At 34.4% G+C, this 139,765-nt stretch overlaps 6 protein-coding genes across 7 annotated transcripts; all 6 read right to left on the bottom strand.

The window, feature by feature from the left end:
- Positions 1–18,104: 18,104 nt before the first annotated feature.
- CBP (sarcoplasmic calcium-binding protein) lies at positions 18,105–82,706 on the bottom strand. 2 transcript variants are annotated; one of them, XM_089645170.1, is made up of 7 exons: positions 82,381–82,706; positions 69,475–69,573; positions 33,004–33,252; positions 28,969–29,130; positions 24,324–24,464; positions 23,210–23,329; positions 18,105–19,883 (listed from the first exon to the last, which is right to left on the bottom strand). In XM_089645170.1, exons 1-7 carry the CDS (start codon positions 82,498–82,500, stop codon positions 19,773–19,775), a joined length of 1,002 nt encoding a protein of 333 aa, XP_089501296.1. In that variant the 5' UTR covers positions 82,501–82,706; the 3' UTR covers positions 18,105–19,772. The 2 variants fall into 2 exon arrangements, with proteins under 2 accessions (XP_089501296.1, XP_089501297.1); XM_089645171.1 differs by lacking the exon at positions 69,475–69,573 and having other exon boundaries at positions 82,381–82,705.
- A 3,874-nt stretch (positions 82,707–86,580) lies between these two features.
- Positions 86,581–90,311, bottom strand: LOC149413179 (epithelial serine protease-like). Its single transcript, XM_089645182.1, has 7 exons — positions 90,257–90,311; positions 89,553–89,607; positions 88,824–88,977; positions 88,415–88,572; positions 87,555–87,647; positions 87,154–87,296; positions 86,581–86,852 (listed from the first exon to the last, which is right to left on the bottom strand). Exons 1-7 carry the CDS (start codon positions 90,308–90,310, stop codon positions 86,679–86,681), a joined length of 831 nt encoding a protein of 276 aa, XP_089501308.1. The 5' UTR covers position 90,311; the 3' UTR covers positions 86,581–86,678.
- Positions 90,312–95,506: 5,195 nt separating this feature from the next.
- Positions 95,507–99,018, bottom strand: LOC149413178 (epithelial serine protease-like). The gene is made up of 7 exons (XM_089645120.1): positions 98,961–99,018; positions 98,201–98,255; positions 97,845–97,998; positions 97,430–97,587; positions 96,507–96,599; positions 96,022–96,164; positions 95,507–95,711 (listed from the first exon to the last, which is right to left on the bottom strand). The coding sequence occupies exons 1-7, from the start codon at positions 99,012–99,014 to the stop codon at positions 95,538–95,540; spliced, it is 831 nt and encodes a 276-aa protein (XP_089501246.1). The 5' UTR covers positions 99,015–99,018; the 3' UTR covers positions 95,507–95,537.
- A 5,306-nt stretch (positions 99,019–104,324) lies between these two features.
- On the bottom strand, positions 104,325–108,463 carry LOC149413177 (epithelial serine protease-like). Its single transcript, XM_089645626.1, has 7 exons — positions 108,408–108,463; positions 107,727–107,781; positions 106,943–107,096; positions 106,278–106,435; positions 105,419–105,511; positions 104,933–105,075; positions 104,325–104,622 (listed from the first exon to the last, which is right to left on the bottom strand). Exons 1-7 carry the CDS (start codon positions 108,459–108,461, stop codon positions 104,449–104,451), a joined length of 831 nt encoding a protein of 276 aa, XP_089501752.1. The 5' UTR covers positions 108,462–108,463; the 3' UTR covers positions 104,325–104,448.
- A 4,185-nt stretch (positions 108,464–112,648) lies between these two features.
- LOC149413176 (epithelial serine protease-like) lies at positions 112,649–116,717 on the bottom strand. The gene is made up of 7 exons (XM_089645427.1): positions 116,664–116,717; positions 115,971–116,025; positions 115,211–115,364; positions 113,924–114,081; positions 113,625–113,717; positions 113,134–113,279; positions 112,649–112,822 (listed from the first exon to the last, which is right to left on the bottom strand). The coding sequence occupies exons 1-7, from the start codon at positions 116,715–116,717 to the stop codon at positions 112,649–112,651; spliced, it is 834 nt and encodes a 277-aa protein (XP_089501553.1).
- Positions 116,718–125,044: 8,327 nt separating this feature from the next.
- LOC149413175 (epithelial serine protease-like) lies at positions 125,045–131,148 on the bottom strand. Its single transcript, XM_089645426.1, has 7 exons — positions 131,095–131,148; positions 128,717–128,768; positions 128,271–128,424; positions 127,626–127,783; positions 127,062–127,154; positions 126,016–126,161; positions 125,045–125,218 (listed from the first exon to the last, which is right to left on the bottom strand). The coding sequence occupies exons 1-7, from the start codon at positions 131,146–131,148 to the stop codon at positions 125,045–125,047; spliced, it is 831 nt and encodes a 276-aa protein (XP_089501552.1).
- Between the last annotated feature and the right edge of the window lie 8,617 nt (positions 131,149–139,765).

The following is a 139,765-nucleotide window of genomic DNA, read 5'->3' as shown; positions in this document are numbered from 1 at the left end:
AATAATGGAGGAAGATTTCCCTCCTGGACCCCCTACAAAGCCCCCAGATCCCTCTCCAGACCCCCCAGACGGGGAAAATGTAGAAATTTCTGACAGTGATTCTGTCATCTTGACTTCTACCAAAAAAAGGAAATTTACTCCTTCTTCCCCAATAAAACTTGACTCGCCTTCGACTTCACTGTCCCCACCAGCACTTTCTCAACTTCCTCCAACAAACTTTTATTCTCCTCATTCCCGTGGCCCATTCATAGCATACGCCCAAAAAACTGAGCAAGGAAAAACCATCCACCCTCTTGAATTTGGCAAATTCCTATCAAATAGCAAGAATCTTTCAATCAAACCTGGAGGTGTAAAAGCCGAGGGTCGCTTCCGAATCTCCGTTGAATTCCTCTCAGGGTCAGCTGCCAACAGTTTCATCAAAAATATCTTCATTTCATCTAATTCAAAGTTCAAGGCATATATCCCTACTTTCAATGTCACTCGCATGGGCCTGGTCAGAGGTATCTCGACCGATCTGTCCATCCAAGAAATTCTGTCTTCACTTTCAACCCCCCAACACATTGGCAATCCCATAAAAGCCAGGAGGCTAAATTACAAGGACTCCTCTGAGGGTATAATTACCTGGAAGCCCTCCCAATCTGTTGTTATCACCTTTGAAGGTCAATCTCTTCCCTCCCATATATATTTATTCTTCAACTCATTACCAGTTGAAATGTATACATATCCCACCACTCAATGTTTCAATTGCTGTCGTTTTGGTCATACCAAAGCTGCATGCAGATCTCAACCCAGATGTTTTAAATGTGGAGAAAACCACGCAGCTGACCAATGTCCTTCTTCCTCCTCACCTAAATGTTTTAACTGCTCAGGCTCACATACAGCTATCAACACATCTTGCCCAGAACAATCTCGCCAAAAAAATATTAAAATTTCTATGGCCTCTGAGAACTTGTCTTTTCTGCAGGCTTCTAAATTATTCCCGCCTGTCAAAAAATCATTTGCTGAGGCTTTATCCAGCAACTCCTCATCCAACCCTCTTCCCTCCACTACAACAACTTCTTCTCGTTCAACTAAATTCACATACAAAAACGCTATCTCTAAACCGGCTCCTGGATACGATCAGCAACAACACAACTCACTGCTCTTAAATCCCAATGGTTCACCTCTTTCAAATGCCACAAATGGGTGTGCAAATAATTATAATCCGTCCTCAATGAACTCTCTTAAACTTTCTGAAAAACTCTCCCAAGACAATTCTTCATTTATCCAAACTCTTATTATTCTTCTAATTGACCTTATTTCTTCTCAAACTAATCTACCGTCCAACGCTGCTACTATTATTTCCACATTAAAATCATTTATTCAAAATGGCTCTTCAGGATGTCAGAATACTTCAGTGGAATAGCCGAAGTGCTATTTCTAACAAATCTGATCTCCTTAACCTATTAAATTCCAACTTTATTTCTTTGGCTGCTATCTCGGAGACTTGGTTTACTCCATCCACCCACTTTAATGTGGGAGGGTATTCCTGTCTCCGCGACGATCGCCCGGAAGGTTCGGGCGGCGGTGCTGCCCTTTTTATTAAAAAATCCATATCATTTTCCCCAATAAATAATATCAAACCCCCCAATGCTGACTTCCAAATGGTTGCAGCTAAAATAAAGGACACATCCTTTATTTCAGTCTATCTTCCCCCAACAGCCCACTTCAATAAACAAACTTGGTTGCAAATTGTAAGTCAACTAAGCCCTCCTTTCTTTATATTAGGCGATTTTAATGCCCATTCCCCCGTCTGGGGTTCTGCTTTCTCCGACCGAGATGGTCGAAGTGTGATGGATTTCCTAGATCAATCCAACCTTTTCCTTTTGAATGACGGATCTCCTACTAGGATCTCACGCCCCAGCACAAACCCCAGTGCAGTGGATCTCTCGATATGTTCTACTAGTCTGGCTTCTCTCTCCTCGTGGGTGGTGTCCCCCGACCCTTGCTCCAGTGATCATTTCCCGATCATCATTACTTATCAAACTTCTTTCCAATCGGACAAGTCTCATATTTCGACAAAGATTAAAACGAAACACACCAAATGGGATGAATTTAACTCTCATATGGACAAGTTCCTACTAAATTCACCCGCCACCGATATATTTTCCGTCAAAGATGATTATAATAACTTCAAATCAATGCTCATAACTGCAATAAATAAATCAAATCCTCCCCCTAAAACTAAATCTCTCAAAAAACTCCCTCCAACTCCCTGGTGGGATGAGGAATGTTCCAAAGTAGTAAGAATTCGGAAAGCTAAATCTCTTTCCTATCGTTACAATATGACTATGGAGAACTATCTTATATACAAAAACGCTGAATCCAATGCCAAAAGGGTATTGAGGTCAAAAAAAAGATCCGGGTGGTACAACTTTTGCAGTTCAGTATCTCCGAACACTCCAATTTCGGAAGTTTGGTCTATGATCCGAAGATTTCGATCCTCCTTCAGTTCACCATCTCCTCGAGCGTCTCATTCTAAATGGATAGATGAATTCTTGGACAAAATTGCCCCCCCTTCTGTTCCTAACTTAGATGAAATAACGCCCATCTATAATACTCCCATGTCTAATCATTGGCTAGACTCTCCATTCACCTTAATTGAGCTAAAAAATGGTGTATCAACAGTCAAGGACTCATCTCCAGGCAGAGATGGTATACCTTACAGCATAATCAAAAATAGTAATGATAATGTTCTAAACCACTTCTTAAGCATCTTAAATAAAATCTTCCAGACTGGTATAATGCCTGATGACTGGAGTTCTCAAATAATCATCCCTATTTTAAAAACAAACAAATCTCCAAATTTTGGATCCAACTACAGGCCAATCGCTCTTTCATCCACCCTCAGTAAACTTTATGAAAAATTAATTAAAAACCGATTAGAATTTTTTGTCGAGAGTAAACAGCTTCTCTCTCCATCTCAATTTGGATTTAGGAAAAAAAAATCCACTCAGGATAACCTTGCCATCATCAGCACTGATATTAATTTATCAATTTCTAAACAGGAAGTTTGTCTTGCCGTCTTTATAGATATAGAAGGCGCCTTTGACAATGTTTCCATCCCAATCCTGAAAAAAAAACTTCTAGGCCTTGGCCTTCCCCCCATGTTTGTCCAATCAATTATTAATCTATTTCTGGATAGAAAAATTTTCATTGAACTTCCAGATATTTCTCCTCAAAGTAGGTCTATTTGGAAGGGTTTACCACAAGGCGATGTATTGTCCCCCTTACTGTATAATATATACACATATGATATGCATGTCACTATTCCCCCACAAATAAAAATTATCGAGTTCGCAGATGACATAGCTTTCTTCTTATCATCCAAAATCATCCCTCTTGCCGTCAAATATCTTAACGAAGCCATGAATGCCCTTTGCACATGGCTCACGTTACATGGTCTTGAACTTTCAATCCAAAAGACTCAGTGTGTCACCTTCTCAAACCGCCATAAAAACCCCCCCGTTCAAATTTTATTTAAAAATTCTCCAATCTCCAACGCTTCTGAAGTAAAATTTTTGGGAGTAACATTTGATAGGAAACTTAAATGGTCTTCCCATATTAATAATTTAGTTACTAAATGCGAAAAAAATTTAAATATCATCAGATCATTATCTGGCGTTTGGTGGGGAGCTCACCCTACTTGCATTAAGTTGCTTTACAATGCACTTATTCGAAGCCATCTCGACTATGCCTGCCCACTTTTTAGTACTGCCTCAAAAAATGTACTTAATAAATTAGACAAAATTCAATCTAAATCTTTGCGAATAATAACTGGAGCGATGCAATCGTCACCCATCAATTCCCTTCAAGTAGAATGTTCTGATCCTCCTCTTTATCTAAGGCGTCAACTATTTGCTGACAAATTTGTTCTTAAATGTTTAAATTCTAAATGTCATCAGGTTATCCCCAGCGTCTCTTTGTTCATTGACTCAAACCATTCATCTACAATCAGAGCTTCAACTAAACCTATTCCTGACATCTGTAAAAATTTTAAGTCTCTCTCAGAGCTCCACATCATCCAAAATGATCTACTTCCCTTATACAAACTAAAATATAGTCACGTCACCCTATCCCCAACAATATTAGAAGGGATCGGAATCTTTAAAAGTCATTCCAATCTCCCGGCCCGAACTGTCAATAATATGTTCAATGACATTATTTTATCTAAATGGCCCAACTTTTCTCTTTTATTTACTGATGGATCCAAATCTCCCGACTCTCCTAACTGTGGTATAGGTATTAACGTTTACCACAATAATTCTAATGATAGAATATTTCATTCAATTTCAAATCAATTTTCAATATTTTCAGCTGAGTGCATTGCAATAATAGAATCTCTCAAATATATAATCAAAAATAATTTTGAACATTCCCTCGTTCTCTCTGACTCTCTCAGTTCCCTCCAAAAACTTAAATCCAGTCCTCTTCTTCATCCTGATGATCATTTTGTATGCCTTATTCGAGTGATGATAGCATCCATTCAAAGCTCTGGTAAATCTGTAACCCTGATTTGGATTCCTGGACATGTTGGTATCATGGGTAATGATATTGCGGATGCCTTGGCAAAACAAGGAGCGTCCAACCCTGTTGTTACCCTCGTAAACCACATTCCCTTATCTGACATTTTTTCCATCATCAAAGAAAGATCCCGCAATGTTTGGTCAGAGTATTGGCACATTGCTAGTCAATCCAAGGGAGCCTGCTATGCCTCAATACAAAGGACTATACCATCAAAACCGTGGTTTCAGCAATTCCCTCATTTTTCCAAAAAAGAAATTTCTTCACTCATTCGAATGAGGATCGGTCATTGTTCCGTTCCTTCCCATCTTTTTAAAATTCACGTCCTTGACTCCCCAGATTGTACATTCTGTGGTCTAGAAGTGGGAACTTTAGATCACATATTTTTTGGTTGTCCCTCTCTAAACAAATATCCTCTCTTCTATCAAGCCTTAACTAAAATTGCCTCCCCTCCATTCAACATTTCATCTCTTTTAAGTCTGAACTCGACTCCAATTTTCATTATAATTTTGAAATTTGCCTATTTAAATAAAATTAATATTTAAATTCACCTTTCAATACACCTTTCTCAATAATTTTAAATGATGGCCAAGAACACCCTTGAAGGGTGAAAGCCAGAAATAATGGAAAAAAAAAAAAATGGAAACGGTAAATCCGTCAGTAAAGGAATCCGGGGAATTAAAACAATTTCTCCGGTTCCACATCCAGTCAGTATTGTACACTTTATTATAAATGTTTTTAAAGATTTTACCTGCAAACGTGTATCATTGCACAATTTGGTTGGATTAAGGTTCCGTAATAAAATAATAGGACACCTTACTTTCAACACCAATTTATGTGGGGGGAGTGCAGAGGGCTACTAGGAATTGAGAAATTCCGTGAGGAAATGAAAAGCTCCTTCGATATCGAGCACAGTGTCTACAGAGTAGCATGCTTGCTTCGGTGCATCAATCTTCGAGAGAATCAAGTTATTTACCTTCTCTACTTATTTGTCAGTAGGTGACAGAATGCTCTCTCCTTGAACCAAGGTATAGTCTTATAACTTATGTCATTAATTTCGGGATAAACACTGTCAACCAATTCTTGAAGGTCATTAACGAAAATGCAAATGTTTTCACCGTCGAGATTAATTCTCCCGTTGTATTGTGGTAGCTGCCCATTCCCAATTTTGAGCAACAATTCTGCAAAAAGCCATTTTCATGTGTAGACAATGAGACTCATGTTGGTTTTAAGTTCCAATTTATTTACTCATATGAGCCTTGTTCATGAGGTATAGGAGTTTCTGTACTTTTAAATGGAATACTCTATTCACTTTATCATATCTGTCCTGTGGAGGTATAATTGATGTTGATATTTTCCTTGATTTCTGTCCAGTTCGGGTTACTGTTGCATTTATAAAAAGATCAGATTTACCATGATGTTTGGCATAAGTCATTGCGTCCTGCGATTGCTCGAGCAAAATATCGAGGCCCACCTGTAAACAATGAATGTTGTATAACCAATTTTTCAATGTCGCTGCTTTGTTCATTCAACTGTAAAGCACCTGAAGATGAATGTAATTTCCTGCTCTAAATTTATTTTGGTAGTTGGGGATGTAAGCTAATTGCTCTGATCCAATTTTTGCATGTTGATTGACCAAGTATTGGTTCGTTAACATCCCATATTTATGTAAGGGGTTAAAATTGTTATGTATTGTCATTATACGATAGCAAAAGTAGTTCATGCATGAAACCATTTTACGTAGAGGTGCTCCACCAATCGGGTGAACTTGAGAAACATTAATGGCGTATTCGTCTTCTCCCCGACACAGCATCAAAGGATACTGTAAGCTGTCATAAGATCTGTGGAACTCTTGAGATTTTTTGCAAATTGTCGTCACGGCTGCGCAATACAATATCTCTTTTTATCCAACTGTTGTCCAGCTATCAATACTGCTACTTCACTTACGAATGGGGCATTATAACGGCCGCTGTGTTCTTCAAAAGGTACTTTATTTGCATGGATTACGACATTGAAGTCGGGTGTGCCTGGTGGAACGCTGTCATAGCAGTTTTTAAAGACTATGGGAATGTAACATATTTTGTAGAGATCTTACCAAACCACTCTCAATTGGTTGTGTGACACTGTTACTCCGCATTGATGCTTGTGTTTCTGGATCTGAGATAAAATAAATTTGCAGAAATTTATGATCATAGGGCTGATATGGAATCAAGCTCCCTGCTAAATGATAAACTTGCCCCTGAATTTTAAATGTAGGCATAAAACCACGTTCAACAACCTGCGTACTTTTCAATGATATTATAATGTATATAGTCTATTATCTTTGTTACTCTTTTTTTTTTTTGTATTAAGCAATTCTCCCTAAAGAGAGTGCTTTGTGCCGATTGGGTTAAGATATATGGTTAAACTGATGTGAATTATCTATAAGGGGACTGGACATATCATATATTAAAGTCATTCAAATCTATAAACTTATAAAGAATAGAATATACGCGAGAGTTGTTGAGAGACAGCAAATATGGAATACTAAGGGGAGACTGGTGGGTGATTTTAATAAGCAATCGATACATGCCTTTGAAAGAAGAGTGGTTTTTACAATTGAAGAAGACATGGTCAAGAGTCTCATCCTCCACACCACACTGGCATAATGAACTTTCGAGCACCCGAATTTTAAACAAATGAGTTGCAATAGAGCAGTGACCAATTCTTATTCTCGAGATACAGGAAATAAATCTTTTGGACTTTTTTTTGCCGTGGAACCAGGGTTTACTTGGAATATGATTTTGTATTCCAGCATAGAAAGATCCAGTTTGAGTTTTCGTGACTGTCCAATTTTCTTCCCAGGAACGAGACATGTTAGATTTAAGAATAGAGAAGACGTCAGAGACAGGAATTTTAAAATCTAAAGGAATAGAACCAGATACAGTTCCAAGTTTAGCGAGAGAATCAGCTTTCTCGTTACCCTCAATTCCTAGATGGCCAGGTACCCAAACCAGTATTGTCTCAAACATAGATTCGTTTAAAGAATCGAGGATGTTTTTAATATTACAAATAACATAGTCTTCTGGACATCGAACGATATTAGAGGAAATTTTTAATACTGCACTTAGAGAGTCAGTACACACTAAGGCTCGACGAATATTGAGGAGTTGGATTTGAATTATAGCTTGTTCAATTGCGAAGCATTCTGCTGTAAATATGGAAATTTCTTTAGGCAATTTATAAGACAGATTAACATTGAATTCAGGAATATATACCGATGCGCCACAATCTTTGTGGTCGGATTTGGAACCATCTGTGTATATGAGGGAAAATCCAGGAAACTTTGAAAATATAATGTTTTTAAAATGTTCTTCAACATTTTATTGATTTATTGTGAATAACAGTATATTCCATTTACATTTCACAAATAACAGTTTATAAGAAGTCAGTACATACATTTATTTGCATGGGTAAATACATCAATACTATCTGATTAACCAGATTTGTTAAATAGTATGCTTATTGCCGTCTTAAATTCTCTTTGGTTCAAATTGAAAATGTCAATCACAGAAGAAATGTGATTTAACAAAGTAGTTATTCTTCCCAAAGGCATGATCATTGGTAGGTTGGTCCTGCCCCTTGGAAAAATAAATAATCTGTGCTGTCTAGCTCTGATGAAATTATCAGGGACATAAAAAGAAATTCGTTCCAGAATATCTGGATTGCAAATGTGCCCATTTAGCAGCTTGTGCGCCACTAACACCATTGCAATATTTCTCCTAACTAAAATCAGAGGGATACAATAAAGGGTAATATCCGAACTCTCGCATGTAGAGGTATCGCATAAACTTTTTTTGCACCTTTTCTACATCATTTGAGTAAAGGGCATCTTCGGGTCCCCATATTATCGATCCACTCTCAAGAATGCTGCGAACCAGAGTAAAATAAAGCATTTTTATGACTGCCGTATTCGTAAAAGATTTCGAATTACATATAACAAAACCCAGCATTCGCATTGCAGAGTTGCACACCGAATCGATATGAGTTCGAAAAGTCAGACGCGTGTCAAAAGTGATTTCTAAATCCTTCGTTATCGAAATATGTTTTAGAGAGGTACCAGACATTTTATAGTTAAAATATAAAAGTCAGACGCGTGTCAAAAGTGATTTCTAAATCCTTCGTTATCGAAATATGTTTTAGAGAGGTACCAGACATTTTATAGTTAAAATATAACGTACGCTTTGCCCTTGTAATGCACATAATTGAACACTTACTACTGTTAAAATGAAGTTTATTTTGATGACTCCACTCTACTATACCGTCGATATCGATTTGTAGACGAATGGAGTCTTTATTTGTCGTTATACAGGTGTATAGTTTAATGTCATCCGCAAATAATAAAAATTTTACAAATCTTATAAACATTCCTATGTCATTAATAAACAATAAAAATAATAGTGGTCCTAAATTAGACCCTTGAGGGACCCCAGAATTTGTGGCGTAGAGTTTCGATGTGAACTGCCCGTAAACAACGTATTGTTTTCTGTTAGACAAATAATTATGAAAGAACAAAAAAAAAAAAGTTTTGAAAGTTATGAAAGTTAGCTGATGATAAAATGTTCGTCCGGAAGTCAGAAATTATTACGTTTGGGATAAAATTAATAGCATTAAACGGGGTACTGTAAATAGGAAGGATTGGATCATCTTGTAGATTTTGAAGGTAAGAAGACAGAGATCTAAATGATAGAAAACTTTTTAATAAGAGAGGGAATCGATCCCTATCTATTACCCTCCTTCTGTTATTCAAAATACCGAACAAACGATCGAGACTCTGTTTCAATGAGTGACGCGATAAAGATAACGCTTTGAAGATATATCTATCCGCGAGGTATTGTCTTCACAAAAATAAGGGAGGACCTACACATTCTATCTGAAGAGCATTAATTGGAGAAGATTTCATTGCCCCAATAATCATTCTGAGCCCTTTTGATTGGATTCTTTCAAGTTTTTTATCCAGATATTTAGGAAGTGGGTCGAAAAGAAATGTGCCATAATCCAAGTGACTTCGAACGAGGGAATTATACATTAGTTTAAGAGTAGTAGGATGGGATCCCCACCATACTCTGGAAACAGCTCGCATCATATTAAGCCCCTTTTCACACTTAGCAGAAACGTTCTGAATATGCGGGAGCCAGGAAAGCTTATGGTCCAAAAGCAGGCCAAGAAATTTTATTTGCTTAACGATTTGAAGGGGGAAATTATCAAAAGAGACTGTAAAGTGAGGCAGTTTTCTTTTGCGAGTAAAAGCCACTACCTTGGTTTTAGAGGTAGCTAAATTCATTCCATTTGTCAACATCCAAACTTTAATATTATGTTAGGCCAAATTTAATTCCTTCGCAGCATGCGATAAATTTTTGTGAGATAAATATATGAGAAAATCGTCCGCAAAATAAAGTCGCTTAATAGACGAAGGGATTACAATGTCTAAATCACTCATATAAATATTAAATAATAATGGACTGATTACAGACCCCTGGGGTAGCCCTTTCCAAAGTTTGCGCTTCAATATGTTTGAGGAAGAGTGGATAATAATGGATCTGTCTGTTAGCAAGTTGATAATAAATTGAACTAATTTATGGGGATTTTTATTTTAATTAATTTTTCCTTCAAAACATCAATTAATACATCGTCGTAAGCTGAAGAAAGATCTAGAAATGTGGCCAATGTACAAGAGTTAAGGGATTGAGAAATACGGATATCTGTTGTTAACAAACTTTAATTATCCATAGTAGATTTCTTTTTCCGAAAGCGGCGGAAAGCCGTATTGATTAGGAGGGATAATACTGTGATTTTCAACAAACCATTCTTATCTGTTCTTTATCAAATGTTCCACTACTTTAATTAAACACGACGAAAGAGCAATAGGACGATAGGATGAGACTTCGGACGGATTTTTCCCTGGTTTTAAAACCGGGAGGATTTTTTGAACTTTCCAGACATCCGGAATAAATCCTGTTTCAAACATGTTATTAAAAGTGACCAGCTGCTGACCCTGTACAAGTCTCAAGTCCGCTCAACTATTGAATTTGGGAGTCACCTTTGGGCTGGTGCCCCAAAATACTTGATAAACCTGCTTGAGTCTGTGCAAAGGAGAGCGATCCGTCTGATTGACAATCCGTTGTTAACAGACCGATTGCCTTCTCTAATGCATAGACGCAATGTAGGCATGCTGTGTCTGTTCTACAGGTATTTCAATGGAGCCTGCTCCAAGGAGCTAGCAGCATTGATCCCTGATGCACCGGTGCACGTGCGCGAAAGTCGACGGACACAAACTGAACACTCGTTCACGGTTGACGTTGGCTTCATGAGAACGGGCCGTTTTTACGACTCATTTTTGTGTAAGTCGGCTCGTATGTGGAACGAGCTACCGGCATCTGTTTTTCCTCCCTCCTATAATCCGAGTCTCTTCAAGGCCCGCATTAACAAATCCCTTGTGGTGACATAGTTCCCCTGTCTGTGCACTGCACAGGCAGGGACACTCTTGTGAGGTGTCACATAAAAAAAAAAAAAAAAAATTAAGGATAAGAAATATTCAACCGACATGTCGGAGAATGCTTTAAAGAAGCTATATAATATTCCATCAGGACCCGGAAAAGAGTCAGAAAGAGATTTAATTACTCGTTTTAGTTCACTAACTAAGAAAGGAGAGTCTAGCCAGTTAGAGTGAGATGGATATGAAATAAAAGAGGGCATTTCTTCACATCTGGCAACTGAAGGAGGGGCAATCTTATCAGCAAAACCTATAATAATTTCCTCCGGAATATGTTTGGTACGCTCCGGAGCATATGACGAACCGAATTTTTTAAAATTAGTCCAAACAGATGACTGGGGAGTTTCAGGAGACAAGTTTTCACAAAATTTTCGCCATCCAGACCGCTTTTTATTTTTCAAAATACGTTTAGTTTCTGATTGGACGCGTTTCGCTGATAAGAAATTTTCAAAAGACATGCATTTGCGGTAAATGGAAACTGCTTCTTTTCTAGAGTTAACAGCACGAGTGCATTCTTCGTCCCACCACGGAGTCGAATGTTTAGTTTTGATCTTAACTTTACGCTTTGGAATGGATTTTTCTGCTGCTTTTAAAACTATACTAGGAAATAATTCACATTGTGTTCTGATGTTCCCAAGAGAAGATTTTACAGAGTGAACAAGAGAGTCTAATACAGAAGAAAAAAATCTCCAGTTCGCATCTTTCGTTTTAAATTTAAAATTATTGTTAATTGTAAAGGAATGCGAGGTGGTTAGATAGTGAAAGAGGATTATAATAGGGAAATGATCACTGGAAAGGGGGTCTTTGAGTTTGTTCCAAGAACATTTACGTATCACCGAAGATGAACAGAGAGATAAATCAACAACACTTTTCCTTTGTTGAGGGGGGGTGAATCTGGTTGGAGATCCGTCGCTTAAAATACATAAATTACTAGCAGTTAAAAACCCGCTCCGCGGGTTTTTTTCTGCTAGGCCCTTCGGGCGGCTCATACTTGGGCTTCGCCCATTTTAAGTGATATTAACAACAGTTACATTTAATAGATATATATTAGAACATTCACAGAGAGAGGGTGAGTATATATATTGTTAAAACACTGAACAGGAAGGAGTTAATTAATAATAACATTCTAAATTTACGCATAATAAGAATGACAGTTGTTTGAATAAATGAAATTTTACGTATTTGTGATGGATTATTTCAAATGAAACACTTTTATTGACTACATGTCTACAACTGATATTAACTGTTATCGTACCTAATATAATTAGCTCATAGGAGACTTGCAGTGCTTAAATATGTGTTACAACCGTCAATGTCTATAAGTTGAATCAATATCGTTTAGTTTGTCACAATTAAAGATAGTTTTAACAAAGTTGACTTAAATAATAGATTATTACATATTGATTAATTGTACCCGTGTTTATGAATAAAAGGAGGGTAACTGTGCGATGACATTAGCAGTCGGTTTAATTAAAAGGTGTTAATTTTACTCCAACTGGTGGTAATTCTTTACCTACAACTGTTACTGTATCTAATAAAGTTTAAAGCTAGATTATATATACACCTTCATCAGGAGAGTAAAAATCTATATATAAAGGTAGATTATTACAATATAGCGCCCCTGAGGTGATATCTCACAAAAGCGGCGCTATGCAAATTGTCCAATAAATAAATAAATATAATGTTTACATTTTATTGTGTATACACCGAAGTCAAAAATTAAATATAGATTGCAATTGGGAAAGAAGAAGTGGAAGGAGGGGGGAGGGGTAAGAGTAGGCTGAGTTTATAATAATTAGGAATTACAATATCGTTAGACGGGAAAGACCAGTTGAGTGGGAAAATATTTAAAAGAGAGTTTATAAAAAAATTCTTGTTAATTATATCTGCTTTTATATTAATATGTTTCCTCATTTCTAAAATTTCAAAATTATTTATAGTGAAGTATTTTAAGACCTGAAAAAAACAAATAGCATATAACCATAAAACAATATATTCATAAGACAAATAGCATTTAATAACGGTTATTCTAATAAATTGATAGTTGAAATACTAAATAAAAAAATTAAACACATTCTCTTCAAACGGTCTTTCTAAAGATAGAAATAAACAATGGCGTAGAATTCTGTTTGTGGATAACGCTACTTCTAAAATTATATATATAAACAATCCTGGTACCATTCAACTGGCGTTTTACACTAATAACAATAAAGAAATATATTCTTAATAATAATGGTAGCAAAATTCAAACAAAAAAATCAGTAGTTTTAAAACTCAATTGAGATGATTGTAATTTCTTTTACAAAGGTAGAACCAATAGAAACTTTGAAGTCAGAACTAAAAAATATCGCAGGGCTATAAATGGAAATAGTGAATCTGAGTTTGCAAATAATCTTTTAAATAATGATCACACTTTCGATAAAAATTCAGGTCTTAAAATACTTCACTCAGGATATAAAGCATCGCAAATAAATAATTTTGAAATTTTAGAAATAAGAAAACATGCCAATATAAAATCAGATATAATTAATAAGAAAAAAAAATATAAAAAATAATGATAAATGCCATTACAAAGTGATAAGCTTCCAGAAGAAATCTTCTTATAAAACGCTTGTTAATGGTAAGTAGTCAAGTATTGTTAGCTGCATATTTAAATATTCGCGCCAGGCATTTGGTTCGTTTTTAAAACGCCAGAGGTGCGCTCTGTCGGCCATCTTGAAGAAACGCGTGAATTTTTATAAACGTCAAACATAATCACGTAACTGTGGAGAATTTTCATTGTAATGTAATTAATCCAATGGATTATGAACTTTCTAAAACATATTTTCTTCGATATTATCCAAAAATTATATGAGCAGAAACGATGCTTATGAAGAAATCTCGTATTATTATGAGGCGATCCTATTTTAGTATGGAATGGTGTCTTAATATTCAAATTACCCGAAACAGACAATTTAAATTTGACCAATCAGAGGGCCTACACCGTCCAGACGCTGGGACAATAATACTATCAGATGGGAATCAATAAAATCTAAAAGATTACGGCCAGAACGATTCGTTAATTCACTACCCCAAGAGGTAGAATGAGCGTTAAAGTCGCCCAGTAACATATACGGGGGACGGATCTGAGACATAAATGATAACCATTCGTTTTCATCAAAAATAGTGGAGGGAGGGACATATATTGATAGTATTGTAATATCACATACAACTGCTGCTACTATCTGAAAATTGTTAGAGAGAGTATGAAACATGATTGGTTTGAAAGGGATAGAGTCATGGATGATTAAGGCAGCGCCACCTTTACCATCCAGTCTATCATGTCTAAGACAATTATATCCAGAAATCTTAAATAGATACGAGGGTTTAAACCACGTTTCAGAAATAGCGGCAACTGAAATTTCATGTTCATCGAGTAATTTTACAAGTTCAAATTTATTACAGATTAGACTTCTGATATTCCACTGAAGAATTCTGTTCAGTTTCGGAGACATTAGGAAGACAGGATAGTAATGATTTAATGCAATCGGCAGCGTTGGACGGTATATTATTGTTGTTTGAAAGAATAGAAATTAAGAGGGTAATTAAAGTCTGAATGAAAGCAGAATTTTCATTCACCACTTTCCCTAAATTAGGGGAAGATTGGGAACTATTTAAAGCACTCCCATTGAGTGTCTGAGATTTATAATTCCCATTTGGGTTAAACGACGGCCGTTTTTTGACGGCCGGCATAGTCCAGTGGTAACGCATTGGACTGCCATTCCGAAGGTCGCGGGTTCGAACCCGGCGTGCGCAAATAAATTTTATTTGATTAATTTGTGTTATTTCACAATTAATTAATTAAAATAATATATAGTATATTTGCGGCACGTTCCAGAGTGGAAGATACTACCAGTATCGCCCTGGTGTAAGACCACCATTCAGAATTGAAACGTTGCTCCAAATGGCTTTAGCCGTGTTTAGTGACTAGATCTGAATAGCCAGGTACTTCCCCACCTTCCTCTTTCCCTTCCCCACTTACCTTCAGCCTCACAACATCCCCCAATTGGGGATGCCATAGTCTCACTGGCTCCAGACGGGAGCAGTTGGAACTCTTGTGAGGTATTCACTATAAAAAAAAAAAAAAAAAAATATCATTATGTTGATTTTTATCAATAGAAGCAATAAATTTTGGTTTTGGTTTTAGTGGTATAAAAATTGTTTCCCTGTGAGAAGATGATGGAGGAGATTTAGAGTAAGATAGATTGCAAGGAATTGAGGTAGATTAACATAGAGGTAACCCTCTGCAAACGATTTTATTGCAGGTGGGAATAATTTTGATGCCTGGAAATAGGAAATGTTGTCTGAAGCCATTGATTGTTTAATATTCCTTTGTCTGGTCAATTCTGGACAGGCCACACCAACCGCTGTATGATTTCCCTTGGAGTTAATGCAACGTGGATCATTCGATGATTTTTTGCAAAGATCAAAGGGGTGGTCCTCTCCGCAATGAAAACAACGTGGAGGGGAACGACATATGGGTTTTGAGTGTCCGAAACGGCAGCAGTTAAAACACTGGATCGTCGGGAATTTGTATACTTCCACAGGGAGTGCGTTGTAATAAATAAATACCCGAGATGGCAAAGTTTGGCCTTCAAAAGTAATAACAACCGATTGTGAGGGTTTCCATGTAGTGGTTCCATTAGATGTATCTTTGTAATTTAATCTACGTGCTTTTAAAACCTTGGGGGTCACTTGAGAATCATTAAGTGCATCAACAATTTCAGATTCTGAGAGATCGGTTGGTATACCTCTCACTCGGCCCATTCTAGTAAGGTTGTAAGTTGGAATATAAGATTTAAATTTGTGGTGTGAAAGCGTATCAATTTTTTGGACAAATTCATTTGCAAAGTTTGCGGATTTAAATTCTAGGGATAACTTATAGCGGCCTTCTGGCTTAATAGATCCGTTAACTATGCCAAGGGTAACTGTTTTTTGAACTAAAAATGAATTTCCCGAAATCCAGAGGATGAATGATTTTTCCTTGTTCAGTACTTTGGACATTGACAATGAATGGAGCCGAGGAAGATGGGGAATAACTTAGTTCAGTATTTTTAGATTCTGATAATATGGTATCCTTACGACTTTCCTTAGGGTTTGAGGTTTCATCGGATTGAGAAAGGTTTAATTTTGGGTGGTACATTAAGACAGAGCGATGGTCTTCGTTTTCTGGAAGGGAGTATTATAGAAACATCCGATTCATACTCATCTCCAATATTAGATATGGACTCGGGGTCAGGAGGTCGATTTTCATCTTCTTCCATATTTATAAATTAATTAACAAAAAAAATAATAATACAGTCTATTTGATTGACTGTACACACTAATTTATCAAAACCTAAATATAACAAACAAATAATAGAAAACAAAAATGTAACAATAATTTCTTATCTGTACGAAGTCCGCGACAGCAGGTAGGCAATTCGTCAAACACAGAGCACAACTATCCACTACCGTAGTTCGATGACTCTTTGTTACTCTTAAAAGAGGACATTTGAAACGAGTTGTTCTATCGGCGTGTATTGCACATGAATCATTTAGATTTATGATTTAGATGATCACCCGTCAGAAGAAAGTGTAGTGGTTCGTGTGGAGGAAGAATTTCTTCTAATTTTACTTTTCCATGTAAACAACACATACCTTCCGATCAGAGATGTGCAAAATGGGTACCCAAAACCATTTGAAATGCAAAATCGAAATGGGTCAAAACTTTTCCATTTGAAAATGCAAAATGGTTTTTAGAAAAGCATTTCAAATGCAAAATGCAAAATACCTATTTTCAAAATGCATTGAAAATGCAAAATGGTTTCTCAGGTCAAACAATCAAAATAATTGTAGAATTTTTAAACAATTTTGTCATTTAATAATGGACATCAATGTAGAACAAACATATTACATGATGGTAAATCCAAAAACACCACGACTACAGATTATGAAACTACAAAAAATTTGCGGGAGACTAATGTTACCAACGTAAAAACATAGAAACTGCTATCTAACATTTAATATTACAGCGTCATGGCCCCATGTTCAGTATTTGAATCAGTATTTTTTGTAATGGTATCACTCAATTGCCAGGGCTCCTACCAGGGAGCAACTTGACAAATGTAAATTATCTCTCATAGCGATGTTGAGGACCGACTGATATTTAGGGCTTATGAAAAAAAGATGAGAGGAGATAGTAGGAAGAATGTTGCAAAAAAGCATTTAAAATGGAAAATGCATTGAGAAAAGCATTTAAAATGCAAAATGCAAAATGGTTTTTAGAAAAGCATTTAAAATGCAAAATGGAAAATACCCATTTTGCATTTTGCATTTCCATTTGAAATGGATTTATTTGAAATAAAGCACATCTCTGCTTCCGATTCATCCTTCCATTTCAGAGCAAAGCAATGTTCACAGAAAAGATACATTGTACCTATCGTAACTACAGGATCATTCTTGAATTCAATTGAAGAATCGTAAAGCATAGCAGCATTAACTTTATTTTAACACTAATTAGTAACCCGGACCGGCGGTTATTTCGTGTATTTACAAATGGAAAGAAACTCTACCAGATTTGTTTTTGCTTGAGAACGATTTTTACACCTTTCCTTTGAGAGATGCAAAAATAAAATAAATTTGTAAAAAATCATGCTTTTGCACAAGGCATTTTTGCACAAAAAAAAGAGCTCAGATTGACGTTTTTGTGACAGCTGGTGAAATAACTAACTAAACACAGTAAGTCTGAAGTATGTCCACTGAACCTAACTCTGTAGCATTTTATAGATAATTTTTTTTAATGTGTTTTTCTTCATAATTCCATCAACTACTCCATGTGCTAAGTTTTTTTTTTAATTTGAAGACCAGAGCCACATCCGGGAGCCAGTGGGACTTTGTCATCACCAATATTGTGGTATTTATGTAATGTGTAAAAAGGTAGAGAAGGAAGGAAACAATAAATAATTAATGAATTAAGAAAACTATGACATTGTCTTATTTATGTATTTTATTAAAAAGCTTTTCATAAACATTATACAGGATGTTTAACTTCAACAGCCATTACATCTATCACCAAAATAATTAATATTCAAATGTTTTTCATTTGCCCTGTGGGTCTAACAACTCAATGTAAAACTCAATATTATTATTACAATGGAATTAGGAAGATTTTTTTTTCATTTTTGTAATTTTATTTTTTATTTCATCTGGAATTTATTTGTGGAATAATGAAAAAAATATTATATAATGTTATGGAAAAATTTGAGAATTATATTATATTTACAACATAATATCGAATATTTTTTAAATAACGATCAAATATCACATGATTTTCATAAAAGCTCAAGTAAAATTCATGGACTTCTAACCCAATTTTTTCCATAAATTTCAACACAGGTTTATTGGCTCAAATCTTAAATGCTTATAATTAAATGCATTTTAATTCAATAGGTTTATTATTCACATTATTTATTAGCGATAAATAATGATGTTACGTAGCATGTTTCCGCCTTTGTTAAATATTACCTGCATGAATTGATTTTTTCAAGCATTTATTTGGACAAAAGCAAGCAAAGATGATTGTGAAATGTATTTTTATAAATGTCGATTCCAAATCATTTTGCATTGAATTCGCAACAAAACTTATTGAAATTTCAAATATTCTCTTATTTCTAAGTGGAGATGTAGGAAGAATTCAAATATAATGTAATCAAATTATTTATCCCTTCAAATTTACATTCATTTAAGAGGGATATGTCAATACCACGGTAGATTTAAGAGGGATATGTCAATACCGCTGTAGATTTAAGAGGGATATGTCAATACCGCTGTAGATTTAAGAGGGATATGTCAATACCGCGATAGATTTAAGAGGGATATGTCAATACCGCAGTAGATTTAAGAGGGATACGTCAATACCGCGATAGATTTAAGAGGGATACGTCAATACCGCTGTAGATTTAAAAGGGATACGTCAATACCGCGATAGATTTAAGAGGGATACGTCAATACCGAGGTACATTTTTAAACATAGCTCGCACTTTCCAAGCTGGTCAAATATTAAAATCATACTCCTTGTATTTGTAAATGTGTGAAAACATTTACATAAAGGATTTTGAAAAGAACATCAATTTTAAGACTTTATTTCTAATTTAAGTTTTCTGGTACAAAAATATGTTTCATAAAAATCAGTCTTTTGGACAGTATTTCAGTTTTTAGCTATTTTTCAAAATGGAATGATATTTTTTGATTTGTCGAATTTGAGTTTCGTTGAACAAAAAATGATTTAATGCATTTTTACTTTATGAACACAGTATTATCAGGAATTTGCTCTTATTGAAATATATGCCTTTTTGGAATGGAATGAAACAATGGTATTTTCAAGAACAACTTGTAAACATGAATGTAATTTTGTAAAATTGAAAAACTTGTTTATGTTCCCACAAATCCACACTCAAAACCCTTTCAGTGGAAAGTCTTTTTACTCAGTTACACTTAAAACTAATAACATTAAAAGGAGGAGAAAAAAAAAACAATTATTACAATAATAATCGTTAATCATAAATGGTAAAATTAATTGAGCGTCCCACTGCGTTTGAAAATCCCGCAGCGGTGAGTTACTCGTTATAAAAACTATTGGCATTTCAGTATGAAATAATCAGTGGTCGACAAGCGGTCCCCAGAACATCCTGGAAACTCGCTTTTCATCTTCGGTAAAGAAGAAATCGTTGCCCAGCTTCACAAACTCCTTTAGAGACAGGGATCCATCCTGAAACAAAGAAAAACAAACAATTTTTAAAACGCTATTTAATTGATTGTTACTAATTCTTTCTTGCTGCATTTATCATCATTATATCATACTGAATCTCAACATAAAATTGACCGTTGACACAGTTACAATACAAATGTTAAAAAAAAACATCATTGTGACCGACATCCAAATGGATATACCAGCCCAACGGGGAAAGGAGAACAAACCAAATTGCGCGGAGGTGGAGGTGGCATGAACGTCTCTCTTTCAGTGATTTATCAAAAAATGAATCTGACAGTATACAAGCAACTCGCATTGTAATATCACCATTTAGTCCTCGAAAAAGTAATATTTGCTTACGAATTACTAGTCCTTTTTACAATGGCACGCAAATTGCTGGCTGCGTAAAAACTTAACTACAAATCCCAAATCGTCTAAACAAAAGTTCCTGCTTGTTTCCGAAATTGAATATTTGGTTACACTATTTAGTTTAGACACTTTTACAAATGTGTTGTAATTTACCCACCTCACTCGTATTTAGTGTCGCTGTGAAAGTTCGGTTAAAAATTAACATTAAGATCCTGCGCAGAAAAGTCCTACAATGGACTACACTGCAAACCGTTTGCCTTATGTTAGCGAACTTTACTTTTCTGCGCATGGTCCAGTTATTTCTTTTATATGGTCCGGTCAACGTACGACTGATGCAGTATTTTATTCAAAACATTCTCAAACCCTTCTGGTGACAAAATATGCTTACATGGTTTGCATCCAGCTCGTCGAAATAATACCCACATTTCGTGTTAGAGAAAGTATGATTGTGATTTTTGGGGTACTATGCCATGTTGCGCTTCTTCCTCCTTTAGTCAGGTTAATCTGGTAGATTTGATTTGTGGATGAATCTGATGATGATAATGCAAGGCTATCTAAAATATTGGATAAAGGTGGATGCGCATTGCGCAACATGGCATAATACCAACAATAAAAAAAATCACAATTTGTAATAATTTTGGCCCTAACAATCAATGATAAAACCACTATAAGAGACATTCAATTCAGAACTATGATTTTCATTGTGGTGATAGGTCTAGGGTTAATTTAAAGTTAGATCTTTTGTATATGTATTATTGCTTTCTGGTTGGTGTAATAATTAATGCCAAATATAGACAGAGCACAGAGCGGCTCAATATAGCACAAAAAGGAGTATTAAAGACTATACTGAAAGTTCCGCTTAGAACTCCGACAGAAGAAATATTCAAAAACTTCAATGTTTACAATGTACAGAAACTATATTCAAAAAATATTTTATTTAAACTGAAAAAAAACATATCCGAATACTCCACTGCCCAACATAAATACACAACCAGGGCAAAAAGCGAAAATATCCTGATTACTCCCAGTTTGAACACATCCTTTGGACAGAGAAATAATAAATTCCATGCTATAAAATTGTTCAATGCTCTACCAAATGAAACCAAAAAAATAAACGAAATGAGTATATTTAAAACAAAAGTCAAAACATGGCTTAGAGATCAAAGTAATAATCAACTTACAAACATTATGAAGACAATGTAAAGACAATTCAAAAATAAATACAAAAATTTAAGAAAAACTACAGGCCGCCTCAGAACAGGAAACCCTAGTGAGGAGGACTGTGAAAAAAAATACAAAAAATATACTTATATTATACTTTAAACCTACATAATGTACAAATTTTGCTATTGATATTAATAAAAAAAAATACAAAAAATTAGGGTCCTGAGATGAGATATTGAAGTGATTTAAACCACCTAAAAATTGATACACACTGGATGTGTGATCATCTTTTATCCATAAAGAGCCAATAAATGTACAAATGTCCAATGAATGTCCAAATATCCAATAAATGTCCAAATGTCCAATAAATGTCCAATTGACCAATAAATGTCCATATGTCCAGTGAATGTCCAAATGTCCAATAAATGTCCAATTGACCAATAAATGTCCATATGTCCAGTGAATGTCCAAATGTCCAATAAATGTCCAATTGACCAATAAATGTCCATATGTCCAGTGAATGTCCAAATGTCCAATAAATGTCCAAATGTCCAATAAATTTCCAAATGTCCAATACCGCGGAAGAACCATTTGTAAAAATACTCAGGAGGGACAAAAAACTGTCTAGGGATTTTTTATTCTTTATTGTGAAAATCAGTGATTCCAGTAACATTTCACGACATAACTAACAATATACATGAGTATATTAATTATACCTTGAGGTGATTTCTCACGAAAACGGCGCTATATAAATTAGCCAAATATTAAAAATATTATTAAATATTATCAGTTGTGATGCAGCCTTGTGTTAAAAAAAATTCTTATTCTAATCTTGCATTCAACAAGGTTTGACTGAAAAATATCTATCTCAGAGGTGGTTTAATAGCGTTGTCATTTTCCCCAGAAGCATAATCATTGACATGCTCTTTCTTGTTGGGGATCGTTCATTCGCAGTATTGACTTTAACCGTACAAGCAGACTATTGGTCAATTTTTAAATTTGAACGCACCAATCAATGGGTATCAAAATTAAGTATTTTAAAATTATTCGCTCATATGCGGTATTGAATTTACACAGACAATAATACTATAGAGAACTAACAGATGAAACAACATTGGAAATATACAGAATAGAATATTTTTTCGAAAATATTAAAACTCATAGAAACCATTTTGAATAAAAAACAACAATCATTTATTATTTTAATTAGTCACTAAATAATATCAATCCCCACTTGCTGCCTTGGGTTTTTTTCTTTGTTCACATGGCTATAGAATTTCCAATGTAAACAATAAAACATCCTTCCTTTTTTAAAACACTAAACAGAGCGTTATTTAATTCTGCCTTGTTCAAATAACAGACTCTGAGGATAAACAACAAACAGGTGTTACTTTATTGTCAACTATAAGTAAATTAAATATTAAAATGATTACTTCAAAACAATAATATCTTTATTACTTTATAATATTAAATTTAATGCCTGTCCTATTATATCTTGTAAGATTGTGTGAGAAATGTAAAGATTCGCAAAGAATGCAAGGCTATTATGTAAGCATAGTAAGTAAGATTAAGAAAGAGACTCTTAGATGGTTTGAGCATGTAGAGCGAGTGAACAAAGAGAGGAGTGATATATGACGCAAATGTGAATGGTAGAGGAATACATGGTACGATCAATTGAACCAAATACTTATGTCGTGCCATGTCAAGAGTCAGAATAATAGCAGAGTATGTATGAATGTGAATGAGGCAAGGAATGTGCGCAAAGACCAAGTTGTTTGGCGGTCTGTTGTAAGGTAAAGAAAGGTACTCACGCAGTTCTTGTCGATGATGGCGAAGGACACAGCAGCTGTTTCCTCACTCAAACCAAGGCATTTGAAGAAAAGTTTGAATTCAACCACAGAAATAGATCCAGACTTATCCTTGTCTACAGCCTGCAAATTTAAAAAAATGCAAATCAGCTATGGTGGTTTATTACAATAAAACAGACGTACCGTTAATATAATTATGGGTTTTAGAATGAAATGCAACAGTATATGTATATGGTAGTTTTTTGACTGAGCGTAGCCAAGTCCTGATTCAACTCGATCACTTTACATTTCGTCTGTCTGTAAATTTATTTGTGTGTTCCGCGTCTCAAGATTGTAGCCGTGTTTGACAGTACAGGGTGAGCACACTCTGGCAGAATTTAGTGACCGATTATTTTCTAATTTGACATCAAAAATTATGACTTCAGACTCAATTTACTCAAAAAAGAAAGTTGAAATCAAAAAATATTATACTACAAAATTAACTCCAAATGTGATGTCACAACATACCCCAATTGGGGATGTCATAGTCTCACTGGCTCCACTGGGAGCAGTTGGGACTCTTGTGTGGTTACACATTAAAAAAGTATATATTAGTAGATTCAGTTTCCCGTGTGTGTCCTTGTTTGGAATGTGGGATTGTTTGAAAGGTTTACTCGGAAAATGGAATCAACTTTTCCAAAAACTTTCACAAAAATAATCTCATTCAACCAGGAAAATGACAATTCAGTCTCTTTTGCCTGGGCACAGATAAAAATTGTAGCATATTTTATCATTTGCTTGAGAGAAAGTACTATTATGTATTGGTACATATTTATATATTTTATACAATTTTTACAAATTTTTTAACATTCTAGATTGGGGTGTGAGTCGTTATAATTGTACCGTATATACATTTTATTTGCAGTTAACATATTAATTATCCGGTTAATAAGCGAGTGAGCGGACAAGTGTGTCGGGTTCCCATCTAGGTGTCGCGGGTTCAATTCTCTGCTAACCAAGCCCTCCATTAGTCCTATCATTAGTAGGAGGAATTCATAATATGTATATTGTCAGGTTATTCATAACGCAGGAATGTTTGTCTCTCTTCAAGAAAAAAAGCTATGTTTTTGTAAGTTACCTTGAACAAGTACGGCAGGAATTTGCCGACGCGGCTCTTCAGGCTCTTGTCGTTGAGCACGTGGCTCATGTCAGCCAGATACTGCTCCACGGTCACCAGGTTGTAGGGAGTGATCTCGCCCCACTGCTCTTCCCAGGTCACCTGCAAGTAAAAGAAGGATGTTGTAGATACTAGATCAACTATTAGTAAACAAGATGGATCGTGGATCAAATGTCAACTATGTTCAAGGACAAAGATTTCAAATTAGGAAGGTGGTTAGGATGATTTTGTTCTTGATTAAAATAAATATTTAAGACTAGCTGAAGATGTCCTTTTGCCGTGAGACGATTTTATTTTAAAATTTAAAAAAAAAAATTATCACATGTCGCCACCGATCGTACTGCTACACGTTGCGACGGATCACGTGATACGCGCTCTGTCTCGTCTGTTAAGTGTTGCTGGAATGAAACAAATGCCCGTGACCTCCCTAGGCTGTATCCAACTACCCAGTGATGACGAATGATGGAAAACTTTTATTTTGTTTTTAACTGTATTAAATAATATCACCAGAAAGTAACATATCCTTTTAACTGCAAATATGCTCAGAAATCGTTAGTCAAAATCCTTCAGATTCACGCTGATTCTTCTTGTATATACATATAAATCCTCAGCACGGGAGATCCCAGTGAGGATATATCATTATCTCTACAAAATAAGGAAGGTAATGAAGCATTATTTTTTTTTAAATAGATAAATATTATTAACTAACTAACCATCATTCTGTTTTCCCGCAGTGGGAGGCAGAATGGATAGAACGCCAAACAACTCGGTCTTGGCACACACTCCTTGCCTCATTCACATTCATACATCATCTCGTACATAGTTTTCTATAATTCGGACTCTTGACACGGCCCGATTGATTCACTTGACCATGCCACGTCTTCCTCGGTTGTCCCCTACCTCTTCTACCATTCACATTTGTGTCATATATTCTCCTTACACTCTTTTCTTCGTTCATTCGCTCTACATGCCCAAACCATCTAAGCGTCGCTTTCTTAACCTTGTATAGATATTGCATGAATAAATGGTTTATGTTCATTAACATTTAATTCGCTAAGAAACAGCCATGTTTTTGCTATTCATCGTGTTTAGTTGAAAAAATACATTTGACATTTGGTGATTTTATTTGATATTTATTTATTTATACGCTTCTATAAGAAAGTTTTAAATTACGATCGGCTAAGTATTCGGATATCAAAATGCGGTAGTGGGACTAATATTGCTTATAAATTATCCAAAAGAATCTTCAAGGATTGCTAAATCATTATTGTATGTGTTTCACCCTTTTTTCAGGCTAAACGCTCCTAAAGTTCAAAAACTCAATCATAAAAATTAAGTATCCATAACGCCGTTTCTGCTTCAAAACTCTGTTTTCTCCTTTCTTCATTTACACTCAAACATCGTCTCATACATACTCTCCTGTTATTCTGATCCTATAATAGCTAGATGGGTAAACTAAGTCTGTCGTCCCAAGGCTGGTAAACAATCAACATAAACCGAATGTTGCAAGACCCTGCGCAGAAAATTAAGTTCGCTATAGTAAGGTAACAGTCTGCAGCGCAGTTCTGTGTGGAAGTTTTCTGCACAGGGTCTTTGATTTATGTCAATTACTTAGCGCTTCGTGGCACTATGGGATAAAACACTTTCCAGGAATGGAATGAGAGCTTGAGAACAGGAGATAGCCCATTCACGATTTAAACAAAAACAAGATAATAAAGGAGATGTATAAGTAACACAACTTCTATCTAAATAGATAATTTATATATGTTCATTAATTTCGAGAAGACAATATCTTCCGAGATAAAAATACAACGCAATTTAGAGTATTATTGTTTTTTATTCAATTATCTTTCATTATTTCTTTGCGTCGTAATTGAAACTGCTGACCAAATGCAGATGCATGTGTTATTGTTTCCATTTTAAATGCATATCAAACAAAGATTGTGCTTATACATTTCTAAATAATAATAATTAAGGAATTGTCTGCAGATATTGGTAATAAATAACATGTTATGTTTACCATTTCTGAAGAATTATTACACAGTTCGAACACTAATATAGTTGTACACCTGTCTTAAACTTGTTCATTATATTACAAGCTGAAAATTCTGTATCAAAACACCTTATTTTGATAAAAAATGTATTATATTTAAAAAGTTAACGACAGTAAAATCAGTTTCTCGATATCTCCAAAAATGACGAAGTTATGAGCTTTCAAAGTGAATTCAGTAAAACAAATTGTGTTTAGTGATGTCACACGATACACGATTCAGTAAAATTCATAATTGGAATGGCAGTGCTGCAATGCCGCTGCGCTTGTACCGTGATTCCACACGCTTTTGGCCGGCCGCAAATGTCTACATTTTAACGGTTTATATCTTCGGCACTCTTCAGTATTTTCCAAAAATTCAAACAGGTTCTATTCTCAGCGTGCTCTAATTAATATGATAAATAAAAAACATGAAATTTCGTTGAAGTAGGAAGCTTATTCTCTCTTATAAACACATTATGTTTCCATAGAAAATGATGCAAACACAAATGTTTTCGAGCAAATAATTTAATTTTAAACAATAATTTTTTTATGTAATTAATATCTAATATTGCAAATACAACTCAAATTGAAGCCTGGAAGTCACCTTTATTACTACGCTTTGTTAGCACAAAATAACATGTAGATATTGTATTACATATAATATACTGTCAGTAATTTTTTAAAGTGCGACGTTTTGGTAAAATCAATATTTTTCTTCATGCATCTAAAGAATGGCACAGGTCCGTGAATTATATATGAATTATTATAATGATATCACGCTACAACTGTTTCATAAACAAATCGATAATAATTATTCAGCCATTCCATCTAAGCCAGAAAATATTGATTCAGTCAATATTTGTTCAGACTTTTGTATTCTGGATTCAAAACAAAGTCAGAAGCGGTTATCGTTCAAATAAGTATACATGTATTTGCAAAGTTGTCGTTTTTAACTTGGGACCTTCCACTGTCACAAAAGAGAATTGATATATCGAGGTTGTCGGGGTTTAGAGTGATAACAGATTTATAAATAAATTGACGAAGATTTTAATTGGGGTTTTCAATGCCAAGGTCTTTTGTAAAATAAGACAATGGGATGTATATTATGACATATCATTTTTAAAACATTCATTCTCTTTGCACGCCATGGGACGACGGGACTTTGTCTTCGAAAAGGTAGAACATTGGTTTATTTTATTGCGCTTAAGTCAATAAATAAAACCAGAATACCATGAAGAAAAAAACACGTTATTACATAATATCAAGGTAATTACATTATTTGATGGTTCGTAAATATAATTAAGCCAAAATAATAAAGACAGTCACATAAACAAAACTAACTGGGGTCATTGCTATCACAATGTTCATTGATAGCAATATTTGTGATTAAAAATAATAGCAAACGATTTCTTCAAAAAAATTGTGCGCAAAATAATAATCTGTCGCCTCAACCAATTAAAAATGTATCTGTACAAAATGAATGCATTTCGTATTGAATTAATGAAGTGAGACCCATTTTTTATTGTTTGTAGATAATAAAAGATTTATGGATGCGAAATTAATAACATAACAATGAGTTTTAATGTTAATTGAGAAAAATTATAATTTACTAGTGCACCCTGCAATGCTTCGCAATTACATAATGTCTTTCTCAGTCATTCACTACTATATACCACAGTGTTACTGCTAAAAAAACTACATCACATCGACTATAATTTGACTCCGTATCTCATTTCGATGCAGAGATATTGCATTAAGTATTCCTCGGGCGTCTGCGAATTTTTCTACAATTCAAATCACTATCTAAACACTCCTGGCACTAATAAGAACAAACTTTGAAATTTTCGGTTATACCGGTTGACTGAATTTCTGCAGGCTAAATTTTTATATATTAAATAATTAATTATTATGCAACAGATAAAGGTATTGCCAGAAACATTGTGCGCAACGTAAATGCAGGTTATCATCGGGGTATTGTATGTTTATGTTTTGTACACATTTAGGTTATCAAGTTATTCTGTTCATCTGATAGTAAAGACTAATAACTTTAACAAAACATAAAGCGCCTTTATCATTAATTTATAAATTATCCAGACATACAAAATATAATATATTTCAGTATTGATTGTTAATGAATTAAAAATAGAGAAAATATCGTAATGCATCTGTAACTTGTGATTGAATGCAGAATTGTCCTGGAAGAACCGGCAACGATCAAAAAGATCCACCCTAATCTTGGCGCCAGGGTATTGAAGGCAGCAAGACGCGTGAAAAGGGACAGAAACACCGCTTATTGGACTTATCGGTAATATATCGATATTGTTACATGCCGTAACAAATCACCTTTACAGCTAACCTTATCTTTATGTCTAGTGTTTATCTCTAACCATTAGCGTTATTTTGTCGTAAAGATGTTTCAATTCTATTTGTAACTTGCAAAAATATTACTCTGTCTGGCTTGAAAAATATTACTCAACAACATAAAAAATGAGTCGGAATCCTGACGGATTGCTCGAATGAAATTGTCGCAGATATAGAAAGACAGAGAAGAAAAATAGTTGACAATCAACTCACCCTGACAACATCCTTGAACTCCTGCGCCTGCTCCTCGTCCAGATGTCCCAGATCTTGGAACCTCTTAGCCAGCAGCTGGAAGTCATCAAAGCTGAAGACTCCGTCGTTGTTCACGTCCAGGATGCTGTGGAAGGTACGCATCTTGCGCCTCCAGAATTCCGACTGGAAACATAAATAACTGATTATAAAATCACTCTCTGTAATAGTATAGTTAAAATAGTAATTGCAGGTTTTTCTTATTAAATTCTTATTAAAAAACTAGCTGTATCCCACCATGCGTTGCTGTGGCTCAGTCTGTCTGTGCAGATAGAGAAACAATACAGCATGTGTTGCTTTTACGTCCAACAGATGGTACTGTTTTTCAAAAAGCATGTTTTTACCTGTTACAGATGACATCTATACAATATAGGTTTATAAAAACACGTGCGTATTCGAATGCAACAATGTGCCAAAATTTCAATCGGTGAATAACTTTTGGAGATATAAAGCAATACCTAATTTACAAAACCCTACCAAAATGTTTTAAATGCGGGTTGTTCCTTTCTGTCACTCCTCAGTCTATAAGGTTTGTGATTTAAAAGCATTTTATTTTAAAACAACTGAGATAATCATGCAAATCAAACACAGTTAGTTCCATAGACATATGAATATTAGTAGACCTGCCCTAAGTGATTAAAAGCGTATTATCCCCACTCCCCATACCGGTTCCATTGGAGCCGGCTGTGCTCGCGTATGGCCTCAAGTGAAATTTGAAAACGTGACGTCATCATTCTTGTGCGAACTATGGTCGAGGCATCATCGGTTCATTTTACGAAATAACACGGCAAAATGTTGACTTGTGCCATGAAAACTTGTAAAAATAAATGTGAAAAAGAGAATAAACCCAATTGTCGTATTACATTCCATAAGTAAGCATTATTTTACTTTATTTTAAGCATATTCACATCGTATAATATGGATCAGTTGTTACTATCACATCGAGAAACGTCTGGACGCGATACACAAAGCTGGTTGGTTGCTGGGAAGTAAATTATGAACATTTATGAAAGTGTCTTAACTAAATACTTAAACGAAATATTCGACTCTGAAAATAGAACCGAATTTTTTTGCCGAATTTGGACTTCGCAAATTTGTTCATAACGTGGCGAGTAATTTGCGCTCCCATGTAAAAATGTCTATTCATTCAAAAGCAGATTTTACTTTTAAGAAGTATATGGTGATATTATAATGCGAGATGCCTATTTACTGTCAGATTGATTTATTGACGAATCACAGTCAGCTTAACCCCCTTCGTTTTTCAACAGTTGATTTTACCCCTCGCCATTATCTTCTCGTCTATTAATTCCTATGTCTGTGGTTAGTTCACAAATACTGTGTGAGATCTGATATTGAATTTGAATAAGGTGTCACATATTTTTAACAAATAACAGTGTAATTTTTGTAGGAATAATTTTATTTTTTTAAATTGTTACAACATTATATTATAAAACACGATGTGACCTATTTTGTTCTACAATCATTTTAATTCAAACATTTTAAGTAAATGTCTGCCGAAATACAAGCATTTAACATTATTTACTGCTAGACAAGTCAAGGTGAGTTGGTATTTGGTAAATCTCACTCCTATGAAGCCAGTGTTTACAAAGTATATGATGGTAAATCATTTCAAACAATAAAAAGAAACATAGGTGATGTTCTTTGTGTATACATGCCCTTGTAATTGATGAGACCTTTTTAGTTAGTACGACACTTTTAGAAAGAGCTATTTAATTCATATGTATGTTGTTTGATTTTGAAATTTGCATAATCAAGGTGGACCACTAAAGAACGAGAAATACCAGATTGAGAGGTTTTTATGGGTTTGATTAGTTCAATTATTGTACTAGATGGATTCTGCCTCTAATTAGGAATATGATGGACTTGATTATGGTAGCTCTGATGTGAAAGTATCCAATCTCATCATTGCAACTTATTCATTTCGGAATAGGTGAGAGGTGATAATATTTAACTCAAAGTAGTTGAACAATGAAAAAGACATCAAAGCGGCCACATGTTCAAAATATTAGATGTCTGGTTAAGAAGCTAAATGATCAAACTGCGAAAACTCACAATTAAAAATCAAAGTGGTCACACAGTGAATCTATCAAACATCGAAGCGGCCACATGTTCAAAATATAAGATATCTATTGAAGCTAAATGATTATTACACTACGAAAATGCACAATCAAACATCAAAGTCGTCATACAGTGAATCTGTAAAACATCGAAGCAGTCACATGTTCAAAATATTAGATGTCTGGTTAAGAAGCTAAATGATCAAACTGCGAAAACTCACAATTAAACATCAAGGTGGTCACACAGTGAATCTATCAAACATCGAAGCGGCCACATGTTCAAAATATAAGGTATCTATTGAAGCTAAATGATTACACTACGAAAACGCACAATCAAACATCAAAGTCGTCATACAGTGAATCTGTAAAACATCGAAGCAGTCACATGTTCAAAATATTAGAAGTTTGGTTAAGAAGCTAAATGATCACACTGCGAAAACGCACAATTAAACATCAAGGTGGTCACCAGAGATGTGCTTTATTTCAAATAAATCCATTTCAAATGGAAATGCAAAATGCAAAATGGGTATTTTCCATTTTGCATTTTAAATGCTTTTCTAAAAACCATTTTGCATTTTAAATGCTTTTCTCGATGCATTTTCCATTTTAAATGCTTTTTTGCAACATTCTTCCTACTATCTCCACTCATCTTTTTTTCATAAGCCCCAAATGTCAGTCGGTCCTCAACCTCGCTATGAGAGATAATTTACATTTTTCAAGTTGCTCCCTGGTAGAAGCCCTGGCAATCGAGTGATACCATTACAAAAAATACTGATTCAAATACTGAACATGGGGCCATGAAGCTGTAATATTGTTGGCAACATTTGTCCCGCGCAAATTTTTTGTGGTTCATAATCTGTAGTCGTGGTGTTTTTTGATTTACCTTCATGTAATATGTTTGTTCTACATTGATTTCCATTATTAAATGACAAAACTGTTTAAAAATTCTATAATTATTTTAATTGTTTGACTTGAGAAACCATTTTGCATTTTCAATGCATTTTGAAAATAGGTATTTTGCATTTTGCATTTTAAATGCTTTTCTAAAAACCATTTTGCATTTTGCATTTTCAAATGGAAAAGTTTTGACCCATTTCCATTTTGCATTTCAAATGGTTTTGGGTACCCATTTTGCACATCTCTGGTGGTCACACAGTGAATCTATCAAACATCGAAGCGGTCACATGTTCAAAATCAGATATCTGGTGAAGTAGCTAAATTACCACACTGAAAAAACTCACAATCAAATATCAAAGTGGTCACACAGTGAATCTAGCAAAAATCGAAGAAGTCACATGTTCAAAATATGAGATGTCCAGTAAAGCTAAATGATCAAACTGCGAAAATCAAACATAAAAGTAGCCACTCAGTGAATTTATCAAATATCAAAGAGGCCACACAGTGAAACCATCCAAATAAAAGGTGAACAACCCATCAAAATGGAACACATCGTGAAATCAATATGAAACATCAAAGAGGTCAGAACAGAAAACCACCCAAATAAAAGGTGAAGAACCCATCGAAATGGACCGCATCGTGAAAATAATATGAAACATCAAAGTGACCATACACTGAATCTATCAAACATCACACGACACAACAGATCACACGACGAAACCACCCAAATAAAAGGTGAGCAATCTAAACGGTCACATCACAGTAAAATGAAACATCGTAGCGATCACACACTATGAAACCATCCAAATACAAAATCAGAAAACATCGAAATGGTCGCATCGTAAAAATAATATGAAATATGTGGTCACGTTGTAAAACCACTAATTTCAACGATAACCGGATAAAACAGAACATTATAAAATTTTGTCTGTTACTTTTCTTCAACTTTTTGTTTTATCACTGTTCCGTTTGGTTACATAAGTTATTTCAAGCAAAACAAGTAACAAATAGTTGTTTTTCTTACCCTTTCCTTCCCTTTGCACTCCGTATCAGAGTCAGAGTCCGAATCCGATTCAGATTCCTGCTCCTTCTTCCTGCGCTCGTCCTTCTCGGCCGTCCTGCTGTAATGGCGACGCAGCAGCGCGTAGTTAGCGGGCGCGCTCGTCGACAGTCCCTTCTCGCTGCCGCTGCTCGCGCTGTTGCGGCGTAGCCTAGTCATGTCGATGGGGCACGAGTCGCCCGTGCAGCGCCGGGTGTTGGTGGGGAAGCTTTGCTAAAAAAAAAAAAAAAAAATTGGTAAAAAAAAAAGAGATTTAAAAAGTCCAAAAAATCCATGACAGTGGCGTTTGGAGGATCCAAGGAGCAATGGTGACACTGAGAACAAAAAAAGCCACTCAAAAATACATGTCTGCTAAATTTTGATGTAATTAATTAACTAAACTTTTGACATTTTAATTTTGAAAATTCATATCGGTGGATATATCGATAGTATACCTAAGGTGTAGCTAAATCATTGGACAAGCGTTATTGTCAGTATAGTATAGATGGTGTTCGGAAACTCGCAGTATAAGCGGGAAACTAATAAAGCTAAATAAAATGTAGTCTATTTTGTGATATAACTTTTTTTGAGCTTTCGTTTTCGAGTAAATGGAGTCCGAAGTTTTTAATTTTATTGGTAAAATGTAAGAAAAAAAATTGTCCCCAAGGATTAATATCAGCTGTTTAATGTATTTTAAAGTACATTGAAGCATAGACTCGGCTCCAAAAGTTTATTTTTAACTATTCAGTTATGCTGAGATCGAAATTTTTTTCTTGTGTTTCAGTTTTATGTCTTCAGTTTCTCTCGTGTACTACGAGTTTCCGGACCCGTGTATATGCAGCAGATCTATTTGTGTCAAAATAATGTTTTAAAATTCTAACGGGGAGCACTGGCGTCATGAAACTCTGATTATTTTGGTTCTTCTAGGTCTAACGCACGTATTTTCAGCTCGCAACAGTATTTCTATGAAGCTTGTGAAAGTTTGAAAAGTCACATTGCTGTCAAGATGTCAAGATGCCAAGATGTCGCAATATTCAAGATTTCGAGTGAAAGTCGGGCGAAACCGGACAGTAAGTGTAGTTGCTCTTTATCACTCAGATCATAAAAGTAAAATTATTGTAAAGAGATATTTGAGATTTTCACGTTCAAAAGTATTATAATGGTTTATTTTTGGGGTATTATGCCGTGTTGCGGTAGGTGTAAGACCACCATCCAGATTAATTATAAATTTAATGTGAATAGTAGATGGAAGGTTCCACGGCATAATATCCCAAAAATAATTCGTGTCAGCTGTTGCGTCGTTCAAAGTGAAGAGACCAATAAGAAAGTATATTTCTAATAAATTATTCTAGAAGAAAATTTTGTTAAAAATAGCAAAGTGTATCAACAGATTAATTATTGACAATGTTTTATTGTTTGCCATACGTTCATGTATTGGTTGAACTTTATAGACATCGATAGAAGATATTTTTTAAACAATTTCATAAAATCTGGAATACTCTCGTTTGTACCAGTTATTGGCAGAAACGTTCTCGTTTATTATTGTTATAAGCAAATAAGATAAGAAATTTAATCTATGTTTTACTCAAATGGGGATGTGTTGTAAATTATCTTCATAAACAAGCAACAACGAAAATAAGTTACCATAACCATCACGCCATTTCCCCCGCAAGGGTGGACAGAGAGGATAGACGGCCCACACAACTCTATCTTGGCTAACATTCCTTGCTTCCATTCATACATTGTTTCATACGAAAATAACGCAAAAAAAGGGAAAATATTGAACGTAGTACGGTAACGTGAAGCTACGGTATATTGCGAAACTAGAAAATAAACGATAGGTAAAGCGAGAAAACTTTGAATATCGTTGCGAAAATTTATAAAAATACTAGCTGTACCCCGCTACGCATTGCTGTGGCTCAGTATGCCTGTGCAGATGGAGAAAAAATAGCTCGTGTTGCTTTTACATTCGACAGATGGTGCTGTTTTTTTTAAAACATTTTTTTACCCGTCACAGGTGACATCTATTTTATATAAGTACATAAAAACACAAGGGTATTTGTCAAAATTTCAAAGTAATGGGTAAAGAACTTTGGGAGATTTAAAATTTTGAACAAACGATCATTTTTTATTTATATAGATAGAAAGACTAGCTGTACCCCGCCACGCATTGCTGTGGAAAGGTCTGTCTGTACAGATAGAGAAGAAACAATAGCGAGTGTTGCTTTTACGTCCAACAGATGGCGCTGTTTTTAAAAAAAAAACATAATTTTACAAGTTACAGGTGACATCTACATAATCGGGTATATAAAAACGGTGACCGGATAAATTTATATAAAGTTATATAAAGTCATGGAAAGTGATGAAACAAAACTTCATTAACTGGGTTAAGTAGGTTAGGTTAAAAATATTTTTTCATCTTTTCTAATAACTTTGTATCACTTTTTAAAGGTATGTTGAATTGTCGATGTGTTGATTTATCATGGAACCATAAAAACACACGCACATTCGAATGCAAAGTTGGATCAAAATTTCAAAGCAATCTATGAAGAACATTCAAAGATTTAAGATTTAAAACAAACGAAAATTTACTTTTATATTTATACAGATAGATTTTTTACACAAACTTGATTTGTTGTTTGAATTCTTTTAAATTGTAATGGTGCACAGATATTTAATTTCGATCAATGCTCAACTATTCACTTCTTTCAAAATGAACTTGCAAAACACAATAATGTTGATTTATGTTTAAGTCTCCATATAGAGGCGGTAAGGCGATGCACTACGCAGTAATGCAAAATCATGTGTTTTTGGTTTGAAAATTTGGTCGCCTAGAAATGTTTCAGATGCTTTAATAAAATACTGAGAGTAGAATACATCTTGGCGTTTGAAATAATCGATTATTTTTTGAATAAGCCTTTTTATAAGCCCAGAAAAAAATAATGTATAAGGCCTATGAAAACTGCTTTAAAGTTCAAAATCTCCTACTAACGAACCCATTTTCGGTTATGATTTTATTGTATAATGTGGCAAATTAAGTTATTTATAAAATAAAATAAAAAGCACTTTTTGGCCATGTTTTTTTCTTGCATAAATCAAAACAGGCGGATGGTGTTAAGCGGGAATTTAAACTTTATCGCCATCTACGTAAGGGATGTTATTGATAGCGGCTCGATTTAAAATATTACACGACGAAGTGCATCGCCTTAAAAGGCGTACCTGACTTACTTTAACCAGTGATTCTTGGGATTATTTGGAATAAACAATACAAATTCACAGAGCTCGTGTGTGGCGAAATGAATAAGTAAGGAGAAAGAACTAAGAATCGGGGAAACATGGGAGTTATTGGTTATTCAGACATAGTCAATAAATCAAAATCAATTAACGTTTCAATTGCGAATGATAGTCTTTCACAGGGGCAATACTGATGGTATCTTATATCATTAAATTCACTTTACGCTAATGGTAAAAACAAAGTCATCATTAGTCACCCAAAATGACTAATGCCTAATCAAATAAAAGATCAAAAGTAAAATGATTGTTGATGCATATTTAATATTTATTCATTTTTTGAACGAATAACTGAATATATTAATTTAGTCACGAGTAAGATTGTAACTGGATAATTGTAATCGTAACATACAAGTACAATGAATGTACGCATTGGATACAATGTTGAAATAGTGGATTACATCAGTAATGGCCAATTGGTAACCTTTGGTTGGTGGACTAGAATTACCTTGAAATGATTATTCACAAAAACGGCCCAAACAATGCATCCAAAATGTATAATTTTATTTATTTATTTAACGCACAGAGGGCTTTTACATGATTGGTAGTATAATTTTAATTTGACAGATACTTTGAAACATAAAAAATAAGAATAAAATTACATTTGATAAAAGCTATGCAACAAGTCATACAAACACAAGAAACAAAAACAGAAAATTACAGCTATTTGTAGGTTTACATGATGTGTTTAGGAGTATTGTTGAAATAAATGTTTTAAATGATCCACAAAAACTTGCCAAGTTGGTATTGAATATGTCAACATCACCCAAGTAATGATTTCCCATGGTGTGAAGTCGTTGTATCGGAGAGTGGGCAATGTAGTTACGCTTATGTGTGCTGCTGTAGAATATTGTATTTTGTCGTTTTGTTACTGTGGGTGTATGTATGTTTATAAGTTGCAGGAGTTCACAACAGTCGAATTTAGAGTTAAATATTTTGAATAAGAACGTTAAATCGTTTATTTTACGTCTATCTTCTAATGTATGTATTTTTAGAGTATTTAATAAGAAATTGTATTTTATAATAATATTATTTAACTACTAACCTGAAATATCCACGAGCCAAAATAATGTGCATAATCAAAAATACTAATTTCGGTTGTCGGTGCGTCCTGCGTAACTCTGGTTCAATGAACTCAAATTTGCTTTGAATTTAAGTGACATTTTCAAAGTTGGATTACGTGTACCTAAGTTAAAATACATATTTTTAACAGAAAATTATTTGAGGAGTAATTTTCATAGTTATACGTCATAGTCACATTTAATTTTGAAAAAAATTGGACTATGCGGTGATTTTTCACGGGTCTGCGCTAGAAATAATTTAATAATCGAGGAATGCACCTAATCCATTAATAACTACTCTCAACATGACAAGTTCTTTTAATCAATATTTATATACAATATAAATTTGCCGTGAATAATAACAATATTCATTTAAAATAATATGTTAAATAATTAAAACTTTAAAATCTGGCTATATAAGTACATCAAAAATTATTTGCATTGTTAAAACCATTTTAAATTTTAATATAAAAAAAGCAAGCGGGCCATGTGGAAGCAGTCTATATTGGCCGCGTGGAAGCAGTCTGTTGGCCGCGTGGAAACAGTATATTGGCCGCGTGGAAGCAGCCTATCGGCCACGCGAAAAAAGTCCGCCGGCCACGCGTTGCCCACTTATGCGTATCGTTAAATAATACATTGAAAGTGAACGCACACACGCACATCAACGATACAATATATACATGTAAATCACTATCAGTAGCTATCCCGAATCAAAAATAAATGACCGTCACTTGTAACAGGGTCAATGAGATGCCGAGCTGTTCCCTCAGTGAATAATTTACTGACCCTGGATCGAAAAGGCGACAACTCTTTGTCATTCCATCATATATATTTTATATGGTCTTGCCGCTGAGAGATCAGTTGTTACCTCTCTTTCTGATGCACGCTTCGTTTATGAGAGGTTATAACGCAGCTATCAGCGGATTGCCTGTAACTAGGTATATTTAATTTACCTATTTGGTGTGAATATTTAGTTTTTTTAACTCATAATAAAATCACAGTTTCGTGGGTAAACTATTTTTTATCGAAGACTCGTTTTTCATTGTTTTTTTGTCGTGAAACTGTCAAGAAACAGTCGACTGGCCATGTAGACTGAATAACTGATGACAGAACACCGAAAATCATGACCAAGTTAGTACCCCGGTGAAAGCAACCAAGAGATACAGAGGAAGTGGTGAACTGACGGCGTGAAAGAGGTTGTATCAGGATGGGGAGATCTGAGTATGTCGGTAACTTGTCATCGTTCCTGAGCACGAATGCAGATCACCAACGAACCAACAACACAGTTCAGAACGACTAAAGCCCGGTTGTTTCGCAGAAATTCAAATGTAACATTGTCAACAAATGGCCAATCAACGCCATTTTATTTTTTTACATTTAAAGGATCCCCGTTTAACGCCGATCCTGGGTGCGTTTCAGCTTTCTATCACATTGTAATAAGCTGACATTTGCCCTGAAACGGATTTAGAATCGGACCTTTCAACTGCCATTTGATGACTGTCACACGCGAATTTCCGCGAAACAACTGGACCTAAGTGTAATTGATTATTTATTGTACTTTAGCGATTTGCAGACATGTCAGTCTGCTAGGGAACGACGACAAGTTATCGATAAATTAGTTATCAATCGACCGTGCCAGATACCCTGAGAACTGAAGAAGAATGACTAGAATCAGCGGAGAACATTATTTGCGGAGAAGGTCAAATCCCACGTACTACATTAACCACAATAAATTAAACCTGAAAAATAATTAATCCAATAAATAACTTAGAAGTGAAGACGATTCTCATTCAAATTATTACTAGAAATCTAGACGAATTGGTCCATCGAGTCGGATTTTTTCAGTTTTCTTCTTTAAAATATTAACAGTTAGTAGTAGTAAAGTATACTAACATTATTATTTTTTTGGGCATAAATCGTAACCAAAAATCAACAACTTCGTGGTTCTATTCTATTTGCTATAAAGCGTAATTTTCGATAAAAGTAAATATTTTTAGGACAGTTTTAAGATGTAAATTATAACCTGTGTCAACCATATGAAGATAGAAGATAACTATGAATTTACAACGTCCATATTATTATTATGGGCACAATACAAACATACAAAATCTCACGTAAAACAAAAATATATCGTGAAAAATCACGGCATATTACAATATTGTATAATTTGTGAAACTGAAAGTATTTATAAAATAAAATATTTGTCTCAAATTTTTCTTTCGAATGAACTTCAAAAATGTAAACAAAAGAAATACACATTTCAAAATTTTTTGATATCTTTTTATCGATTGTCTAGAGTCGTTCCCACAATCCATTCCAATTTTGAAAATCAAGCAAATTCCAGTTCTAGAGTTCATTGAACCCGAGTTACACGCAGACACAAAGACACACCGTCGAAGTTAGTATGTTTAATAATTATATAGATAGTATATCCAGGCCATCCAGGGTGGGGCAAAATAAATCACCCGATGTTGTTTTGCTGTAATTTTTTTTAATGATAAACTTTGGTACCGCTTGTGAAATTTGTTCAATTGTTTGTAAACCGATTCATGTCTAATCGATTTGTATTCTGCGTTTGTTTACTTTACAAATTTCAAAACCGAATTGACATTTGGCGCCATTTGCAAAAGTTATAGCGTTTTCCAATAGGGTGATTAGATTTGCCCCACCCTGCATATTTACGGTGTTCTCCATAATGGTGAATACTCTCAGTATCGCTTTGGTGAAAGACCATAACTCATGACCGAAACTTTGCTTGAAATGGTATTAGCCGAGTTCAGTGGCCAGATCTGAAAGCCAGATACTTTCCAACCTTTCTCTTTCCTGTATTCTTACCCCAATAGCGAGATAAATCACTCTGAATAGAGGTGGTATTTCAATAGGCACATACAGGGTTTTCCAAAAAGAGGTGTTATTTTGAATAGCCCGCTATTTCGGTAGATGTTACTTTTGAAGGTCATTTTTTGACATTTGACAAGTAGAAACTACGCCATTAATAAAAATGGAACGATACACGCTTCAACAACGCATTGAAATTATTAAAATTCACTTGAGTGAATCAAATGCAAATCATCTCGACTGATGAGGCCCATTTCCACCTCGGTGGCTTCGTCAACAAGCAAAATTGTCGCATCTGGGGCTCGGAAAACCCAAGAGTTATTGTTGAAAAGCCTCTCTATCCTCAACGTGTGACTGTTTGCTGCGGTTTATGGTCCGGCGGAGTCATTGGACCTAACTTTTTCGAAAATGAGGCTGGAGCAACAGTTACGGTGAATGGATTGCGCTATCGAGAGATGATTAATGATTTTTTATGACCGGAATTGGATGGTATTGATCTGGACAACGTTTACTTTCAACAAGACGGCGCTACGTGCCACACAAGCAACGAAACCATTGATCTTTTACGATTGAATATCAAAATAACACCTCTTATTGGAAGACCCTGTATATTATTAAATTAGATCAAAAACCGACAGTTTAATCAATTACGTCAATGGTTTATCAGCAATAAACAATATAACAAATAATAAATTGTTTACTTATACGTGGATGCATGGCGCGACCAAGTCTACGCAGTAAAAGCTATTTATGTAATCAATTTTCAATCGACAATAAAATTGGTTAGTTTTTAGATTCTCACGGCCAAAAGCATTTTTGTTGTTTGTTTTTGGGGTGTTATGCCGTGTTGCGCTAACTCCTTCTTTAGCCGACGTTTCGGACAGCGTTGCAGTGTCCATCATCAGGGCAGATCCGGTAGATCACATCATCACACATCTTCGGATCTACCGGATCTGCCCTGATGATGGACACTGCAACGCTGTCCGAAACGTCGGCTAAAGGAGTTAGCGCAACACGGCATAACACCCCAAAAACAAACAACAAAAAGACAATAAAATTAATTGTGATATAATAACAGATAACAGTGTATAATGTCAACAATAACAACCGTTTTATAAATAACACGAATCGGTGTTGTCTTTGGAGCTACAATGTATATTGGTCACCAGTAAGGCCTAGCGCGCACCACGATTGTATTTTTTGCGACACTATTTTAAAATCGTGCTATAAGAAATCGCAAAAATAATACTGCGCGCATCGCGATGAAAAATTGCGATGAATTGTTAATTCTTAACATGGATTTCGTACAAATTGCTTGTATTTTTTTGCTTCTTCGGAAGAGGAGGAATAAAAGAACACATAAATACTGGACTCATCCTTTTACAGCAGAAAGATATGAAAGGTTTCTTTTATCTGAAATACAATGATCTTCGACAGTATCCAAAAAAATCTTTGGCTATTATAGAATGACGATTCAGACATTTGACAAACTATTAAGAATTGTTGAACCTCAAATTGCATACAATAATACTAGATGGCGGAATGCAATCTCAGCTGAAAAAGGTTGTCAGGTAGCGATTTTAAATCGCAGTGCGCGCGTGTCCATATAACTCCAAATGCTATAATTTTATTTTGCGACAATCGCGTCGCGCGCTGTCGCGGAAAAATGTGACAAATCACAATTTTAAAATAGCAACTATTTATTTGTCGTATATGCGCGCACATACTTACTAACTCATACGTTGCATTTCTGCGACAAAATTATCGTGGTACAGAAAATCGTGGTGCGCGCAAGGCCTAAGATAGCATTAATCCATGATCTGCTGCGTTTGATAAAAACATTTTTCTAATCGGGGTATTTTGGTAATTTGGAGAACTTTTGTATGTACCTTTATAACACAATGGTTTTCCATGTTATGTATCACTGGCAATTATTGAAAATGTAGAGCGCGAAACTAAGGGAAATGTCTTTTAATAAGCTATGTTATGTTAGGACAGTTTGTGTTAACAAAAGGGTATGCAAATTATACACAGAAATAGTTCATGAAACCGTAATTTTAATGATATATGTTAGCTTCCACCCTATTCAAATGTATTTTTAATTTTGAGGCGCGTAAATAAAAACATACAGGGGTCCGGGGGTAAAGTGCACCAACTTCGGGAGGTGATTCTATGTGGTAGAAGTATAAAAATAAATAACTTTTTAATAAATTCCATGCAACACAAACAATTTTTACCCCTAGACATCAAAATTAGACTTGCCCTGACAAGAAATCTGGGTATCATATCGACGAGCTGGGAGTAAACGAAGTGACCATACTTTTGGCATCAGGAGAAACTAAACTACGACATCAGTCGTACGTTTGCCGCTGAAGATCGATCGCACATTGAAATAACCAGAGCCTGCGCAGAAAAGTAAAGTTCGCTAAAGTCAGGCAACGATTTGGCACTTTTCTGCGCAGGATCTGAATGTTCGTTTTTAATCGAACCGCCAAGCGATACGAGGCAAAAAAGAGTGAGGCGAGTAAATTATGACACATTTGTAAAAGTGTTTAACTAGTGTAGCAAAATATTAATTTTTGGAATTAATTTTTTTACACAGTCAGCAATTTGCGCGCCATTGTAAAAAGGACTAGTAATGAGCAGATTATACTTTCGCGGACTAAATAGTGATATTGCAATGAGAGTTGCCTGTATACTGTCAGATCCATCCAAGGGAGAGGGGTCACGCCCCTTTCCCGCTCCGCGCAACTTGATTAGTTCCCCTTTCCCTGATGTGCGCGTCTATCGAATTGCAAGTCTATGGTATAAATATTTCGCATCAAATACCTTCATATTTATATGGCGTGATGTAAATTCGTTCACAATATTATTGCTAGATGTGATGAAGTTGACCTCCTTTAGTTCAGTCCCGCGGTGCCTAATCGATGCAAGCATGACTGAATAATTATGTAAATAGATAAATGTGGTGAGGTTCCATATGGATCGGCAATTGGAAATGTGCGTGTTCCACGCGGAAAGAGTGCAGAATAAAAACATGTGTCGTGACATAAAAGAACATAACTTTGGAATGTTTTATTTTCTGGCACGTACAGCATGCGAGAGACGGGTAACACTAGTATACCTTTACCGTCGTGAAATTTCAACCCAGCCCACTCTAGTACCTCATCTAAATCAACCGGTTATACAATCGATCGACAATTCTAAATCCTAAATGTTTGTTTCATTTGTTCACAAGATTCCTAACTGCATTCATTCATGGTTCGGAGCCAGTTGGACTATCGCATCCCTAATTAATGTGAGGCTGAAGGAAGTGGGAAAGGGGTGGGGAAGAGGAATATTGGGAAGTACCTAGCTATTAGCTGAAGTCACGATAAGTCATTTTAAGCAAGGTTTCTATTCGGAATGGTTAGATTTCACCAGGGTGATGCTGAGAGTATCTTCCACTCTGGAACGTGCCACGTGTACTAGTTATAAGTTTATATAAATAATACATGCATATTATATTTATAGAAAGTAGAGAAAAATCGAGCAACGCTGGGTACACGTCAACTAGTTTTATATTAATTAAACATTAATTTATTAATGCCGTGTTGTGTATTGTACACACACAATAATTAATGATATTTACAGCGATTAGAATAATCGACAAAATCATTAAATCTGTTGAACGTCACTAATTTTTAATATAAATTGGATACTCTGCCATATTTTGTAGACTTCGGAGCGCAGAAAAGTCTCACAATGGTCTGCGCTGTAAACCGTTACCTTCATAGAGTCTTATTACATCAATGCATTTAAGCATAAAAATGAATCATCAACATAAAAAAGTTTTTTTTTCAACTTGAGGATTTAAAAAAAAAAATCGCAAGTTGCGCCACAATACGAAGAATGTCAAAAATATACAAATAAATAGTAGTATATCTGTGTGTAAGGATAGAATGGCCAACCTTATGATTCCAGAGATAGACTCATTTTTAATGTCAGTGCCATTCAATTTTTTCTTAAAAAAATGATAACTCCCTCAATTGTACACGCAATTGCTTCATACGAAATTATATAGCATAGTAATGATCAGCAGAATCTATTTCTAGCCAAAAAAAATACCCTTGAAAATTCAAGTTTCTATGTCAATGAAAGGCGATTTTCAGCCCACTGTGCGCCGCTCCGAGGAGTACGTGTGGAAGAGCCTATTATGGTCGAGAAACCTACGTGTTAATAAATTATGGAGAAACAAATATTTGTTGTCTTTTGTGACATTTGAGCACAGCGCCCTTGAGGTGATTTTGCACTAAAACGGCGCTTTACAAGTCATCCAATTATTATTGTTACGAAATGCGTTTAATTTCAGTATAAGTATTATTATTCAGTATAAGTATTCAGTATAGTATTTCACATACAACAATAACAATTCAATGACAGCTGTCGTGTTTTTATTTCACTCTTGAAATATATCAAAATAAAATAAAAAATTCTAGCTAAAATCTAAATATCTATATTTTAATAGCTTTAATAGTGAAGTGAAGTTATACTAATTAATATTTCGTGCCAAAATGACTACACGAGCAACTGCAAAAACACTAAATACTACGGACACCCAACTCCTCCAACTTCTTGACAAAAAGTTTGAAGAATTTAAGGTACAATTTCTGGAAATCATCAGAAACGAGTATAAAGAAGAAATCGAGGAATTAAAAAATAAAATATTAACTCTAGAAAAAAAAATTGATACGAAAAAAAACAACAACCTTGAAAAAACTCTGGAACAAAACGCCGTAATACAAAGTGAATTTAAAGAATTACAAAAACAATTGGATGCTAACGAACAACTCGCACGCATTAATAACATAGAGATCATTGGGATACCAGAAAAAAAACAAGAGAACCTGACGGAGATTATCAAAAGGATCTATTCAGAATTAAATATAGTAAGCGACGACATTGAATACGCCACCCGAGTCACCCCCAAGGAGAAGATTGAAGGAAGAGCGCGGAATATTATAGTAAAACTAAAGGGCAGGAAACAGAAAGACGAAATCATAGCAGCAATCCGGACAAGAAGGGGCCTAACAGCAGAGTATATTAACTTTAATGGAAAACAACGGATCTATATAAATGAACATTTAACTCATAAAAACAAAGTACTCTACAAAAAAGTCAGAGAGTTTACCAAAATTAATAAATTCAAATTCTGTTGGATCAAAAATTGTAAAATTTATGTAAGACTTAATGAAAACACAAATCACCATTGCATAAATAATTATAATAATCTAGAAAAACTAAAAACATACAATATTTCCATCAACTAACTTTCCAGCAACTTTATATTAACTGCACTATATACTTAATACAATGGAATCTTTAGAATTATACTATCAAAACTTAAGAGGTCTCAGAACCAAGACACATATTTTTCTTCAAAATGTATTATTAAACAACTATGACATTATATGTCTCAGTGAAACATGGCTTAACAATTCAATCTTTAATGAGGAACTTTTCGATCCACATAACCTCAATCAAAATCGCGGTGGTGGAGTTTTAATTGCAGTCAAAAGTAAATTAATTTCTGATCAAAAACTAGAATGGGATTCTGAAGCGGAAGACATATGGGTAACTATATCACTTCTTGGTAAAAAAATTCACATATGTACTTCGTACATCCCACCTGACAATAAACATCTTATAAATATCTCACATAAACATAGTTTATATTTCTAGTATTTATATATTTATAATCCTGTTATGGTATGATTTATATGCACAACATTGTCTTCTTATGGTTATGGTTATGATATGATTTATATGCACAATATTGTTTGTATTCTTATGGTTACCAATGTATCGATAATCTTTTATTTTATATAAATTTTAGTTTTTTTTTTCCCCTTTATTTTTGTTATTTTTGTTGTATTATTTTGTTCTATTATTTTATACAATTCTTTTATTTTATATAATTATAACTTCACATTTCTCATAAATTTAATTATTTCTTCTAATGCTGTCTTACGTAAAGTCACAAGGAGGAAATCCGTAATTGGTTTTATTTTGGCTATTTTACTTATGTACAATCTGTAAAAATATAAACTGTTGATTTCCCAAAAATGAATAAATAAATAAATAAAATAAAAATATAATATGCCCGTCTAATAATATGTAGGTAGGTACATTCTGCAAAACAAATTTGCCAAACATCTTAAATACCATTTACATACCCGCTTATAAATTCCGCAAAAATTCCAAACGTGTTAGGTCTAGTTGGAAGAACCCTCGTCACATTTGACACTAAATCAAACAACCCCATTTTGTAATTTTTATTTTCGCTACTTCAAAAACAGACCCGAGCGATTATCGGCATGTAGGATTTTGATCAATTTTTAAAACGAATTGATCAAAATCAGTCATCCAGCATGACGATTCAAAGTAGCACATACTCTTAGTATCGCCGTGTTGCAATACGGCCATTCAGAATCGAAATGGTTTTAGTCGTTTGGTGACCAGATCTTAATGGCCAGGTACTTCCCAACCTTTCTCCTGTCATCTCCTTTGCTTCTCCACTGCCTTCAGCTTCATAATATATCTACCCCAATTGGGGATGCGACAGTCCCACCACTGGCTCTAGACAGCTAGATAGTTACAATTTGGGAGGCGGGTTTAGGTACCGCCGCCCCGAAAATCATTTATTGAATAATCAAAACCTCTGCCACAGGTCACCCAAAGTGGTTCGCAAGGATGACTTAGCAGGGGTGCCCGTATTCGTGGGGTGAGGTTTATCTATGTCTTGGCGGCGGATGCATTTGCACCTACTGCGTGGCGGGCCAGATCGGGAGAGACTGGTTTAGGAATACCTTTTGACCTCTACAGCCGGACTCTCTCGACCAATCATTTTGCACCGCAGTGGGAGGGATGGATCCATACGTCCGTCACTCCTGGACACATTAACCCCAGATTCCTATCCACCCCTCATACCTTTTTCCTTCCCAGAATATCTCCTCTCCTTCCTGTCCCTTAAAAGACCCTCCACACAGAATTCCCAAAGATGACATTTCGAATTTCACATAAAAATATATAAAATTGAGGATATATTTCCGAAGGTGACCGGATAAATCATCACAATGATAATTCATCACATCTTTAAAATTTCACATCTTTCATCACCTGAAACTCCCATCGAATTTGGAGTTCCCCAGGGTTCTGTACTGGGTCCCATTCTCTTCATTCTATATACTAATCGTCTCGAACGACTCATTCACTCAGCTGGCTTTGAATCACAAGGCTACGCGGATGATCGTTTGATTTTCAAGTTTTGCTCCCCGGATGAAAAAGACGTCCTTAAAAACGAGGTGGTTAGTTTCATTGACACGGTTTCAAGTTGGATGTCTGTTAATAAACTCAAACTTAATCCGACAAAGACGGAATTTATTTGGATAGCTTCTCCTGGAAGACAAGCCCTCATCGACTCCAGTCCAATCCGTATTCAGAATACAAATATAATCCCTTCTACGGAAATAAAATTTCTAGGTTTCACTTTAGACAATTGTCTTTCTCTTGAATCGCAAATTTCAAAAACTGTAAGTGCTGGCTTTTTCCATCTGAGGCAGATAAAATCAATTAGGAGATGCCTTCCCTTTGATGGAGCAAAATCACTCATTAATTCGTTCGTTGTCTCACGTATGGACTATTGTAATAGTGCATATGCTGGCCTACCTAAAAAACAATTCAACAGAATCCAGTCCGTTTTCAATGCTGCGGCGAGAATGATTTTTGGTGAATCTAAGCATTGTCGTATAACCCCGCTTCTAAGGGATCGTCTTCATTGGCTTCGATGCCCTGAAAGAATAGAGTTCAAGATCTGCTTAATGACCTTCAAAGCATTGCAGGGAATGGCGCCAGCCTATATAGCGGAATTATGTGTCCGACAAAACCTAAGCGATAGACAGCTTACTCTGAGGTCAGCAGATCTAGATGTTACCAATCGTTTAATCGAACTTTCTCGGTCAAATCGAGCTGTTTACTATGATCGCTCTTTTCGTGTAGCTGGCCCACTCATTTGGAATAAACTTCCCCCAGCCCTTACCAATATACAAAATTTGGCTGAATTTAAACGGGTTTTAAAAACAAAATTATTCAAAAAATCATATTTAATAATTTAAAATCATTTATATTCTCATGAATCTAAGCTTCTTTTTTAATATACTATAAAAAGCCAGGTTTTGAAGTTTTCCGGTAATTGTTTGGTTTCGGTTTCCTCCTTATTGTACTTTTATGTTTAATGTCCACCTATTATATAATATTTTAATGTTTTCCTGTTTTATATAATATTTTAATTTTAAAGTTCTTATTTTTCGTGCACTGTCACTGTCTTTTATTGTTATCCTCTACTAAAATAGCACTGTTATTGTTAAATTTTATTCTCTGCTTTTGTGTAAACCGTTTATTCTTTATTTCATATTATGTAATTAATTTTTTTTTAAAGTAACACAATAGGAAATTTTATTTTAAGTTTATTATAGTTAAGCGCACTTGAAGTGAAACAACACAAAACTGCGCTATATAAATGTTATGTTATTATTATTATTATTATTAAAAAGTTATATTAAGTCATGGAAAGTGATGAAACAAGAAATTTATTAACTGGGTTAAGTAGGTTAGGTTAGGTTAAAAAAATCAATTCTAATGACTTTAAATCACTTTTTAAAAGTGTGTTGAATTGTCACTGTGTTGAGTTATCATGGAACTATTTCCGAAACACTTAAATTCTGATATATATAAGTACCTACTTATTACACGCACCACTGCAGTTCTGAAAACAGTGTAGTTCCATCTTTAACTTCCCGTAAATAAAATAATAACTCTTCCTCTTGAATATCAAATGAACGTAAACACAAGGGTCTAATTTCAAGGTTAACCGATCATGCATACAAAACTCCCATTCTTGGAGCACTCTGTTTATAAACAACCCTATTTTTAGCATAACCTTGGAGGAAGGGCAAAACACAAAACCGACCACAAACCTTAACATTAAATTCCACAGAGACAAAACTGCGCTTTGTTCACCGAATGTAAAATAAACACGATTGTTTGATTTCACCCTACAGGAATTGCGTTCTGAAAATGCATTTTAGTATTGCGTTCAAAACATTGGTACGCAAAAACACGTAATTAAAGGTAAAATAAAGGCAATCCTCAAAAAGGAACAGGGTATCTCAAGGTAGCATTTGTAAACAGATCCTTATTAAAGCGAGTTTTTTATACGTGGTTGCAACTTGTCTGAAACTTTGCATGTTTTAGTTTGATTAATACGGGAGCTTTGAAGGTCGAATCAAAAGGTGTATTATAAAAAGGAATAGGGTATCTCTAGGTAGTATTATTTGTAACTAAGATTTTTTTGTGCGTGGTTGCAACTTGCCTAAAACTTTGTACTTTTCTAGTCCGATTGATAAAGGAGTTTTTTGAAGGTCAATTCGTGACAACAGAAAGGTAGGGAAAGTGAGGTTATTTTTAGAAAGGGTTGGATCAAAACATACATTAGAAATCGATTCATTATTGGTGGTTGTATTTTTTTTCTCAGTGGTACAGAAGCTGCACAAAATAGGATATGTTCAGGAAGCGCCCCAGACGCATTGTTGCCAAACTCTCCAAGGTTAAAATTGTTATGCAATGTACGTAGCTGTTGGTTCGGTACCTATTTACTTGGTTCTACCCTTGTTTTAGCGAATTGCACTCTGTAATATGTTAGGGAAGTAGGGAAGCGATGTTGCCAGGTTTACTAGAACGATTTATGTCTAGGGGTGACATTGAATAGGTATCTACTTTCAGAGATGTAGGGGAAATTTTAACATTGAATTAATTTATTCCGGCTCTTTACACGAAGGGAACATTATCCACTCTGTCGTATTTTTTTTTCGTTTCCTAAAGCAATTACTGAATTAAATAATAATACTTGAAGTGAAATGACACTAAACTGCGCTATATAAATGCTATGTTATTATGAATACACTATATCGACACTATAGACAGTTACATAATTGCGTTACAAGGCAACAATAGATTAGAGAACATAAAACATTATAAGAATTAAGAAGTTTATGAAATAATATTGACATAGACGATTATTCAGTAGGTATTTGAAACATGACAAAGATAAAATATTGCATTCGTTTCAAGACAGAACTTATAAGACTCTTCGCTTTTTTGTTTACGAGTAAATTAAATTTATAGGGATATTCTAGTAAATATCAAAAGGACTCCAAATTGATTTTAATAATATTTCTTAAATTGTATTTTCAACTACAACATAATAATAATTATTATAGTATATTTCCAATAATGAACACGAACACTTCCACGAGATATTTTAATCAATTGCAAAAAAACAATAAATTTTCTAACCAGTTTTTTCTAGTCGTAGTACCTACGTTATAATAAATAATAATCAGTACTATACGGGGTGTCCGGGGGTAAAGTGCGCTTACTTCGGGGAATAATTCTACATGATTTTAGAATTGAAAAAAAACTTTTTTCGACATTCTAATGTTAAGGTGATGTCATTAAATATATTACACTACGTCGTGTAATATATTTAATTGAGCCGCTATCAATAACAACCCTTACGTAGATGGGACCATCCGCCTGTTTTGATTTATGCAAGAAAAAAACATGGCCAAAAAGTGCTTTTTATTTTATTTTGTGGATGTTCAGGCATACATATTTAATTTTTTTTCGATTATTTTATAAATAACTTAATTTGCCACATTATACAATAAAATCAAAACCGAAAATGGGTTCGTAAGTAGGAGATTTTGAACTTTAAAGCAGTTTTCATAGGCCTTTACACTATTTTTTTCTGGGCTTATAAAAAGACTTATATAAAAAATACTCGATTATTTCAAAGGCCAAGATGTATTCTACTCGCAGTATTCAATTAAAGCATCTGAAACATTTCTAGGCGACCAAATTTTCAAACCAAAAACACATGATTTTGCATTACTACGTATGGTATCGATTTAAAAGATATTTAACTGTACAAAAATATGAATATTGTGCATAGAAAATGTAGAAGAGAATACAAGAAATTCTGTAATAATAGGATTACATATTTCAATGTAATACATAGCTAATATTATATAATGGTAGCGCTGCATTACATAACGCTGATTCGATATTTTATGTTTGTTTGTTTCTAGCAGTTATCTAGTTAGCTACGGTAGATATGTATTGTGGCCTCATTTTGGTAACATCGAAATCACGTGTGGGTGTCAGTCACTCAGGGCGGTGAGTGGATTTTATGAATGTAGTTTTCAAAATCACACTGCAGGATTTTAGTTCACAAATGACGCGACTGTTAACTTTAGACTTTTAAACTCGAGCAAAGCACCACACACTGAGAACACCAAAAACTGTCGAACGTTTAGGGTTATCTCTGGCGTTACGATATATGCGAAGCTTCAGAAATTCAACAACGCTCTGACTTAAATCCGCGGATACACGTGCCATCTAAAAGCATGCTTTTGGTGAGTAGCTAGCATGGTTGTAGGAGGGTACACAAACGCTAGCGTGCTTGTGTGTACCCTCCTACAAGCATGCCAGCTACTCACATATATTTCGTGCGCGTGGCTGGCTGAGATGGAGGTCCTGGAAGAGTATTTTCATCGCCCCATCGAGACATTTTGATAGCGAAAATATCAACTTCACTTTGCAGCTAATGGAAGAGCGCGTTCAGACATGCTACGCGTCTCCTACTACTCCCCCTCTTTTTTTGTGCATTACAGATTGAGGCAATCCTATTACAATACACATGAAATAACAAAAATATACAAAATATAATAAAAATATAACAATAATGTACAAAGCTTTAAATGAAATATTTTACAATAACCGAAATTTTAGAGTTCCTGCCTAAAATGACTTTTGAAATCTTCAAGGCCAATGTTGAAAATGTCAAGAGACCTAGAGGTATCATTTAGCAGCACCATACCTCTTGTCATGCTATGCTAGGACATAACATCCGTTCTTTCGTGTGGAGTACAGAGCAAGTCGTGGAGTCGACCCTGACAGTAGTTGTTCGGTACAAACAATTTATAGCATTCCAAGAGGTATGGGCTGTCAATGTAATAGTTCATGATTTTAAAAGCTGTTAATTGAAGGGTCTTGACAATGAGTGCCACTGGCACACGAAAATCTAACGCCGTGCGATTAATGGCATACGAGGATACGAGCTACTAGCAGTGACAAGATATACATGCCACTGGCACGCTGAAGACCGCTACTGGCATGCTTTTAAGCGAGCTACTAGAATATTGTGTATCTGCGGCTATACACTATTTAAAAAGAAAACAAAAATATACACAAACTAACTCAGTTGAAAGTTATGTTACTAAGGCATAAAAGCATTTTTTTAATTTTTTTATTATAACTTTGTTTACACCGTGAAACGAATTCTATAAATAAATTGATGAAATAGATTTCAAAACAATAATTGTCGTAAAAGTGTACCGTTTTATAGGCAACCTTCATTCCGTATTATCAGGTAAAGATATTTATGTATACGTGCCGAGACACATGTGGAATGTTTAATATACCTATTCCACCAATGCGACGTGCAAGTTGGTGGGTAGATACACGTGGACAACCGTCACGGAGATAAATGCATTTAAAAAAGGAACGGTTTGTCGATGCCAGCCGAATGGAGACAGACCACGTTACAAGCGCGCTATATTCTCGTGGCTTGGTCTATTTCAGCATATCGCTCACCATACGTTCCCATTGGGATCGTAGGCGTAATCTTACAGCCCCATAATAAAGGCGAATATAGTAATATTATGTTATGCAGAAACCATCCAACCCACAAAACGCAAAAATTTACTTTTGATGAATAATGATATTTATCAAGAGTGATATTATCATTTGCCGAAGACAACCAACCCAAAATTTCAAAATTAAGAACATATGTGTGGGTTGATAACTTTCAGTATGTTCCGCCATAAAAATATTTTATATACATAAAATATTCGTTTGTGTGATGTGTTTGAACTAGAATAAAATTCATATTCCGCTGAAACAATCATAACCACAAAAAGGCTTCAAAAAATCATTTGCAGAAACCATAAAACTGACATAAAATATTGCTATTTTAATCAAATTATTCGTATTTCTGTAAAAACGGGACTGCAGGCCTTTAAGAATGAATTGACAAATTTCCTAACAAAGTATCAGCAAAACGTGAATGTGTTATGAGAACGGTGGAACACGTGTTCATACAAATATTGATATTGATATAATGATACTATCGCATTCCGTCGTGATATTTGTTAGGAAAAGAACTTGTGCTCTTGATATATTCGGAATGACTAATATTTTATCAGGAAATTGGCAAGCTATTTTTTTTGTGTAGGTGAAGTGTTGATCAAAATTGTTGAAAATTTTATACAGTACGAACCTAGATGAAGTTTTATAGTAATATATGTATTTTGAAAAGCAAAAACTTTTAATGTAGTTTCTAGTAAAGTTTTTTTTTAATTTGAAAAAGTAAAGTTTTATCTTATCTTATTAATCTAAAATAGACAAGTAGTCTGGTAAGGTATATTATTATAACAGGAATTTATCAACGCTAGGACAGTGTTATCAACGGTTTGTTTCTCATGATTTCATGAATAGTGCATGGACTCCAGCAAAACCAATACCATTTAAAATTGGTATCCTCGCATATTGCACAATGCTGATTGATGTGGAGTACTTTATCAAAAAATCAACTAGTAAATAATTCAGTAATTATTAGCCCGCCTAAAACATTTGACATTTTGAAAGCTCTCGGACAGCAGGGAGCAGAGAAGTACCACTCACGTAGATAGTAATTTAGTTTTGCACAGAAAAATTAAGAACATTCCTCTATTAAAATCACTAATAAACACGTGTAATATAATTAATATCTAGGCTTTTCCGACCTTTATACGGATTATGTTCAAAGCCGCGCTAAGCTCGACATTTCAACCAAGCCTAGCTTTAAATCAACCGATATACCGGGCCTAATAATCTCTTCTGATAAAGACATGATACAAGTTCTAAATATCTACTTAGCATTTGTCGGGATAAATTAAATAATTACTGTTCACTTCGTGCGTAAATTTTGGGGACATCATTTAGTAAAAAAATTCTAATGAGGATATTAATTAATTAACAGATCCGGCGCTTTGAAATTGTCTGTCGTGAAATTGTCTGTCGCACAACCAACCACCATGAAGGTCATTGACATCAATAATAGTTATAAATAGAAAGATTTTGACCGAGTTTTACACGATTTAATCGAAGAACCTTCGGTCTACGTTTCTTGCTTCAGAGATAAAGTTTGACCTACACAGATAAGTTGGCCCTTTTTTCCATCACGATTTTGATTTTAGAAGTAAAAAAGATAAAAAAAAACTTCGAAATTCTAATGTTTTAAGGTAGTTTAAAAAAAAAAGAATTGTTAATATTATTCTATGGGAAAATATTTTTGTGTGACAAAATAAATATTGGAATTTCGAAAAAAAGGTATTTATCTCTTTTACTTCTACCATCATGAACACCCTGTATTTGATAAATTTAAAGAAAAATAATTCGTACAAAACACCATTCAATTATACATTTGTAGTCAGAGGCGGTTCCTTGGTACGTGCATTTGTGCATTGCACTGCTTGTCTTCAATCTCCACATAACAAATTACAACGACATCTGTGCCCCAGTGATCGATGTAAGAAATTCGTAATTCCCGTCAGGTCATTATTTGAGCTATCTTCTAGTAAAAAAATCCCGCGCAAGAGCAAGCGGTCGTGCATACCCAGATATGCACAAAACCAACTTTTACCATACTACTAAAACAGCGTCGGGCAGTATCGAGACAGCCCGAAGTAGCCGAAACGGTGACATGAGCGAGACAGATTACACTCTTAACGTCAAATTACGTGTTAGAGCAGTGCAGATACATAACCCATCCGTGCATTATCGAAGTGCTTTGACGGCGAGTGAATTTTGCATCACTTTGATCATGCGTAATCCAATGCGTTTGGAATGGATTAGCTTAGAAATACTAATGTTCAATGTTAACGCAACAACATTAACACATTGGAACTCGTTCGCGGTGAAATCATACGGTTTCGCTATATTTTCAACGATGAATTGAGTGTCCTTTATTTTCGAGATAATTTTGTATTATTTAATCAGTTATTTTACAAATATAACTTAGAAGATAGAATGAATTGCAGTAGGTGTTCCCATTCATTAATTTGCTCCACCTAAATTACAGACTAGGTACATTTTAAAAGTGAAATGCACTGCTGGTAATTACAGTCACGGGCCGCTTCTGTTTGTAGTGACCGGTGACCGGATAACTCATCAAAATGACAATTCAACACACCTATAAAAAGTGCTATAAAGTTATGAAAAGTGATGAAAGAAAAACTAGGTTGAAATGTAAAAGTGCTATAAACTTATGAAAAGTGAATAAACAAAAACTAGGTTAAATAGGTTACATATGTAAGTTTTTAACCTAGTTTTTGTTTCATCACTTTTCATAACTTTATAGCACTTTTTATAGGTGTGTTGAATTGTCATTTTGAGGAGTTATCATGGAACCGTAGGGACCATACCTAGTAAGTATTGTAAGTATGAAAACCTAAAAACCGTGAGTCAAACCCATTCCTTTAAAAAAACAAATTACGAAATGGATCCTTACACATGGAATACATTACAACTACAATACCCATTCATTCTACACTCTATCAATTTAATCACCTTTCAGACAAAACATAATATATCCTTATTCCCTAACTTAGAGGTATAGTATGTACATAATTAATTAGTGGGATCTATTTACTAATAATTTCTCAAATTTTTCATCTTCTTATAATTCTCTAACTTCTCCATTCTCTTCTTGCAACCCAAACTAGCTATACATCATTTTTCTTACTTTTCTTTTTCATATTTTAGTAATGTACAGATTCTATGTCCGCAAACTAGCATGGAGGGAGAAATATCACAAAAACCACATGTACCCTCCAAATCATGTATCAATAAGAAAATAAAATGTAATATTATCTCGAGATGCAACATAGTATAAGAACAAATACATTTTGAGAATAACGGTATCTACCCACATAATGTAAATAGGAAAATCAAGTTGCTGCATTATGAAACAAGGTATCAAATATCTATTCCGCGTTGGGTTTGTTTACATTTTATCAGCGTGCAAGTTGCGGTCTCAACTTGCAACACCTCTTACCTACCTGCCTGTACAGATTGTACAGGCAGGTATATATACATGGGTGCACAAATCCCACATTCCGGTCTATAAATAGCCCATAAAACAATTTAAATATGAATAACATTGAAAGCAACCGCAAAACCACGCATCAGAAGTAAACACTGCACATAGTAAACAAAACGTGATTCACTGCTGTAAGAATCTATGGTAATTATTTATAGGAAGTGACCTATTGCACTTATTTATATTTATTATTAGCTGCACCCCGCCACGCGTGACTGTGGCTCAGTCGGTCTGTAACAATAGCGCGTGTTGCTTTTACGTCCAACAGATGATGCTGTTTTTTAAATAAAAAAAACATGTTCGTCTAGTCTGACGGCTTTCAAAAACCGCATATTTTTACCTGTCACAGATGACATCTATATAATAAAGGTTTATAAAAATACATGCGTATTAGAATGCAACGTTGTATCAAAATGTCAAATCAATCTGTTAAGAACTTTTAGACGGATCATGCCCGGTGTTGCTAGGGAATCAAGACAATGATTTTAGTAAGAAAAATTTGTACAGGTTTTTGAGGCAATTTTTAACAAAAAACGGAGCTATAGAAACGACTATATTATTATTTTTACTATTAAATGAAACAATGTTACTTAGTTTTTATCATCACATTTTTTACGCGTTTCGGAACAACCGTTCCTTCCTCACGGCAAAATATACGAGTATAATTAATAACTTAACATGAATAATAATACAAAATTATGGGTGAACATCAATAATGTATTAGGTCTTAAAGTGGGGGTGGAGGCGTGACTAGCGATTAGTGAAGAGTGGGGGGAGGAAATACTAGAACTGTAAGATAGTATTTTTTGTTTGAATTTCGTAATATTATCCATGTTAAGTATTATAGTATTTTGATTTGAGGAAGAAATCCATCTTCCGAAACCGATTGGCGACAGTAAAAAATATAGTGGTTTAAAAAAGTTACATTGTTTTATTTAAATATATGTAATGGATGGTCACAACGGATAGCTACATTCTTGTAGTATTAATTTTATTATTTGATAAAAAAAAAAACAATAAAATGACGTTATTTATTTGCAAATCCATGTGTAAAAGTTTATGCTGTAAATTTGATCCTAAATCGTCAGGAAGCGTTTCCGTGGCCTTTTGCCATGATTTTCATTGCCATGAAAAAAGTCCTAGGGTTTTCTTGTAAACTTCCTTGGCAACTAAGAAAACTACTTTAGGTAGGTTATTTAACCTTTGGAACACAGGACCATTTTTGAAGGAAATCAAAAATTAACTTTAAAGTGTTTCAAGTGCAAGCGATTCCGTTACAAAACTGTATGCACTTTTTCATGGCATACAGGTTTAAATCGTATATCAAAAAATTCCAGCTAGGGCGATATTCCAATGCCAGCAGCTCATGAACGATTTGTCGATTGGAAAAAATTCTACGAACAGTTTTCAAGAGGTTAAAGCTGTAACCAAAAAAGATGCTTTGATTGCCAATATGAACAGGACAGTATTTGACAGCCAATAAAAATACGTATTTGTTACCCAAATTAACAGAGCCAAGTTTTATTTTAAGACCTTTTATACAGTAGAAAATTGTGTGTTTCTTTCAAAACCCACTAAAAGTGTAATAAAATATCAACACTTTTTTTCTGGAATTTCTAGGTCAACACAACAACGCTGTAACATTATTTTGTCAGAAAAGTCATCATGAGCTAATAGAGATGAAAACTATCGTTTGACTGTAAAAACTATGAATTATTTTGTATGTTCAATTGTTTAATCTCGGAAAAAGTTAGTTACTCATAAAAACGCACGTAATCGGTCGCCAGCTTCGCATACAGTATTGCCCTTGGGGAATGGCCTACTAACGAAATAATAATAAACAACATCAAGCCATGTGCATTCAAAACAACAATCAACAAGTTAGTGAACAACCCACAGACGATAAGGAAACCTTCGGCCACAACCTCGCTTCGCAGTGTATGGATCAATTTACTGATTCTAAATACCATATAATAGTGATTGCAAATACGATTCGGTAGTCGAAATTCTGACTCGGTTATAATATCACACAAATCTAATGACGTTCGAATTCAAACTGTTCGCAGTCTTGGAAGTATTAGAAGTATTGGAACTATGGTATCCCCGACTGGGGTTATTTTGAGGCAAAAGGGAATGGTGAAGTGAAGAGTAAGGTTGGGAAGTACCTAGCGATTCAGAGCTGGTCGATTTTTTTTATATGAACACCGTCGTACAGTTCAAACTGCTTACAGCCAGTTGGACAAGGGTGGGTAGGGGAAGGGAAAGGAGATGGGGTAGAAGAAGGTCGGGAAGTAACTGGCTGTTCAGATATAGTCACCAAACAAAGCTAAAGCTATATTTCGAAAAGTTTTGATTCTTTGGTCTTTAACCAGGGTGACGCTAAAGACCACTAAGGTTCAAGCTACCGCATACCCGATTTCTACCGATATACAGGGTTTTCCAATAAGAGGTGTTATTTTAAATAGCCCGCTATTTCGGTAGATGTTACTTTTGAAGCTGTCATTTTTTGACATTTGACAAGTAGAAACTACGCCATTAATAAAAATGGAACGATACACGCTTCAACAACGCATTGAAATAATTAAAATTCACTTGAGTGAATATCAAATGCTAATCATCTTGAGTGATGAAGCCCAACAAGCAAATTTGTCGCATCTGGAGCTCGGAAAACCCAAGAGTTATTGTTGAAAAGCCTCTCTATCCTCAACGTGTGACTGTTTGGTGCGGTTTATGGTCCGGCGGAGTCATTGGACCTTACTTTTTCGAAAATGAGACTGGAGCAACAGTTACGGTGAATGGCTTGCGCTATCGAGAGATGATTAATGATTTTTTATGGCCGGAATTGGATGGTATTGATCTGGACAACGTTTACTTTGAACAAGACGGCGCTACGTGCCACACAAGCAACAAAACCATTGATCGTTTACGATTGAATATCAAAATAACACCTCTTATTTGAAAACCCTGTATATCAAAATAAAACACTGTACTTGAAAGCAACTGTTCTGTTTAGAAGACATTTTAACAGTTCACAGCAGCTAGAGCCAGTCCCTGGGGAGGAAGGTTCAAACTTCAGTCAAATTTAAAAAATATATACATATATCAATAAAAATAGATGCATTATAGTAAAAACACATTATTTTGTACAGATTTTTGAATTTTTTGAAGCAAAAACTAAGTAATACTTAAGCCTTACCTAACCTATTAAAAAAATCGTCACATTTCATGACTTTATATCGCTGTTTAAAGGTGTGTCGATTTATCACTTGTCCGTGACTATTACGGTTACCTGCCACAAAAGGCTAAGAAAAAGAAGAAAGATTAAATTGAACGAATGCTTAACTTTTCTGTGCTTGTGGATACGCTATACTTAGATAATTTCAGTTCAAATATTTATCATTTCTAAATGGTTATCTCGATTCAGTCCATCTCTATTCCCAATATTCGGTCCAAACAAAAAAATTACGTAATTTTCTTTGATAACTTCTAAGCTTCCCACTTACCAAAACATGCTCAAAAATTGAATGGAATTAAGGGCCTATCGAAAAGTCCATAAAAAAGCAATAAATACGTTTATCTTAATCCAACTTCTAACGAGACGTTCTTTTAATCCTTATTATAATTTATGGTTGTTAAAAACTATGTTATAAAACCAACTATTGTGATTAATTGTACAGACTATCTTTATCTACAAACTAGATATTATGAGTTTGAAAATAAAAATGGTAACTTCGTTTTGCTCTTCTGAAAAATTATCTACCTTTAACCAAAACATAAAAAAATTATCTATTAACCAAAACATTAAAAATTATCTACCTTTAAGCAAAACATTAAGAATTATCTACCCTTAACCAAAATATTAAAAATGATTAATCTTTAACCAAACCATAAAAATTTATCTACCTTTAACCATAACATAAAAAAATTAACTATTAGCCAAAACATTAAAAATTAACTACCGCTAACCAAAACATTAAAAATTATCTACGTTAAACCAAAACATTAAAAATTATCTACCTTTGACTAAAACATAAAAATTATCTACCTTTAACCAAAACATTAAAAATTATCTACCTTTAACCAAAAAATTATCTACCTTAAACCAAAACTTTAAAAATTATCTACCTTTAATTAAAACATAAAAATTATCTACCCTTAACCAAAATATTAAAAATGATCAATCTTTAACCAAAATATTAAAATTTATCTACTTTTAACCAAAACATTAAAAATCACTTCTGTTTATAAAGATAGAACCTAGGTTAAATACATCTATTAGAATTTTACTTTTGTTTTCGGAAATGAAAAAATTCAACAAATCTTGGGAGCTAAAATTAACCCACTTCCAGACATCCGATCGACCTGAAACTCGGCAAATAGACTCGTTGTCGATGACAATGCTTTCTATCGATAACGATGGCAATCACATGCACATGCGCGATCATGTACGCATTTCTCTGAAATCGGATGACATTACAGCAGTAAATATACGAAACAAATGTCGGTCCTACCTGATCCGCATTTGCCTCCAGTCAAATTATTTTTTGGTTTGTTTTTAAGACATTTTAAAATAGATGTATTACAGTAAAAAAACTTTGTTTTTACGGGTTGATTGAAAAAAATCTTCATTTACACGAAGCTCCATAGCTCATGATGGAAGTTCTGTAGAGCTAAAAATCGTTGTGTTGACCAAGAAATTCTGGTAGAAAATAGATTGTAACAATAATATTTTATAATGCTCCATTGTAATAATACTTTATGCATAGGGTTAAGAAGTTGAACAATTGCATTTTGTTCAAGGTAATCTTGTTATGAACTTTAATCGTATTCATATTCATAGCCCTCAAGGTTTTAGGTGTGTCTATGCAATGAGAGTACTTATACAGCTTCTTGTTATGAGATGAATCTGCTACAAGATGAACAAAACTGCAAATAAATTAAATATTTAAAAAAAATATGAGCATTTAATATTTAAGGCGGGTCTAATGGTTAGCGCGATAGCTTAGTGGGTTAGAGCAGTTTTCAGGATACGATGTTCAAATGTGAATACCTAGCAGCAATAATTTTGTTAATTTTATGAATTTGATTTTACAAATTTAATTTTTAACATTAAATTAAGACTTAACCAAAGGTTTAAATAAAATTTGACTAGTTACACTAGCCGAATGGTTTGGGCGTTTGCTTTGGCTTCTACCCAGAGGTCTCGGATTGAATACTATGCTAGGCTTTAGTCCTCCATCACATCATTGTTCTGCCAGCAACATATATTTCTCCCACAATGCATTAAAAGAAATAATAATGTTGGTAAGAGGAATATTAAAAAACTGTCAGTTTGTCGAATGTTTGTCTAACGTATTAGAAAAAGAAAATTAGTTAAAGTTGTAAATTTAACAAATCACTGTGGTTTAGCCGTCAATTTTACTTTGTTGTATGTAGCCAATTTCACGCGATAGCAGTACGTATTCACTTATAAGCAGCATAATATTGAGGTTTTGATCAACTCTAAAATATTTTCTGAAAATATTATAGTTAGGTGAGCAGCCACTTGTGGTCAGCAAGTATAACAACAGCAAATAACATCAAAGCCTAACCTAATCACGTATTGATCCTGATCCCGATCCTAATCTACTTGTAGCAATTAGAACAACAGCAAATAATTTCACGCCTAACCTAACCTATTGATCCTGATCTGCTTTTAGCAAGTAGAACAGCAAATAATTTCAACACCTAACCTAAACTAACCACGTATTGATCCTGATCTACTTGTAGCAAGTAGAACAGCAAATAACGTCAACGCCTAACCTAACCACGTATTGATCCTGATCTACTCGTAGAAAGAACAGCAGCAAATAATTTCAACGCCTAACCTAAACCTTACCACATCCTGATCTACTTGTAGCAAGTAGAACAGCAGCAAATAATTTCAACGCCTAACCTAACCTAACCACGATAAAACATATAGGACGGGTTGTTTCGGAGAATTTGAACAATTCATCAAATTTCAACGTTTATTTTCGGGTTCTGTGAAAGTCCTATTTAAGTTCTGTTATTGTATCATTATAGGCTAGTTGCTTGACAGAACTGAAATAAAAACAGAACTTGAAAAAATCTTTCACAGAACTTGAAAATTAACTTTGAAATTTGAATAATTGTTCAAATTCTCCGAAACAACCCGTCCATAGTGTCAATGATTTGATAGATGAATATTAACATTGCGAATCATTTAAATAAGTACTACTATATAAATAAATGAATCCAGTACCTACTCGAAACAATTTTATAACCCTTTTGCAACTCTGGCATTTAGTAAAATAATCTACTGTTCTAATCTCCGTTACAAGGGCATTACTTGCACGTTAAGACCGTAAAAATGTTACGTTATAAACAAGAAATATTATGTAGTGTTATTGTTATAAGTTAGTAAATAGGATAGACGGTTAGAAATAATATTTAAATGAATAATTAATAATACGGAAGGAAGATAATAATTACTATGTAGATATTATAAATAGGAGAACGTACATTTTAAAACGATAGTCCGTCATAATATTGAGATTCTTAGAATTGGTCATTGTGCAATCATTGTTATTAATTTTACTGGAACGTGTTTCGTTTGGAAAATAATCAACAACGTCTGGACCTCTGGAGATGTTAATACAGCCAGACAAATGCATTACGAGGTCAATGGTGCCGGTTTGTCACCGCGGAATATTGAGCTGAGGCCTTCTTCACCGCACGTACGATATTGTCGATTAATTGACACAAACACGTCATTGGTTTGTGCTGGAATCGATAATATACATAATAATGTGTTTTTGATATGGTCCGGAAGGACAGACGGGAAAAACGTCATACAAAAAGTTCAAGGGAAATTTTTATTTGAATCTCTGATTGTTTCAGTTTGTTGACAAAATATTTTGTGGGTGATTCGTCAAAGGACAAAGAATATAAATTATATTCCTAATTATACAATGTACAATAGCCAGACTTTAAAACAAGTTTTACGTTGGTATCTGGGATAGAAATTAGCAATGAAAGATTAAAAAAACTAATAAAAACACATGTGCTAATTTAATTATTTAGGAAAACCGTCATCATGGGTGCTACAACCCTCAGAGTTATGATTGCAGGAAGAGCCTCCAAACCAGGCTGCCTTCTGCTGTCCGGTTCCTTCTGGTCAGCATTACAGTGTTCGCCTCAATATCGTTCAACCACCTAAGTTTATCTCTCGATACTTTGTCCTGCAGGCTTGTTATCCCTTTTACTCCCGGCCATCACAATTGTGTGGATACGAACCAATATTCAAGTCATGTCTCTTTGAAGAATATGATCTATCTTCCTTTCTTGCTATACAAGTCACAAACTTACCCGAACAAAGATAATGTCTACTAGTTTGACTCTTCAATCAATGAGGTTGTATTCTATTTTTCTTTTGTGATAATGTATTATATTTAAAGACGAAATAACGACAGTAAAATTACTTTTTAAAATCGCTGTATTTTTTAATGTATGTTCTTGTTATTTTTAATTTTGTTTCTTGCATATATTATTTTTTAATGTAATTTTATTATTTTTATTTCTTTATTATGTTTCAAAACTGTCTCATTAAAATTGTACCACCTAAATGTAAAAGCTCTCTGGGCGTTAAATAAATAAATAAAATCTCCAAAAATGACGAAAATATGAGCTTTCTGAAAGGACATTGGTAAAATGTATGCATCCGTCACTCGTGACGTCACATGCAGTACAATTCATAATTCGAATGGCAGTGCGCATGTACTGTGATGTCACACGCTTTTTGGCCGGCTGCAAATATGAACGTTTAGATGGCTTATATCTTTGATGCTATTCGGTTTTTTCATTGTAAGCGACAATTTAAATTCATGGTTATAACTAAAATATCACTTTTTTCCCATTCTCTCAATGGTGGTCTTACACTAGGGCGATACTGAGAGTATTTTCCACTCTGGAACATGCCGCAAATGAACTATATAATATATTAAATGAAAAAATACACTTTGTAAAACACCACTTTTATTATGAATTAATATTAACAGCCAACCACGTTTCGCTTAGCTCAAGCTTCGTCAGGGCTTATTATATCAACTTAATTATATCAACTTATTATATCAACTTTTTTTTTTTTTTTTTTTTTTTTAAAAGAAAGAAAAACATTCCCGGGTCACGAATAACCCAACAATGTTTGAAAATCTCCTACTACCACCACAGAAAGCCGAAAATGTTGCTTGTGTTGTGATGGAGGACTTAGCCAGCCGAGGAATCGAACACGCGACGCTCGGGTGAGACCCAAGCGCTATGCCCACTCAACCACTGACCGGTCAACTTATATCATCAGTTGATATAATAAGCCCTGACGAAGCTTGAGCTAAGCGAAACCTGGTTGGCTGTTAAAATTAATTCATAATAAAAGTGGTGTTTTACAAAGTGTATTTTTTCATTTAATATATGATGTCACATCACAAAGTGTTTGCTTCCTTCGATAAAACTATATAATATTTTAAATGAGTAATTTGTGAAAGAACACACACTAATCAACTAATCATATTAAATTTAGTTGCGCACAGCGGGTTTTAAACCTGCGACCTCCAGCTTGCTAGTCGAGAGCCCTACCTCTCGACTACAGAGGCCTTCATTAAAACAATATTAAGACATCATCTGACAGCTTTCCGTTATGGCTGCACCGGTTTTGGAATGACGAGTACATGATCACGTATACATTATATGAGTGGTAAGTATATACGAGTATATTATGTAATGCATACCGTGCAGATGTCTGATTAAGTAACTACCTAGGAGATAATCATACCGCGTGGTTGTACGCACGTGCGTGGAATAGGTACCTACAAACGTGGAGTATCTATTAACCTACGTGCGTGGAGTAACATGCGTGCCCGGAGAATTTATGCAGCGGAGTTGGTGCAATGAATCAGGAAGAATGAGGGAGAAACAATGCGTAACAATATTAACGTTGCATCTACGTTGTAGAGAGAAGGTATAAATCATAGACTTCCAAATTGATAGAATTGCCCGTACATGAAATCTGGGTATTTATCCACGAGCTGGAGGCAAAACACTTTTTTGGCACCAGGCGGGTTAGAGAATGCTTTGAATAAACTAACACATCATTCGTAAGTTGACTGCCGAAGAGCGCACATCGAAATAACCAGACCCTACACAGTATATAATATTTAAAAAGAACCCACTGCTTTTATACGAGTACCGTACAGAACGAGTCCCGACAGACTATGTATGTTGCTAAGCTGAAGGTAGTGGAGGGGAAGGAGATGGGGAAAAGAAAAGTGGGCTTTTAAAATCTGGTCACCAAACACGGTTAAAGCCATTACAAGCAACGTTTCAATTCTGAATGGTGTTCTTTTCACCAGTGCGATACTCCACTAACATACTATAAATTATGTTCAGTCAAAAATTACGAAATAACAAATAAAATTTACTTGTGCACTCCGGAATTTGTATCCGCGACCCCCGGATTCTTAGCCAAAGATCGTTACCACTCAACCACGGAGGACGTCACTGCATACTAAACTTTTTGAGAAGCATTGGATTTTTCAATCAATTAGTACCTAATTCGATAAAAGCACCTAATTTACCATGACTTCCAATTCCACAAAAATAAGAGGTCAATTAAATCTGCTGTGTCAGAGAAGCAAAAGAATTAACCAATTTAATCCTAGCATCATTATTAGTTATTACACATCATATAAACAATGAAAAATACGCAAGGCTATGCCATACGTAGTAATGCAAAATCATGTGTTTTTGGTTTGAAAATTTGGTCGCCTAGAAATGTTTCAGGTGCTTTAATTAAATACTGCGAGTAGAATACATCTTGGCCTTTGAAATAATCGAGTATTTTTTAGATAAGTCTTTATATAATCCCAGAAAAAAATAATGTAAAGGCCTATGAAAACTGCTTTAAAGTTGAAAATCTCCTACTTACGAACCCATTTTCGGTTATGATTTTATTGTATAATGTGGCAAATTAAGTTATTTATAAAATGATCGAAATTTTTTTTTAATATTTATGCCTGAACATCCACAAAATAAAATAAAAGGCACTTTTTGGCCATGTTTTTTTCTTGCATAAATTTAAAACAGGCGGATGGTGTTAAACGGGAATTTAAACCTTATCGCCATCTACGTAAGGGTTGATATTGATAGCAGCTCAATTTAAAATATTACACGACTTAGTGCATCGCCTTAACTAACTTATCTCTTATATTGACATGAAAGTAATTTCTGATATAAATGTATTGTTATGTATTTGTTTTACATTACCTACTTCACATGAACTTATCAATTTGATTGTCTTGAAACGGAAACCTTCCCAGTTGAAGAGTCAAAGATTAATCATTCTGTAATTGTATTATTTAGTATCTAATAAATAAAATTACATCAACAATTGTTTATTTTTGTTATGTCTACGTAGACAAATGTACGTACGTCACAAAAAATTGATGTCACAAAACATGTCTAAGGACGATTAGGTACTCGACTAATTGTATTATCATTTAGTACTGTGTTTAGACGAGAGTCATGCGTTGATGCACGACCACAAACTAATGACTCAAATATGTTTTATATGAATGTAGGTCGCGTAAACAACAAACACCGTGAGGTCAGAGAACTTCAAAATCAGTGTGTTTTAACTTTCACTGTTTGAGCAACGGAGATATCGAATGTTGCGTGTTGACTTTTGGATCTAGACGTATTGTTATGTGGAGACACGTAAACCAAAAAGACGCGTTGCTCTGTTCAGATCGGGAGTAAAACAGCTCCCCGCCATTTTTTATATCTGACATATTTATAATAGAGCTGTGATACGAGAAAAATTTTAAATTTTTTATTTTATATTATAGAAACAAACAGTACATGATTTACAGAGTTGAAACAATATACAGGAATAAGATACCTACTTCATGTTGTGTTCTTGTAATGTCTGCTAAGTGGTATGTTTATTCCTTAATTACCAGGTGACTTGTGTAGTTTATAGGTGTGTGTGTGACGTGTGTAATGTATGTGTGAGTGTTTGTGTGTGTGTGTGTGTGTGTGTGTCTGTATGTATGCGCATTGAAAAGTTTAAATTATTGACATGATACCACGTTTGAATTTGGGCAGTGAAACCGAAAAAATGTCAATGTTAGGCTAGCTTTAGACTTGTAAGTTTTTTCGTAAATTTACGACTTCTAGCCAATGGGCATATTGGATTTTCAAAATGCAATATGCCCATTGGCTAGAAGTCGTAAATTTACGAAAAAACTTACAAGTCTAAAGCTAGCCTTAGAGTTAAGACAAATATTATTTAGTGTATGAAGAGCTCGGTTAATTTTCAAATTAGATGCTGCATGTGTTTTATAATTTAGCGTGTGGAATAGCACTGTATGTCGTGTACGTCTCAAATGTATGTTTAAGTCAATAAGGGACAGAAGTAACTATGATGACCATTGGCAAAAATGCTGATCATTGGCATTTTTAAATGCATCTATTTGAATTTTGATTTTGTTTTCGTGAATCAATGAAAGCAAATCTTGGAAGCGGAAATTAACCCACTTCCAGACATCTGATCGACCTAAAACTCTGCAGATTGACTCGTTGTCATGACAATTTATTGTATCAATTTTGGTGGCGATCACGCACACACACGCGGACATATAAGCATTTCTCTGAAATTGGATGACTTTAGCAGTTAATATACGAAATAATTGTCGGCCCTGCCCAATCGGGATTTGGCGCAGTTGTTGGCGCAGTTGAATTCAGTCGCTGGGGAGGAAAGTTCAATCCTCAGTAAAATAAGTTTTAAAAAACATTTTAAAAAAATCACAGCAGTTTAATTCACACCAATCCCTTGGGAGGAACGATAAAACCTCAGTAAAACAAAAACAAAAAAAACTAATTTGAAGGCAACTATTGCCATTTGTTTTGCTTTTTTTGTTTGACTGAGGATTGTTCCTTCCTAACCAGGGACTGGAAATAAATGGTATTTTACGGGTTGATTGTTTTGATAATGTCTGGAAAACTTTACATATTACTTTGGGTTCCATGATAACTCAACACAGTGACAATTCAACACACCTTTAAAAAGTGATATAAAGTCATTAGAAACGATAAAAAAATTTTTAAACCTAACCCATGTAATAAAAAAAAATTTCATCACTTTCAATGACTTTATATAACTTTTTAAAGGTGTGTTGAATACTCACTGTGTTGAGTTATCATGGAACCACTTTAAATATACCCAATTTTACAGTTTTAAAAAAAAAATTGTGTATGTTTTACGACAAACATTCCCAGGTTACGAAAAAACTTCCAATATTTGAACTCTTCCTACATCCATCATCACAAGCGGTGCATTGCTTGTGCAATGATGGACGTAGCTAGCGGGTGATTGAACCCGCGATACCTGGTTGACAACCCAACACTTTTGTCTACTAACTAATAATTATAAGAATGTAGGTATTTTAATTCCCATTAAAATTATAACGCCAATTAATAATTGATTCGCTGGAATCTTAAATGCTTGTTTATTAGGTTCTCCGTCTCAACATTAAAATGAATATCATGTACAATGTAACCAATATTATACTGAACATGTGGTAACTATTCGCTTCTAACAGATGTTTTACACATTGCACGAATACCTTACTGCATTATTTACAATATCAACAACAATATTTCTTGATGAAGCATAAGTTATGTGGTTAATCACAAAGCAAATGTACTCGACGCCAAAAATTGATAAAACGGCATATAAAAAGCATTTTTTATCACTGAAAGAAAACATAACTAGAAATCGTATATAGTATAGTTATAGATAGGTATAGAATATTAATAAAAATAACTTCGAAAATATCAAAACGGCGAACTGGCATAATCAAAAGGCGTGATCTGTTTCATTCGCGTTTCTTTTTCTCGAGTTTTTCTATTTACCATGTTGAATATGGGCAGCATCACGCGACACGGTGGAAAGGAAACCTGGCTAAACGATGCACACTGTGTGTGATTAACCCCCCTCACAATCCTGGCACCCTGGAGACAAAAATCAGACAAATATGAGAAAGTCGAGAAGATTTTGATTAAAAGTCGAGAACAATTCGATAAAAACATAAAATTTTGCCTATAAACATAAAGAGGTGAAACCAAAATTACTAAAACATAAAAAAAGTAAAATCACAAAATCGAGAAAATTATGAAAATTTCAAGAATTTGTTGTAAACCTGGAAAATGGGAAAACGTGAAAAAAACAAAATAAATTTATATAATAACATACACAGTTTCATAATAACAGTTTTTGGTGAGAAACCAAATTTAAATCCGTGTTCAAACGTTCAAAGCCATAATTTTAGTATTTCAGTATCTCTGGAAAAAAACCTCATGCATAATAATTCTCTACAAGTAGAATCAATTTGTGTTTTAAATTTAACGAGAGTGCTTACTCGCTAAATAAAAAACCAAATGTATAATACCAGTTATCGTCATTTAATGATTGCGCGAACGCCCGACCAAGTGAATTTACATACGAAATACAACACTATAAATAACCAAGTAGATATCATTTGCCTAAAGAACTCTGCATACAATCGTACTGGTAATGATGTTAAATTGATATGTCGGAATAATCAGTTGATAAAATAGTTTGGACCATATATCCAGTCGTGAATTCACTATCAGCAAACCACAAAATGGCTTCAGCTGGTGCTAAATTTGGCAAGGTATTATTTTAATATTTACTCGGTTTCGACACCTTAGAGACAAATCATCTCTCTCGGAATCCATACCATATTTAGGAATGCTGTGTGGAGGGCTTTTGGGGAAAAGAAAGAGTGAATTCGATTGGGTCTTTGAACCATTTAATTCGAAGTGTTTATTCTTACGCCAAGAGGAAACCCTCTTGTTACAGTCAGTTCTTTTTTCAAAGTCTACCGATCCTTAGGTATTTGCTTGGACTTGGCGACTTGCCAAACAAAAAGATAGAGGCTTTAATACAGTTAAACAGTGAATGTTGGTGCATACGGACACGACAAAAGGTCAAAGATGTGAAATAAAAACAAAGATGGAGACACGAACGATCCCTGTGCGACGCCAGTAATTTTTTTAAAAGTATATTTAGTTATAAAATTTTACTTTTTATATCTAGTGTACATCTATTCTAAAACTACTATAAAAATATTCCATTACCTACGTACTCTAATATTTGGACTTCACAACATTGAGACATAACCCACGAAAAACTGCAAGACTTCTGGCTTCCTTAACATTTGAAAGGATTTTGAAACCTTTACAATAAATATTGTTTTGTGTTGCCAATAACTTTGTCTTAGAAAGCCTAAAATCGTTGCAGCTTCTCCTAGGATAGCCATGGACTTATTCATACTTACACTTTTTAACATATAATCTGGTAACGATTATTTTTAATTTAACTTGTCGAGTTACCAATACTATTAAAGGAATATAATTTCTATTCAATATTTCTATTTGTAGAACTTCAAGCCATGTTTATAACAACTATAACCTCAAAAAGGTATTCTTGTAACCGTGACCGGTTCTTAACTTCCAATTCCTGAGGTAAACAAACAACAACACGTTACGGCTTGACATAGTTATATCTTAAGAGGAGCAAAAGGCGCCAAGTTATTTTTTTTTAATTGTTTGGTCGTCAGTTTTTTTCTATTAGGTTTCTTCAAAAGTTTTTTATTTATTTTTATGGTTTATTTATTTTCTTGGTTACACGTCCTTACCAAAAAGACAATTTATTTTACGGTGTGAATTGTGATTCGCCCAATTATTCGCGCTTTTAATGGCTTGTTGTCTTCCGGTGGTTTTAATAATTCAATTGTTGTCCATCCGCCATTTCGGGAAAGTATTGTTGCAAATTGTTGTTGTTGTTGTTTTGACCCCAATGGCCAAACCGTCTAACGGGCGTTTGTTTAGGTTTTAGGTTTCAACGACCTGCTAGCCGGTTGCAATGTTCGATTTTGCAACCAAAACAACATCTGGCAGTTTGAGCGGTAGGTATATAAAACAGTTTGTTGAACCTACGGAAATGTTAAGGCCAAAGTTGTTGTTCGATGGACAGGATGGAAAGGGTTTTTTGTTCCGAAACAGAAAGATTACTGTGGGTTCTTTCTTTGCCTGGATCCTGTCTTTGTATTTGTCAAAATTTCTGTACCAGCATACATCACTTTTTATCATCACAAAGTGTTTTAGTTCTTATCCCAGTTCGAATGTTATTTTATTTTTCCTTCTAATGGGTACAAATTAAATCTCTATAATAATAAAATTATTACTACTTTTTTATAGTGATAAACTATTACGACAAATTAAATCTCTATAATAATAAAATTATTACTACTTTTTATAGTGATAAACTAATGTTTTTAAGATAAGTTTTTTTATGCATAGCACAAATGATAACAAATTATTATACAATAATTAGTCTGAAATATCCATAATATTCCCGTCGGCGGCATTTATTTTTACTCAGGAGATATCTTCAATTTGTATGGATATTTCAGGCGAATAATTATTGCTTACATAATTTGTTATAATAAAATAGAGTCGCCATCCGCGTCTGTCTGTTTGTGCGTTTAGTTCTTCTAAACTACGTAGTGAATTTTGATAGGGTTTTCACCATAATTTAGAGAATTTCTTCCGGAAGGTTTATATATACAATACATGCATATTATATTAATATAAATTAGAGAAAAGTCTTATAGAATGTGAAGAAGTCATATAAAAAGAATTATAATATAAACCTTCCGGCAGACATTCTCTAAATGATAGTGAAACCCTATCAAAATCCGTTGCGTAATTTAAAAGAACGCGGGTAGCGACTTTGTTTATACTTTTTAGGGAAGAGTGTCCCGGGCGTCGTGACTTTGTTTTTTATACATATCTACAGTTTTATTCCGAGATTGATGAAATTTTGCACACCTAATTTTCAAAACACGAGGAAGGTCACTGTCTACAAGAGATTTCATAAAACCACCCATCCCCATAATGCGGGCAACTCTAGATGCTTTAGCAAGTATCATAAATAATGTACACTTGAATTGCATTTTTTTCAATATTGAACAGTTGAAAAAATGCAACAAAAATAGTGTGTGCCGTCTTGTGTTTTGACATGTTAATAGATAATGTTTTCAATACTCGGTACCTAATGTTTCAAATGACTGTGCGAGCTGAAAATGATTGCGTTGTCAAAAATATTCAGCATTGACTTTTTCATGCCACCAGAGCTCACCCTACATGAGTTTTTACCGATGTATACCGGCAGATTATCTGCTTTTTTTTTAAATCTGACTAAATTTGAATAAATATTCGCATTCTTGTGGCAAATAATGACAGATAAATGACCCTTCTGCGACCAACACCCGAGTATCTTGTGATCTGCATAAATGACTCGGGTCTCTTGTCTGAAGATGCAGGGATTGAACCCACGACCTCTGTTGCCAAATTAAAGTTACCACCTACTCGGTCATCGAGCCCATAATAATAATATATGAAATTTTTATTTGAGTGTGACATATTTTGCAAACATTTAACCCGAATCTAGGATAGAATAACTTTTTAAAGACTGACAAACAGAATGGCAGCGACAAACTGACAGAGATTAACTAAACCAAAAAAAAAAAAAGACAATTCTTTACTGATTGGACTTTATCGAAATCTTGTTCAGGCTTTTACTTTAGACATTATCTTCCTTAATTATGTATAATCTAGTCTCACATAATATATTATGTTTTGTCTTTGCTCTATTATGAATAGTGCTCTCCTTTCGCTGTCATCTCAGTTTTTTTTTTTCCATTCGTGTGAATAATAAATAATGACAAACTGATGAACTGAGTTAGATTGAGAGTCAAACTGACAGAGCGAAACAACTAAACTGACAGAAGCCCGGAATAGATACACGATTCTATGGCTAAAGCCTTCTTTAAATTCTGCATTATAAGCATGTTTAAGGATGTTTTACATATCATTAAACTATATCCAAGGTAGTATTATTTGCGCTTTTTGATTGTATTCACGATTTCCTTATCTCATGACCTCTTACATTAAGAAACCTGTGTTTTCAGGTAATCCAAGGTTAAACGCTTCTAATTTGTTCACAATTATATGACCTCGACCACGTAAAAAATTGTATCGATTCAATATATTTCTGCAATATTGCAAGTTTACATAAGAATAACAGTAAGATAGAATAAGTTTACAATTATTACCTATAATATTCGCGAAGTTCGCTCCGAATCGTCGACCACAAGTAGTAGTGCGGAAATTGCCTAGAACGCATATTAATTAATTCATTTGTTAAAAATGCTTTTACGAGGCATGGGTGCCTAACCAGCCAAGGGTGACTGTAAACATGAGACAAGTACTTGATAAAAACAAGGTGGGAACGAAATGCAGAGAAATTAAACTACAACAGCGCGCATAAACAGGTTTTTAGCCTATTCGAAGCTGAAAGCAACATGGCCCGCCTGCTCGGAAACTTGTTTTCTTTTTGACAAAACACAGTAAACATAGTAAGTTATATAACTACACCGTCATAATCTCCACATTCAAGTGGGTGGGTATATGCTGGGCATAACGCACCCACTACGGTTGGAATTCCAAAGGGTATTGCAATATTTTGTTTCTGCTTCTTTGTGTCTGAAAATTCTACGGCTGTCGAAATTATGATTTTCTGGCGTACCGCAGGGTCTGAGATTTGTTCCGGCATTAAATAATAATAATAATAATTGTATGACTTGTATAGCGCCATTTTTGTGCAAAATCACCTCAAGGGCGCTGTACAAACTTATAAATTCCTACAGTGATCTATGTTATTACTTAACTATTTATGGAGAAAATATACAGTACAATACTTACCTGGTAGGTCACTTGAGATTAACACTTAATTAACATTATCTAATTGTTTATTGGCGAAATTTAGATACAGGATTTAGGACTTAATTGAAAAATTGAATATAACTGGACTTTCTCTTAGGAATGGTATATTTAATCTAAGGGTACGACAGCTTAAAAAGGTAAGTTTTTAGTTTAGACCTGAATTCTGTTGGACTTGTTATGGATCTTAGTTCCGGGGGGAGTTTATTCCAAGCCTTCGGCCCAGATACACCGAAAGCGCGATCACCAAACTTAGTATTTGGCTTGCGCTTAGGTTCTATCAGTCTGCCTACAGCTGATGATGTTGCTGATCTGAGAATTGCTGATCTAAGAGTTGACTGCCTCAGACCAGTGTTTTCCGGGACGCATAGTTCAGAGATGTAGGGTGGGGCCATTTCATTGATGGATTTAAACACCATCCAGCACAGTTTTTACTGGATTCTTTCAGGGCACTTGAGCCAGTGAAGGTTACGAAGGTGTTCTGAAATGTGCGAATATTTTGAAACCCCGGTTATGAGCCGTTCTGCTGCATTAAACACTGATTGAAGTTTGTCAATTTGATATTTTGGAAGGCTGGCATAAATGCCGTTGCAGTAATCAGTATAAAAACAGGAAAGATCTTCAAGGAAAGAATAAGATATCCATGACTTTCTTGGTTTGAAAAGAGAAACAAAAATCTCCCGCAGATGACATAGCGTTATAATCTAAAGTGAAGTAATGGCTTAGAAAGATGCGAGCCGAGAAGAATTGGTAAATTTGGGCCCTGAAAGGCTTATTTATGAAGAAGAAACCAAACTATAAACTTTAAAATATAAAACTAGTTATATGCTAAAAGAAAAAGATATAAATTATAGTTGTAGCACAACAACTTAAAAGATTGAATTTACATAACGATGTAATAATAATCATGTTCTCATAGCACATTGAAAAGATGTTCTACGGCAAATGATAATTATTATTTCCAAGAATTAGAACGCTAATTCCAAGAATCATAACTGTACTCGCATACTAATAAATTAAAGTGCAAGTTATGAAACGTTTTAAAAGCTATCAGCTCTAATCGGCGTGATAAATAAAATCGTAAAATTATCTTATAATAATTGATATTACATAGTGAAAAAGTAAGGTTAGTAGGAACTAAATAGTACCTTAACTAAATTTATCCATTTGTTATTATTATATGGTCAGATAAATGATCTACTATACTATATTTAAGTGATATATTTTCTACACTCAATTTTACAGGGTTTTAAAGTAGTATTAAATGAATGTATTAAATTTAAGTTAAGCTGTTTTTCGCTTATTATGCAATTTAAAAAAAAAGCACGCGTGCCCAACAGATTACGCTGAATTTACCTGTCACAGCATATATAAACCACTCATGTCACAGGTTACATATTATATTAAATATAATCGTATTCAAAAGCAACCTTGTGTCAAAATTTCAAGAACTTTCGGAGATTTACGATTTTAAACAAACGAACTTTTACATTTTTATTTATGTAGATAGATAGTTTAAGCAATTTAATAGTAGGTACCTACCCATCTACCTTAAAATTCTATATTTAAAATTTTACAATTTATTGATGTATGAAGAACATTATATAATATGTGTGTTGTTAGCGTGTCTGTCTGCCCGAGGTAAGGTCAATTTGTTCCTACTTAAGATGAAATTGAACAAACGTTATCAAAAATCATTATTCTTTCCAGAACAAATTATCAATTTCCTTGGCCTGTCAGGTTTAGGAGTCGAAAGGTATCATGTACATTGAAAAAATCAGTTTTATTTCAAATCGGTGATAACAGTTCTAGGCATTTGTGTTCATTAGAATAATACTGTCATTTTATATAAAACCACAAATGTGTGGTTTATAATAAACCAAAGACAAGTATAACAACTGACCTTGTATAGTTGTTATTAATTTAACAAATAACCGGAAATACTGACAAAAACAATGCGGTTAATAGGTATCTATGGTCATTGGAAAAGAGTCGCAAAATAAGTTTGGTCTAAATGCGCACTGAAATACTGTTAATTTATTTAATATCGAGTCAAATTATTTGTTTTCCTGTTAAAAACGGGACTGCAGGCCTTCGACGAATGAATTGAGAGTTCCTAACAAAGTATCAGTCAAAAGCGAATGTTTTATTATGACGGCGTAACACGTGTTCACACAAATATTGATATAATGATACTATCGCATTCCGTCATGATATTTATTAGGAAAAGAAAACGTGTTCTCGATATATTCTGAATGACTAATATTTTATCAGAAAAGTAGCATGCTATCAATATTTTAACAGGATCATTTTCATACGCCGATACAGAATGTACAACTGGGAAGGAAATAGTTATTAAGCAGCAATATCTCTCAGGCGGTGAGCTCTGGCGACACGTAATTTGCACAGCTTTTATGAAAGGAAAGTCAATGCAACCATTTTTAGGAAAAACGTGTTTCCATCTTGAGCTATGTAGCCTTGAAACATTAAGAACATCAGTATCAAAGAAATAATCATATTGTTTTTCTTTTACGGACGAAATCGGGCAGCAAAGTTAAATTTATCATTAAAATAACCATTTTTGCCTACCTAGTCCATTTTGTTGCGTTTTAAATTTAAGCGAATTAATTCAACGTTGGCAATTTAATGCTATCAACTCTGATACCCTGTTAACCTATGCTAGTAGATTAAGTCGAGGGTAGAACTAACACTACTGTCTGTATTCGAACTTCACGTACTGCCATACAAAAAAACTTTTGAAAGAAACATGAACTCAAAGAAATTACATAAACGTTATGTTGTAATAAATGTGAAAAAATATCACAAAAATGACCTCTGGCCAGCGAAACTGTGTAGTTTTACATTATTTTTTATTCAAGATAAATTTTATTTTAAAAGATGTCTACATACACAGGATTTTTTACACAAAGTTCAAAGAAAAATTAAAAAGTTTGTATATTTCGACGAAAATTTATTTATTCGTATAAGGTCATTTAAAATTAAAAAGTATGCATGTTTCGACTTAAATTTACTGATTCGTAAAAGGTCATTTAAAATTAAAAAGTTTGTATGTTTCGACTAAAATTTATTTATTCGTAAAAGGTCATTTAAAATTAAAAATTTGTATGTTTCGACTAAAATTTATTTATTCGTATAAGGTCATTTAAAATTTAAAAGTTTGTATGTTTCGACGGTAATTTATTCATTCGTATAAGGTGATTTAAAATTAAAAACTTTGTATGTTTGGACTAAAATTTATTTATTTCTATAAGGTCATTTAAAATTAAAAATTTGTATGTTTCGACTGAAATTTATTTATTCCTATAAGGTTAAATATTCCTATAAGGTCATTTAAAATTAAAAAGTTTGTATGTATAAGGTATTTTAATTTTTTTAAGTTTGTTTCATTTACCCTGAATATTTAACGCCCGGAATTTACCCGATTTTCAATTTTTTTTCTTCTTATTGCAGATACAATTGAAAAATATGAAACAAACAATACAGGGGGGTATTTGTTGTGGGAGTTACCTTTATGTTGCAATTGAGGGAATTGTTCCTATTAGCTTCTCGTGTATCACTGTCACATCTCAGGACATTTATTATACTATTGTGTATGACACAAAAAGGGTGTTTTTTTTTTAATAAAATCTGTCGAGCAGGCAAGTACGTATCTTATAAAGTTTGCTGTGAGCAAAATTTTTAATATTGGTTTAATTTTTGATACTAGCTCGGTAGACGTGAAACTAAGTGGGATAAAATTTTCATTGAATGGCAATGTTCACGAAAGTTTTAGTAAAAATAAGTTGGATTGGCGGTAGTAGAATGCAGAAATTAACTTGTGTAGCTAATAGTGAAAAGGAGGGACTAAAGGCCTATAACGAATAAATTGACAAATTTCATAACAAACTATCAGTAAAGCACGAATATGTTATGAGGAAGTCGGAACACGTGTTCTTCAAAATCATAATAGTTTCGCATTTCCTCCATTAGACATATTTATTCAGACAAGGGCACCTGCGTGAACACGTGTTCAGATTTATCCTGAATGACTAATATTTTATTGGGAAATGATCAGGCAGCCACATTTTTAACAGCATCTTGATAAAAAAAAGCAGTACTGATTTTTCTCCGTGTAGGAATGTAGAGAATTCACAAGATTTTGTTATTGTTTAAAATAATTGTTAATTTATCGCAAATATGTATTGCTGTAAGTTTGCCTAAAAATGTTAATCATTTTGTAGGTAATTTTAAAACCGCTATAAAAATAAACAGTTATTTGTCGAAAACAAACATTTTTAAAACTACTTCCCAAGTTTCTGACACCAAAATAAAGGCGCGAATTAAAACTAGTAATTTCAGTTTTTAAATCCGAAAATTAATTACATTCCATTTTTAATAAAAGGTAGGTATTCTATTGTTTTTGTGGAAGTGACAAAGGTCGTTGGTCAATGTCTAGTTGTCTTGCAAATATATTTACATCGATATTTTGTTTCATTATTTTTAGTAAGTATGCAATACAAAATGTTATATTTTTTAGATTAGTTCAAAGCTTAAATAAAACGGCGACGATTATACATAATTAGCAAAAACGTGATCAGACAATTTAGTTTTTATAATCGCTTTCCCACTATACATACAAAGATCAAAATGTTATTTACGTTGCAAGATTACTCAAATTATTGTACATATTTGTATGGTGACAAAAAACCTGGTGCCCACAGAAGTAATATCTGATAATATTATTACTCCAGCGTCTGGACGGTGTAGGCCCTGTGATTGGTCAAATTCAAATTGTGTTTAAATAAGACTTTAAAGATTAAGACACCATTTCATACTGAAATAGAATCGCCACATGTAATACGATATTTCTTAAAAAATATCGTTTCTGCTCATACAATTTTTGGATAATATCGAAGAAAATATGTCTTAGAAAGTTCATAATCCATTGGATTAATTACATTACAGTGAAAATTATCCACAATTACGTGATTACGTTTGACGTTTGACGAAAAAAGCAGGCGTTAATTCAATATGGCCGATTCCCGATACGCATCGCGGCTAGGTGGCCGACAGAGCGCCCCTCTGGCGGTGAAGAAACGAATCAAATGACTGGCGCGTATATTTAAATATGCAAAATTACTTGAACATCAAGCATTTAATAATAAGATTTCTTCTGGAAGTTTAGTTCTACTTTGCAATGGCATTTTTCATTATTATTTATAATTTTTTTTTTGCTTATTAATTACATCTGATTTTATATTGACATGTTTTCTAATTTCTAAAATTTCTAAATTATTTATTTGCGATGCTTTGATCCTGAGTGAAGTATTTTAAGACCTGAATTTTTATCGAAAGTGTGATTCAAAAGATGATTTGCAAACTCATATTCACTATTTCCATTTAGAACCCTGAGATGTTTTTTAGTTCTGACTTCAAAGTTTCTATTGGTTCTACCTTTGTAAAATAAATTACAAATCCAGCCCAATTGAGTTTATAAACTCCTGATTTTTTTGTTTGATTTTCGCAATCTATATTATTAAGAATATATTTATTCATTCTGTTATTAGTGTAAAACGCCGGTTGAATAGTACCAGGAATGTTTATATATATCATTTTAGAAGTGTCGTTATCCACAAACAGAATTCTACGCCATTGTTTATTTATATCTTAAGAACTAGGGTAAAAATACCGTTTGAAGATAATATGTTTAATTATTTTATTTAGTATTTCAACTATCAATTTATTAGAATAACCGTTATTAAATGTTATTTGTCTTATGAATATATTGTTTTATGGTTATATGCAAAAAAAAATTTCAGGTCTTAAAATACTTCACACAGGATATAAAGCATCACAAATAAATAATTTCGAAATTTTAGAAATAAGAGAACATGTTTATAAAAGTAGATGTAATTAACAAGAATTTTTTTTTATAAACTCTCTTTTAAATATTTTCCCACTTAACTGGTCTTTCATATTGTAATTCCTAATTCTTATAAACCCAGCCTACTCTTACCCCTCCCCCCTCCTTCCACTTCTTTTTTCCAATTGTAATCTATATTTAATTTTTGACTTCGGTGTATACTTCGTTCATGAAACATGTATTGGTTGTATATAATAAAGTGAAGTTAAAAAAGTTATTTGTTTTTTAATAAAATAAAGTTTAATCGGATAACATTATTTTATCTATTTCCATTGTATATCAATGCATACGTACATAATAAAATGTAAACATTATATTTATTTATTAATTGGACAATTTGCATGGCGCCGCTTTTGTGAGATATTACCTCAGGGGCGCTATATTGTAATAATCTACCTTTATATATAGATTTTTACTCTCCTGATGAAGGTGTATATATAATCTAACTTTAAACTTTATTAGATACAGTAACAGTTTTAGGAAAAGAATTACCACCAGTTGGAGTAAAATTCACACCTTTTAATTAAACCGACTGCTAATCACATTGCACCATTACCCTCCTTTTATCCATAAACACGGGTACAATTAATCAATATGTAATAATGTATTATTTCAGTCAACTTTGTTGTAACTATCTTTAATTGTTGTGACAAACTATACGATATTGATTCAACTTATAGACATTGACGGTTGTAACACATATTTAAGCACTGCAAGTCTCCTATGAGCAAATTATATTAGGTACCATAACAGTTAATATCAGTTGTAGACATGTAGTCAATAATAGTGTTTCATTTGAAATAATCCATCACAAATACGTAAAATTTCATTTATTCAAACAACTGTCATTCTTATTATGCCTAAATTGAGCATGTTATTATTCATTAACTCCTTCCTGTTCCGTGTTTTAACAATATATACTCACCCTCTCTCTGTGAATGACCTAATATCTATCTATTAAATGTAACTGTTGTTAATATCACTTAAACTGGGCGCAGCCCAACCAAGTGCCGCCCGCAGGGCCTAGCAGCAAAAACCCGCGGAGCGGGTTTTTAACTGCTAGTTTTTTAATGATTCTACATCACAAATGGATGCTTGCCGAAACGTATTCCTTAGTTTATTTTGGCATTATTTTAATTTTGTTGTATCCATATAATAAAATTATTAAACTGTATTATTATCTTTTGTAAGATACAATCAAATAACATTCGATACCCCATCGACTTCAAAAGTCAACAAAATACATAATTTGAATTGCAGATTTATTCGTATTATTATTGCAAGCGTTCAATTCGCCTGGGGAATACTAATGATCCTTCTATATTTTTAAACAAATTCGTGGTGATCATATTCGCAGCACGTAGATATGTGTACGTTTTTTACCAATTTGTTATGTACATAATTAATATTTGAAAACAGGAGCAGTGGTACGAAGTTTTATCTAATTTTATCGAAGTTTTATTTAATCTTGTACGATTCTAATTGAATTCTGTTGAACGTTCATAGTGGATAAGTCAGTGCGTTATTGTAAAAATAACACTATTCGAAAGGTCCAAATGCCAAATATGTTTAAAGGTCACCGATTGCGACTGAGACGTGCGACTTACTACACGTTTTGCTGACCAAAAGATATTATTGTTGCTTTCAAAATTCGAAAAACACAACAAGAAACAAGTTTATTTTATTTTTGTATTAAATATCTTTTAAAATCTTGTATACCTTCCTCAAATAAACGTATAAACGTGTTTTTTATTATTCACAAGGATACAACAAATAATAATATGGCGTGGTCAAAACAAAAGAGAACTTGTTGCCGCGACATTTCATATTTGAATTTGGAGAACATTGTTGGTAAACAATGCAGTCACTGTATGACTTGGATTAAATTTCGGTAAACAAAAATTATGATTGTACCTAGAGGGAAGAACAAAATAAATTTCAATATTGGTAGGTTTATTTGGTTAAAGTTTCGGTATTATGCGAGTGGTTAATAGGTTAATAATAAATGATGTTGATATATTTATTACCTTTATTGGGGTCTCGACAGGATTGGCGACATTGCTTGCTACAACGCCGGTCACCGCCGTGCTACGTTCAAATGCCGCGCTAAATGACGCCCGTCCGAACCGCAGAAGAGAAAACGCCATTTTTTGGCTTTAAACAGAGTTCTTAAGAATTAATATCACTTTCAATACAATAATACTTGTCGGTTTCGATGTAGTAATGTTTTTAACAGTGTAGAGTTCGGCCGGCACGGTTAATTTGGCCTATCTAACACTATTCTCGCGTTAAAAGACACTTCACAACGTTCACACCATACGACTGGCGAAAGACTTTTGAGTCGAGTTGGCGGATCGTAAACAAACCGGCCGCTACCACCAAACAGACATCTTTCCCCCTCCATAATCGGAAGACTTTTTGAGGGGAACAACTTTATACGCGCGTCACGCTGGATTCTTGTTGGATATTCATGCAAACCAAATAATTTCTGGTACATCTCTCTACCAATATTGTTAAGTCAAACAATTTATTTTACCTTCAGTTGACTATACTCTTCCTTAACCCTTCCAGCGTTTAAGGGTCATATATGACCGAGCGTCCATATTTTATAAATGTATTTTTATATTTTTTTTCTATAATGAGGAGATACTTTTTGACGTTAGAAAGAGAGATAGTAATTCTTTCCAGTTTGCCTAAAATGTTTATGCTGGATGCTATTTATAAAATCCTAAATACAGTCAAAATGAATAATTCATATTTTGCATCGCTATCGTAACAATCGGTTTAACTTAAAAAATTAAAAGTTTTTTTTTATTATACGAGGGAGATAAAATTGAAGGTACAGTTTTCTTACAAATACCCCAAACAAAACGAACGTGTTTTAGAAATATCGAGTACTCTCAATTGTTTTATGATTGAATTAAAAAATTATGTAAAAATGTGGTTATCCTTTTTCACAACATTTTCCAAGTTTCATATTAAAATTTTATTATTTATAAATAGTAATGATTATTTTAAATGCATACACCAGAAATATAATTTTATCTCGTTTCTAAAACAGTATTTGTTTTTACGGAAAATTAAAAAAATATGATGTATTTATCGCATTTGAAATAGCCAGAAAATTTTGCAAACTGTACAAAAGTGATGAAATTACTAAAGGATTGAAGTATCTACCTACAATAAAATAAATTTAAGATACATCGTAATTAACTGTTATTTTGTATATTTTATCTTGTCTTATCTTCATCTGCCCTGAAGATGGACACGTTAACGATCTCTGAATCGTTGGCTAGATGAATACAATAATATTTTTTGTAAAAGATAAATATTACAAATGGTCCATAACTCGTGATGGATAATTATAGTATGGATACAGAATATTGAATTTTACTATCAACCTACATTGTTTGAAACATATTAAAACCAAACTGTTAGTAAACTTTTTGAACCAGAAAACGTTTTTCAAACAAAAGTACTTCTGATTTGTAGGAATCGTGGGTATGTACTCCATGTCTTCATGTATATTACTTTGTTTTTTATGGGAATACCGCACAAGACTCCCAACTATCTGAAGCCAGTGAGACTATGGCATCCCCATTTAGGGTTTGTTATGGGGATGAAGGTAGTGAGGAGGGAAAGGAGATGGGAAGTTGAAGGTGGGAAAGTATCTCGCTATTCAGATCTGGTCACCAAACACGGCTAAATGCAATTTCAAGCGACGTTTCAAATCTAAATTGTGGTCTTACACCAGGGCGATACTAAGAGTATCATCCACTCTTGTACGTGCCGCAAGTATAATAAATATTATTTTAAGTGAATAAATAGTGAAGTAACACAAATTATTCAAATAAATTTTAAGTGCACACGCCGGATTTGAACCCGCGACTCCAGCTTGGTAGTCGAGAGCCTTACCCCTGGCCCACCGAGGCTGTCTTATTGCTTTATTAACACGAAAGTAACTATTTATTGTGTGTATTAACGTACAGTAATTTATCAAGTTTTGAAGACATTTTATTATTTTGCATTCGCTTTATATGGTCACTGTCTACATCCAAAAGAAATTAACTCAAAACTCTCGTCAATTCGACGCACATACAAAGTAAAGAGTGGCAAAATAGTCCAGCTTAGATATCGACGTCCCTCTTGAACTTGCGCAACGAAGCGCCAATCGCGTGTTTCCATCTCATCTTTTATGTCCTGGCAAACTGCCTTTCCAAATGCAAATGTGGCCATATACCAAAAAGGATGAAGAATCAGCTGTGTTTGTCAAAAATTAATCGTACATTCGAAAATTCCTTTTTAATAATGTCTCAGTTGCCAGTATTTTTTAGGTAGGTAGGTACTATGTTCTTGTTTTTATTACGTTGTGTTCAAGTACACAATAGCGTGTAAATAAATTACTTTAATTGATTTAGTGTGGATTGTGTGCTTTACTATATGAAAAAGTAAGGGGTATAATAGTGTAGTACACGACAAACCGCGCACAACATCTGTACACAGTTGACTTTGTCACATGAGAACGGGTCGCTTCTACGTCTCGTTCTTAAATACAACAGCTCTGCTGTGGAACGATTTGTCTAAATTAATATTAAATATAACAACTGGTGACCGGATAAATCATCTCAATGATAATTCATCACATCTTTAAAAAGTTATGTAAAGTCATGGAAAGTGATGAAACAAAAACTTTATTAACACATTTTGATCGGGCAGTTTTCGGCCGCGTACTAACGGGTGATTAATTGCGTAATTTTGCGCTAGCGTAGACCTCTAGAAAAATTGCGATAACTTCAAAAATATTTGTTTGATTTCAATAATTCTTTTTGCAAATTATTTATTTTATTTCATTTTATTTTATTAAATTTAGAAATGTATTCTTCATCGTTAAACTAGTGCAGAATTTCACATAAAGTAGGAAAGTTTTGAAAAAAATAATATTTTTTTTACATAACATCCTTTATTTTACAAATTATACACAAAAATTATTTCTAAATGTAAAATAAAAATTATTATTGCATGGCTACAACCCTACAGACGCTATATAGCGAAAACTCAAGTATATTGGAACCCGTATTTTAACGTGACCCGCGCTCCACTAACAATCTATCAAAAACGTATAAATACATTAAATACGTGATCCGCTCTCTAGCATTAATTTGCTAAAAACGTATTAATACGTGATCCGATTACAATGTGTTAACTGGGTTAAGTAGGTTAGGTTAGGTTAGGTTAAAAAAAAAATTTCATCGTTTTTAATGACTTTATATCACTTTTTAAAAGTGTGTTGAATTGTCACTGTGTTGAGTTATCATGGAACCATAATAACCAATAATATATTAACTAATATTATGATGTGGAAATTTCGGTTTAATCGAATAAATTTTCTAATACAAATTGGGTGGCGGGTACCCAATACCGCTGCCCAGGGAACCATTTATAGGATAACCAACACCCATGCCTTAGGTCACCCCATTTCGGTTCGTTTCTTTTGGTGATTTAGCAGGCATGCCTGGGTTCATCGGGTGAGGTGTGTTCAGGATTCACCTCTTCACCAGCTGCGTGGTGTGCCAGATCGGGAGAGGCTGGTTTGGTGAGACTCTTTGAACTCTCCAGCTGGTATCTCGACCCATCGCCTTGCGCCGATATATTAATTCTTTCGCCACTCCTGGGTACACTGATCCCTAGATTCCCACCCACTCCTCATACCTTTTTCCTTCCCAGATCTTCCTCTCCTTCCTTTCCTACCTTAAAAAGACCCTCCACACATATCCCCAAAGATGACATAGGCCCTGATGAAAACGATTTTCTTTGGGGCCTCCTGTGAGAGGTCAATGTAATTTTTTTTTTGTTTTTTTTTTGTTTGAACTGATGATGATAAAATGGATATCTCGATTATGAGTATCGTAAATTCAAAATTCTGTAGAGAAATATCTACATCAACTCAACAAAGTCCTTATCATGGAACGATTCCGAGGTTAGCGCGTCGCGCCTGACATAGCAAAATGTTTAACAAAATGCTATGCGTGTTGCGTACCTTTTATTTGTAGGCGCAGTTAAGCGATGGAATTCCAAGGATCCGATAGATGTTGGCGTTTCATGTTCCGTCTCCCTCGTTTCCGTTATCTATGATACAAGACAAATAAGTATCTCCAATGATTAATTGATTGCCATTACATAGTAATAATTATAACTCGAAAGAACAATTGAATTTTTTTATTTTCTCAAAAATATCCAACAGTTAATTTGCCTTAACAACTAATCCGGTGGTGTGGTATAGGTCAAGACATGAATTGACTTGATCCGGCTTCAGGGGGCGAGTGACTTAGAGATCGAACCTTAGTCCGGTGACGGAGTTGATCCAGGAGACGAAGTGGTTGGGCCTGACGAAGCCAGATGGGGCGCTGGAGGAGCATCCTGCGCTGCTGACGAAGCTGACGACTCCTACGAGGGTTGCGCTGGTTCCGCTTCCAAGGATCAATGGGCCGCCGGAGTCTCCCTACAAGAAAAATACGAATTAATTCTCAGGTGGACAAGGGTCCTGCACTCCTAATGGTCCTATGCCGCGTGGAGAGCTGCAAACACCGATATTCTGGACGCCTGTGATATTTAATCACTTCAATGCATCGGTAATCTTTTGCTGCTTTTCCTGCCTTCCACTTTATCCGTGATAATGAGTTTCTCTTGGTTTGAGTTCTCAGTTTGAAGAGCAATGTGCCCAAAATATCTAAAAATACGCTGTAGACAGATATGTCCCGAATGATTTAGGTCCAAGAGAAGCATTAAAGGAATGTACTTACGCTGCACACTCCCTGGGCAGAGCTGGTGATACCAGCAGCGCAGACGGTGGAGGGGATGATGATGGAGCCGAAGGTCTGTTGGCAGACGGCGTTGGTGATAACCCTCAGGTTGACGTAGTTCAGGGTAGAGGAGGTTGGGCCGTCTATAAAGAAAATATAAAACATATAAATGCGTTTATGCTTAGTTCAATTAATACAACAAAGCTACGACTCCCTGATGTAAAGATACAAAGGAATATGGCGAACCATGTCAATTAATCTGGTACCATCTAAAGGCAAACTTAGACAACGGCAGCAATAGAAAGTCTGTTTGGTCTTCGAAAGTCCATGGGAATGGTATTTTACTTCTACGTGCAATTTTGTATTTTGTGGCTTTTGTGTTGAAAAGATTTTGGGCTTACTGTTAGCGGTGTATCCGAATCCACTGGCGGTGACGGTCTCTCCGGCGTAATTCAAGCTGGAGTCCTTGGCGAGAGCAATTGGCCTGATGTTAGCTGAAAGAAAGAACAAAACGAATATTAATAAGGGTTATTACATTATTATTGTGGGTTTGAACATAAATATTCAGAATATCCTAAACTACAAGTTTGCATTTTTATGAATCGTTATAACAGATAATTTTTGGGAAGTGATTTAAAATAAATACAGTGACAAATACTAATTTCTGTTATTGTAACGATGCTTCAATGAAATTGGATTTGCTTAGAAGTTCTGCCATTTTCAAAATTGGATCCGATGTGTCAAGAATTCAGATAAACCATAAAGTCTTAAGAGGAAGCTACAAGCCAAAAATGTGTATATTCTTGATATACCTTATATTGTAGGAAATAGGCATTAAAATCGCTTGACAAACGGAGTCAAGAAGCGTTCGCTTTCAAGCAATAAACTGTTTTTTTATTCATTTTGTAATTAATTTTGTAAGAAAGCAAAAAAGTTAATGAAGTGAAACTGTCACAGATAATCTTAGATATAATACTGTATTTTTTTAAAGTTGTTTGCTTTACATTTCTAATGAATTTTTTTTGTAGTTCACATTTATATTCTTTACTGAGTAATTTATTTTTTATTTGTATTATACTCAAGCGAAACGATAGGAAAACCTTCAATTTATCTAAAGCATATTTTTTGGTATTCATAATGTACACCAATTCGTTATAAAGATTAATCAAAATAATGATTTAGCAGCTTCGCCTTAAATAAATATTATATCATTTCTTCATTGTTCCATCTATCATGGAAGCAATATATTGAATAAACTTACCTCCCAATGCGACATCGCTGCTCCATCCCAGGAGGGCGATATCGTTGTTGAGGGTGTTGGAGTTGTAGTTGGGGTGCACGTGCAGATTGGTGGAGGTGACCACGACGGGGGAGCTGGCGATGCTGGTGCTTCCCAGAGAGAGCTGAGCAGAAGTGGCTCTGGGGGAACAAACAAAGACAGTGAATATATGTGACTGGCTTCCGTAAATTGCCTGCAACACTGCTAACGAAGTCAGACGCTGGCTGCTTCACTAAATATTGCATGTTACTTATTTTGATAATGTAGGTAGTATGTATACATATTATAATATTTTTTATGATGTATAATTATTCTAAAAGAGTTTATATAAATTATAAACACGAATGCAATATATATTTGATAGGTAATGAGACGAATAGTCTGTATTTACCCCTGCAGACAATGGCCGGCGGTGATGGCCCAGCGGGGGCTGATGAGGGAAGCTCCGCACTGGATCCTGCTGCCTCCGCTCAGGGTGATGAGCAGGTATCCCTGGTGAGGGAACTGGTTGGCGGCGGCGGGAGAGCCCTGGATGATGCGGTCGCCTAGGGAAATGAAACGTTTGTTAAATCAAATGGAAATAACGTCATTAAAGTTTTAGGGTTTGAAATTTAATAAAGACACGCTCGTGTATGAGAGTGTAGGAATTTGGTTTTAACTTTCGTCATTTCAAATATTCATTTTTTCACTTATTCACTCGTTTTGCTTTAGAAAGACGAAGCCAAATATGCTTATGAGTTAAAGCAGTTATTAATAAAATAACTTCGTTATCTGAATGTTTAAAATCTCTTATTCAGTAATTGCATTCTTACGATCACCAGACTAGGCAAAAATCCTTGCTATTTCGATTAAACAAATGATAATAATGCCCTTTAAAATATAATATCATAAGAAGTGTTTTTTATTACCAAAAGTGTGCTTCTATTTTATATTTGAAAAGCTGTATTACGATTTGATTATCTACGTAAATTATTATTTATAGGTCTCAAGATAAATTAGTTAACAAAGAATGAGATAAAAGGCTTAGATAGATATGGGATACTAAGTCACCAAAGTGAATTAAATATATTAAAAATCGTGGGTTTACGAAAGATTCAGCTGTTATGATAAGAAAACTTACTCCAAGATTCCTCTTGCAGCTCTTCGGGGGTGGTGATCCCGAACTCCTTGTAGCCCTAAACAGAAACAAACACGATTTAATGAAGAAATTAATAAATAAGAAATAAAACGAAAAACCCCGGTAACATGCCAACATTTCATGGTTGACATATCTTTTGCACCGCTGCCCGAAGCGTTGGTCTCTCCGATATCGTATTCCATACGCAATACCAAAAAAGACATCTTTTGAAATATTCAAAGCTTGTGACAAAAAGAAAATATCACATCAATAACCATTAATTGCATAGTATGTGATGTTGTTAAGTTGACAAAATATTATGACAAGATAAAGTTGTGTTTTAAAATAAGTTATTTTTTCAAAAATTATTAGAAATTAACGTCTATGAATTCGAATGAAGCAAGGAATGTTTACCTACCCCCGACGTCATGATGGTTAATTAGTTCATAAGTTAACAAAAAAAAATGCTGACTATTTTGCAGGTTCAAATTGAAATTTCAAACAAAATGAACAAGCTTTATAAGTAAACATTTTACACGTTGAAAAACATTTTTTTTACCATATGTTAAGTGTTTATTTATGTTAAAACATTTAAATTTAAAAACAAATTAAAACACTTTTAATAATGACCATAAAAAATCCAGTTTTTACAATCTTTAAAAAAAAATTTAAGTTGGCAATTTTGTAGAATTAATTGACAAATGTACCTTGGCAAGGGCCACAGCGCAGAAGAACACTCCGAGAATGGCTAGGAATCTCATGTTGCTTACAAAAAGTAACTGAGGAGTCTCAGAAATATTTGGCTTATATAGTGCCAAAGGAACAACTATAATCGCTGCTTATCTGATAGTGGGATTCCCAATTTGATTGAGTGGCTGGATTTTCATTATGTGTTATGCGAACATAATCTATTCTATTGAAATTATATCATTATCTAAACACTACATGCGATTCTATTATTTGTTAAATTGTATGTGGATTTGAATCCAACAATATCTAGCCGTTATCTTTGTCCTTTCTTCGTCTCTTCTTTTAATATTATTTCTTCTTATTGTCTTAATTTTCTTTGTCATTTCTTCTTCTCTTCTTTTAATATTATTTCTTCTAATTATCTTAATTATCTTTGTCATTTCTTCTTCTCTTCTTTTAATATTATTTCTTCTCATTGTCTTTATTATCTTTGTCCCTTCTTCTTCTCTTCTTTTATTATTCTTTTTTCTCATTTTCTTAGTTATGTACCATCCGCTTTTCTTCCACACATATTTTTTTCTGCGTGTCTAAATTAGTTTTCTTCATCTTTCCATTTTCTTTTATTCTGGTCTAGAAATTTTAATAAAGATTTCACTGCTATTCCCACTCCTCGTTGTCTTTTTTCATTTTTTATGTTCTTTTCATCTCATTTTTTCTTCCTCTCGTCTTCTTTTCTTCTTCTTTCTACCTTATTTTCACATACTTTTCTTCATGATAAGCCTAATGATATCGAAATTCTTATACATATGCAAATTTTCTCAATTATCTCCATAGTTAATATATATACCGGTCAGGGGCTGAGTTGGCAAAGCGATTGGGTCCCACCCAGACGTAGAGTGTTCAATTCCTCGGCTGGCTTAGTCCTCCATCACAACACAAACAACATTTTTCGATTACTGTGGTGGTAGTAGGAGTTTTTCAAATATTGTCAGGTTATTCGTAACCCGGAAATATTTGTCTTTCTATTAAAAAAAATATATACATATATACAGCGACCCTCATTCAACCGAAGCCGGTAATTTTCTTCAGCAAGTCACCTCATCTTATCACATCTCAGACGGATGACCTATTTTGCATGTACTATGCATATTGTAACTTTTCGACGACGTTTGTAGGTCGTTTTTTAAGCTTCGCCTCCCTTTTTAAGCGCCTAGTACCTGGTCTGACCAAGTTATTAGAAAGTAAATTCAAAATGTATTGTTTAATAGAAAAATTACTTGGTTTATATTATCAGCGTCTTAGATACTTGACTTCATGGCAAGCGGACTATTGGAGCGGACTGCTCCAATAGCGCCTGCACGGGGGCCTGAATGATGCAAAATCATTTGTTTTTGGTTTTAAAATTTGGTCGCTTATAAATATTTAATAGACATGAACACATTGCCTTTGAAATAAAATACCATTTTTATGATAAATCTTTCTATAAGCCAAGTAACCATATAAAACTGCTTGAAAGTTCAAAATTTCCTATTTACGAACTACTTTTCAGTTATGCTTGTATTGTATAATGTGAATAATTAAATTATTCAGAAAATTATCGTATAACATTTAAATATTTGTACCTGATCTTCGGAGAGTAAAATAAAACGCACTTTTTGTGGTTTTTTTTTCTTGCTTAATTCAAAACAGGCGGCTGGTGTTAAGCGGGAATTTTAACCTTATCGCCAGCTACATAAGGAGTATTATTGATAGTGACCCGATTCCAAGTGTTACATGACATGGTACTTGGCCCTAAGATATCTTACTACATAATATATAACTACAACTAACGTAATAGTACACTCTCTTTTGTTATCATGATAATATGACATGTATAATATTGTTGGATTCCCCGCAATGCTTCGTTATTGCTAATGTCTTTCTCGGGCGCCTCCGACTACTTCCACCATTCACTACTGTATACCACAATGTTACTGTTAAAAAACTACATTACATCTACTTTAATTCGACTCCATATCTCATTACAATGCAAAGATATTACGTTAAGTATTTCTCGGTCGTCCTCTTCGACTTCCCTCCCGACCTCTTCTGCTCGTTGTATTCTACGTGTTCATAGATGGCGTTAATTAATTCATTGTATTAAAACACGCTTTTTGCAAGGTATTGCTTTACAATATTAAGACAAATCATTTGTTTGCGCCCGTATATACGCAACATGAATATGAATCAATAGTTTTGTTCGTTTAAAGACTTAATTCTTTCGAGAAAGGCACACAAATACAATATTTTACCGATGATTCAATCCAATATTGTATTTGTATGCCTTTCTCGATAGAATTGAGTTTTTATATGGACAAAACTATTTATTCATATTCATATTGCGTATATACGGGCGCAAACAAATAATTTGTCTTAATATTGTAAAGCAATACCTTGCAAAAAGCGTGTTTTAATACAATGAATTAATTAACGCCATCTATGAACACGTAAAATACAACGAGCGTTGCGTTTAACCTTACATCTCTAAACACTCCTAGCACTAATATTATAAAATTTTCAGCGATATCGGACGACTACTTTTCGATTTTGCGAGCACAAGCATACGTAAGATGATTTTTTATGTATTACTATTAAAAACCAGTTAGAATTTAATTCAACCATTTACAATGCATTTTATGATATAAGACGTTGTCCTGCCACAGAACTACTTCTATGAAGGGAAGTTAAAATTCAGTTTTGTATGTATAGGGTTTTCCAATAAGAGGTCTTATTTTGAATAGCCCGATATTTTGTTAGATGTTACTTTTGAATCTGTCATTTTTAATTTATATACATAATAAAATAAAAGAAGTGATAAGAAAGTGATAAGTGATAAGAAGTGATGTGTAGTTTGTGGCAAGTGTGTGTTTATGTATATAAAATAAATAAAAAATTATTTTATATACATAATAAAATAACACCTCTTATTGGAAAACCTTATATTTTTTTTAGATCTTGACAACTATCCTATATTTCAAGTTGGAACCAACCATACACATTCACAAAATTTCATTGAAATACGAACACAGCACTGACAGGTGATTTTTATATATTAAGATATTGTTCAGCTTCCGAAGCGGATATTGTACGCTTTATCACTCCATGTTTCTTTTCCCAAATGATCTAAACACTATTCCCGATAATAAATGAATAGCTATACAAACAGTTCAAGATAAATAAAGCCCTAAAGATGTCGCTAGAAGTGGGTGTTTTCAAATAGAGATTATAGTATTGACCTAGATAAATATCTCTATTTTCCTCAAGGGAAGGGCCCAATTTGAAGGAGTTTCAAATCAGTTGTAGTATATTTTATTGACCTCGCATTCATCCAATAAATTTATTTAACTTATCTCTGGCAGATTAGGTTATTTAATCTACTTAATGTATTGACGGTGTATTCATAAAATAAACTATGTTACAAATTTGGCCAATATGATAGTTTGATACAATATTTTTATTCATTTTATTGCATAAGAAAAAAACCCAATTTTACAAAAATTTTAAAATATATTTAAAACAATAATAACGTCAAATAACTACTCATGATTAATCTTATATTATCAGATTTTGTATGTAAAGTTTTCACGAAGAATTAAATACACCTGTGTAGGTACTGCCGATATAACATTAATTCTTTAACTTACATTTGAAAATACAATTATTACGGCCCAACCCTCTCCCCAGCAAAATGAAGTTTAAAAATGTATTATTTCTTTAAGGTAAATCTTAATTTTTCATTAATATAATGGACTTGTTTTAAATGTAGTGTAATTCTGACAAAGGCGGTCATAATGTTTAAAGCAGAGGTTTCCAAACTTTTTTGCCCCGTAGACCACTTGCCAATTTTTTTTCCGTAGGGGGTTTCCACCTACCTGCCGGATATTGAATTTTCCTAAATCTATTAACGTCTCATGTGATAATCATTTATATTTTTCGTAAAAAGATTCCCTTCCCTTGCCTTCCCTACCACCGGGTGGGGATATAGTTCCTTTGTTTTTGCATTATGCAGACAGGGGTGCCCTTGTGAGGTATTACACCAAATGAAAATGAAGCAGGATAAGCAACGGGAATTTCTTTCTGTAACTGGCCCTACATAACTGCCCTTAAGTTCTTTGTTAGGGCTTATTCCGATCAGTTCTTCATGTCATATGATATCCGATTCTTCAACATTCCATTTCCACAGTCAAAACATCATCAAACTTAGTTTTGAAGTCTGTGTGAAGTACATCTAAATGTTGAACGTCATTATTACCATGGAAGTTTTTCATAAATAATTTGGGGATCTAGGAAAATTCGCGGCTTCCAATGTGCATTTTTTCGTTCAATATATTAATTCTGACGAGAAAAGAACGTAGACTCTATTTATATACCTCAATAAACAACTTTACGATATATAAACATCATAAATAAAATATCAAATAAGTAATTTCTCAGTCTATTATTAGTATTACGTTTACTTTGTTATTTGTGTTAGGTGTATTGTGTCATTTACGGAACTCCTAAATATTGAGCTGAAGTAAATGGGGGTCCGCTCGTATGTACCCCAATTTGAATGTCGTAGACCCCCAAATTTTTTTCTCGCTGACAGACCCCCAGCAAGCCGATATCGACCCCTGGGGGTCCATATAGACCACTTGTTTAACCTCTGAACCTCTGGTTTAAAGTATAAATTTAGATAAGTGAATAGTAAATTATTGAACTTTTGATAGTAGCTATAACGTTCTGGTTATACATTGTAAATAAATTTAAAAAATTTAGTTTGAACCACAGAAACAAAGGGAGATATAATTTATCGTTATATTTTTATGTCATTAAAGCATGTTAACTTTCGAAGAGCTAGTCCAAACTGTACGGACTTTGATAAGTGGCGGAGCCAATGAAAGTTATGCGTTTAGTGTGTAGGTAGAAATAAAGGTGTGGCTTATTACTCTAAGGGCGCCCCTGTACGTAAATGCGACAGTCAGTAATATGGGTTAACGATGTTGGCGACACTTTAGCGTGCAGTTTCATATTAAAAAGGGGTTCGTGATCCGTCTCCCTTGTTTCCATTATCTGTGATGACCAATAAGTATCTCCAATGATCCATTTATTGCTCATACATAGTTAATTATTTGAAACTCGCAAGAACAATTACAAATTTTTATTTTCTCAAAAATATCTAACAGTTAATTTTTCTTAACAACTAATCCGATGGTATGGTATAGGTCAAGACATTGAATTGAATGAATTGACTTGATCCGACTTCAGGGGGCGAGTGACTTAGAGATCGAACCTCAGTCCGGTGACGGAGTTGATCCAGGAGACGAAGTGGTTGGGCCTGACGAAGCCAGATGGGGCGCTGGAGGAGCATCCTGCGCTGCTGACGAAGCTGACGACTCCTACGAGGGTTGCGCTGGTTCCGCTTCCAAGGATCAATGGGCCGCCGGAGTCTCCCTACAAGAAAAATACGAATTAATTATGATTAATTTTCTGGTGGACAAGGATTCTGCACTCCTCGTGGTCCTATGCCGTGTGGAGAGCTGCAAACACCGATATTCTGCACGCCTGTGATATTTAACCACTTCAACGCATCGATAATCTTTTGCTGCTTTTCCTGCCTTCCACTTTACCAGTGATAATGAGTTTCTCTTGGTTTGAGTACTCAGTTTGAAGAGCAATGTGCCCAAAATATCTAAGAATACGCTGTAGACAGATATGTCCCGAATGATTTAGGTCCAAGAGAAAATTAAAGGAATGTACTTACGCTGCACACTCCCTGGGCAGAGCTGGTGATACCAGCAGCGCAGACGGTGGAGGGGATGATGATGGAGCCGAAGGTCTGTTGGCAGACGGCGTTGGTGATAACCCTCAGGTTGACGTAGTTCAGGGTGGAAGAGGTTGGGCCGTCTACAAAGAAAATACAAACATGTCAATGATTTTATGGCGTGTTCATTATTTATGCAACAAAAGTTCCGTAAAGTTGACGTAAACGATACAAATGAAGATGGTAAACCATGTCAAACAATCTGGTACCAGCTAAAGGCAGACTAAGACAACGAAATATTGATAACATCTTGCCAGAAATAGAAAGTCTGTCGGGTCTTCGAAAGTGAAATGCCATCGATGGGGAGAAAACTTCCCGAAAGGTCATTGATATATTTGGTCTATGGGAATGGTTTATAGGGTATTTTACTTCTACTTGTAATTGTATATGTTGTGGCTTTTGTGTTGAAAAGATTTTGGGCTTACTGTTGGCGGTGTATCCGAATCCACTGGCGGTGACGGTCTCTCCGGCGTAATTCAAGCTGGAGTCCTTGGCGAGAGTAATTGGCCTGATGTTAGCTGAAAGAAAGAACAAAACGAATATTAATAAGGGTTAGTGCAGTTATTAAAATTCTGTCACAACAATGTTTATAATATGAACACTATCACATTATTATTGTGGGTTTGAACATAAATATTCAGAATATCCTAAACTACAAGTTTGCATTTTTATGAATCGTTATAACAGATAATTTTTGGGAAGTGATTTAAAATAAATACAGTGACAAATACTAGTTTCTGTGATTGTAACGATGCTTCAATGAAATTGGATTTGCTTAGAAGTTCTGCCATTTTCAAAATTGGATCCGATGTGTCAAGAATTCAGACAAACCATAAAGTCTTAAGAGGAAGCTACAAGCCAAAAATGTATATATTCTTGATACACCTTATATTGTAGGTAATAGGCATTCAAATCGCTTGACAAACCGGCGTCTAGAAACTTTCGTTTTCAACCACAAAACCGGTTTTTATTTATTTTGTAATTAATTTTGTAAGAAAGAAAAAAAGTTAATGAAGTGAAACTGTCACAGATAATCTTAGATATAATACTGTATCTTTTTCCTTTACATTTCTATTGAAAAAAACTATTTTTTTATAGTTTACATTTATATTCTATATAAAGTAATTTATTTTTTATTTGTATTCTACTCAAGCGAAACGATAGGAAAACCTTCAATTTATATGAAGCATATTTTTTTGGTATTCATAATATTCATTCGTTATAAAGATTAATCAAAATAATGATTTAGCATTAAGCTTCGCCTTAAATAAATATTATATTATTTCTTCATTGTTCTGTATCGTCACTCTTCCATCTACCATGGAAGCAAGATATTAAGTAAACTTACCTCCCAATGCGACATCGCTGCTCCATCCCAGGAGGGCGATATCGTTGTTGAGGGTGTTGGAGTTGTAGTTGGGGTGCACGTGCAGATTGGTGGAGGTGACCACGACGGGGGAGCTGGCGATGCTGGTGCTTCCCAGAGAGAGCTGAGCAGAGGTGGCTCTGGAGGAACAAACAAAGACAGTGAATATATGTGGCTGGCTTCCGTAATTTGCCTGCAACACTGTATATACCGACGAAGTCAGACGCTGGCTGCTTCACTAAATATTGCATGTTACTTATTTTGATAATGTAGGTAGTATGTATACATATTATAATATTTTTTATGATGTATAGTTATTCTAAAAGAGTTAATATAAATTATAAACACGAATGCAATATATATTTGATAGGTAATGAGACGAATAGTCTATATTTACCCCTGCAGACAATGGCCGGCGGTGATGGCCCAGCGGGGGCTGATGAGGGAAGCTCCGCACTGGATCCTGCTGCCTCCGCTCAGGGTGATGAGCAGGTATCCCTGGTGAGGGAACTGGTTGGCGGCGGCGGGAGAGCCCTGGATGATGCGGTCGCCTGGGGAAATGAAACGTTTGTTAAAGCAAATGGAAATAACGTCATTATAGTTTTGGGGTTTGAAATTTAATAAAGACACGTTCGTGTACGATGGTGTAGGAATTTGGTTTTAACTTTCGTCATTTCAAATATTCTTTTTTTCACTCATTCGAAAGATGAAATGATTCGTGAAAGATTCAGCTGTTATGATAAGAAAACTTACTCCAAGATTCCTCTTGCAGCTCTTCGGGGGTGGTGATCCCGAACTCCTTGTAGCCCTAAACAGAAACAAATACGATTAAATGAAGAAATTAATAAATACGAAATAAAACGAAAAACCTTGGTAACATGCCGTTATTTCATGGTTGACATCTTTTGCACCGCTGCCCGAAGCGTTCGTCATGGCCGGTATCGTATTCCATACGCAATACCAAAAAAAGCCATCTTTTGAAATATTCAAAGAACAGCTTGTGATAAAAAGAAAAGAAATCACATCAATAACGATCGATTACATAGTTAGTGATGGTGTTAAGTTGACAAATTTAAAAAAAGTTTATTAAATAATGTTTTGTTTCAAAATAAGTTGATTTTTATTAAACAGTTATTAGAAATTAACGTGTTTGAATGCGAATGAAGCAATGAGTGTATTAATTCTCTCTGCCTACCCCAGATGGCATGATGGTTAATTAGTTCATAAGTTACATTTAAAAAACATGTTTATATGCGGCTATACATTTAGACTATTTATCAGGTTCAAATTGAAATTTCACGCAAAATGAACAAGCTTTATATGTAAACATTTTACACGTTGAAAAATATTTTTTTACGATATGTTAAAGGTTTATTTATTTTAAAACATTCAAATTTAAAAACAAATTAAAACACTTTTAATAATGACCATAAAAAAGGCAGTTTTTACAATCTTTAAAAAATAAAAAATAAATTAAAGTAAGCAATTTTGTAGAATTAATTGATGAATGTACCTTGGCAAGGGCCACAGCGCAGAAGAACACTCCGAGAATGGCTAGGAATCTCATGTTGCTTACGAAAAGTAACTGAGGAGTAGCAGAATTATTTGGCTTATATAGTGCCAAAGGAACAACTATAATCGCGGCTTATCTGATAGTGGGATTCCCAATTTGATTGAGTGGATAGATTTTCATTAAGTGTAATGCGAAACATAATCTATTCCATTGTAATTATATCATTATCTAAACACTACACAAGATTCTATTATTTGTTAAATTGTATGTGGATTTGAATCCAACAATATCTAGCCGTTATCTTTGTCTTTTCTTCTTCTCTTCTTTTAATATTCTTTCTTCTCATTATCTTAGTATTGTATCATCCGCTTTTCTTCCACATATATTTTTTTCTGCGTGTCTAAATTTGTTTTCTTCATCTTTCCATTTTCTTTTATTCTGGTCTTGAAATTTAAATAAAGATTTTACTGCTTTCTCCACTCCTCCTCGTCTTTTCTTATGTTCTATTTATCGAATTTTGTTACTTCCTATCGTGTTTTTTCTTCTTCTTTCTACCTTATTTTCACCTACTTTTCTTCGTGATAAGCCTAATGATGTCGAAATTCTTATACATATGCAGATTTTCTCAATTGTCTCCATAGTTAATATAATTCCGGGCAGTGGCTGAGTTGGCAAAGTTTTTGGGTCCCACCCAGACGTAGTGTGTTCAATTCCTCGGCTGGCTAAGTCCTCCATCACAACACGAGCAACATTTTCCGATTACTGTGGTGGTAGTAGGACTTTTTAAAATATTGTAAAGTTGTTCGTTACCCGGGAATATTTGTCTATCTTCAGGTAATTTTCTTTAGCATTCACCTCATCCTATCACATCTCAGAAGGATGGCCTTTTTTGCATACACTATGCATATTGCAACTTTTCGACGACGTTTGTAGGTCGTTTTTTAAGCTTCGCCTCCCTTATTAAGCGCCCAGTACCTGGTCTGACCAAGTTATTAGAAAGTAAATGTAAAATTTATTGTTTAATAGAAAAATGACTTGGTTTATTATACCACCTCACAAGGTCGCTCCTGTATATATAATGTCTTGATTATTGAACATGAAAGTAACAAAACCTAATTTATAACTTCACTTTTCATTTATCAATGATTGAGTTTTGTTAATTTTGTTTGGGTTTTTTCTGTAATCCGTTTTAATTCTTTTATATATTTGTTTTAGTATTTCAAATGTATCGCATTTATTCAATACGTGGGCTTTTGCAAACACAACACAACAACGTTTCGATACATCTAATATACATGATATGGCCTTAGCACTGGCAAGCCACCCAGAGAGGCCAACATTACTGGAAAACTTTGAAATTTTAAAAATATTGTACCAAATAAAAAAAAAAACAAGGGTCCGCTCTGAACCAAACCGCGCCTGGTGATAGTAACAACCTCAAGGGCACTGTGTTAGGCGTTAGGTATTATCAGCGTCTTAGATACTTGGCTGCATGGCAAGCGGACTATTGGAGCGGACTGCACCAATAGCGCCTGCACGGGGCCATGAATGATGCAAAATCATTTGTTTTTGGTTTTAAATTTTGGTCGCTTATAAATATTTAATTGACATGAACACATTGCCTTTGAAATAAAATACAATTTTTATGATAAATCTTTCTATAAGCCAAGTATCAGACCTATAAAACTGCTTTAAAGTTCAAAATCTCCTACTTACAAACTCCATTTCAGTTATGGTTGTATTGTATAATGTGGCATATTAAATTCTTAAGAAAATCATCTTAAAACATTTAAATATTTGTTCCTGATCTTCGGAGAATAAAATAAAACGCACTTTTGTCGTTTTTTTTTGCATCATTTTAAAACAGGCGGCTGGTGTTAAGCGGGAATTTAAACCTTATCGCCAGCTACATAAGGAGTATTATTGATAGTGACCCGATTCCAAGTGTTACATGACATGGTACTTGGCCCTAAGATAACTTACTACATATTATATAACTACAACTAACGTAATAGTACACTCTCTTTTGTTATCATGATAATATGTATAATATTGTTGGATTCCCCGCAATGCTTCGTTATTGCTAATGTCTTTCTTGGGCGCCTCCGACTTCTTCCACTATTCACTACTGTAAACCACAATGTTACTGTAAAAAAACTACATTACATCTACTTTAATTCGACTCCATATCTCATTACGATGCAAAGATATTACGTTAAGTATTTCTCGGTCGTCCTCCTCGACTTCCCTCCCGACCTCTTCTGCTCGTTGTATTCTACGTGTTCATAGATGGCGTTAATTAATTCATTGTATTAAAACACGCTTTTTGCAAGGTATTGCTTTAAAATATTAAGACAAATCATTTGTTTGCGCCCGTATATACGCAACATGAATATGAATCAATAGTTTTGTTCGTTTAAAGACTTAATTCTTTCGAGAAAGGCACACAAATACAATATTTTACCGATGATTCAATCCAATATTGTATTTGTATGCCTTTCTCGATAGAATTGAGTTTTTATATGGACAAAACTATTTATTCATATTCATATTGCGTATATACGGGCGCAAACAAATAATTTGTCTTAATATTGTAAAGCAATACCTTGCAAAAAGCGTGTTTTAATACAATGAATTAATTAACGCCATCTATGAACACGTAGAATACAACGAGCGTTGCGTTTAACCTTACATCTCTAAACACTCCTAGCACTAATATTATAAAATTTTCAGCGATATCGGACGACTACTTTTCGATTTTGCGAGCACAAGCATACGTAAGATGATTTTTTATGTATTACTATTAAAAACCAGTTAGAATTTAATTCAACCATTTACAATGCATTTTATGATATAAGACGTTGTCCTGCCACAGAACTACTTCTATGAAGGGAAGTTAAAATTCAGTTTTGTATGTATAGGGTTTTCCAATAAGAGGTCTTATTTTGAATAGCCCGATATTTTGTTAGATGTTACTTTTGAAGCTGTCATTTTTAATTTATATACATAATAAAATAAAAGAAGTGATAAGAAAGTGATAAGAAAGTGATAAGTGATAAGAAGTGATGTGTAGTTTGTGGCAAGTCTGTGTTTATGTATATAAAATAAATAAAAAATTATTTTATATACATAATAAAATAACACCTCTTATTGGAAAACCTTATATTTTTTTAGATCTTGACAACTATCCTATATTTCAAGTTGGAACCAACCATACACATTCACAAAATTTCATTGAAATACGAACACAGCAGTGACACGTGATTTTTATATATTAAGATATTGTTCAGCTTCCGAAGCGGATATTGTACGCTTTATCACTCCATGTTTCTTTTCCCAATTCATCTAAACACTATTCCCGATAATAAATGAATAGGTATAAAAACAGTTCAAGATAAATAAAGCCCTAAAGATGTCGCTAGAAGTGGGTGTTTTCAAATAGAGAATTTTGAAATTTGATTAGAGTATTGACCTAGATAAATATCTCTATTTTCCTCAAGGGAAGGGCTCAATTTGAAGTTGTTTCAAATCAGTTGTAGTTTATTTTATTGACCTCGCATTCATCCAATAAATTTATTTAACTTATCTCTGGCAGATTAGGTTATTTAATCTACTTTATGTATTGACGGTGTATTCATAAAATAAACTTAGTTACAAATTTGGCCAATATGATAGTTTGATACAATATTTTTATTCATTTTATTGCATAAGAAAAAAACCCATTTTTACAAAAATTTTAAAATATATTTAAAACAATAATAACGTCAAATAACTACTCATGATTAATCTTATATTATCAGATTTTGTATGTAAAGTTTTCACGAAGAATTAAATACACCTGTGTAGGTACTGCCGATATAACATTAATTCTAACTTACATTTGAACATACAATTATTAACCCTCTCCCCCAACAAAATGAAGTTTAAAAATGTATTATTTCTTTAAGATAAATCTTAATTTTTCATTAATATAATGGACTTGTTTTAAATGTAGTGTAATTCTGACAAAGGCGGTCATAATGTGTAAAGCAGAGGTTCCCAAACTTTTTTGCCCCGTAGACCACTGCTTAAATTTTTTTCCGTAAGGGGTTTCCCCCTGCCTGCCGAATATTGAATTTTCCTAAAGCTATTAACGTCCCATGTGATAATCATTTAAAGGGAAGGGATTTTTTTTTCGAAGATTCCCTTCTCTTGCCTGCCCTACAACCGGGAGTGGATATAGTTCCTCTATTTTTGCATTATGCAGACAGGGGCGCCCTTGTGAGGTATTACACCAAATGAAAATGGAGCAGGATAAGCAACGGGAATTTCTTTCTGTAGCTGGTCCAACAGAGCTGCCCCTTAAGTTCTTTGTTAGCGCTTATTCCGATCAGTTATTCTTGTCATATGATATCCGATTCTTCAACATTCCATTTCCACAGTCAAAATATCCTCAAACTTAGTTTTGAAGTCTGTGTGAAGTACATCTAAATGTTGAACTTCATTATTACCATGGAAGTTTTTCATAAACAATTTGGGGATCTAGGAAAATTCGCTGCTTCCAATGTGCAATTTTTTCGTTCAATATATTAATTCTGACGAGAAAAGGAACAAAGACTCTATTTATGTACCTCAATAAACAACTTTACGATATATAAACATCATAAATAAAATATCAAATAAGTAATTTCTCAGTCTATTATTAGTATTTATTACGTTGACTTTGTTATTTGTGTTAGGTGTATTGTGTCATTTACGAAACTCCTAAATATTGAGCTGAAGTAAATGGGGTTCCGCTCGTATGTACCCCCATTTGAATGTCGTGGACCCCCAAATTTTTTTCTCGCTGACAGACCCCAGCAAGCCGATATCGACTCCTGGGGGTCCATACAGACCACTTGTTTAACCTCTGAACCTCTGGTTTAAAGTATAAATTTAGATGAATAGTAAATTATTGAACTTTTGATAGTAGCTATAACGTTCTGGTTATACATTGTCAATAAATTTAAAAAATTTAGTTTGAACCACAGAAACAAAGGGAGATATAATATATCGTTATATTTTTATGGCATAAAAGCATGTTAACTGTCGAAGAGCTAGTCCAAACTGTACGGACTTTGATAAGTGGCGGAGCCAATGAAAGTTATGCGTTTAGTGTGTAGGTAGAAATAAAGGTGTGGCTTATTACTCTAAGGGCGCCCCTGTACGTAAATGCGACAGTCAGTAATATGGGTTAACGATGTTGGCGACACTTTAGCGTGCAGTTTCATATTAAAAAGGGGTTCGTGATCCGTCTCCCTTGTTTCCATTATCTGTGATGACCAATAAGTATCTCCAATGATCCATTTATTGCTCACACATAGTTAATTATTTGAAACTCGCAAGAACAATTACATATTTTTATTTTCTCAAAAATATCCAACAGTTAATTTTTCTTAACAACTAATCCGATGGTATGGTATAGGTCAAGACATGAATTGACTTGATCCGACTTCAGGGGGCGAGTGACTTAGAGATCGAACCTCAGTCCGGTGACGGAGTTGATCCAGGAGACGAAGTGGTTGGGCCTGACGAAGCCAGATGGGGCGCTGGAGGAGCATCCTGCGCTGCTGACAAAGCTGACGACTCCTACAAGGGTCGCGCTGGTTCCGCTTCCAAGGATCAATGGGCCGCCGGAGTCTCCCTACAAGAAAAATACGAATTAATTATGATTAATTTTCTGGTGGACAAGGGTCCTGCACTCCTAGTGGTCCTATGTCGTGTGGAGAGCTGCAAACACCGATATTCTGGACGCCTGTGATATTTAACCACTTCAACGCATCGATAATCTTTTGCTGCTTTTCCTGCCTTCCACTTTACCAGTGATAATGAGTTTCTCTTGGTTTGAGTACTCAGTTTGAAGAGCAATGTGCCCAAAATATCTAAGAATACGCTGTAGACAGATATGTCCCGAATGATTTAGGTCCAAGAGAAAATTAAAGGAATGTAATTACGCTGCACACTCCCTGGGCAGAGCTGGTGATACCAGCAGCGCAGACGGTGGAGGGGATGATGATGGAGCCGAAGGTCTGTTGGCAGACGGCGTTGGTGATAACCCTCAGGTTGACGTAGTTCAGGGTGGAAGAGGTTGGGCCGTCTACAAAGAAAATACAAAACATGTCAATGATTTTATGGCGTGTTCATTATTTATGCAACAAAAGTTCCGTAAAGTTGACGTAAAGGATATAAATGAAGATGGTAAACCATGTCAAACAATTTGGTACCAGCTAAAGGCAGACTAAGACAACGAAACATTGATAACATTTTGCCAGAAATAGAAAGTCTGTCGGGTCTTCGAAAGTGAAATGCCATTGATGGGGAGAAAACTTCCCGAAAGGTCATTGATATATTTGGTCCATGGGAATGGTTTATAGGGTATTTTACTTCTACGTGTAATTGTATATGTTGTGGCTTTTGTGTTGAAAAGATTTTGGGCTTACTGTTAGCGGTGTATCCGAATCCACTGGCGGTGACGGTCTCTCCGGCGTAATTCAAGCTGGAGTCCTTGGCGAGAGCAATTGGCCTGATGTTAGCTGAAAGAAAGAACAAAACGAATATTAATAAGGGTTATTACATTATTATTGTGGGTTTGAACATAAATATTCAGAATATCCTAAACTACAAGTTTGCATTTTTATGAATCGTTATAACAGATAATTTTTGGGAAGTGATTTAAAATAAATACAGTGACAAATACTAATTTCTGTTATTGTAACGATGCTTCAATGAAATTGGATTTGCTTAGAAGTTCTGCCATTTTCAAAATTGGATCCGATGTGTCAAGAATTCAGATAAACCATAAAGTCTTAAGAGGAAGCTACAAGCCAAAAATGTGTATATTCTTGATATACCTTATATTGTAGGTAATAGGCATTAAAATCGCTTGACAAACGGAGTCAAGAAACGTTAGATTTCAAGCAAAAAACTGGTTTTTATTTATTTTGTAATTAATTTTAGAAAGCGAAAAAGTTAATGAAGTGAAACTGTCACAGATAATCTTAGATATAATACTGTATTTTTTTAAAGTTGTTTTCTTTACATTTCTAATGAAATTTTTTTTTTGTAGTTCACATTTATATTCTTTACTGAGTAATTTATTTTTTATTTGTATTATACTCAAGCGAAACGATAGGAAAACCTTCAATTTATCTAAAGCATATGTTTTGGTATTCATAATCTACACCAATTCGTTATAAAGATTAATCAAAATAATGATTTAGCAGCTTCGCCTTAAATAAATATTATATCATTTCTTCATTGTTCCATCTATCATGGAAGCAATATATTGAGTAAACTTACCTCCCAATGCGACATCGCTGCTCCATCCCAGGAGGGCGATATCGTTGTTGAGGGTGTTGGAGTTGTAGTTGGGGTGTACGTGCAAGTTGGTGGAGGTGACCACGACGGGGGAGCTGGAGATGCTGGTGCTTCCCAGAGAGAGCTGAGCAGAGGTGGCTCTGAAGGAACAAACAAAGACAGTGAATATATGTGGCTGGCTTCCGTAAATTGCCTGCAACACTGCTAACGAAGTCAGACGCTGGCTGCTTCACTAAATATTGCATGTTACTTATTTTGATAATGTAGGTAGTATGCAAAGATATTAGAAGAACGAGATGTGCTATGAGCAGTTCATACTGTGTGGAATTGTTTTGCCCAGTGTCGCCCGTTTTGTTCACCAATACTACTGCACACCTTCGCTTACGCTAAGGTATCCGCACAAATACATAGAACAGATTTCTGTGCGTACATTTCCCGATAGTATTTAAAGTACCCTAATTAGGTAGTACTCCGCCTACGGTCCGGCGACCAACATAGCATATCTCGTTCTTCTAATATCTTTGGTAGTATGTGTACATATTATAATATTTTTATGATGTATAATTATTCTAAAAGAGTTAATATAAATTATAAACACGAATTAAATATATATTTGATAGGTAATGAGACGAATAGTCTATATTTACCCCTGCAGACAATGGCCGGCGGTGATGGCCCAGCGGGGGCTGATGAGAGAAGCTCCGCACTGGATCCTGCTGCCTCCGCTCAGGGTGATGAGCAGGTATCCCTGGTGAGGGAACTGGTTGGCGGCGGCGGGAGAGCCCTGGATGATGCGGTCGCCTGGGGAAATGAAACGTTTGTTAAAGCAAATGGAAATAACGTCATTTTAGTTTTGGGGTTTGAAATTTAATAAAGACACGTTCGTGTATGGGGTGTAGGAATTTGGTTTTAACTTTCGTCATTTCAAATATTCATTTTTTCACTCATTCACTTGTTTGCTTTAGAAAGATGATGCCAAATGTGCTTATGAGTTAAAGCAGTTATTAATAAAATTACTTTATTATCTGAATGTTTAAAATCTCTTATTCAGTAATTGCATTCTTACGATCACCAGACTAGGCACAAATCCTTGCTATTTCGATTAAACAAATGATAATAATGCCCTTTAAAATATAATATCCAAGCATTTTTATGGAAGAACAAAGTTACCTTAACATGACCTAACATTTCATCAGTAATTTTAAAAAGCAATAAGTATTTTTTATTACCAAAGTGTGTTTCTATTTTATATGTGAAAGGCTGTATTAAGATTTGATTATCTAAGTAAATAAGTATTTAAAGGTCTCAAGATAACAAAGAATGTGATAAAAAGCTTAAATAGATATGGGATACTAAGTCACCACAGTAAATTAAATATATAAAAAATCGTGGGTGTACGAAAGATTCAGCTGTTATGATAAGAAAACTTACTCCAAGATTCCTCTTGCAGCTCTTCGGGGGTGGTGATCCCGAACTCCTTGTAGCCCTAAACAGAAACAAACACGATTTAATGAAGAAATTAATAAATACGAAAAACCATGGTAACATGCCAACATTTCATGGTTGACATATCTTTTGCACCGCTGCCCGAAGCGTTCGTCTGGCCGATATCGTATTCCATACGCAATACCAAAAAAGACATCTTTTGAAATATTCAAAGCTTGTGACAAAAAGAAAATATCACATCAATAACCATTAATTGCATAGTTTGTGTATGACAAGATAAAGTTGCGTTTTAAAATAAGTTATTTTTTCAAAAATTATTAGAAATTAACGTGTATGAATTCGAATGAAGCAAGGAGTGTTTACCAATCCTCTCTGCTTACCCCCGACGACATGATGGTTAATTAGTTAATAAGTTAACAAAAAAAATGCCAACTATTTTTCAGGTTCAAATTGAAATTTCAAACAAAATGAACAAGCTTTGTATGTTAACATTTTACACGTTGAAAAACATTTTTTTTACCATATGTTAAGTGTTTATTTTTGTTAAAACATTTAGATTTAAAAACAAATTAAAACACTTTTAATAATGACCATAAATGGCCAGTTTTTATAATCTTTAAAAAAAATATAAGCTAGCAATTTTGTAGAATTAATTGACAAATGTACCTTGGCAAGGGCCACAGCGCAGAAGAACACTCCGAGAATGGCTAGGAATCTCATGTTGCTTACAAAAAGTAACTGAGGAGTAGCAGAATTATTTGGCTTATATAGTGCCAAAGGAACAACTATAATCGCGGCTTATCTGATAGTGGGATTCCCAATTTGATTGAGTGGCTGGATGTTTTCATTAAGTGTTTTGCGAACATAATCTATTATATTGAAATTATATCATAATCTAAACACTACATAAGATTCTATTATTTGTTAAATTTTATGTGGATTTATATCATTGTCTTAATTATCTTTGTCCATTCTTCTTCTCTTCTTTATATATTCTTTCTTCTTATTGTCTTAGTTATCTTCGTCCTTTCTTCTTCTCTTCTTTTAATATTCTTCCATCTCATTATCTTAGTATTGTATCATCCGCTTTTCTTCCACATATATTTTTTTCTGCGTGTCTAAATTTGTTTTCTTCATCTTTCCATTTTCTTTTATTCTGGTCTTGAAATTTTAATAAAGATTTTACTGCTATTCCCACTCCTCGAGGTCTTTTTTCATTTTTTATGTTCTTTTCATCTCATTTTTTCTTCCTTTCGTCTTCTTTTCTTCTTCTTTCTACCTTATTTTCACATACTTTTCTTCATGATAAGCCTAATGATATCGAAATTCGTATACATATTCAATTTTTCTCAATTATCTCCATAGTTCATATATATACCTGTCAGTGGCTGAGTTGGCAAACCGATTGGGTCCCACCCAGACGTAGAGTGTTCAATTCCTCGGCTGGCTAAGTCCTCCATCTCAACACAAACAGCATTTTTCGATTACTGTGGTGGTAGTAGGAGTTTTTCAAATATTGTCAGGTTATTCGTAACCCGGGAATATTTGTCATAACACAACAACGTTTCGATACATCTAATATACAAGGGTCTGCTCTGAGCCAAACCGCGCCTGCTGATAGTAAAAACCTCAAAGGCACTGTGTATTATCACCGTCTTAGATACTTGGCGCCATGGCAAGCTGGCGCCTGGAGCGGACTGCTCCAATAGCGCCTGCACGGGGCCCTGAATGATGCAAAATCATTTGTTTTTGGTTTTAAAATTTGGTCGCTTATAAATATTTAATTGACATAAACACATCTTACTTGGTATTTGAAAGAGAAAACCATTTTTATGATAAATCTTTCTATAAGCCAAGTATCAGGCCTATAAAATGCTTTAAAGTTCAAAATCTTCTATTTACGAACTCCTTTTCAGTTATGGTTGTATTGTTAAATATGGCAAATTAAATTATTCAGAAAATTATCGTATGTTATTTAATTATTTGTGCCTGATCTTCGGAGAATAAAATAAAATACAATTTTTGTCGTTTTTTTCTTGTTAATTCAAAACAGGCGGCTGGTGTTTAGCGGGAATTTAAACCTTATCGCCAGCTACATAAGGAGTGTTTTACGACGTGTTACATCGCCATAAAATAACTTGCTTCATATTATATAACATGTAATAGTACACTATCTTTTGTCATCCTGATAATTTTTATAATAATTACTAGTGGATCTCCCGCAATGCTTCGCTATTGTCTTTCTCGGGCGCCTCCGACTTCTTCTCCATTCATTACTGTATCCCACAATGTTATTAATTCGACTCCATATCTCATTACGATGCAGAGATATTACGTTCAGTACTTATCGGCCATCTCCGACATATTTTACCATTTAAATATCTCTAAACACTCCTGGCACTAATATTATAAAAATTTCAGCGATATCGGCCGACTACTTTTCGAGTTTTGCGAGCACGAGCATAAGTATGATTATTTTTTTATGTATTATTATAAGAAACCAGTTAGAATTTAATTCAACCATTTAGAATGCATTTTATGATATAAGACGTTGTCCTGCCACAGAACGACTTCTATGAAGGGAGGTTAAAATTTTGGTTTGTATATTTTTTTTTAGATCTCGACAACTATCCTATATTTCAAGTTGGAACCAACCATACAAATTCACAAAATTTCATTGAAATACGAACACAGCAGTGACACGATATAGTGATATTGTTCAGCTCCCGAAGCCAATATTGTATGCTTTATCACTCCATGTTTCTTTTCCCAAATGATCTAAACACTATTCCCGATAATAAATGAATAGGTATACAAACAGTTCAAGATAAATAAATCCCTGAAGATGTCGCTAGAAGTAGGTGTTTCCAAATAGAGAATTTTGAAATATGATTAGAGTATTGACCTAGATAAATATCTATATTTTCTTCAAGGGAAGGGCCCAATTTGAAAAATCAGTTGTAGTATATTTTATTGACCTCGCATTCATCCAATAAATTTATTTAACTTATCTCTGACCGATTACGTTATTTAATCTACTTAATATATTGACGGTGTATTCATAAAATAAACTAAGTTTTAAATTTGGCGAATATGATAGTAGGATTCAATATTTTTTTTCATTTTATTGCATAAGATAAAAACCCATTTTTACAAAAAATTTATAATAAATTTTAAACAATAATGGCATCAAATAACTACTCATGATTAATCTTATATTATCAGATTTTGTATGGAAAGTTTTCATGAAGAATTAAATGCACCTGTGTAAGTACTGCCGATATAACATTAATTCTTTAACTTACATTTGAAAATACAATTATTACGGCCCAACCCTTTCCTCCAGCAAAATGAAGTTTAAAAATGTATTATTTCTTTAAGGTAAGTTTAATTTTTCATTAAAATAATAGACTTGTTTTAAAGATAGTGTAATTCTGACAAAGGCGGTCATAATGTTTAAAGCAGAGGTTACCAAAATTTTTTGTCACTACTTGCAGACCACTTGCCAATTTTTTTTTCCGTGTGTGGTTTCCACCTGCCTGCCGAATATTGAATTACATAAAGTTATTAACATCCCATGTGATAATCATTTATTTTTTTCGTAAAAAGATTTTCCCTTGCCTGCCCTACAACCGGATGGGGATATAGTTACTCTGTTTTTGCATTGTGCAGACTGGGGCGCCCTTGTGAGGTATTACACCAAATGAAAATGAAGCAGGATAAGCAACGGGAATTTCTTTCTGTAACTGGCCTTACAGAACTGCCCCTTAAGTTCTTTGTTAGCGCTTTTTCCGACCAGTTCTTCTTGTCATATGATATCCGATTCTTCAACATCCCATTTCCACAGTCAAAATGTCCTCAAACTTAGTTTTGAAGTCTTTGTGAAGAACATCTAAATGTTGAACGTTATTTTTACCCTGGACGTTTTTCAAAAACAAGTTGGGGAACTATGAAAATTCGCAGCTTCCAATGTGCAATGTTTTCGTTCAATATATTAATTCTGACGAGAAAAGGAACGTAGACTCTATTTATATACCTCAATAAACAACTTTACGATATATAAACATCATATATAAAATATCAAATAAGTAATTTCTCAGTCTATTATTAGTATTACGTTAACTGTGTTATTTGTTTTAGGTGTATTGTGTCATTTACGGAACTCCTAAATATTGAGTTGAGGTAAATGGGGGTCCGCTCGTATGTATCCCCATTTGAATTTCGTGAAACCCCAAATTTTTTTTTCTCTGACAGACCCCCAGCAAGCCGATATCGACCCCTGGGGGTCCATATGGACCACTTGTTTAACCTCTGAACCTCTGGTTTAAAGTATAAATTTAGATAAGTGAATAGTAAATTATTGTACTTTTGAAAGTAGTTATAACGTTCTGGTTATACATTGTAAATAAATTAAACAATGTTACTTTCTTTGAACCACAGAAACAAAGGGAGATATAATATATCTTTATATTTTTATGGCATAAAAGCATTATAACTGTCGAAGAGCTAGTTCAAACTGTACGGACTTTGATAAGGAGCGGAGCCAATGAAAGTTATGCGTTTAGTGTGTAGGTAGAAATAAAGGTAGGTAGAAATAAAGGTAGGTAGAAATAAAAAGGGGTTCGTGATCCGTCTCCCTTGTTTCCATTATCTGTGATGACCAATAAGTATCTTTATGTTAGTGTATAATTTCGTTATTGTGAGATAGATACTAGTCGATAGATACTATGTCTCCAATGATCCATTTATTGCTCATACATAGTTAATTATTTAAAATTCGCAAGAACAATTACATATATTTATTTTTCAAAAATATCCAACAGTTAATTTTTCTTAACAACTTATCCGATGGTATGGTATAGATCAAGACATGAATTGACTTGATCCGACTTCTAGGGGCGAGTGACTTAGAGATCGAACCTCAATCCGGTGACGGAGTTGATCCAGGAGACGAAGTAGTTGGGCCTGACGAAGCCAGATGGGGCGCTGGAGTTGCATCCTGCGCTGCTGACAAAGCTGACAACTCCTACGAGGGTCGCGCTGGTTCCGCTTCCAAGGATCAATGGGCCGCCGGAGTCTCCCTACAAGAAAAATACGAATTAATTATGATTAATTTTCTGGTGGACAAGGATTCTGCACTCCTCGTGGTCCTATGCCGTGTGGAGAGCTGCAAACACCGATATTCTGGACGTCTGTGATATTTAACCACTTCAACGCATCGATAATCTTTTGCTGCTTTTCCTGCCTTCCACTTTACCAGTGATAATGAGTTTCTCTTGGTTTGAGTACTAAGTTTGAAGAGCAATGTGCCCAAAATATCTAAGAATACGCTGTAGACAGATATGTCCCGAATGATTTAGGTCCAAGAGAATCATTAAAGGAATGTACTTACGCTGCACACTCCCTGAGCAGAGCTGGTGATACCAGCAGCGCAGATGGTGGAGGGGATGATGATGATGGGGCCGAATGCCTGTTGGCAGACGGCGTGTGTGATAACCGTCAGGTTGACGTAGTTCAGGGTGGAAGAGGTTGGGCCATCTACAAAGTAAATACAAAACATGCCAATGAGTTTATGGCGAGTTCATTATTTATTCCACAAAAGTTCCACTGACGTAAAGAATATATATGAATATGGTAAACCATATCAAGCAATCTGTTACCAGCTAAAGACAGACTAAGACAACGCTTCATTGATAACATCTTGTCAGAAATAGAAAGTCTGTCGGGTTTTCGGAAGTGACATGCCTTCATTAATGTGGCGAAAGCTCTTCAAACGTACATCATCGATGTATTTGGTCCCTAATACAATTACACTTTCGTGTAATTGTATTAGTACACATAAACGTTGTAGCTTTTGAGTTAGGGATAAGATATCGGGCTTACTGTTAGCGGTGTATCCGAATCCACTGGCGGTGACGGTCTCTCCGGCGTAACTCAAGCTGGAGTCCTTGGCGAGAGTAATGGGCCTGACGCTAGCTGGAGAAAAGAACAAAACGAATATTAAGTGTGTAATTACTTATGCTTGAATTTCTAAGGGTTCAACGGTCTGCGCTTGATTTGAAAAGTGCTTAGGTTATATTGGGTCAAGTTAGGTTAGATTCGTAGTTTGTTTTTTTCTTTTCATTATTCTGTTTCTTCACTCTTCTATTCTATCGTGGAAGGAAGATATTTAGTAAACTTACCTGACAGTGGGACATCGCTGTTCCATCCCAGGAGGGCGATATCGTTGTTGAGGGTGTTGGAGTTGTAGTTGGGGTGCACGTGCAGATTGGTGGAGGTGACCACGACGGGGGAGCTGGCGATGCTGGTGCTTCCCAGAGAGAGCTGAGCAGAGGTGGCTCTGGGGGAAAAAACAAACATTTTTACGTTATTTCATTGGTAAGTTGCTGGTTTCGGTGGTTTGCAAACATAACCCATTGAATTTATTCACCTTTCAAACTGACAAACTGGCCACATGAAAGTTAAAAACAATTTATAACAGGTTTAAATGAACCAATCAACATGTACAACAAAATGGTTGTGTGATGTCTTCAAAGTTTCAAAAGAAATGCAAAACCTTTTAAAGGACTATTTATGACGCAAATATTGACAATTTTATCTTAATAGCTGTGCCACACAAATTGAATTTATAAAATGTGAATCAATTTTGATTATATTGATAGGTAATAAAATGAATAGGGAATGCAATCCCGCAAGAAAATGTCAATCCAGGTATTTGCGGGACTGAACAATCTGAGTCCCGCTGGATCCAGGTATTTGCGGGATCCAGCAGAGTGGACTTAGATATCTAATCAATCGTATAATAAAGACCTCGATCTACCAACCTTGTTTTTAGACTTTTAAATTTATACCTATAATAAAACAAGTTCTTTGGGACATTTTAAATGATTTATTAATAGGTATACCTTTAGTTAGACATAGGTAAAGTTTAAGTCATAAATTGGCAAAGAATAAGATAAGACATTAATTTACATAACATACCCGCCTCAGAACAGACTTTGTCTAGTGAGGTGGGTAAAAGAAATCTATATACACAAATGAAAATAAAATAAACGCCCGGATTGCCGGCACTGAAACTGAACTGAAACTTAAATTTAAATAATAACGTTAGCACGATAAACAATATTCTTGTACAATGAGCATCATAAGTTTAGTTAAACATTATTTTGGAAATAGCTTCGTAAAAAAGTTAAAGTATTAATTGTGTCATCTGATAAACGGCTTCTGATATTGGACACAAGATAGCCAGCGGCTGAAAAAGCTCGTTCAGCTTTCACGTTGGTTGGCACAATAGTCATTAGCGCATTGTAAGTGAATTGAAGGTAATTCTCTGTAATCCCGCCAGCCCAGCGGGATCCCGCAAAATTTTCGACCGAGATTAGTCCCGCAAAATGTCTGCGGGATCTCGGTATTTCGGGATCCCGGTATACCGGGATTGCATTCCCTAGAAATGAATAGTCTGTATTTACCCCTGCAGACATTGGGCGGCGGTGATGGCCCAGCGGGTGCTGATGAGGGAAGCTCCGCACTCCATCCTGCTGCCTCCGCTCAGAGTGACGAGCAGGTATCCCTGGTGGGGGAACTGGTTGTCGGCGGCGGGAGAGCCCTGGATGATGCGGTCGCCTGAGGAAATGAAACGTTTGTTATGGCAACTAGAAATATAGTTTTTGAGGTCTGAAAATTAATGAGTGTATGCTCAGAGATGTACAAATTTGATTTTAAATTTTTAAGCCATTTCGATTACAGAACTCATTTTGAAAGTGAAGCTTTGGAAAGATGTAGCCAAACATGTTTTGATTGGCAATTTTATAAAATTACTTCGTTATCTGATTTTTTTTTTTCAGTAACTACTTACCTACATTAAGTATTAGAAACTTACGATCACCTAAACCAGCCCGTATTAAGGTGATCAAACCAATAATATATAATGTACAACATTTTCTAGAAAAACAAAGTTACCGTGGCATGACGTAACTGTTCCTCCTTCATTTTTAAAAGCAAAAATGGTTTTTTTATTACCAAAAGTTTGTTTGAAATTTTCAATTTCAAAGGCTAAAAGCTTATCTATAGATTTGATCCATTAAGTAACTAATTGTTTATGGGTCTCAAGATAAATAAGTTAACAAAGAAGTGAGATATTTGGGATACTTCAGTCACCCCAGTAAAATAAATGGGTTAAAAAAATCGTGGGTTTGCGAAAGAATCAGCTTTTATGATAAGAAAACTTACTCCAAGATTCCAACTGCAACTCTTCAGGAGTGGTGATCCCGAACTCCTTGTAGCCCTAAACAAACAAAAAGATTTAATAGATATTATAATTAATAATGAAATCTATAAAACACTAAATCAATGAACAAAACTTTCGTATCTTTTGCACCGCGGCAAGTGGCGACCGTATGGCCGATATCTGATTTCATAAATAATGCCAAAAAAGTTAACAATAATAATCAATCTTTCAACAATTATTAGAAATGCAAGTATGAATGTGAATGAAGCAAGTTTTGTTTAGCAAACTGCCTGCCCCTGCGGGAAATGGCATGATGGTTAATTAGTTCCTAAGTAGTCTCAACCTTCAAAATGAATAAGCGAACCTGTTGGAAAACATATATTATTTGAGATAATATGCCCTTTACACTATAAAAAAATATATGTACGGCCTTACTAAAAAAACGTGGTGTAAATATTAGGAGACGCGTAAGGTTGGGTTAGGTTAAAAATTTTACTTATTTGAACGCGGCGTTTGTTTAGTTAAAACGGTCTTAAACAAGGTTCAATTCCGGCTTTACCATCGTCAAAGTCATCGAAATTCACTTAAAAAATAATTAAAAGTTAGCTAATAATGTCCAGAAAAAAGGGCAGTTTCCAAAAATATTTTGAAAATTTAGAATGTTAATAAGTAGTAATATTAATTGATGAATGTACCTTGGCAAGGGCCAAAGCGCAGAAGAACACTCCGAGAATGGCTAGGAATCTCATGTTGCTTACGAAAAGTAACTGAGGTGTGTTAGAATTATTTGACTTATATAGTGCCAAACGGACTATAGGCGTGACTTATCTGATATTGGGATTTTTTTAAATTTAACCTGTTCTATTGAAATTATTTTCCTATCCAAAGAAAACATTGGATTCTATTATTTGTTAAAAAATACATGTAAATACATCCAATAATATCTAATCTTCGTCCTTTCTTTTTCTCTTCTTTTAATTGTTTTTCTCAATGTCTTGGGTTTGTATCTTTCGCCTTTCTTCCATCCATCTTTTCTTATTCTTATCTAAATTTTAATTTCTTCTTCTTTAATTTTTTTGTGAAAAATTTCGATGAGCATATAGGTTTCCCTACTTTCTCCAATTTTTCTAACCTTTTTTTCGTTTTCATTTCTTTTCGTCTCATTTTCATCTGCTGATATTTTTTTAATCTATTTTATGTTTCTTTCCACCTTTTCTATTGGTGTTGAGATTTTTTTACAGATACAGATGTCCCTCAAATATCTCCACAGCATTTTATGGCTGCTCTCTCTCTCAGCCGAAGCCGGTAATTTTCTTTAGGACATCATCATCTCACCTCGTCTATGAGTGACCTCTTTTGCATTCTTTGCATACTGTAGCTCTACGACGACCTTTACAGGTCGCATTAGCAGCTTCGCCTCCCTTTTAGGCGTCGAGTTCCTGGTCCGAAGAAAAGTCCATGTTATTAGAAACTAAATAAAATATATTATTAATAGAATAATTATTCGCAGTAATTATGGTCCCTGTATGTATGATGTATTTAAAACAGTCTTTTATATTTAAATCTTTATTTTCTGGACTTTTTCACACCATGATATATTTAATAATTCCCTTGGTAGTAACTAACTAAACCTTCAAAACTATAATTATAATTTTCAATCCACCAAATGACCACATATTTATGTACTTAAATAAGATTCATAATAATTAGACAGTTAAACTCCTGAAGCGGTCGCTTTGTCACTCCATGTTTTCCCAAATCATCTGAATCCAGGAAAACGTAAATAAAACCCAAAGATATCACTTCACGAACGTGCTTTCAATCACCTTTTAAGGGTGTTCTAGGCCATTATTTAAAACTATGGCGAGAGGGAAGGTCAATTTATATAGTAATATTATTTAAATTTGCAAATTTCAAAATGATGTGGAAGATTGGAGTTGATTTCAGACTTAGAAGAGATGAGATGTTGAATGAAGGGTGGGCAATTTTAGATAAAGCTTGATGGAAGAGTTAATATTTGTTTAGAGAGAGACAATCAACAAAATATGTGATCTAAAGTTCCCACTGCTATACCACAAATGTACAATCTGAGGAGTCAAGCACATCATTTTTAAAAAGGTGAGCAGGAACGGAACAATGTTCAATCCTCATTCGAATGAATATCAATATTTTCCCCAATGCAAGGGCGCAATTTGAATCAGTTATAGTTTATTTTATTATCCTCGCATTCGTCCAATAAATATATTATACTTATCTCTGACCAATTACGTTGTTTAATCTACGTAATATACTGTCGGTGCATTCATAAAATAACCTGTGCCACAATCTGGGATAATATTCATTTATTTATTTCAAGATAAGTTCAAGTCAGGACAGGGTTTTGATGGAGTTCTCTGAGAGAACATCACGAAATGTTACCGTTACTTGCGGGTTGTTTCACAGAACTTGAATAATAATTTTCATTCCAGGATGTGGAGAGGTTAGTGCAATCCCACACATCTCATATATTTAGTTGTATATATTGATAGGATAATAGTGTGTACTTTCGTATAATATAGGGTGCTGGGGTTCCTGCCTGAAGACTGTAATAGAACCACTTAATATTGCCCAAAAACTGATTCTCAAAGTTATGTACAAGAAAAATTTAGATATCCTGCACATACTTTATAAGGAATGTAATATCGTGAATTTATAACAAAACTATCACACAAACTGTGCAGATTTTTTAACAATATTAGTTTGAAAAGAACGCAGCAAATTCGTATTACAATAATTGGCTCTGGTCTGAACTTTATGGCAATTCGCCCTAAATCCTCATCTGAGCAAAGACATTATTTGTACCAAGCTCCACTTCTATTTTAAAATTACTTGTCCTAGTGAGGACAAGTAAATTTAAAAAAGATACAATAATTACTTGAAAACAATAAATTTTTAAGCGATACTAGTAAATCTAAAAAAAAGTAAAAAAATAAAAAATAATGAATAATTATGTCGGGTGGTCTTGAGTAAGCTCGGGAGCAGCTCTCACTCATGAGTAGCACTTGGTGCTGGTATGCTACACTCACAGTGTTGGAGGCCGTTAGCTGCGTCCTGGTTCCAATTATGTCGGGCGTGGTCTTGAGTAAGATTGGGCGCAGCGCTCACTCATGAGTAGCATTTGGTGCTGGTATGCTACACTCACAGTGTTGAAGGCCGTTAGCTGCGTCCTGGTTCCAATTATGTCGGGCGTGGTCTTGAGTAAGATTGGGCGCAGCGCTCACTCATGAGTAGCATTTGGTGCTGGTATGCTACACTCACAGTGTTGAAGGCCGTTAGCTGCGTCCTGGTTCCAATTATGTCGGGCGTGGTCTTGAGTAAGATTGGGCGCAGCGCTCACTCATGAGTAGCATTTGGTGCTGGTATGCTACACTCACAGTGTTGAAGGCCGTTAGCTGCGTCCTGGTTCCAATTATGTCGGGCGTGGTCTTGAGTAATCTCGGGCGCAGCGCCGCTCACTCATGAGTAGCACTTGGTGCTGGTATGCTACAGTCGCAGGTAACAGGTTGTGTTGGAGGCCTTTTAGCTGCAACCTGGTTCCAGTGACCACGTGTCTCATCAGTCCCAGTTCTGTATCTCCTGTATCCAATTATACTTTGCAGGCGTTATTATATTGGATTCGGAGTCGTACACGTACGAGAATATAGGCTAGTACAAAATGCATTGAAGAATTTTCTTTTGTAAAATCTGCGATTTCATATATTAGACACTGTGCCAATACTTCCCCTTTGTCGTTCAATGTCGCAGAGGTCTTCATTGATGATAGGATAGATGCCCCAAGAATTATGTATTGACCAGATCTGAATAACCAGGTACTTCCCCACCTCTCTCTTTCGTTTCTCCTTCCCACCCCACTACCTTCAGCCTCTCAATATACCCCAATTGTGGATGCAATTATTCACAAATAAATGAGTTTTTAAAATTGTTATATTTCTTTCAAGTTTTCTTTACAGTTTATGGGTCATCTCGAAAAACTGCATAGGCCATTTTAAAAATGTAGCGACTATTTTAAATCTTATGAGATTAAAACGTTTTTGATATGGAAACCCCCTCCCCCCAGTAAAAAGATAACAACGGATTAAGAAAAAATAATAAAATTTCAGAAGGTATCCGCTGTTTATTTTGTATTTTATCAGGCGACCCAAGATAACAGAGCTTAGATAATATTGAAAAGGATAAAACAAAAGTGATCGTTGTATAACTTCTTGGTGACAAATCAAATAAATTAATCACATTCACTCATAAACAAGAAATCAATTGTCAAACGAGATAAAAATAAATTGACGTATTTATCACAAGGTATTTAAAAATACATCTGATAGGGAAAACCATAAATTGTAGGATTTGATAAGGATTAGAGATGATGTAACAAAATGAATATATTATAATTTATATGAAAATAAGATACTTTTTTTATAACACTATCAATCAATAATAATCTACATGTTTCAAAGCCAATGACTTCTTCGACAGGATAATGAAAATTAACGAATTTAAAAATAGACAAGTATAAATAAATTAGTACATATAGAAAAATGAATGGTGATTAATAAGTTATTATTTTTTTTTAAATGTATAAAATACTTAATTTATGTATTATATACAAATGTAAATATTTGGTAGACACTGTAATGTATGTATAGAAATAATAAATAATAATAACTTAATTATTAACGAAAAAAATTTAATCTAACACAATTATGTATGAATTCAAATTTTTCCTAATTCAACATAAAATAATCAAGGAGTAACTAAAATATATAAATAACACAATTGAAAATTATTATCTTTATAGGTATCAAAGCGAAAAAATATCTATTTGGTTGACTGTTAAGGCGATGCCATACGTAGTAATGCAAAATCATGTGTTTTTGGTTTGAAAATTTGGTAGCCTAGAAATGTTTCAGATGCTTTAATTAAATACTGCGAGTAGAAAACATCTCGGCCTTTGAAATAATCGAGTATTTTTTAGATAAGTCTTTTTATAAGCCCAGAAAAAAAAATAATGTGTAAGGCCTATGAAAACTGATTTAAAGTTCAAAATCTCCTACGTACGAACCTATTTTCGATTATGATTTTATTTTATAATATGGAAAATTAAGTTATTTATAAAATGATCGGAAAAAAAATAAATATTTATGCCTGAACATCCACAAAGTAAAATAAAAGGCACTTTTTGGCCATGTTTTTTTCTTGCATAAATCAAAACAGGCGGATGGTGTAAAGCGGGAATTTAAACCTTATCGCCATCTACGTAAGGGTTGTTATTGATAGCGGCTCAATTTAAAATATTACACGACGTAGTACATCACTTTTTCTAAAATGTCTAAAATGTCAAAGTTACCTAATTCTATACCCATTGTATTCGCTTGTAAAAAATGTAATCCTTTATTTATATCAAAAGAACGATTCGTTTCCAAAGTGTATAGGCAAATTCTGAATAATTATAATTATGCAGACACCTAAGATGCTAAAAGCGGTGCATACAAAGTATTTCATTTACACATAAGTCAAATACAATCATTTTTTTATATAATGTTTGTAGATAATATGGGAGATTAGTCGTGCAGACGAGTGGATTTGTGCAGGCTGAGAGATTCAAATCCCTCGGATTTAAATGGTTTTTTATTGAAAAAAGTTGTTTGCAATTGTGTTACCATGCTGCCTACATATATATTCACTGTCCAAAAGATAAATAATAACCGAGGAAGTGCTCTAATAATATATATAGAGAGAGAGAAAAGACATTCATCGTCATTGCATGCTTGGACTCTTCTCTTGGCTTCGCGCATCCCTTGTTTAGACAACAATATCAGCAGCACGCAATTTCATGGTTGACATTACAAAGCCAACTTTCTTACTTCTGTCCCGTATTCCGCGAGTCGCCATCTTGTTGCTATCTATTTTTTTAAACATATATACATTTTTATTTGTGAGTTCAATAAACTCTCAAAATCAGTTGATTCGAATTAAAGAGTAAAAAATATAAATGTCCCCAAAAAGCCCCATTGAATGTCAAGCCGCGGAATAATATCTATTGGTAAACATGGTAACATGGATGTGCATCGGCCACCATCTTGGTCGCCATTTTAGTGCTACTGTTTGGACAGAATGTTTTATTGGTATGCCAAGTCCTCAATTTCTTGGAACTAAAAATCCTTCTAGGTTCATGCATTTTTTTTTGATACAATATGTTTTACATTTTATAGGTATCCAGTAATGTTGGCCTCACTGGGTGGCTTACCCGTGCTGAAGCCTTCATTTTATAATATAAAAAAATATATATACATGATACATTTAAAGAGCAATATATTTAAATTGTGTGTTTGTTAGTGATGTGTTTTTTTATATTTGTTATGTGTGTTACGTGTAGGTTTTATTATTTTATGTTATGATTTTTTGGTAATATTGTCTTTTTTGTTCTTTAATCCATTTTGTAATTTGGTGTCTGAATTAATTTTTGTTTTCCTCAATTTTATTTTCAAGTATTGAATACTTTTAAAGCATGGTATTGATAGTGTATTTATCGAAAACTTGTATTTACTGTCGGAGTTTTTATGTTTTCTTTGTACGCTTGTCTAACTGGTCTGTGGTATTTTGTGTATGTTGAAATTAGTTTTTTTGGTCAAACATGTAGTTTAGTAGTGTTTTAACGTATAATTGGCGTATATCTAGTACGTCACAACTACTGAATATTTGGTCTCTATCAGTCAGTCTATGTTTTTTTAGTATTACCTTTAATCGTTTTCTGTGCGGTTTCTACGTAATCGATAGCCGAGTTTGTTGCTCCTCCCCAAGCAATAATTCCATATTCTATTATTGATTGGCAAAGTGCAAAATATATTTTTCAATTGTTTTATTTTACATATGTTTCTTATGCTTAGGAAAATGTGAATTGTTTATTTGTGATTTGTTTGATGTGAGGTATCCATCTAAGGTTATGGTCAATTACGATTCCTAGATACTTTATTTGTTGTGTTTTTTCTAGAGGAGGGCAATCGCAGATGTTGGTATTTTATTTTAAAAGGGTATTTCATTCAGAAGTTTGTTCACTGGACGCAGTTCAGTGAAACCACACGCGTTGTCTCAGTAACCTATCTTCCTTATAAATTTGATCTAAAATTTGACGTAGGTACGCGTGTAGCTTTATTACTATTAAGCTTTATAATAGCGAATCACTATAGAATAGCGGGGTTGGATGACTTTTGTTTATTGAATATCCGACGTACGTACAGTAAAATTAATATCAGTAATAATGTATAATACAAGATATATAAAAAAGGATAATATACCAACACTGTGCTTACAGTCTTCGGAATTTTACACTGACACTCTTTTTTCATCAATTACACTGAGCGAGCGCAAAGAAAAAGAATAGGGAATTTGGCAATCTGTTAAAAATGCTTGGAAGAATTAAAGTTTAATTTTTTTGATTTTGATTATGGAATGTGTAATTTTCATTCGTAATTTTTGATTATTTATTTTAAAAGGGATCTAAAACCTCATATTCTTAAATGATTCCAACTGGCTACAACGTCATTATGTCAGAAACCGCCAATGTCTGGTAAAAAGGCTGTCACCAACGCTCCCGGCGTAAAGTCAATTCCGCCGACTTCACGAATAAAAACCAACAAGTCATTTTGGCGGCAAATCGAATCTCAACACATTCTTGTTTTTTTTACATTGACCCCACACAGGAGTCATCGTTATGTCATCTTTTATGTCACACTATGTCCTCTTTTGGAATGCTGTGTGTAGGGTCTTTTTTAAGGAAAGGAAGAGAATAAAGTTCTAGGAAGGTAAAATGTATGAAGTTTGGGTAGGAATATAGGGATCAGTGTATCCAGGAGTGATGTACTCGTACATATGAATATATCACTATATAAGATGGGTCAAGAGACCAGTCGGAGAGGTCAAAGGGTATCCTCAAACCATCATCTAGCTCAGCTATTAACCAAAATATCAACCGAATTATGCACAAATTGGCAAAAAAAACATGTTTGGTTGCTTCAGGTATAAAAAGGTATGGTTCGCCCTTAACCTTTTCAGTGCCGCACTTTTATTTAGACTTATAGACCATATTTTATGCTTGATAACAACTAAAATAATTATCTGAAACATTTTGGTACATTATTTTTGCTTATTAACATCAATTTTTTGTTATTTTTTTATAATAAGTAAAAAACCTCACACAAATAATGTTTTAATTTAAAAAAATATATACATATTCATTTACTCCGTTACGTGCATGAATATAAATTTAATAATAGATCCTCAATTTAATAAAAGTTCCATGCAAAACCGTCCAAACGAGATCTGTCATTATATTTACGATATAATGAAGATTCCAACCAAGCAAAAAAATTGACGCCTTGAGGAATATCCCTCAAAAGCGATACGCAAAATACGGGACTATTTGTTTCCCTAAATCAAAAGATACAATTTTTTTCTTCACGTTCCTAAGGAAAGGAAAAGGAAGTGTTGGAAGTGGAAGGTGATTGAGCAGGGGTGCCCGGGTACATCGGGTGAGGTGTGTTCAGGGTGCGCCTGCCCACCACCTGCCTGGGGTTCCAGATCGGTAGAGGCTGGTTTGGGGAGACCCTTCGACCTCTCCGACCATTTCTCGGCCATTCGCCTTACGCCGCAATGGAAAGGATATGTTCATATTTCTGTCTCTCCTGGACACACTGATCCCAGATTTCAACCCAACCCTCGTACCTTTTACTTTCCCAGAACTTACTCTCCTTCTTTGGCTTAAAAAAGACCTTCCACTCAGCATTCCAAAATATGACATAGGCCCTGAGAGAAATTATTATCCTGGGGTTGGTGTAAAAAAAACATGGATGTGTCCATATAATGGATGAAAAAATGAAATTTTCGGGAAGGTCACTCAACCTTGTAAAAATGTTTTATTGACTGCCTTTCAAAATGCCTTTCTGCCTTTAAAAATGTTTTATTGAGTATCTTTTTTCTGTCTATCAAAGATTCTAATGACATTGGTTTCGTCTTCTTAATGTTATTCTATTTCCAGAGATGCAGCTTAAATAGTGAAGTTGATGCCAGTGATAGAGGTGATCCAGGAGGTGAAGAAGTTGGGCCTGACGAAACCTGATGGCGCGTTGGCGGTGCAGCCAGCGATGCTTCCGAAGCTCACGACTCCAATGAGGGTATCTTCGCTGGTTCCACGGAGGATCAGTGGGCCACCGCTGTCACCCTAGAGAAGACAAAGTCAGATTTATTGATTTCTGTAATGCTTCATGATGCCTGTTCTTTTAGTTTCTTAAAATTTTGGAGAGTGCAAAAGAGGAAATAAACTTGAAAATTATGATCGAAAATAGGAAATTAAGTGCCATATTAGGTTTCGTGGATTGTATTCCTATCCGACAGGGAAAAGATAAAGGACAAGAAACAAATTGGCATATTAGGATTCCTGAAATTTATTCCAATCCGAAAAGGAAAAGGTATAAGATAAGAAACTTAGTGGCGAAGTAGGTCGGATTAGGTTTCTTGAACTGTATTGCAATTCGAAAAAAAGATAAAGACATGAAACTGAGTGGCATATTAGGTCGTATTAGGATAATCCAAATCTTTTTAGACGTTAGATACCAATTTTGGAATTTCTAGAAAGTGACAAAACTGATTGAATGAGTAAATAAGGAAAAATTCTGATGAAGTGAAGATTAGGATGGTGATATAGTTGACCCAGAAAGAATAACAAAAACACGACTTTTCATTTGATCAGTTTCTTTCCCCAGAACAACCTGTTGTGCGGTGAAAGATTAGACCTGATCAGGGCCGGTCGGCAAGGCGCCAACTGGCTAAGGATCCAAGGTGCTAATAATACATAATACCAGATCAATGCACCTTTGAGGTTTTTACTAACTGCCGGCCGTGGACCTACTGGACCTGGATGTTGGCAATACCCGGTAGGTGCCTTTGTGCAATGGGTGAAAAAAAGAAGAGAATGATGACAATGATGAAGATAAATTTTGAAAAGGTTAAACTACTTACGCTGCAAAATCCCTGAGCTCCACTGATGATTCCGTTTCCGCAGATGGTGGAACTGACAACGACACTGCTGCCGTAGGTCTGGGCACATACGCTGTTGGTGATGATGGTCAAGTTCACGAAGTTCAGGCTGGGGGAGACGGAGCCGGCTAAAAGACAAGTATCGTTAATTTAATGTGCAGCCTTAAAAAAACCAAATATTTATTTCCAGACATTGGGATTGGTTGTAAACAAATAAATAGAGCTGAGATAACTGCCAGATTCGGATATGTTTTGACTTGGCCTTCCCAGATATGGTCTGGCCTTCCCGGATACTGCAGTACTTCCAAAATGATCACGGAAGGGCGAGTACCGGGTTTCGGAGCCCTCATAAGAGTCCGAATAGCAGGTTTGAGGCAGAGTAGAAATAACTCCAAAATGTCCTTATCGTGGAATCCCGTCAGAGTCCAGACTCAAGCATGGCAGCACACTGGAGAAAGGTGTTGGCCCCGTCAATCTAACGTTTAACGTCTTTAAAAAATGTTATTATTATTGTATATAATCGTTTTATTATTGTATCATTTTTGTATTATTATTGAAAATGTTTTTGGGAAGTGTGGGATTGCATAAAGCTCCCCACATTCGGGAATAACTTTATATTATTTTTATTATTACTATGTTGAAAGCTTATGACTTATGAACAAAAATAAAAAGGGATGATAGGGATGACAAGAAATTCTTGTAAAGATTGAGGAATACTTAGTAGTAGTGAGCTGGCCAATAGTGCTAGTCCTTGAAAACCCCGTAAAACATGATTTTTTTCTCTTTAAAATCCAAGGTGGAAACTCCTTTTTTAGACCAAATATCCTTAGGAATCGCTGCTAAGGAATGTCGGTTACTTTTTGTTACCCGCTGTATATGTAATGATCAATTCGTTACAAATTACGATGGAATTACCTTCCATGAGTACGGCGTTAAGGGATATTTTCCCTGCATTACCAGTTAATTTACTAACGTACAAGAAAAGATTTGGATCTGTAAGAAAACACACAGAATCCCAAAATACTTACAGTTGGAGGTCAGTCCAAATCCGCTGACAATTGCGATCTTTCCGGTGTGTAGGTCGCTCACTGAGTTGACAATCCTGATTGGCTTAATGTTAGCTGCAAGGAGAATTATTATCTTTTAGTTTCTAGTTCATATCTTGGCACTTGACACACGTAACAACTATCAATCGTTTCCTCGTAGATGGCATTGATCTGCTGTTAACATTGATAATATATAGATAAATGAAATTATCGCGGTGTACACACTTGAAATCAAGTTCGATATTTAGAACGCTGAGCTTCCGTGTTTAAAAGAGTTAGATTTCCGAAACTGATTAGATCAGATTCGAAAACTAAGCTAATGGTTCTAAAAGGTGTCAAAATGTCAGTAAGAAACTTATAAAATAAATAATAATAATAAATTCAATTTTGGAATAGCTGTGTTATGTATTACACTTTTTTTTAATGTGGTATGATCAATTTGGAGCAACGACTTACAAAATTGTATGCAGTAAGTAATTTTTAAAAAAGTAAAAGTAAGTAAGATTTTTTAATGATTCTTTTCCACCCCCAAAGTTAGTTTCCTACCGGTTGTGGAGACGGCCTGACCGAGATCGACGAGGGCGATGTCGTTGTTCAGATTGCTAGGGTTGTAGCTGGGGTGAACGAATATGTTGCGGGAGGTGATCTTGATAGGGGAAGAAGCGTACACTACACTTCCCAGATGAACCTGAGCCTGTAGACGCCTGAAATTCAATGAAACGTGTCAGTGGATTGTGGTTCATTTGGAATCATACAGTTATTAAGTCAATGCGCGTGATAAGAATCAAATACCAGCGGAAGTGAAAGTGAGCCAAAGGCCGACCGAGGTGGACTGACTTCATTGAAGAGCAATGAAGAAGGATAGGAATCCCAGAGGACTAGATTTGAATGATCAGGGACCTGGGTAATCATCGATTAGCGTTCGCTTAGTGTGAATGGTAAAGGTCGCAATTGGAACATTAGACAATAGATCCTACATACAAATTCCTTTTTATAGAGACCTTACTGGTCTTTCACCAGGAGGGTATTGAGTAAGTTCCAGGATAATTTTTTTGTATGGTAAAACAGGTTTACTGTTATTGGCAACGTTCGTTAAATCACGTCCCATCTGGCAGACTATGAGAGTCTCAGTGCGTGTGCCCATGGCGAAAAAGTGAGTACAGTTTTTTTTAATGGATAAAGGAGACATACTGGTAAAGGCAATGTCCGGCAGTCACGACCCAGTTGCTGCTAATGAGGGAGCCTCCGCAAGCGTAGCTGTTGCCACTGCTGTCGGAGGTGATGAGGAAAGCCTGGTGGGGGAACTGCCCGTTTATTGCTGCCCAGCCCTGGATGATACGCTCAACTAAACAATAACACTTGTAATTAAAATATATTGAATTGCGTGCATTTATCACAACAATAAAAAAAGCGTGATTTTGGCTCCCTTTAACCAATGTATTAGTTGCAATTTCGACTTTAATTTTATTCGTCCCCAGAAACCTGAAAAATTTAATGATTTAATTACATGTACTCGTACAAGAAGGCAAGTATGATTCAGAATAGTTTGTTTACATTCTGAATAAAGATTTGAAATTGGTGCAAAACATATTGTTTGTTTTTTTCAAATTATTTCTTTGTTGGAGTCTGTAACTCACCGAGCATATCCCTCATCTGTTCGGGTGTGGCAATCCCGTGCAGAGGCTCATCCTGTGGAAAAAAAAGAAGAAATGATTATATTGAAATAAACTATCGCCAGCAGTTTCAACCACAGCGACATAAGCGAAAGATTCTAGGTCAAAACTCATCGTTTAATTTAATATATTTTTAAATAATAACTTGAAAGAAAGTTGGGAAAAGTTGAAAAAAGAAGAATGATAACTTCCAAAATGAGAGAGCCAAGGTACTGTGTTACATATTAAATCTATAGTAAATATTAACCCTTTAGGTTTAAAAATATTTTTATCTACTCGTCCCAACTACACGGTGAAATTTCATGGAATTTCGGAATGCTCCGGAGGTATTTAAAATGTGCTATATAAGTTGTTGTAAAAATAAATACCAAATTGGATGTTTTGTGAATTTGAAATAAACATTGATTTTTCTATAAAATATAAATTTTATATAACATGAAATTGTTAAAAGAAAAACTCCGGGACATTGACGCATTCCTTCAGAGCCCCTAATGCAGTGTTTCCCAGCCTTCTTTGTGCCATGCCCCACCGTAGTCTTTTCAAAAGTCAGATGCCCCACCGGCATCGTTTTAATTAAACAGCAGGTAAATTTTCAAATCATATTGTAATATATTTGTAAACATACGAACCCCTAATGAAATTAAATAAAACCTAATCTAATACATATAGTATAACTGAAATTATTACAAAACAAAAATTGAAAATGTAATTAAGTAGAATAAAATTTAAATTAAAACAATAATTAAACACAAGTTACAATTGAAATTTAGTACAAACACACACATATCTTGACCCCTAATTCATTATTAAATTCAGTTACGCTTGCCACAAATAAATTTTATGTCCGGATCTAACTTATTTAATTTCAGTCTTAGGTCCCCTCCATTAGTTAAATCCAATCGATTTCGTTTTTTAATGAGTAAATCGCTTATGATGCTAAAATTTTTTTGTATGACCGATGAGTATTCCCCTTTATATGTGGAATGCCTAAGTGTCTCATCTCTGAAGTGTGGTGTCCCACCTCTGAGGCGTTATGCCCCACCGGTAAACACTGCTCTAGTGGAATATGATGTTTGTGGCTAGTAATGTCCCTCCGAGGTTTGAGGGGTTAAATCTTTAAACTTCTCGCTCAAATAACAGTACAGGTATTTTGAAAGGTGATTTTTAATTATTATTATCCAGTATTATAATTGAAAGTAGTTATACAGAAACCAGATAGCCACAGTTTTGGAAAAAATAAATTATTGTTGTCATCCAATGGAGTAGGTAGATTCTATATTCTACTAAAACCAGTCAGGCTGCTTTTATGCAAAAAATACATGCTTTCCACAATATTTTCCGAAATGTTTTGACCGCAATAAAAACTTTTGAAAATGAACAGAAAGCGCCCAGGGCACTAAAAACTCTATTAAGGCTATGCACTACGTCGTGTAATATTTTAAATTGAACCGCTACCAATAACAACCCTTACGTAGATGGCGATAAGGTTTAAATTCCCGTTTTACACCATCCGCCTGTTTTGATTTACGCAAGAAAAAAACATGGCCAAAAAGTGCCTTTTATTTTATTTTGTGGATGTTCAGGCATAAATTTTTAATTTTTTCCGATCATTTTATAAATAACTTAATTTGCCACATTATACAATAAAATCATAACCGAAAATGGGTTCGTAAGTAGGAGATTTTGAACTATAAAGCAGTTTTCATAGGCCTTTACATTATTTTTTTCTGGGCTTATATAAAGACTTATCTGAAAAATACTGGATTATTTCAAAAGCCAAGATGTATTCTACTCGCAGTATTTAATTAAAGCATCTGAAACATTTCTAGGCGACCAAATTTTCAAACCAAAAACACATGATTTTGCATTACTACGTATGGCATCGCCTTAATGAGGCCATTTCATAAAACATATTTAGCAAAAAACAGCCAGACCCAACAGGTCTATTTGAGAAAATATCAAACATTCGAAAATTGACAGTTACCTAATCAGCAGAAAACGTTCACAGAGCTTGTAGTACACACATTTTAGTGTTTTTGGTAGCTTTGGCTGTTTCTGCAGAATGCATATTTCGCATAGTAAGATCAGACAGTTGATTGCAGATCTTACATTCGATCATTTTCATCATTTCTTACACACCGATATCTCTTAAAATCTACATTCGATTCCAATTTAAAGTTATTAGAAATTGTTATCTAAATATTATTAATAATTTATTGAAGTGAAAAAATATTTTAGGTGTTGTACAGATTTTATTATTCAATCTTTGGACAAAAGTGCTTTTATCTCAGTTTGAGTCATTTGCTTTCTGCATAATTATAAGTTAAGTATATCTTTAGTACCTGGAAGCCAGAGGCTGAAGCCACGAACAAAGCGAACAAAACCAAGAACTTCATGATGCTGACTGTACCTAATCAACCAAATAGTTTCATTATTTATATTCTTTATTATCTTTGTTTATCTTTACCACTTAATACTATCTGCGCAGGAATCACCAAATAATTTATATACAGGCATAGGTTCGCGGAATATGTGTCACTCAACTTTCTTGTATCTACAAATGTTTTGAAATACTTTAAAATTTTGTGGTTATTTTTTAGTAAGCTCCTTGGTTTTTAATCAATAGGTTGAGGGATAATTATGTACAAATGGTGAAAGTCATCGAAGCTTGTCACCTTTTATTTATTAGGAATCTCTTTAAATTATTAGTAATTGCTGTTAACGGGATTGCAGGCCTTACGAATGAATTACAGGTTTCCTGATAAACTTTTAGCAAATTACGAATATATTATCATGATATCGTAACACGTGTACATGAATATCTATTTTTTGCATTATGAGGAATATTTTATGTATCTATCGTCATGATAATATTATTATCAAGGAAAATCGATAAAACTTTCTTAAATTGACATTTTATTAATAAGGCCGGATAATTTATCAATTTTTATCACCAACGTTCATAAAAAAATATCGAAATATATATTTTTTTAGTATTCAATGTAAAAAAGTGAAAAACCAAAAAAAAAAACTTGATGATCGACTGTTTAGTGAAGTTATGTGACAAAATCCAAATTCCCGGGTATTACAAAACCATCTTCTTGCTATTCTTCTTCTGTTCCATGAATACATAAATTTTACTTTTGTTTTCGGGAATATCCCTCGATTTAAATAAAAAAAGTTTAAAAATACATTTGAAAATGAATGTATTAAGGAAAAAAAAATGTTTTTTACGGACTGGTTTTGTCTCTTTCGCTCTTTAGTAATGACCGCACTACTGACGTCTAGTATAAAAGAGATCGCATTTGAGAGCTAGAAGAAAGGGCTATAAAAGTGTATAAATGGATGTCCGATGTCTCTTCTTCATTACCTGTAACTCGAGAAAATACATAGTGTTAATTACAATACTTGACTATTATTCCACCATTACTATTCATTGTACCTTTATTATTGTTATAAAACTATTAATTAATTTAAGAAAACCTTTCTCCCGATACACTACACAAATAAGAAAGTAAATATTTTAAGATAAACCTTAAGAATTAAATAACTTCCTTTATGTGGATTTGCAAGATTATAAATTCGTAAATGTGAATTATCACAGAAAATCCATGTTAAGTAAATAATCATATAAAAATGCACATTTGTAATCAATAAGAAGGCGATGCACTACGTAGTAATGCAAAATCATGTGTTTTTGGTTTGAAAATTTGGTCGCCTAGAAATGTTTCAGATGCTTTAATTAAATACGGCGAGTAGAATACATGTTGGCCTTTAAAATAATCGAGTATTTTTTAGATAAGTCTTTTTATAGGCCCAGAAAAAAATAATTTAAAGGCCTATGAAAATTGCTTTAAAGTTCAAAATCTGCTACTTCCGAACCCATTTTCGGTTATGGTTTTATTGTATAGTGTGGCAAATTGAGTTATTTATAAAATGATCGGAAAAAAAATATTTATGCCTGAACATCCACAAAATAAAATAAAAGGCACTTTTTGGTGATGTTTTTTTCTTGCATAAATCAAAAAAGGCGGATGGTGTTAAGAGGGAATTTAAACCTTATCGCCATCTACGTAAGGGGTGTTATTGATAGCTGCTCGATTTAAAAAAATCAAAAAAGGCGGATGGTGTTAAGAGGGAATTTAAACCTTATCGCCATCTACGTAAGGGGTGTTATTGATAGCTGCTTGATTTAAAATATAACAGCATTTAAAGATTTTTTCTTTGCCGAAAATCATGCGCTTCTCAGACACTGAAATTTTCTACTTATCCTCAAATTATCTGAAAAACCAAAATTACACCACGGCAACATATGTTATTTTAAATGTATGCATCAATATTACTTTTTTAAATAGTCGGTATGTATTTCTTAGATAATATATATATAACTAACTAACCATTTTCCGCAGGGGTAGGCATAGAGGAAGGACCGCTAAAGAACTGGGTCTTGACACACACTCTTTTTTAAATTTTTTTATTTTTTATTTATTAAGTTAAAAGAAATTTACATTTCACTTTCTTAACTCAAATTATATAACATTTTTTTTTTTTTTTTTTTTTTTCCATTATTTCTGGCTTTCACCCTTCAAGGGTGTTCTTGGCCATCATTTAAAATTATTGAGAAAGGTGTATTGAAAGGTGAATTTAAATATTAATTTTATTTAAATAGGCAAATTTCAAAATTATAATGAAAATTGGAGTCGAGTTCAGACTTAAAAGAGATGAAATGTTGAATGGAGGGGAGGCAATTTTAGTTAAGGCTTGATAGAAGAGAGGATATTTGTTTAGAGAGGGACAACCAAAAAATATGTGATCTAAAGTTCCCACTTCTAGACCACAGAATGTACAATCTGGGGAGTCAAGGACGTGAATTTTAAAAAGATGGGAAGGAACGGAACAATGACCGATCCTCATTCGAATGAGTGAAGAAATTTCTTTTTTGGAAAAATGAGGGAATTGCTGAAACCACGGTTTTGATGGTATAGTCCTTTGTATTGAGGCATAGCAGGCTCCCTTGGATTGACTAGCAATGTGCCAATACTCTGACCAAACATTGCGGGATCTTTCTTTGATGATGGAAAAAATGTCAGATAAGGGAATGTGGTTTACGAGGGTAACAACAGGGTTGGACGCTCCTTGTTTTGCCAAGGCATCCGCAATATCATTACCCATGACACCAACATGTCCAGGAATCCAAATCAGAGTTACAGATTTACCAGAGCTTTGAATGGATGCTATCATCTCTCGAATAAGGCATACAAAATGATCATCAGGATGAAGAAGAGGACTGGATTTAAGTTTTTGGAGGGAACTGAGAGAGTCAGAGAGAACGAGGGAATGTTCAAAATTATTTTTGATTATATATTTGAGAGATTCTATTATTGCAATGCACTCAGCTGAAAATATTGAAAATTGATTTGAAATTGAATGAAATATTCTATCATTAGAATTATTGTGGTAAACGTTAATACCTATACCACAGTTAGGAGAGTCGGGAGATTTGGATCCATCAGTAAATAAAAGAGAAAAGTTGGGCCATTTAGATAAAATAATGTCATTGAACATATTATTGACAGTTCGGGCCGGGAGATTGGAATGACTTTTAAAGATTCCGATCCCTTCTAATATTGTTGGGGATAGGGTGACGTGACTATATTTTAGTTTGTATAAGGGAAGTAGATCATTTTGGATGATGTGGAGCTCTGAGAGAGACTTAAAATTTTTACAGATGTCAGGAATAGGTTTAGTTGAAGCTCTGATTGTAGATGAATGGTTTGAGTCAATGAACAACGAGACGCTGGGGATAACCTGATGACATTTAGAATTTAAACATTTAAGAACAAATTTGTCAGCAAATAGTTGACGCCTTAAATAAAGAGGAGGATCAGAACATTCTACTTGAAGGGAATTGATGGGTGACGATTGCATCGCTCCAGTTATTATTCGCAAAGATTTAGATTGAATTTTGTCTAATTTATTAAGTACATTTTTTGAGGCAGTACTAAAAAGTGGGCAGGCATAGTCGAGATGGCTTCGAATAAGTGCATTGTAAAGCAACTTAATGCAAGTAGGGTGAGCTCCCCACCAAACGCCAGATAATGATCTGATGATATTTAAATTTTTTTCGCATTTAGTAACTAAATTATTAATATGGGGAGACCATTTAAGTTTCCTATCAAATGTTACTCCCAAAAATTTTACTTCAGAAGCGTTGGAGATTGGAGAATTTTTAAATAAAATTTGAACGGGGGGGTTTTTATGGCGGTTTGAGAAGGTGACACACTGAGTCTTTTGGATTGAAAGTTCAAGACCATTTAACGTGAGCCATGTGCTAAGGGCATTCATGGCTTCGTTAAGATATTTGACGGCAAGAGGGATGATTTTGGATGATAAGAAGAAAGCTATGTCATCTGCGAACTCGATAATTTTTATTTGTGGGGGAATAGTGACATGCATATCATATGTGTATATATTATACAGTAAGGGAGACAATACATCGCCTTGTGGTAAACCCTTCCAAATAGACCTACTTTGAGGAGAAATATCTGGAAGTTCAATGAAAATTTTTCTATCTAGAAATAGATTAATAATTGATTGGACAAACATGGGGGGAAGGCCAAGGCCTAGAAGTTTTTTTTTCAGGATTGGGATGGAAACATTGTCAAAGGCGCCTTCTATATCTATAAAGACGGCAAGACAAACTTCCTGTTTAGAAATTGATAAATTAATATCAGTGCTGATGATGGCAAGGTTATCCTGAGTGGATTTTTTTTTCCTAAATCCAAATTGAGATGGAGAGAGAAGCTGTTTACTCTCGACAAAAAATTCTAATCGGTTTTTAATTAATTTTTCATAAAGCTTACTGAGGGTGGATGAAAGAGCGATTGGCCTGTAGTTGGATCCAAAATTTGGAGATTTGTTTGTTTTTAAAATAGGGATGATTATTTGAGAACTCCAGTCATCAGGCATTATACCAGTCTGGAAGATTTTATTTAAGATGCTTAAGAAGTGGTTTAGAACATTATCATTACTATTTTTGATTATGCTGTAAGGTATACCATCTCTGCCTGGAGATGAGTCCTTGACTGTTGATAAACAATTTTTTAGCTCAATTAAGGTGAATGGAGAGTCTAGCCAATGATTAGACATGGGAGTATTATAGATGGGCGTTATTTCATCTAAGTTAGGAACAGAAGGGGGGGCAATTTTGTCCAAGAATTCATCTATCCATTTAGAATGGGACGCTCGAGGAGATGGTGAACTGAAGGAGGATCGAAATCTTCGGATCATAGACCAAACTTCCGAAATTGGAGTGTTCGGAGATACTGAACTACAAAAGTTGTACCACCCGGATCTTTTTTTTGACCTCAATACCCTTTTGGCATTGGATTCAGCGTTTTTGTATATAAGATAGTTCTCCATAGTCATATTGTAACGATAGGAAAGAGATTTAGCTTTCCGAATTCTTACTACTTTGGAACATTCCTCATCCCACCAGGGAGTTGGAGGGAGTTTTTTGAGAGATTTAGTTTTAGGGGGAGGATTTGATTTATTTATTGCAGTTATGAGCATTGATTTGAAGTTATTATAATCATCTTTGACGGAAAATATATCGGTGGCGGGTGAATTTAGTAGGAACTTGTCCATATGAGAGTTAAATTCATCCCATTTGGTGTGTTTCGTTTTAATCTTTGTCGAAATATGAGACTTGTCCGATTGGAAAGAAGTTTGATAAGTAATGATGATCGGGAAATGATCACTGGAGCAAGGGTCGGGGGACACCACCCACGAGGAGAGAGAAGCCAGACTAGTAGAACATATCGAGAGATCCACTGCACTGGGGTTTGTGCTGGGGCGTGAGATCCTAGTAGGAGATCCGTCATTCAAAAGGAAAAGGTTGGATTGATCTAGGAAATCCATCACACTTCGACCATCTCGGTCGGAGAAAGCAGAACCCCAGACGGGGGAATGGGCATTAAAATCGCCTAATATAAAGAAAGGAGGGCTTAGTTGACTTACAATTTGCAACCAAGTTTGTTTATTGAAGTGGGCTGTTGGGGGAAGATAGACTGAAATAAAGGATGTGTCCTTTATTTTAGCTGCAACCATTTGGAAGTCAGCATTGGGGGGTTTGATATTATTTATTGGGGAAAATGATATGGATTTTTTAATAAAAAGGGCAGCACCGCCGCCCGAACCTTCCGGGCGATCGTCGCGGAGACAGGAATACCCTCCCACATTAAAGTGGGTGGATGGAGTAAACCAAGTCTCCGAGATAGCAGCCAAAGAAATAAAGTTGGAATTTAATAGGTTAAGGAGATCAGATTTGTTAGAAATAGCACTTCGGCTATTCCACTGAAGTATTCTGACATCCTGAAGAGCCATTTTGAATAAATGATTTTAATGTGGAAATAATAGTAGCAGCGTTGGACGGTAGATTAGTTTGAGAAGAAATAAGGTCAATTAGAAGCATAATAAGAGTTTGGATAAATGAAGAATTGTCTTGGGAGAGTTTTTCAGAAAGTTTAAGAGAGTTCATTGAGGACGGATTATAATTATTTGCACACCCATTTGTGGCATTTGAAAGAGGTGAACCATTGGGATTTAAGAGCAGTGAGTTGTGTTGTTGCTGATCGTATCCAGGAGCCGGTTTAGAGATAGCGTTTTTGTATGTGAATTTAGTTGAACGAGAAGAAGTTGTTGTAGTGGAGGGAAGAGGGTTGGATGAGGAGTTGCTGGATAAAGCCTCAGCAAATGATTTTTTGACAGGCGGGAATAATTTAGAAGCCTGCAGAAAAGACAAGCTCTGAGAGGCCATTGAAATTTTAATATTTTTTTGGCGAGATTGTTCTGGGCAAGATGTGTTGATAGCTGTATGTGAGCCATTATATAACATTAAATAAGTAGTTTTCTAATATTGTTCTAATATCTTAAGATTAAAAAGTTTTTTTTTAAAATACATTTATACTCTCCGTTTTTAGTTTATCTGGAAGGAGATTGTATATTTGTACACCCTCGTGGCCAATGCCTCTTTTGCCACTTTCAGTCCTTACAGCATGTGTGTACAATTTGTTATGCTGCCTAGTATAATGTTCCTTGCTTCAATAACATCAATTTGGGAGGCGGGTTTTGGTACCGCCGCCCCGGGCACCATTTATTGGATAACCAACACCTCTGCTCAGGTCACCCCAAGTGGTTTGCTACGTTTGGTGATTTAGCAGGGGTGGGTTCATTGGGTGAGGTGTGTTCAGGGTGATCTGGAGAGGGTGGTTTGGGGAGACCCTTTGACCCCTCCAACTGGTCTATCTTAAGCTATCGCCTTGCGCCGCAGTGGGAGGGATAGATTAATGGGTCCGTCACTCCTGGACACCCTGATCCCTAGATTCCTACCAACCTTTTGTAACTTTTTCCTTCCCAGAACTTTAGCATCCGGAAAGATGACATAGGCTCTGAGGGAAATTATTTTCCTCAATAGTTTATTTTTTGTCATATAATATACAGGGTGTCCGGAAACTCGTAGTACAAGCGGGAAACTGGTGAATCTACATCACATTTGGAGTCGATTTTGTAGTATTTTTTTTTTTTATTTGAGCTTTCGTTATCGAGTAAATCGAGTTTGAAGTTGATTTTTTTTTTTTTTTTTTAAATCAAATTCTTATAAATTATTACTGAAGATCAAAGTACCCAACTAATTAAAACTATTTGAAAGTAAAACAAATGAAGAAACTCGGATTTGAAGCATTATTTTGAAATCACCCTTCATTTAACCCGGTGTAATCATAAAATATTTTTGCTCTGCAGGGTTAAAACATCTGTTATTCAACCCTAAACACCAGAAAAAACTTTAACCCTAAAATAGCCGAAAAATATTTTTTTTTGGTTTTTTTTTTTTTTTTTTAAATGCTCAAATCAAAAAACTTTATGTTTTTTTGGGTTCCCCATGTGGTGTAGATTCTCCAGTTTCCCGCTTGTACTACGAGTTTCCGGACACCGTGTATATTACGCAAGTATCCTAACAGAATCCTTTAATATAAACAAATAAATTAGAGTTTTTCTACTAATTCAATACAATTTATTAGACTTGTTACTCTTTCACTGTCATTTTTTTCCATTAATTTTCTTTTCTTTTATCAAAGTGTTGTCTTTCTTGGTAATAGGCGACTACATAATATTTTTTTTTGTTTTTATTTTTCGTACTAATTAAATAATTTATATAAATATATTATTTAAAATATATAAATTTTGATCTAATATAGTTTGTATTTGGGAGAAATTTCATTGTCTTATTTGTTTTATATAAACGGTATAAATATACCATAAACTTTACAAATTTTTTGGTTGGTACAACATCATACATAATATATAAAAATATGTAACATTTTACATTAGCACCCTTTTATAAAAATACGTTACTTAAAAACCAATGCCAAAGATTACTAAGATAAAAGCCAATGACTACATACTACTACTACCGCCTAGAAGAATACAGGGTTTTTGTAATGCGTTGAGAAAATTAAGTGAATCGATTTAGTCATTGAATATATTTTTTTAATTCTTTGCTTTTTTGTGTTATTTTATTGCTATTCATTGAGGTGATCATTATTATAACATTCCGATGGGAGTATTTTTTTTTAATGTTAAGTAAGCCGAAAATGCGTTCATACATTTGCAAGTTGTATTATTAATTGCAATTACTATTATAAGTTATATATTTTATAGTATATAAACCTTTCGGGTGTTCTATTGCAACGATAAATTGTACTAGGCGTGTTTTCATTTAAACAAATTTCATATTAAACATTCTTCCATTATCGTTTTTCATAATTCCTTACCTCAATTCTTTTATCAGTGTATTTCCTGCCTCAACACCACCCCTCCTAGTTGCTTTTAGAACATTTTCAGTATATATCCTGCCTCACACCACCCCTACAAGTTGCTTGTAGAACATTATCAGTATATATCCTGCCTCACCACCACCCCTACTAGTTGCTTGTAGAACATTATCAGTATATG

The sequence above is a fragment of the Hesperophylax consimilis genome, chromosome 22, assembly GCF_061612785.1.
Source record: "Hesperophylax consimilis isolate HC1 chromosome 22, BYU_Hcon_1.0, whole genome shotgun sequence".
Lineage (NCBI taxonomy): Eukaryota > Metazoa > Arthropoda > Insecta > Trichoptera > Limnephilidae > Hesperophylax > Hesperophylax consimilis.
The sequence above is the reverse complement of the archived record's forward strand: the minus strand, read 5'-3'. Positions and strand labels throughout refer to the sequence as shown.

Coding starts and splice junctions, on each gene's coding strand:
- CBP (XM_089645170.1), bottom strand. CDS start 82,500: ATGGCGTTTTCTCTTCTGCGGTTCGGACGGGCGTCATTTAGCGCGGCA. Junction 33,253..69,474: donor TGCTGCCCATATTCAACATG/GTAAATAGAAAA, acceptor TTTTTTTTTTAG/CAAAGCTTCCCCACCAACAC. Junction 23,330..24,323: donor TCCTGCCGTACTTGTTCAAG/GTAACTTACAAA, acceptor TTAAATTTGCAG/GCTGTAGACAAGGATAAGTC.
- LOC149413179 (XM_089645182.1), bottom strand. CDS start 90,310: ATGAGATTCCTAGCCATTCTCGGAGTGTTCTTCTGCGCTGTGGCCCTT. Junction 89,608..90,256: donor GCGCTGTGGCCCTTGCCAAG/GTACATTTGTCA, acceptor GTTTCTGTTTAG/GGCTACAAGGAGTTCGGGAT. Junction 88,573..88,823: donor GCCGGCCATTGTCTGCAGGG/GTAAATACAGAC, acceptor TTGTTCCCCCAG/AGCCACTTCTGCTCAGCTCT.
- LOC149413178 (XM_089645120.1), bottom strand. CDS start 99,014: ATGAGATTCCTAGCCATTCTCGGAGTGTTCTTCTGCGCTGTGGCCCTT. Junction 97,588..97,844: donor GCCGGCCATTGTCTGCAGGG/GTAAATATAGAC, acceptor TTGTTCCTCCAG/AGCCACCTCTGCTCAGCTCT. Junction 96,165..96,506: donor ATTCGGATACACCGCCAACA/GTAAGCCCAAAA, acceptor TTTTCTTTGTAG/ACGGCCCAACCTCTTCCACC.
- LOC149413177 (XM_089645626.1), bottom strand. CDS start 108,461: ATGAGATTCCTAGCCATTCTCGGAGTGTTCTTCTGCGCTGTGGCCCTT. Junction 106,436..106,942: donor GCCGGCCATTGTCTGCAGGG/GTAAATATAGAC, acceptor TTGTTCCTTCAG/AGCCACCTCTGCTCAGCTCT. Junction 105,512..106,277: donor CAGCGATGTCGCATTGGGAG/GTAAGTTTACTC, acceptor TCTTTCTTTCAG/CTAACATCAGGCCAATTGCT.
- LOC149413176 (XM_089645427.1), bottom strand. CDS start 116,717: ATGAGATTCCTAGCCATTCTCGGAGTGTTCTTCTGCGCTTTGGCCCTT. Junction 114,082..115,210: donor GCCGCCCAATGTCTGCAGGG/GTAAATACAGAC, acceptor TTTTTCCCCCAG/AGCCACCTCTGCTCAGCTCT. Junction 113,718..113,923: donor CAGCGATGTCCCACTGTCAG/GTAAGTTTACTA, acceptor TCTTTTCTCCAG/CTAGCGTCAGGCCCATTACT.
- LOC149413175 (XM_089645426.1), bottom strand. CDS start 131,148: ATGAAGTTCTTGGTTTTGTTCGCTTTGTTCGTGGCTTCAGCCTCTGGC. Junction 128,425..128,716: donor ACAGATGAGGGATATGCTCG/GTGAGTTACAGA, acceptor GTTATTGTTTAG/TTGAGCGTATCATCCAGGGC. Junction 126,162..127,061: donor ATTTGGACTGACCTCCAACT/GTAAGTATTTTG, acceptor CTTGTCTTTTAG/CCGGCTCCGTCTCCCCCAGC.